Here is a 143,127-nt window from a genome sequence, read left to right on the forward strand (position 1 = left end):
TCCTGGATGGAGATTGACAAAACACACTTGGATGCTTACATGGGGTTGTTGCTTCTTGCTGGGGTGTACATATCCTGGAATGAGGCTACAGCTTATGGGATGCTGAGTCAGCATTTCATGCTAACATGTCACTTCAGAACTTTATGCGTTACCCTTTGTTTCAAGAGTTACCTGCTTTCACAATCGGGAGACAAGAATTACTGGCCGTGTGAATGACAGCTTTCTCCCATTAGGGATGTTTGGGACAAATGGGGGGAACGCTTGCCATACATGTAGCCTTATTCCAGGATCTGTCCACGAAGCAACAGCCCCATGTAAGCATCCAGGTGTGTTTTGATGATCTCCATCTAGCAAACACCTCCCCTGCCATGTTTGTCATCTCGAGCAGGATCTTCTCAACAGACCACGGTATGAACAGCTCAAATGCTGTCTTGATGTTTTTGACATGTGACACAGCATATCTAGTAGGCCCTAGGGTCATTCGGATTATGGTCTCAGTTGGTGCTCTGCCTTGGGTGTTATAAAGGGTCGATAACCATGAAATTTCACCTTTTGTGATTGGTAAATCGTTGATGCCACGCCCTTAGAGATGATACTTACTTATGAGAAAAAAGTGGTTTACTTTTTTGTAGAAGTTACTAAAATTGTGACATCTTTTGTTGTGTTGGAATAGCTGTTTCTGAGGATATCATGAAGCCTTGTTCAAATCAAAAACGGTACTTTTTACATGTCTGATCTTGAGTCATATTGGACCCTTACACAATATAAGTGTTCATTAATGGTATGAGGAATTCTGATGGTTAAATCACACCTGGCCGTGGTCACACTTACTCTAATTACAATAAAAACTTTATTTGTATAACACGATCATTTGTTTTCATGGTCATTACGAAACACCTGACAGAACATTTCCACCAAACTGCTGTCTGTACACACAGTGACTTCCAGTCAGCAGTACACTTCATTTGAATAAGCACCTGTATAAGTTAGCAGGTTATTTGAATCCTGTCAAACACGATGGACTCAAAGTTAATGATGGGAAATATCTTAACACCACGAGTGATTCAAATGCTTATGTTTGGATCTAAACATTGCATTCTGAAAGATTTTAGCACAACAAACACAAATCTAACAAATTATTCCAGTTCAAACTTTTTGTTCCTGAAATATCCTCACTGTGTAAGAATAGTGTGAAAAGAAAATTTGCCTGCCACGATTAAGAGTATGAAGTGACACGGAATCCATCATTTGTTTGACAACATGCAAACACAACCTGTCCTGGGGGCCATTACTTCACTCAGACACAGAAGCATTAATATATCTGTGGATCAGAACAAGTGAATAGCAGTCGGTGACTTTGGATGCGCAGGAGAAAGATCAAAAACAAGCACTGCTGAGAAGGTGGGTGTCTTTAATTAAGTAAGAGTTTTCAGTTAATATTATTTAATTGATTTACCATGAATATCAATCAACACTTTGTCAATGTTTATGAACATTATCATTGACTCAAGTTATGGAAAAACAAGAGACCAGTTCATTAAATTCATGTCCATTTTTTGTTTTAACTTCACTCATATACTGTATCTTTTAGGGTAACCATACAAAAAACACACAATTCTGTTTGTTAGTATCAGACATTTTTAATTGTTAAAAATACATTTTAAAGGACATTTTTATGAACTTAATTCTTGTAAAGGGAATTTGTTTAATAAGATATTTTTATTTAAAGTGTTTTGTAATTGTTTTTCCGTAACGTGATGAACATCATGTACTAAGAATTTCTCATGGGGCTGACAGAAAGTACGCACTATAGCTTTAAAGTCAAATTGTTCCTCAAAACAGTGACATTTTGAGTTTAGGATCTAATTCACTATTATTAACTGTTGTTATTTCTATTTTTGTCATAGTATTTCTACTTTTATTTATTTAGCATTAACTTCCCTAAGTTTCTTGCATTAAACTTTTAGTAATTATTTCACATTATTAAAAGTTGTTTTTCATGTTAATACACAGTTTTTTGGAGAGACTTGGTGACATCAATACACTTACACAGAAAAGTCTCAAGATGAATTCCAATGGGCACATTTAGGCAGGATATTTGTTGGACTGCTGTGGTCAGGTTAGCAGACTCTGCTGTCATATAGTCACACATGCCTATAAAATCTGCATACAATAAATAATCTGCAATGTTATAGCAAATATATCTGCGGTTACTATGGACAAAATGTGCAATGGCTACAAAACAATGTGTTGTAGTTTTAAATACTTTAATGATCTTTGAAATGATCTCAGTTATTTTATTTCTGTACCTCTTGTCTCCCTTTTCTTCATAAAAGGCAATACCACACAAACCAATATGTCAGTCAACTCCTCTTCCTTTTCCCCTTACTACTGCACGGACTCCAAAACTGGATTTCTCCTCTCCATAGCCTTCAACTTCACTAAGACCTTCTTCCTCCTCCCTCTCTCCACCCTCGTCCTCTACCTGGGTCACCAACGATGGCGGCGGCAGCGCTCTTTTACAACAACGAGCCACTCTGACATCTTCTCCTACAACATGGCTGCTCTTGAGCTGATCTGTGCATTTGGGGGCACAGCCACCGTTTGTGGTGTATTCACTAATCTCTCAGAGTTGGTCAATGTGGGGCTATATGTATATTCAATGGTTTTCCCTGGAGAGATTTGTTTTCACATCCTGACCTGTGTGGAGCGCTACCTGGCTGTTGTTCACCCCGTCACCTACATGGGGCTGAGACAGTCGGGTGGAGTCAAGATACGAAATATCAGCATTGTATGTGTTTGGTTGCTGTGCTTTGGATGGTGTGGTGTAGGAGTTGGCAATTATCTAAATGTCCCAATTTTCTGTGCAGTGGTCTTCGCTTCAGTTGGCGTATCTTTCTGTAGCCTTACGGTTCTCCGTGTTCTGATTCGTCCAGGGCCGGGGGAAGCGGGCGGGGACAGGGAGCGAGTTGATCAAACAAAGCAGAGGGCTTTCCACACCATCACTGCTATAATGGGAGTGTTGTGGTTGTGGTTTACAGGATTCCTTGTTGGTTTTGCTCTGGATATCTCAAATCTGCTAAACTACGATGACGGGTGTGTGGCACTGTTTTCTGGAATCTGGTTTAATCTGCCCAGCAGTTTGGTTTTACCTCTGCTCTTCCTACACAAAGCAGGAAAATTGCCCCGGTGCCATTAAAGCAATGTCAGTGACACTATAATTTCACTTCAGACAATAAGTAAGATTTTTTTTAGGAAGTTGTAGCACAGAAAGTAAATAGAACAAGAGTTTTCCTGTTATGATTGTGGAGCAGATTTACCCCTGATTTTCCACCAGGTACGTCTGTGCTGCGTCTGTGCGGTTTTCTTCCGTTCTCCGCCAAGTGCCATACCACACCGGGAGCGTCTCAGAAGCAGAGAGTCTTCTTGCTGCCCAACTCGCAGATTTGTTTGTCTCTTCAAGTACTTTACAAAACAATCACCTTTTTATTAAAATCGTATTTAACTTCCACTCCAAGCGCTTCTGCAATTAAACTCCATGCTCACTATCTTTTCTAGCGTTGTCCTTAATAAAAACAAGATGTCTATTATGTTTTTCCACCTCCAAGATGAATCTCTCGTCGACCGTTGTGTTGTAGACGGAACGTATACTTTATTGGTGGGTGACCTTTGGAAAATTGACTGGATGCTCCCGCTGTTTCACTTCCTGCCTGGCTGTCAAAATGCTCCGCGGCTTGCGTGAAAATAGACTTGGCGCGTATGTTTAGCGGAGTGGAGAGCCGCTTCATGCATGCTTCTGGGACGCGCCGTGGTGGGGGGTGGAATATCAAGCATTGACTTAAAAAGTTGCGATTGCTCGTGCGGGGTTCGTGGCGCCTCCGGACCAAAGTGCAGACGCGCATGGTGGAAAATAGGGGTTACAGGGTTTGCAACTGATTTCTCTTCTCGCAGCAGCTGCGATTTAAAGGGTTAACATTTGATTTTCACAGAGCACACAAATTTGTTTTCTTAATTTACCAACTTGTGCACACAAATTATTATTTTTTTCTCTTGAATCATTAATACATTTATATTGTATCAACTATTGTGTTTAACTAATCACATTCACAAATTACACATTTTTTTAACATTTTAATTATTAAAATTAAAGGTGCAATATGTAATACTGACAGCTAGTGTTTAAAATAGTTACTGCAGTACAAATTCAAAATACTGGAGAATTGTCACCCCGGCCCCCTCCTCCCCAGACTCGAAGTTCACGTAGGTTGCCAGGCTGAGACCGCAGTATCCATAGTATCGCTTAGCCAGACCCTCCTTCAAAGCGCGCTGAAGGAGCATCCGCAACAATGTTGCTGGACGCTTGTCTCACATAGCCAGACATTACTTCAAAGCTCAGCGGAGTAGCAATGTTAGATTCTGACAGACACACTTTTTTTGGCATAGAATTACGGAACCGTTAAAAATACAAAAACCTTGCTGTCCTCTCCACCCGACGGAAATACACACTTCCTAGGCTTAGAATTACTGGTAGCAACTGTTAAAAATAACATTACCTTGCCATCCTGTCCACCCAACTGAACACACTTTATTGGCTTAGAATTACGGCAACAATCGCTAAACACACTGCAAACTCACGGTCCTCTCTTCCCGATTTACAGCCTCCCTCTCTTGGCTTAGAATAATCCACCGTTGTCGGCTATGGCCTCTGAACAGGCTACATGTTGTAAACAGCCGTGGCCCATTTGCCTGGTCCTCCGGTAACATTAGCAGGGTTAGCATGGCAGCGTTAGCCAGGACCAGTCGGGATCACTTTACTGGCTGTCTCAATTCGTTTTTGCGAGTAACCAACTCGGGTACTTTAGCTATATAATTCAATGTGTTGAAATGATAGAAAATGCCCGTCCCTTGTAGCCGTGATAAATTAGCCTGAAGCTAATGCTTAACTACCTGTTCAGGAGGAAATTAGCCATCTCTGCGTCCTTTTGTGCTCTAAGCTGTCTCCATCTTTCAAATACATCTCCAATATTTGCCCAGGGTTTGTTACGTCTCTGGTCACGTAGGTCGGGTAGAGTCTATCTCCATTAATCCTGTTTGTATGTTTTCTGCTTTCATGGCTGTACTAACATTACAGCTGTAGCACGCTGGGTTTACGTTTTTTTCAGATATATCTGGCAACCCGGCTGTCGAACTGGGCAGTTGATAACAACACACAGGCCAAAACACAAACAGAAATTCCATCACGGAACGGAAATTTCAAAAGGAGAAAATTTGGATTTATTACAGTAAATATAATTACAAATTTGTATGAACACATTTAACAGTTTGATCCACGTAACACGTGATGAGCTTATTAATAATTTTTTTAAATCATATAAGTTTCCTATGAAGTGTCAACTGTTTCTTCTCTCTGTATTTACCATTCGGCAATGCTGTTCATTGTCGTGGACTATTGCTATATACAATCACCAAAATAAAGTATTTCTAAATGTGAGCCATTTGTTGTGGGTGTTTTTGTTAAACATTATCTGTGATTCCAATGTTTGTATCTTGACTTTATGCCTTCTGAAAATGTTAAAGATCCTGACATAAGCGGCACATGAAGTTATGTTAATTGTGTAAAAACTAAGGATGCTAATGATTAACTGTTTAACCCTTAACCAACAATAACAATTTTGACTGATTCATATTATCAGTTAAAGCCACTATATGTAACCTTTTCTGAAACTGTAATTTTTCATCTGATGATCATAAATTACCTTTAACAGCAAACAAGACAAACAGTAAAAAGAACGCTATTTTTACATAGTTTTTATTAATGCCTTTGCCCGGGTTTTTTTTTTTTCCTGCAAAGTCACAAAATGATTCACGGTAGGCAGACCGGCTCTACAGAGCACACATTCTGATGGGTCACCGATTTCTCACCGGAAAAGCATTGTCAGCTAGGTAAAATGTAGCACTTTTTTTTATTTTTTTATAATAGGCCTTGCAATAGACATTGCAACCACTGATCACACTACAAAAAAGAGCTATAAGAACAATTCATAAAGCAGGATATTATGATCATACCAACTTACTGTTTTTACATTCCAGAGCTTTAAAGTTCATTGATCTAGTTGAATTTCAAGTTGCACAAATGATGTATAAAGCTAAAATGAGACTATTAACAGGTAATATTCAGAAGTTCTTTTCTGATAGAGAGGGGGGTTATAATGTAAGGGATAAGTTTAAATTAAAGGTCCGAGCTGTTCGCACCACTATAAAAAAACAGTGCATTACAATAGTGTGAAATTGTGGAATGGTCTATGCATAGAACTAAAGCAATGTCCAAACATAATCCAGTTCAATAAAAGGTACAAAGCAATGATTTTCAAAGATTATATGAAAGGAGGGAATTAACAGCTGCAATATACAGTATATGTTCGTTGACGTGTGTGTGTGTGTGTGTGTGTGTGTGTGTGTGTGTGTGTGTGTGTGTGTGTGTGTGTGTGTGTGTGTGTGTGTGTGTGTGTAAGCTGGTGTGTGTAGGTATATTTGTATGTATTTATGTGTGTTTATATGTATAGTAGATATATAGGTTATGTATAATAAGATAATTGTGAATATGACGTAAATATGTGTTAAATAAAAGAACAATTACAATAATTTATTGAGTTATGGAAAAGGGGTAGGATTACATAAGTTTATACTTCCTCCTACTCCTTTTCAGACATGTCTATTTTGGTTTTTATTTTTGTGTAATTTTTGTTTGGATTATTTTGATGTCTGAAATAAATTTCTTCATTCATTCAAATTTCTTCATTCATTATCTGTTGTAGTTACGACCGATACTGGGGCAGGGGCATGCCAGAAAAAAAGGAAATTAAACAAAGAACAACCAAATGCTAAAGGGTAAATTGACGGACGACGGGCAAAAACCCTGAGTCGATTGGTCTGGCTTTTCAACAGATGGAGACAGGGGTTGTAAATGATTCGAAACCGACCCTGAATTGGCCCTCATGTATGTGATTTGTCTAGTCTTTCATAACATAACTTACAATGTGCAATGTGATTGTACAGCAGTAGCCTACATTAAATTATGCCCCCCTTCCATTTAGCGCCCAGTTTATTTATTTTCAGTCCGTGTCTGTGTTGGCCTTTTTTCTTTTCCCTTGTCCTCCTTTACTTGTGTAAAGCGTCCTTTGGTTTCATGAAATGCGCTATATTAATCTAAGTTATTATTATTATGTTGGTTGCTACAACAAACTCTTAATACTCTTGCTCTTGACACAGGGACAGGGATATTGTTTAGCTACAATACATCAGGGCTGAGTTAAAGTATGCAACACTTGAAATGCAACGATGCATCTGTTACTTATTCTCTTATTGTAAATGGATGATTTTCGGAACTATATGATGTCCCGGTTGTACCGGTCGCATGGACGTTCCAAGAAAGTGGTAGCATAGTCTGTGGTCCACGAAAATGCACGGAACATGGCTGCATGACCAGTTCAAGTCTACAGCTGTCTGCAGACAGTGAGTGTGGAAAGTATGTCCGAACGCCCTGGACGAGAGAACTGGGAATCTGTTGCCTGCTTGTCATTAAACAGTTAAATAATTCTAAATTAGCATACCTAGTAAAAACTTCTGGTCAGGTTTGAAATTAACAAAGCTTTATTCAATCACACAGACAGAAATTACCACAACATAGACATCAAGGTTTAAGAAACATTAGTGGTGCATATACTTTTGATAATCAAGGCAGTTATGGCAAATGGTAAATATCTGATAATACTTTTGCCTAGAAACATCAATGTATCACCCATCAAAAGTGCTACACTTTTGTTTGATTTTATCTCTATACATCCTGGACTACACTAACATTTGACACAGACATTTCATTACTACAATATTACTGATTGCCCAAGAAAGTAGACATCATGCTATTGAGTTGTAGCTGACTCTTTGTTAATGTTGGTAGCAGCCCTGATCGCAGATTTCATAGATGTCTCGATCCAAGCGTGAGGGACGGCTGTGTGTTCACCAGCAAAGTGCACCCTGCCTTCACTTCTGAAGAGCTCTTTAGAGTGCTCTAAATGTTGGTATGGTGTGAAGAGAGCAAAGGCACCCAAGCTGTGAGGATCCGCGCTCCACCTCTTCACCAGCACCCCTGTGCAGAGAGACTTGACGTACTCGCCATGGATCTTTGCCAAATCTCTCAGAGCCAGCTCTTTCAGGTCTTCATCGCTCGCACCTAAGAAGAGGAGGGAATCGTCAGACCAGGTGTAGGAGGCCAGGAGGACGCCAATGGTCTCATTGGTTGGGAAACTGTGGCTGGGGTAGTAGATGAAACGAGATGGCCCGTCGGTGATGCTCTTTCCTCCTCGGATGCCGTCCTTCTCCCAGAACCTTTTGCTGAAGGTGAGGAGGATTTTAGTGGAGCTGTCATAGTGGACTCCCCTCAGTGCCTCCATCTTTTTGATGGAGAGAGGTGGATCAAAGTCCATGAAAAGGGCTGCTTTGGCTGTGGTTGTTACCAGGACAACATCAGCGGGAAGGTTAATAACACGAGACTGTTGGCCTGGCTGGTACTTTACTATTACACCTTTATCTTTATCTGATCTGATGCGTTTGACCTTGGAGTTGAGGAGAATAGGGCCCTCGAGGACATTAAGAAAAGCTTTGATGAGAAGGTCCGACCCACCAGTCACTTCTGTGTAACTTCAAAACAAAAAGACAAATAAATTCCGTTGAATACATTATTGTAGAGACAGATGCAAATTTGCAATGTATTCATGTGCTGTGGTTGCATACAACATTTATAGTTAAATATTTAAATGATTATGAACTATTTTCTGAACTAGTCATTCATGTCTATTGGGATTAAGTTCAGGCTGCTAGCATCAGAGTCAAGGTTGGGTTTTAACTGGATAGCCAACGTTTATGATACCACAAATCAAAGACAATCTAAAGTTATTTCCATCAACCAAAGTGTGTTTTGATAAATCCTCTGTACAGTATACCTGCCCAGGTTTAACAAAGGTAGGGAGTTACTGGTAAGTCATCAAAAGAGCTTGCTATTTCCCCTCAGCCAATTTTGTACATACACCTTGGTGTAGTCATAAACATTAAGACAAAGTCAGACTACTATGACTTTAAGAATATATCAAGAATAAAAGGATTTGTATCTCAGCATGATTTGGAAAAACATGTCCATGCATTCATTTTGAGCTAGTCTTAAAAAAGCCAGAAATATCTTGTGCTGTGCCAGCAGTGGAGAAAACGTTTGTCTAAACCCATAATAATTACACCCTAAAAGAAAAGAAAACACTCTGGGTTGTTTGTATTTCTTTAAACAAATCACAATCATTTTGGACAGCAGTGAGCCTAGGATGCAATGATGGTGCTTTTGCAAAATAGTATTTTATTTTGGTGGAAGTGGCAGTTTTGATATCAAAATACTACTGTTGGTTTATAAAGCACTGAATGGTTCAGGGCCAAAATACATTTTGGAAAAAAGCTATTCCCATTGTGAGTAGTTGACAGTGTGGGTCTTACTTAGTGTTGTCATTGACGTTACTCTGGTCATAGACCATCTCAGTCAGCGCTGTGTACATTAGGCTCCGTTGGTTAAGAAGGTCTCCAATCATCCTTAGCGCTTCTGAACTCAGATTTCCTTCTTCTTCTAGATAGTCCTATTAAAAATACAAAAGTTTTCCATTAGTCAAGTTTTTAAACATCAAGAATTATAAATGTACAAACACTGGTGAATGTGGTGGGAAATTTCATCTACCACTTGTTAACCATTGTAAATGGCACACCCAATTTATGCCAAATGTAATGCACTAAAATATCAGCAGTGATTCCAAATTTACTCAACACAGTTTTCTCGTTTTACAACATTTCATGACATCACGTTGTGTTTTACCTTCACAGAATAACGATCATATTTTTTCAGCGCAGACAAGCAGCCATTAGCATTCACTTCATCTTTCACCTAAGAAAAAGAAAAGGAAGAAGCCTCTTGCATTGAAGAAGTCAATTGAATCATCTATTGAGCTAATGGTGTTACCACCATTGTGTTAACAGACAAGATTTGATATGTGACATGGGTATTCCAACCATGAAAGTGTAATTTAACGTAAAATGCAATGTAAAAAGGTGGCACCTGACACCTAAAGCAAACTACTGGAAGCTCTTGGAGGTTGGGACCCACACAGAGCCGTCCCTGACCAGTTTGGTGCCCTAGGCAAGATTTAGCCGTTGCCCCTTGCATACGTGGTTTTCACAGGACAGTGGCACTAAAAACCTATGATGATCACTTCCACTGCTAATCAATAATGAAACTATTAATTACAAAAGGAGCTGGGTCTGGGGCCACAAACAAAACAATTGAGTCACATAAAGCCAACAAATAGTAATGCCAATCTTTTAAATCTTCTTTTGAGATTAATGTAGCACTACATAGAAATGGAGAGGGATGATGCATTAATGGCCCATCAGCGAAAACAAACAACAAACGGATAGTGACGCTCTTGGGTATCGGACTTGGCAGTTATGCCTAAATTGCACGTGTTTAGCAATAAGATTTGAGGCATCAGCAGAAAAAATTTGAAAACTATGGGATCCTGACTCTCAGTTATGCATTTACGCAGTTATGCAGCAAGCATTTTGCTAATTTGGCCAAACAAACTGTAGAGGTTGAAGCTAACTGAGCTATGTTATCCATGGGTTTGATCTTTATAAGGTTACCTGTTAATATGATCAAATAGTTGTAAATATCAACGTATTTCACTTGTGACCAGATAAGCAAGGTAAGGAGAAGAGACACTAATATAGACTGACAGTATTCATTTTGCCAATATAACTTTTCCTCTCTGATAGACATAGGGTGGTAAAATAATCTTTTGAGCTAGCTACAGGCATTTTAACGTTCAGCCTTGATGGCATTTAATTGCATTGATTAGTACAATCAATTACAAACCAATGGTGTCAGTAATGACTTTGAAAGAACTGAGTCCTGGAAGGTCCAACATGAAGGAAGCGATACTATGAGCTATGTTGCACCATGTTTTATATAACTATTCTATGTCAATGATAAACTACTCTGCAAAATATACAAATGCATTTGCTTGAATCAATGTTATTTTATTGTCTAGTTAAGCCTGGTTCACACAGGACGATTTTAAAATTGTCGGCCGACTTTCCAATCCTAGAGACCCCACATACGGCGATAAAAAATCACGGGTCTAACAGTTTTGGTCGTACAGCGTGTGGTGTGCAGCACACGGCAAAATCAACACATCACACACAAACCGATTTGACTCCCGAGCATTCCCAGGTCAGACGGGAAATCTCGCAAAATCCCTCGAGATCAAACGTGACTTCAGAGTAAACAATCATGGCGGACGAAGAGGATGCAGTGGCAATAGTTTGTAGTTTGTTTTTAACCGAAAAAAAACAAGTAGAGACAACGCGAGCATGGACTATACTTGCTATACTTATCTCCAACGTCCACCGGACTTTCTGGTGCGCAATGCCGCCAGCTGTTTTGATTTTGTTTCCCGGTGCTTTCCTCGCCGCCTCGTCACCTCGCTTTCTGATTGGCTACACGCCACAGTCCACAGGCTGCGTGCTCGTTTGTCCCCGGGGGACACCACACACAAGGCTAAATAAATCCAACATGTTGGATATCCCCGATTTGACATCGGAGCGGTCCCAACGTCCTTCCGAGCAGACGAGAGCAGTCTTAACACACCACCCACGGCAGGAATATCTGATCAGATTATTTTACGATAATTGGAGCATCCTTAAGATTGTCAGAAGGGGTGAATCAGGGCTAAAATCAGCCTAATTATCCTGCCATGTGAACCAGGCTTTAGCAGGCATGGATTGGCCATCGGGAGTTCCGGGAGATTTCCCGGTGGGATGGTCTATTTGCGTGGGCTAAATGGGCTACACTCCGGTCGAAAACTTTTTTTTATTTTTTGATTGGCGCATACAGAGAAGAGAGGTCACATGATTGGCCCACTTGTGTGTCTTTCATGTGAACACTGGCCATTCACATCCTTGGTCTTTGACTGACCAGCCCACAGAAAGCAGAGAGATCACATGAACGGCCCACTGGTTTTTCTATCTGAACGGCAATCACATCCAACCATAGAGAGAGCACATTTAGGTCCTTTGGTCATTTAGGTCGCCCACATCAGCGGCGAAAATAACTCCTTGTTAAAATGTTACTTTTATTTTGGCTGGTGACTCAAGCAAATCTACCAGCCACTTACATATTTTACCAGCATTTGGCTAGTAGATGGTGCTAATTTTGAACCCTGCTGGTATGCACATGTGTTGAAGGGGACGGCAAGGATGGTTGGTGTCCGTCCGATTGTGGTGGGCTGGTGTAGGTCTCAAAAGTCCAGGGCTGATTTTTTTACCCCAGTCCAGCCCTGCTGTTTATTGACGCAAGCAACTTCACAAGGATGTGTGAATTTGTGCAAATTTCTTTTAATCTCTCCTTTCTGTCTTCTGGTAACGTACCTTCTGCAAAGCTTTTTCTAGCAGCTCATCGGCTGACATCCCTTTCTCACTTTGCCACACGTCGTACTTCAGAACATCAGGGTTATTTTGCACTGTGCTTGTCTTCTTCAACAACCCATTAACCAAGTAAAAGGTGTTGGGGTCATCCATTGTGAATTTATTCAATGTGACGTTCAGTGTTTTAACAAACCAGTGGACGATTCTGTTGAAAGAGAAGTTGATAGTGGCAGTTAACTTTCCCATGTAAGCCAAGTAAGATCATTTTTTGTTTAAGACAGTAAACAAAGAATGATCCCTCTGACATTCAAGACAAGTAAGACATTTACTGGTGGCACAATTTTTTTAAATTTTATTTAAGAAATAAATAAGACAGTCACACAATGGCAACCTTCACTGGCCTGAAAATTAAATGTATCTGCAGTCAAGTCATATTTTGAGGCAAATCTGCTATATTATTTTATGGCACAAAAATGTTTTATTTTATTCTACAGATAATAGACAACTTTAAGTCAATTCCGCTGTACAAGTTGTAACATATTTGCCTTTACAATAGCTTAAAGTTTTTATGCGCAATTATTTTATATTAATGAACGTTCATTATATTTAAGCCATCGCCAAATGAGTTGATACAAAGCTCAATAAGACTATCAGTTCCTCACAACTCTCTCTGTATTCCTCAATATGCCTATGTTTACAAAATGGTGTAGTCTGGCGATATTCGTGCACAGCAGCTCGAGTGATGCGTTTTACGTCCCCGCTGAAAAAGAAAACGGCAGCGTTTGCTTCGGAGAAAAAGAGGACGGCTGAAACAGGTGAAGGCGTGGCTGATAACTCAAAGCCCACGAAATGTTCCATTCTGTGATTGTACTGCTAAGAAAAGACCTACACGTTTAGCAAGCACTAAAATCCACAAAAGAAAGTGGCCAACGGCGAAGACTAACGCTGATAACCATTGGTTTGGCTTTTCCTAGTTGGATAGCACGTAAAAAGCTGGTAGCTTCAAAAGCACCCCTTTTACACAAGCATGGTAATCTGAGAGGGGAAATGGCTGCATGCACATTTATATGTAAATTTCCTAACTAAAGAAATTAAAGACTTAAACTTACTGGTGATCACTTGGGATCCTCATGGCTCCCAGTTCAGCATACCAGCCCTCTTCTTCATTCCTGTAGGTCTCCACTCGTCCTCCAACACGACCACTAGACTCTAATATGGTTACCTTGTCAGAACAGAGAGATACGAGTAAGGCCAGTAATGTAAGGTTGTAAAGGTTGTATTACTACAACTGCAAATGCTACTACATCCAAGATTGTATACCTATCAATGCTGCTGATTCTGCTTCTATGTAAAACTGTGACTACAGCTTTTATTATGACAAATACTACTACATATGCTGCTACTTAGGGCTGGGATAAAATAGTCAATTCTTCAATTAAAATTGATATTTGGTTAGAGCGATCTGATATTGATTAATACAATTCAGAAATCAATCTTTTAATATATGCCTTTTTAACCATGGATTTATAACCCCCACAAACCTTTTTGGGGTCAATTATTTAGATTTTTTTGGGGGGGCATTTTCGGCCTTCACTTTAACAGAACAGCTGAAGACATGAAAGGGGAGAGAGAGGGGGGAACAACATGCATCAAAGAGTCAAACCCGGGCCCACTGCGTCGAGGAGTAAACCTCTCTATATGGGTGCCCGCTCTACCAACTGAGCCCCTTGGGATCAATCATTAATGTAAACATTAACCTGATGTATAATAAAAAATATTTGAGGGTTGCTTCTTGCTTGAACAATTACTAGGGCTCCCTAGCAGGTCAATCGGCTTACCCTAGTTCCAAAGACTCTAAGAGACTACAGAAGATTTTCTTTGTTGTACCTTGGTTTTTATAATAACATTAAAGCATATAAGCCTGTTGCATGTACCTTGTGTCCTGCGTCTTGCAGTAACTTGGCAGCCGTCAGTCCAGCAATGCCGGCTCCGACAATAACAACACGATGGGTTGTATTTATTTTTGGAAGACCAGTTTTAATAGTCTGCAGCAGCTTGTTATAGTCGTTGTCCTGCAGACATTCAGCCAGATTGTCCCTCAGGCTGGGATACAGTTTTACATCTTCTGGAAAAATACCAAGAGAGGGAAACACACCACTTACTCCAACAGGAGTTTCAGGTTGACTAAATAATACTACTGTTTTGATAGTTTGCTTGCTCTTTTGCTAGATTTATATTTTAAATTGTTTGTATTCTGATATTGTTTTGTTGCCTACAAAGACAAAGAAATAAGTTTTATATTTTTGCCCATTTTGAGTTACAGTGCCCTTTAGGAGCGTGTGCTGATTGCTTGGTTCCCATTGTTGTTCCCATATTGTTTGCACAACCACTCTTCCAATAACTTTTTTCACTAGAAATCAGTACTGAAACTACTAAATAAAAAGAGAAGCATTTATCTCTAAAGCGTATAATCCACATTACATCCATTACTTTCCCATTTGGAGCAACCTTGTTATGCATTATCACTACAACACCTTACAATGTGAGTAGAATTAATTATTGTTGATTTATTTGCTGTATTCAACTTTCCAAATAATATAAAATAAAAACAATTCTATTACAAGCTCAATAATTGTGTAGCTTTGAAAATGTCTTTTTAAATATTGTTGTATTTCAATGTCTGCTTTGTGATAACATTGAGCAACCGGGAGAAAACTATGGTAACACTGGTAAGATAAACAGGTCAATAACATTTACACAAAGTGCTGACAAAAGTCAACTCAAATACACATTGCAACACTGTTTGAAGTAGAATGTTTCCTTACAGATCAATAGTATAAAGGTCTGAAAGGTCTTTATTTTTTGACTGAAATATTTACTTGCAGCTTACGTGTGACCTTACAACTTTAGGTCTTCATGTTCTTATTTGTTTATGCCTTGTTTTTCCTCTTCATACTGCTCTGCCCGGTGCATCCCATACATATGCTAAAGGGTGCCTTGTGCATCGGTATCTGACACTAAGGGCCACTGACCAATGATTAGTATTTGATGAGTTGGTAGTGAGAATGGGATAAGGAAGTACCTGGGACCTTGGAGATGGTTGCTGGGGATGAGCTGGAGCCTTCCTTCACTGGGCTCAACTGGACTGTCTGTGCCTGAGAGAGAAAAATAATTACTTAAACTTGAGTGTGCATGGTAGACAGTGTAATGTGTGTTTTTGTGTGAATTATGGCAACAACAAAAAAGTGATGATATCTACATTATTCCTAGCCCAAGGATACCTTGTGTGAATTATGTGGTGGACTGATGGGCAAGATTGCTGCAGGTGGAAGTGAAACAAGCTGCAATGTAACGTTAATGGACAACAGCGCACCTTCAATGTCTGTCCACCAGAAGTGCTGTTTTAGCCACTGAAATGCTCAGATTATTATGTTGTGTGTCTGACAACATTGTGGAAATTATCCCTATAGAGATGGACCTTTTTGTTAAAGAGTAAAATCATTTTTGTTTAACCAGAAACAGCCACAACACCACTATCGCCAAACCCAGCGGACTCCATGTAAATAATCAGTAATTTTATAATAAAACACACAACTTCATTCAAAGTCAACAGAAACAAAATTATCAAAAGCCGTCTTGGGTCTTCTTTCCACTGTTCCAACAATCACCACCCTGGTTTTGTTGAAATAGACTCCCTTAATTCCCCAATTTACATGTGAAAATATGCTGGCTCTATACACCTAAAAGTTCTGTTTATTTAAATGGAGTCTGGTGGGTTTGGCAATGGTGATTTCGGAACTGTTTCTGGTAAACAAAAAGGATCTTACTCTATAACGAAAAGGTCTATCTCTGTAGGGATCCTTTCCATAATGTTGTCAGACACAGCCTGTCAGTGGCAAAAACAGAACTTTTAGTGAACTGAATCTGATGGTGAACATTTGTCCTATAGGTTCACGCTCAATTCTGGACCAATTAGCCTTTAAGCTGAGATGAGTGGACGACCTGAGGCCTTTAGTTAGCCTGGGTAAACCCTGACGGACTTCCGGCAAATTTGAGATTTGCTCTGCAAGTCAGTCTGGCGAAGAGCCCATTCAAACCCATTTCCAATGTCCCCAAAATCGAGGCACCAATCACAACCGTTGAGGCAGGCTTCACACCAATCACAACCGTTGAGGCAGGCTTTACACGCCGACGGTAGCGCAGCGACGGCGAGCAGCTTTTTGTTTACATTCAACATGACGGAAACCGAAGAGAAGCGTCACCCGGATCGTTGGTCTGATTGGTTGGACTATCCAATGTGCCCAGAGGCATTTGAGCGGCGTCCGTTGGTGACTTTTGGAAATGAACTGTCAATGAACCTTTCCCAGACCCACTCTCAGTTACAACTGAGAAGGGTCTGGTGTCAACCAGGCTAGCCTTTAGTACAAAGCAAGGTCAAAATATGCAGGATATCTTTTTGATGTCTGGCTTCATTAACCCTAACATTGGCCGTTTGGATAACCTATATCACGAAGCTGATCATCAACTAGCTCAGTCAACTCTGGGTTTTCCTTTCCAGCCACGACCATTCATGTAAAATAGGCAGGGTTGTTAATTAGGAGCGACATCATCAGAACCATGAATAAACTACGTCATATGATATAAAATACAAATAATTGTATGCCATTAAATCAATGTGATGATTTGAAGGCACAACAACTTCATTTGCTATGCATATTCAAGTGTTGGCATATTAGGTTTGAAAACACATTTGCAGATTATATCCACTATAGCATATATACAGTTGTGTTCAAAATAATAGCAGTGTGATTTAAAAAAGTGAATAATGCTCAAAATCCTTAGAATAGCTTTTAATTCCATAATATCAATGCATTTGGGAACACTGCACATTCAATTCCAAATCAAAACATGACCAAAATTGATCAAGTTTGTGTTATACCTTTACAGAAAGTGAAGAAAAAGGAATATTAGGCTGTTTAAAAAATAGCAGTATTTGCATTTTTCTTTACAAACTCAAACATTTACTGTATGAACTGAAAAATGTCTCACGGGTTTGCTTTACTTTGAATCACTGCACTAATATTTAGTTGCATAACCATTATTTCTGAGAACTACTTCACATCCATGGAGTCGACCAACTTCTGTCTAGTTGAAAGACCCATTTCAAAGGCATTTCCTCTTCAGCATAAGGCAACATGACCTCTTCAAGTATTTTGATGTATTGAAACTGATCCATGATCCCTGGTATGCGATAAATAGGCCCAACACCACAGTATGAGAAACATCCCCATAACATGATTTTTGCACCACCATGCTTTACTGTCTTCAGTGTACTGTGGCTTGAATTCAGTGCATGGGGGTCGTTGGACAAACTGTCTGCGGCTCCTAGACCCAAAAAGAACAATTTTGCTCTCATCAGTCCACAGAATGTTGCCCCATTTCTCCTTTGGCCAGTCAATGTGTCCTTTGTCAAATTTCAACCTATTCAGTACATGTCTTTTTTTTTCAGCAATGGGACTTTGCTGGGGCTTCTAGCTGATAGCTTTGCTTCACATAGCCTTCTTCTGATCGTAACAGTACTCACACGTAACTTTAAGTCTTCTTTTATTTTCCTGGAGCTGATCATTGGTTGAGCCTTTGCCATTTTGGCTATTCTTCGATCCATTCAAATGGTAGCTGACCGTTTTTTCCCACGTCGTTCAGGCTTTAGATGCCGTTTCAAGGCATTTGAAATCATTTTGGCTGAGCAGCCTATAATTTTCTGCACTTCTTTATATGTTTTCCCCTCTCCAATCAACTTTTTAATCAAAGTCCGCTGTTCTTCAGAGCAATGTCTGGAACAACCCATTTTGCTGAGTATTTCAGTGTGAAATGCACTATAACCAGCATGCACAACATTTGCTGCCTTCCTTCCTTAAATATGGGCCATAACTGACACCTGTTTCTTCACAGAATCAATCACCTCACTAATTGAACACAACACTGCTATTATCTTGAATATGCCCCTTTCAATTACACAGAATGAGCAGCATGCATGTCATGACTGTTGGGTCTGTTGGTTTTCTATGACTCTACAACACTTACTAGTCAATTATTTTCCATGTAGAAATATCACTTCTACCAAAAAATTTGATTTATGAGGTTAGTGATGTCTGTATATATATATATATAAATAAATAAATTTCCTCCAATTTCCCTTAGGATAAATACAGTTTTATCTTATTGACAAATACAGACATTTAAAACCGCAGTTTTGTGTCAGTGTTTTAGTTTGTAAAATGTTTTACTGTATTACAAATATCATTGTGGCTCGATGTGAGGCTCACCAGAGTTGAAGCCACACAAATCAAACCCAGACAGACGAGTGCGCCGAGTCGCTTCATCTTTGTTTCTGTTGTCCTCGCTCTCTGTGAAGACTCGCCTAATGCTTCTCTAACAACTCCTTCAGCTCATTTAAAGCTGGAACCTGACTCATCAGGAAACATCTGATAGGTCAGATCAGAGTTTAGTAACTTCTGCTGTCAACACAGATGGATGTGGAGGCTGTTTGTTGTCCTGTGATCGGCCCACTCAGCTCAGTACCTAACAGGTCTTACTGACATTTTACCGAGCTCAGTTCCTAACAGGTCTTACTGACATTTTACCGAGCTCAGTTCCTAACAGGTCTTACTGACATTTTAGCCAGAATGTTTCCTCAAAGCAAACAGTGACACACAGCAGCGACAGTAACAGTTATAGCCAGTAATGAATCAATAAGGGAGACATGTAAAAATACACAGAAGAGAAAAACAGAAATATCATAAAATATGTATCATTAATATACAGTATATTAGGTTTCTGAAGTTAAGGCACCTACACACCATACTATAAAGTTTATTTTTTTTCAGCAGTGAGCCACAGTTATATCAAAAATATAAAAAGGGGACATTTAAAGACAACCTGCCTAGTTTTCTACACTATTACCAAGCAGACATATCAGTTATCTTCTATTCTACAGACATACTTTAACTCCACCCGTCTTATTTCTTACATTATGACATTAATTTAACATGAACTCATAGTTCAATTTTCTTTATTGGTCATGTGCACAACCATAACAGAAGTAGTCACTGGCAATGAAAATCTTCATTTCATATGATCATTTTAAATAACTAAACAAAACAAAAACAGAGGTAAAAGCAAAATATGAATCAAAGACAAAAGAAAACATAGTGCAAGCTGAGATAAAGGGCTATAATATAAATAAACACAATTTCAACACAAGATCCAAGTCATCTTTTTTTCCTGTGAAAAAAATCTGTGCAAGTCAGAACATAATACCGACCTCATGACAATTTTCATGTGAATAAAAACAAAAACAAAAATCCACAAGCTTTTTCAATTTTTGTTTTCAAATCGGCATCGGTTAAACCAAAACAAGAAAAAAACTTTTATATTATTTGCCCTTACTGCATCTAAACAAAAACATTATTATATATATATATATATATATATATATAGTTATTGGCTATGCTTGCAATGGATGGATGGATGGATGAATGGATGGATTAAGCTTGAAAAAACATTAGTGGTGCACAGACTGTTATCATAGACAGTCATCGCTCAAAACAGTGCGTAAATAAATGACATGATACGATACAATCACACCTTTATCTGATTGGCTGATACGTTTGACTTTAGAGTTGAGGTGGATGGGGACATCAAGGACAGTAAGAAAAGCTTTGGTTAGGAGATCTGACCCACCAGTCACTTCATCGTACCTTGAAAACAAAAGGACACATTTTTTGTCTCATTGAATTGGGCACAAATGTGACAAAATGTTTGGGTATAATATGTGATGTGTATGTCAACATTGTTTAATAATCAGTCAGCAGATCTGATCTATAGACATTCATATGCCAGGTGAAACTGTCTCAAAGATCACCACTGAAACAATTAAATGCATTTTGAGTCTCTCACAGTTAGACCTGTGTGAAATATTTTGTTTCAGTACACTCTGGCTCTAAACTAAAACATATAATCTTTTAGGACAAATGTAAATGCACAAATGTGTTAAATCAACCAATCGTACGAGGTGCTGTCGCTGACATCACTCTGGATATAGATCATCTCAGTCAGCGCCAGGTGCATGAGGCTCTGTTCATTGAGTAAGTCTCCGATCATCATCACTGCTTCTGGACTCAGTTTGCCTTCTTCTTTCAGATACTCCTGTGAAACAACAAAGAATGTTTTAAACGTTTGGTTTCAATCCATCAAATTTATGTTAATCTTAAATTCCTGGTGGTGTGCCTTCTGAAAAGCCAATCTGCTGAACATTTGTTCTATTGTCCCATACCCTTGTTCAGTTTGCATTGGAAGAACATAACACAGTGTTGTGTTTCAGACTCAGTGCTCATTTTGTGGAATTTCTTGAAATCACGTTGTGATTTACCTTCACAGAATAGTGGTCGTACTTCTGTAGTGCAGCTCTGCAGCCATGGGCCTTCACTTTGTCTTTCACCTATAGAAAAAAAAAAATATTTATACATATAATATATATATATATATATATATATATATATATATATATATATATATATATATATATATATATATAATGTATATATGCACTAAAGTCTAGGTTACATAATTCAATGATAAAATTTCAGTGTGTATGTTTAGAAATGTTTTAAATGTCATTACAATAAATGTTCTGACTGTATGTACAGTAACCAAGACATCTTAACCCTCCTGTTGTCCTCGGGGTCAAATTTGACCCATTTTCAAAAAGTTTCTACATCACGTATTTGGGATTCTTTCAACCAAATAGTCAAAGAGAATAACATGGATGGTTCCATACAACGCTCTTCACAAGTAAAATAACTGATCTGATCTGATGAACTGACTGTTTTATCTAATTTTATAGCATTTGAAGAAAAAAAAAATTGATTAAAGAACACTGAAAAAAGAAATGACAGAAATGTAGCGGCGGGGGGGGGGAACTAAAACTCGACAAAGACATTGGAAAAAGTGACAAAGAAAAGGGAAAAAGTGAGAAAACGTCAAAAAGTGACAAAAAAATGTCGGAGAAAGCTTAAAAAACTTGGTCAAAACAACAACAAAAATGTCCAAAAATAAATCGACAAAGAACTTCGGGAAAAGTGAGAAAAGTGTCTGGAGGTTTTAACTTTACATTTTGACCCAGAAAAACTAAAAGCTGCTACGGTCTACGTGAGGACAACACAAGGGTTAAAAATGTTCACTATTTGGCCAAATGTTTCAGTTTTAACCTAGACAACTAGACATCTTTTGATGTCCATATAATCGAGTCAATGCTTACTGGAACTATATTTTTACGCTTTATTTTGATATAATTTAAGCAGTTATGACGGGGTCCAAGCCTCCCCAGCGCGAGTCCATTCTGAAGCGACTCACCTCCGACGGCCCGCAGAGCCCAAAAAAGTGCAGCATGAGAAAGTGGAACCCAAAGTGCGACGGCACAGAGGCAAATGTCAGGAAACATTGCAACATGCGAGATACCAGCTCTGTAGTAAATTGCAATAGCAAATCTCCCATGTACTTTCATTGAGTAATAGGTCAAAACATATTTACCTTAATTATTGCGCCCGCCTGACTGCCGATCTTCACCAAATTTGATACAGAGCCTCAGACTGGCATGTCAAACAATAATCTGAAGTTATGTGTTGATAGCATTTACTGCGGCAGAGATATTTTTTTATTGTAGCTTTATTTATTCAACGAAGGTTCACTGAGAGGAAGCCTCTCTTTTGCAGGAACGCCCTGATCACATTCACACAGTTCCACATTCATACCTGGAAGCTGCCCAGTACAACCACAGCCTGATCTGCTGGCCACTGAGCAGCTCCACTAGAGTGATTGGGGTTAAGGGCCTTGCTCAAGGGCACCTCAGTGGTGGTTTTGTAATTTTCCCATTTAAATGCATTGAGTTATTTGCCAAAATGCGTCTACCGCGATTATAGCGCCTCCTAATGTCCGATCCTTACCAATTTTTTTTTACAGAGCATCGGAGTGGCATGGCAAACAGGAATACAAAGTTTTGTGTATATATAATTTGATTTGGCTGAGATATGCTAAAGTTTGTGTTGGACGCTAGCTACAAAAATGTGTTTGTAATTTACGCAATATATAACTGAGCAAGATTCTTTTGATAACTTTTTGTCAGGGCTTTCTGACGATGCTATGCGCCAAGCAGTGGTGGAATATAACGAAGTACAAATACTCGTTACTGTACTCAAGTACATTTTTCACGTATCTGTACTGCATACCTTTGACTTTTACTTCGTTACAGTTTTGCAGCAATTATCTATACTTTCTACTCCACTATATTTCTACAACGTTCCGTTACATTTTCGTTACATTTTCTGATCAGTTTTTCCCCCTGTCAAATTGTCTTCCTGACCGTCACATGTTTGTCTCACCAGTGAAGTTTGGTTGCCATAGATATATATGGGGCACCACCGATCCTTCATCGGCTTCCAAGCCGGCTCCGGTGCTCCAGAGCCCAGACAAGGTAAAAGTGAAAATGAAAATGTTTGTTTTTATTATTCCCGTTTTTAAATCATAATTATAATAATCTATTTCTCTCCACAGCGTCGTTTACTTCTCCGCCAGGCTGCGTAAGACGCGTTCATATCTTTTTTATTTGGCTGGACCTCTTCACATCCGCCTCCCCATTTCCGCTGCTTCACACACTTTATTTACTTACATGGTTAAAGGAAATAAAACCGTCAAGCCTCAAGAGTGGCCCTAGATGTTACCCTCCAAAATTCTTAATTGGATTCAAGGAATTCATGGGTAAGTTTTCAGTTTTGTTTTCAGTATATAAGTATATAGCGCTACCTAGTGGCTGAAATGTGTCAATTATTGTGTCCGAGGTCCCTGCAGGGTTGTGGACCAGTCCTGAAAATGGCACCCACCTCAACATGCATGGTTTATGCTGTAGCGTCACTTTTATTTACGTAAAAATAAGAAAAATAGTAAGAAGAATCTTTGCGATTACAATAGGTTTCCCAGCTCCGCTGGATCTGTGTGTGGTTCCCAGCCCCCTCGGGCTTGGACACCTAATAATTTATCAAAGTACATCAACACAAAATTGCCTTTATACCCTGAAATTCTAGAAGAAACTAAACGTTGCAGAAATGTGAACAGACAAACATCTAATATAGCTGACATTCAAGGGGATATTAATTCAGTCAAAATGACACGTTAATAGACATCTGTTTTGAACGTTATCAACTCATACTGGTATCAGATACTCCTACAATAGATAATGTTCTGTGTCACTCATGCCTTAAAGTACCTTCTGCAGAGCTTGCTGTAACAGTTGGTTGGCTGACTTCCCCCTCTCACTTTTCGGCAGTTTATACTTTAGGATGTCAGGATTTGCTTTGACTGCGTACGTCCTTTTCCGCAACCCATGGATCAGGTAAAATGTGTTGTCATCAGTCATGGAAAATGGATTCAGCTTGACCCCCAGTTCATCAGCGAACCAACGGACGATGCTGTTAACAGATGAGACACCTGATGTTGGCATTGCAGTATTTCCATATAAGTTTTGACATTTTTGTAAAGGCAAATTAGACATTTGCCTGGAGATTGGAAAACTGTTTGTACTAGGCCTATCCACACTACACACATCACTTATTATTTTTTAATAGCCATTGCAAACATCAATGTCAACAAGTGTTGGTTTTTCTGTTGCTGATGCTCAAGTTTCTTTTAGTAGTTAGGTATTGCTGCTCATGCTAACCAATAACAAACGTGTGAGGTTCAAACACGGTTGTACTGCAAATTAAAAACAATTGTTTTTTTACTCACTTGTGAGTACTTGGGATCCTCATGGCTCCCAGTTCAGCATACCAGCCCTCTTCTTCATTCCTGTAGGTCTCCACCCGTCCTCCAACACGACCACTCGACTCCAATATGGTTACCTTGTCCAAACAGATAAAGTGCTTAGACATTGGTGTCTGATTCCTGATTTGAAGAAAAGTTTTGATTTGTGATAATATATTATCTGATATACATGGATTGTCTCATGTCATGGGGGGAAACTTTGAACCTAGAAATAGAGCTTGTGCAAGCCTAAAGATTATATTTAGTAGAGAAGTAATTATCATACAATGTATTATTTTATTCAAGCTAAGCGGCAACTGAAAAGTGAAGCCAACCTTATTTCTCACTTTCATTTTGTAAAGTATGGTCCCATTTATTTTGAAATAGACAGGGGCTCTTCAGGGCGTGGCTACAGGGTAAGCAATGTTAACCATGGCACTGTGTACATTAAAATAGTTGTGAACTTGTTTTTGAGTGTTGTCTGTATTTTCATATTACATTTTGGAACATTTTGGTTGCCTACACTGTCTTGTTTCACTGTCCGGGTGTTCCCCTTACCAACCAAAGCTAGCAAAACCTAGCTGGTACATAATGGAAACTGCCGTACATCCAGATTAACGACACTAGTATCTGGAGGTCTGAGTTTACCCGCTCGCAAAACTCCCCTAGTTGACAAGGGTCAGAAGGGTTGAAAATCTAAGACTTTCTCACTTTAGTGTTTTAAATAATTTCCCCCTGGGATTATTAAAGTATTTCTGATTCTGATTTTGATAGCTTAGCGCAGCACCATTGAAACCATACAGACACTGGCTTAGCTACATCATCCTTGTAAGCTCAGCCCATTTGTCCAAATATGGTCACATCTGGCTCCAAAATACCAAGATAGCGACGGCCAACATGCTCGAGGCTTCAAAACGACATTCCACAAACCAACGGGTGATATCACTGATGCTACATCCATTATTTTAACAGTCTATGATAGAAGCAACAACTATGTATTCTATCCTAAATACATTTCTTTGTTATCGAAACAATTCCACATTACACGTGCATTTCATTACTCTCTGTGTATATTTAGTGCATCTTAAGATTGCTGTGCTTATAGGGCGACCCCTAGCTCACCCAGTAAGAGCGTGCGCCCCATGTAGGCTGAGGCCTTTGCAGCAGCCCGGGTTCGAATCCGACCTGCGGCCCTTTGCTGCGTGTCATCCCCCATCTCTCTCCCACCTTTCCTGTCTATCCACTATCACTCTGAAACAAAGGGAAAAAAGCCCCCAAAATCTCCAGAACATTTACATACATGTGCTGGTGATCCTGTAATTTGTGGTGGCTGCACATCTGTCAACTTCTAACAATGTTGTCCTTGCTTCTGGTGGCCAACATAACAATTAGTAGCTTTAAATTATCAGCCTGTTGCATGTACCTTGTGTCCTGCGTCTTGCAGTAGCTTGGCAGCGGTCAGTCCAGCCACGCCAGCTCCCACAATAACAACATGATGAGATGTATTTATGTGCAGGAGGCCATACTTCACAGTCTGCAGCAGTTCATTGTAGTCTTTGTCCTCCAGACAATCAGCCAGGTGTTCCTTCATGCTGACAGCAGCAGTGGTGCTGTGGTACAATGTGAGCAGCAGCACACTGGCAGCAACTGGAAACCCACACACACCGAGATGAAAACACTCCATTTTACTCAAAAAGAGAGCTCATGTCACTTTCCATCTTCCATGATGTTGGAATATTCAATTCAACAAGTGGAGAAGATTAAAGCTAAAGTTGGGTTGAGTTAATTTAATTAAAGGTAAGACACTGAAAAAAAGAACTGAGCCTTTACTTACCTTTAAAAGATAAAAAAGTCATAACATCATGTCCGGGTTAGCTTCTCTAACTCAATGTACTCTTTCATTTAACATTATTTTTTTTTCTTTCTGAAAAAGTGAAATGTGTTCCTGAGGTCCACTTAAGCGCCTGCTGAGTAGTAACTTAAACCTCACAAAGTAATTGTTGCTTAACTTTGTAACTGTAGTTTAAACTACAACAACAGCAGGCACTTGTGCCATCGTAACTTGGTTTCATCCACATCTGTAATATTCACCAACGCTTTCTTCAAAGTCATTTTTCTTCATAGTCACTCTTTAGCTGTGATTTCTGTTGTCTAAAAACTTCTACGGTATTTAGTTCTCTCTTTTCGGCTGTTACAGACATGTCTAAACTAACTGTGACCCCCTCAACTCGCATGAGAACCCGCCTCTTTTGTCGAGCCGTGTCGTTTAACTCAGTGTTCTTGGGCTCTGGGAAGTCAGCTAAAAAACTGGAATAACTATTGAATAAACAGTTTATGATTGCTACTGTTTTTATCTAAACATGTACTTTTTAGTAAAGCTGTGTTCACAGGCTGAATATGTATTTATTTATGTCAATGGGATTTTGAATAAGTTTTTTCTCACTTCTAAGAAAGAAACCCAAAGTTCTGGTTTCACTTTCGCTCTCCACAAAACTATAACTTGTATTTTAGGGCTGCATGATTATGCCCAAGTTGTATTGCCATGTTTTGCATTGCCAAAATTTGGGTTATTTATTACAATTAATATAGAAAATATAGATTTAGTTGGTAATGTTTTTGTTTTTCTGTTATGTCACTTTCCAATTATTTCCTTGGAAGTTTCATAAAAAAGAATTTGGTACGAATTGTACGTGAAATATGATTTTTTCTTGAAATAAAAGCTCCATTGAAACCCAAGTAACTGTATTCTCCATATATCTTAATCTGTATGCTTGCCTGTAAATCAATTTCAAGTTTTTGCTTTAAAGGTTAGGCTAGGAATCAATTTGAAAGAATGAAATGAAAGTGTACTACTTAAACACTATCTCTATTGTTGTTAATGAGTACCAGATTACTTTTTTCACTACAGAAAATATTAGTATATTTACATTGTAAAAAAGTCTGGATATTACAGACCCATGAAGTAAAGTGTTACCTTTTATTTCTCTCAACAAAAAATCTTGTTCACCTGCACTTTATACAGATCTAAATCTATACTGTATATCAAATGCACAGCAAATTAATCTTTCAACAAAAAGTCACTTTCTTCACAAGAAAATAGTACTAAGGTACTAAAACACAACTACTAACTAAAATAAACAAATATCTTGGACTTGATTTAGCATTCATAATAACCTAAAGAGACAACTGTTTAATCAGACATCTACAACTCTGACCAGATACACTATGACATGATTAAATATGAAACAACAGCATGAATTATTTCAAAAAGGAAGTAGAGAAACTGAATAATTACACACAATGAAAAGAGAGCTGCAGCGTATGTCACATACAGTATGTATATAATGTTTAATATATATTTTCAAATGTGGACCCCAGGAAGAGTAGCTGTGCTTAAAGGCACAGCTAATGGGAATCCTATAATAAAGTAAACAGTATATGCCAGTAAAGACTGGTCTCTCATTTCATCATGCAGCACTGAAAATAAAACTTTGCGCTTAAAAGCAGAACTACTGTGTAGCGGTTTTCAGTGGATCAAAACCGCAGACAAGGAAACAGATCAAGGAACTGACCACAGCAAAATCTGCACGTACACCACATATTTGAAAGCACCGGATAACTGCAAAAGAATTTAAACCAACCACCTTTAAGTCTCCACCAGTCTGTAAAATGTAATACCAACATAGCAGAGGGGCAGATTTTTATCAGTTAAGTTTCCAAGTTTCTTTATATTTCTTTATATTAAAAAAAATGCTGTCTCCAATGCTTTTGTCTACATAAAACATAACATAAAAACACAATACTGCTGCAAAATACTCACATAATTTCCACTTCACCCAATGTGGATCCATCTCAGTCTTCTTTCTGTCTTTGGTGACACGAGGACGAGAAACAAAGTTTAAACGTTAAATCCTGACAAACAAAAGTTGCATGTCAGATCCAACCCAGTCTCACGCCAGTTTGTGAACTAGTCATGTTAATTTTAAATACATTAAATTAAAATTCGTAATCACCACACGAAGAAAACGACATAATCGTGTCCTGTTCACGAATCAATAGATTCAATAACGTAACCATTTCAGGAACTGCCATGAGACTGGGCTGTCATATCATGAAAGTATGTACTAAAGTATATTTAATTTGTGTGCATTTATCTCATGATCTCATTTGAAGCCGTAAACATCAATGACAACTGCATTTTGCAACAGTTATGCAATTATGTCCTAGTATGATTAACAAGGTCTCGCTGTAGAATTTTACAATGCCTACACTTTCTGTACAACTGAATACCTAGTAACAACATTCATAATAAAAAATGATGATGCACATTCTACACATTACTGTAAGTATTTAGTTTAATTTTCTGTCTGTGTTTTTTTCATATTTCTTCTATTGCAAATAGTTTGTATTATTTTATTATATATGATATAGTTGTATATAGATATGTTTTACTCACATATATTTCAATTGGCAGCGTTTTATGTTTTGATATTGCTTGAATCTTTAGTTTTCTTTCTATTCTATTCATCCAGTCTTGTATAGGCTAAGAAAGGTTTTGAAAATTAAACTGAGATGAACCTCATTTAGGAAGTAAAAGGAAAATCCAACAGATGCTTTCTTATGCTGATATAATAATGAAATTTCAGTTAATAAATGTTAGATGTTATCTAAAGTTATAAATGTTATGAAACATTTCCTACCTTTTGAGGGGCTTAAACAACAAATCCGTTGATGTTAGCTGATGTTAAAGTGACTAGATGTGAAATGTTAGCCTCTTATATACTGTACTGCCTCAATGCTGGAATTTTTCTCTCAGCTGACCAGACTGACCTCAAACGGCATGACTGTGTTGTTTTTTTTTTATTATCATAGTTTGGGTTTCAGTTTTATCAGCTCTTACAATCAGGCAATCTAACTGGCAGGTCTTACGATGAAAAAGGAGGCTGTGTGTCATCTTATGGGAACATTTCTAACAATGCAACCACAATGAGGAAATGCAACATTCATCTTACATTTCATTTGCTTACCCCATTTCTCATTCCCAGTCAAAGGTTTCTAGCGTGCGCTACATGGACCCAAATGCAGAGCAGCAGGCAGACAGGAACAGTTAAGTGATTTAATGGTAAATTGATGATACATAAGCTCACAGTTGAAGGTAGCATGTCCAGACAGAAGCAGATGAGATTCCACTGGTTAGAGGGATGGTGCGGAAACACCATTGACAGTCTGGCCAAGGAGAAGTGTAGATGGGCTGGTATAGATACTGTGGTGAAGGAAATGAGGAACAGGGGGTAAAGTCTGAGGCGTCTGTAGAGTTCCTAGGAGATGCATGGTGGGCAACGGAAGTAGCCGCCGTGATACAAACTTGACCAAAGCGATCTTAAAATGTTCAATTATCGTGACATATTACTGTAACAATAGCCAATTTTTGTATTGTCCACTTGAAAATCAGTTCAAATATACCCATTTGGAATATAATGGGTGCTTTTATCATTAGAAATGATGTAACCCTTAAACGTATATAAAATACTGCAGGTACCATTGGACGGTCTCTTGCTTATAACAACTGAACTCACCAAAATAAAGCATTGATTCTTAAATGGCAGCCATTTGTTGTGGTTGTAGTTTTTGTAATTTCTGTGAGTCAAAGGTTACAAGCACAACATTCTGAGAGATGTGACATCACCTGTTTCTCTGATTACTGGATGTACAATTCAAAAATGTTGGGCTACAAATATAATCAAGAAGAATCAGACCCTAGAGCTCATCTTGCGCTGGATATATTGCTGAGTTGAATTCAAAGCAAGTATAGGGTGGGTCTGCTCTTCATCTGACAAACCTGCTGTGACAAAATGGCGGGGAGGGAGTGCATCACAGAGTGTGCTGTCAATGCAGAACCAGGGCGGGGCAATGTGTAAAACTACATTGCTACAACTGCTACTACTATAGCTATCACTCTTACAAGTATTATGACAACTACTAACTACTACTACTGCTGCTGCTAATACTACTGTCAATATTACTGCTAATATCACCGTGCAGTGGTTTTTATAACATCAGCCTGTTGCATGTACCTTGTGTCCTGCGTCTTGCAGTAACTTGGCAGCCATCAGTCCAGCCATGCCAGCTCCCACAATAACAACATGATGAGATGTATTTATGTGTGGGAGGCCGGTTTTCAGAGATTGCAGTAGTTGATCATAGTCTTTGTTCTTCAGACAATCAGCCAGATGTCCCTTCATGCTCACAGCAGCAGCAGGGCTGTAGTCGAGGACTGCCCTCAGGGCCTCCATCTTTCTGATGGAGAGAGGTGGATCAAAGTCAATGAAGAGGGCTGCTTTGGTTGTGGTTGTTACCAGGACAACGTCAGCAGGAAGGTCTGTCAAAGAGGACTGTTGGCCTGTCTCATACGATACAATAACACCTTTATCTGACTGGCCGATGCATTTGACCTTGGAGATCAGCCTCTTCATCATTTACATCCTCCCCCTCAGCCATGTCATTAGCGGCTATGGAGTTTCATTTCACTGCTATGCTGATGACACACAACTGTACATGAAATCGGAAAAACACACCTCTGCAGCTCCACCACACTCACCTTAGCAGATGCTGAAAAACTGGTCCATGCATTTGCCTCCACCAGACTGGATTACTTTAACACACTTCTCATTGGGATCCCTAACAAAAGCCTGCAGAGACTGCAATATGTTCAGAATAGTGCTGCAAGGATCCTGATGAGAGTGCGAAAATACGACCACATCACACCCATTCTCCATTCACTTCACTGGCTTCCTGTTTCCGCTAGGATTGAATACAAGGTCTCCCTCCTTACCCACCAGTGCATCTATGGAAATGCCCCCCCCCCTACCTGAAAGAACTACTCACCCCTCTAACTACAACTCGATCCCTCCGTTCAACAAACTCAAAACGCCTCCTTCTCCCCAGGACTAATCTCAGCATAATGGGTGATCGACTTTCTGTTCTTCCACTCCTCAGATCTGGAATACACTCCCCGATCATCTGAGGGCACCTCAAACTATTGAGACTTTTAAAAAAGGACTAAAAACATTTATTTTTAGCAGAACTTATGAGTTTTAACTATCCCTGCAAGTCGTTGCAGTATTTGTATTTTATATCGATGTTCTTACCATGCTTTTATGATCTTACCTGTAGCACTTTGAGATTTGCTTCAAATGTAAAGTGCATTACAATTAAAATCTATTATTATTATTATTATTATTATTATTATTATTATTATTATAATAAGGAGAATGGGGTCATGGAGGATGTTAAGAAAACCTTTGGGAAAAAGGTCCCACCCACAAGTCACTTCATCATACCTTAAAAAGAAAAAGACAAAAAACGATACTCTTATTGAATGCAGTCTTGCAGAGAGAGGTCCAAATTTCTGTGGTATGCTAGACCGTTAGCACAACAAACCGTGGCCATGTATAGCAGACCATTGCCATGGAAGCAGTTGTGTTAACTCTGGAGGAAAGCCATCAATCTACAGAAATAAGCCCTGTTAATTTATCAGCTGTGGCAAAAAGTGTGGAAAAGTGGAGCAACTCCTGTCCTCCAATCCAGGTAACGGCAGCAGATCTGGTGAGCGCCTATCGCTACATCTTTATCTACAGTCTATGATAGCTGCCCAGTAACTTCAGCCGTAGGGACAATAGTTACATTGCATTTTTATTACACAACATCCAACTTCATCCGTCATTTCAAGCAACACAAACAAAGGTACGTAATTGTGTCTTTTAGCTAACGTTAACAGTAATAAACCAGCTGGTAAAACTTCAGCTAGTTTAGTTTTAACTTAACCTTAACGATACTTCAGATTTGGTTTCGAATCTATTGCTTAGACATGCAGTATATGTGAAAGTTAATCGGCGACTGATTCAGGGCCATTACGATTAAATCAATGTATGCGTAGTTAACGTAACAGGTTTTGTATGACTTGACTTGTGACTTGCTTGACTTACAGCAGGGACTCGTCTTGACTTGCTTGATTCTCACCATAGTGACTTGTCAGTCCGGTCATAGATCATCTCACTCAGTGCTGTGTACATAAGGCTCTGGTTGTTAAGCAGGTCTTTCAATCGATCGTTTGTGGTGAGAACATGATCCGACCTCAAACTGCACCAACTATACATACTCCGCAAGTCTGAGCTAATGTCTCCTGTAGTCAGGGGTGTTTAGCAATCTTCGATGCAGCAGAGCAGCAAACTGTAGCAGCCTGCAGTGTTTCTATCACAGAAATAGACTGCGGTCAAGCTTGCCGTCCGTCACTCGCATCTCCGTGGTCAAACCAGCTGCCGCTAAAATTGGAGACAGACGCTGGCAGAGTAGAGCGAAGTCTTGGTGACCAGAGCAGACGTAGTAACATCTCTCGCGAAACAATGTCTGATCATTTTAATGAAATGAGCTGGTTTGACCATGGAGATGCAAGAAATATGCACTAGTCCAGAACACAGGACCTTCTTCCTGTATTTACTTTCTTGCTCCCGCCCCCCAGACACATCTGACCAATACGTTCCTGCGTGATTTGTAATGGCGCATTTTGGTATGCTTGGATTTTTCCAGGTGTGAAACCAAACCAAGCCAAACCGAGGGCAAATCGCTCCAAGTTTACAAACTCACCAGCTGATTCGGACCAAAGCAAACAAACTACAGGTGTGAAAACGCCCTTATATAAGGCACATATTTTTATCTGCTATTCATACAGACACCTAACTCTGCACCTGGCCCGTGCAGCACTTTGGGAATCAATGCCTTGTGCCATTAAGCAACTACAAATTATCAAAAAATAAAGAGATTAAATAATAATTTTGCCTCACACAGACCCATTTGTTATTAATCGCGTCTTCTTCCCTTCTTTGGTGACATGAAGAGAACGATATCTTTCTTTCTTTCAAAAAATTAACTCATTCATAAAGTTAACGAAAATACTATGTTTATAGTGAAGTTGCAATGATAGTTTGAGACAAAACATCAAATAAAATTACAGATTCTTACCATTTAAAGAGCTTCAATGTCAACATCTTCTGTTCGAGTAACTTGAAATGAAAGGGAAAACCTCTTAAATAGACACATTTAGGGCTGGAATTTTTTTCTCGTCTAACTGGCTTAACTGGAAAATGGTAAGACTTCCTGTTTATCTTTTATTTTAAATCAGGGTTTTGGTCCTCATTATTTAGTCTCTTTCTCTCTCTCTCCCCCCCAGCTAGTTGAGGCAGATGGCCGCTCAATAGATTAGATAAATTGGGGGGGAATTGTTGGGTCTTTATATATATATATATACTTATATATACTCTGTAAAAGTGCCCTGAGATAACTTCTGCTATAATTTGACACTATAAGTACATTTGAATTAAATTTTGATTCACTGACACATCAGAATCTGATGATCTAGAATTACTGGTCATGTCTCATCAGAATCAGATCAGAAATACTTTAATAATCCCAGGGGGAAATTATTTTTTGTTACCACTCAGGTATACAACAACATATACAACAGCTGGAGCAGGAACAGGCAGCATGCAGCTTTCGCGCATGCACACTTAAAACTCTCTCTTAACTCTCGCAGGGACAGATACAGCATGACATGAAGGAGAGGAGAGGGAAAAAAAGCAACTCTCAGACTATCTTCATAAAGATAAGAACAGTGTGGGAACAGGAAAAAACACCTCAGCACGTAAGCACACAAACAGTACATTTGCACTGCAGCACAACATAACATAAAGTAACATAAATGTACAGTTGCACATTTAGCGGCGAAGGCGTGGGACTGGGGGTATAGGGTAGGGTGGTCGTAGGGTAGGTCATGATCAATAAAACCTTGAACACAACATCATCATCAACGTGTGTGTGTGTGTGTGTAATCTTATTTATTGGGAACCCTGCCCAAAATATGAACTGAAAGGAGGAAATCAACAAACCATTATTTTAATTATTTAATTCTTCTTGAATTGCCATTGTTAACCGCATACTTCTCATTCACACAGTGTCATATATATCCAGTATGTAGATGAAGCCGTGACACCTCCAATGCTTCTGCTTTTCAGACAGAGAAACACTTTCACTTTGTTGTATTTAACATGCAATGACAATAAAAGATGTATCTAGCTATCTTAAACCACTGTGTATGTTCGGTATGTGGGAGGTCTAGTCAGGCCCGTATTAAGACAATGTGGTACCCCCGGGCACTATACCTCAAATGTCTCAATTCAAAATGTCTATCAATTCAAAAAGCCAAAATCAATACTATATATTGCAGCATTGTGGGTCGGTCAAATATGTATTTTTCCGACTTTATTTCATGGGCCCTGAAAGCAACTCGGCTGATTGGTCAAAAACTTTCAAAAGCATCATGGGAAAGCTAAAACTGCTTTAGCATCACAGCTAACGACAATAAAAGGACCGAAAATGAATAAGATATGGACAAAAGACTATCAACATTAGATCTAAGAATATGGATTTATTGCACAAAGTCCTCTGAAAGAAATACGAGTTCTAGGAAAAGAAGCACAGACTGTAGACCGGTCTTTTACACTTCTCTGCATACTGAATAAAACTGTGTGCTTGAAAAACACGGTGAAGGGTTGGGCACAACAAACCTCTCAACCAGAGGTGGGGGGGTTTGTGTGAAAAATGTTTTTCTTTGCTTGCCAATTACATTGAATCAAGAAAGCCAACCACTTATTATTTTTTATAATAGTTCATATTTTACATTCATCATCCATCCATCCATCTTCGTCCGCTTATCTGGTGTCAGGTCGCGGGGGGAGCAGCTCCAGCAGGGGACCCCAAACTTCCCTTTCCCGAGCCACATTAACCAGCTCCGACTGGGGGATCCCGAGGCGTTCCCAGGCCAGGTTGGAGATATAATCCCTCCACCTAGTCCTGGGTCTTCCCCGAGGCCTCCTCCCAGCTGGACGTGCCTGGAACACCTCCCTAGGGAGGCGCCCAGGGGGCATCCTTACCAGATGCCCGAACCACCTCACATTCATCATTATGATAAAAATGTGGGGGGTTAAACTGGCCACTTTTGATTATTGTTATCATTATTTGCGCATACTTGTGGACCAACTCAACTCTGACAGATTGGGGAGGGGAGTGATAGTGGTCATGTAATATTGATTTATTTATAATTTATTATTATTATTATTATTTTTATTATTATTGTGAAATTAGTGTTCATTAACAAGTAATGTATGGTCTTTCAACAATTTCAAGTGAATAATATAACAATTTACGGAAAATATTGTTCAAAGCTTGTGTCATGTGGTGCCCCCCCCACTGGTTGTGAATGGTTGGTGCCCCTGGGCACTGGCCCAAGTGCCCGTATAGATAATCCGGGCATGGGTCTAGTCTTTAGAATAAGAGCTGCTTTTTTAACTTAAGGAGAATTGGTTGACATTAAAATAAGAAATAAACAAAATGAATCAATTTTAATATCAAACAACAGTGTTTATAGTGGCAGCATGTTCATGATAAAACAATATTGTTTAACATAAACATCCTCAGTATATTTACAACATGTATCTATAATGTAATGAAATCATATTTAACCTATGTGGCACATTAAGATCATTTGCCCCTCACCTGGAAACTTAAAATGTATGTTTGCACACAACTAATAAAGATGGCCAGAATTGCTAAACATGCACAAAAAAAGAGTATTGAAAGGACAAGGATGAAGTAATGGACAAACAACTATTAATTTGAGCATTTAATTCAATAATTTGAGAGCACCAATGAACCTAGATTAAAAGTAGCAAATTTGTATGAAAACATTTTACAGTTTGTTTCTTTGTAATGAGCTGTTTTTGTTATGTTTAAATCAGATCAGCTGTCAATTGCCTGCTCTTTCATTCTCTGTATGTAATGCCCCCAGGAAGTGTGCCAGGCTTTGACATTGCAGCCAAACAATGGAATTGAAATGAACACAACAAACAGTAACTGCCAAACAACCACCAGTTTGATGCAGATTAGAACTGCATGGTGTAAGGACAATCACAATGAGCATTACTCCAAAGGAAGGAATGCAATCACCAAGCATAAGATACAATTTGACACAGACATTTCATTACTATGATAGTACTGATTGACCTAGAAAGTAGACCCTAGAGCTCGTCATGGTGTTGAGTTCTAGCTGACCCTTTGTTAATTATGGAAGCAGCCCTGATCGCAGATTTCATAGATGTCTCGATCCAAGCGTGAGGAAAGGCTGTGTGTTCACCTGCAAAGTGCACCCTGCCTTCACCACTGAAGAGTTCTTTAGAGTACTCTAAATGTTGGTAGGGTGTGAAGAGAGCGAAGGCACCCAAGCTGTGAGGATCCGCACTCCACCTCTTCACCACCACCCCTGTGCAGAGAGACTTGACCCTCTCACCGTGGATCTTCGCCAAATCTCTCAGAGCCAGCTCTTTCAGGTCTTCATCGCTCGCACCTAAGAAGAGGAGGGATTCGTCAGACCAGGTGTAGGAGGCCAGGAGGACGCCAATCTTCTCATTGGTTGGGAAACTGTGGCTGGGGTAGTAGATGAAACGGGATGGCCCGTCGGTGATGCTCTTTCCACCTCGGATGCCATCCTTCTCCCAGAACTTCTCGCTGAAGGTGAGGATGATTTTAGTGGAGCTGTCATAGTGGACTGCCCTCAGTGCCTCCATCTTTTTGATGGAGAGAGGTGGATCAAAGTCAATGAAGAGGGCTGCTTTGGCTGTGGTTGTTACCAGGACAACGTCAGCGAAAAGATCTGTCAAAGAGGACTGTTGTCCTGTCTGGTACGATACTACTACACCTTTATTTGACTGGCTGATGTTTTTGACCTTGGAGTTGAGGAGAATAGGAACATCCAGGACATTAAGAAAAGCTTTCGGGAGAAGGTCTGATCCACCAGTCACTTCATAATACCTTAAAAACAAATACTTGTTTGAGTGCAATGTTGTAGAGAGGTGCACATTTCCAATATGTCAATATGTTATGTTTATGTACAGTTATATTCATAGGTTATGATTTAAACTGGGAGAGCAACATTCAGGCATACGTGTCAAAGGAGTTTTGATGCCGGTTGATAAAAACAACTTTCAATTTCAGGTTTAGGTCAAAAATTTACTTTACATAGGGCTACATGTAAAGCCACTGAATTACTGTCTTTCAGATGAAAATATAAAATGTACTGGTTTTCTCTTGAAGCCAGTACACTTTAGTTTTCCAGACCTTTCATGACCACCTCACATTTTCTGGCCAGGGGTTTTATAATTTTTAACTCTACTGCAAAAAAATATATTCCAATCTTGAATAGTTGACAGTGTGGGATGTAGGGCCTTACGTAGTGTTGTCGTTGATGTCAGTCTGGTCATAGATCATCTCAGTCAGCGCTGTGTACATGAGGCTCTCTTCATTAAGAAGGTCTCCAATCATCCTTATTGCTTCTGAACTCAGATCTCCTTCTTCTTTCAGATACTCCTATTAAACAAAGTTCCATGTAATGCTGTCAGGGTGGCTCAGAAAGAAAGCTTAACAAGTGTTAAAACAAAATCTTTGGATTACGTTTTCCACTAGTCAGGTTTTAAAATTTAAATCAAGAATTATGAATGTACAGACATTTGTGGATGTGGTGGGGAGTTTCAGTAACAACTTGTTTGTTTTCAAATGCAAAACCATGCGAAAATAATGCTATTGATAATGCACTAAAATATCAGTTGTAATTCGCAATTTACCCCACACATTGTTCTCATTTTACAACATTTAATGACATCGTTGTGTTTTACCTTCACAGAGTAGTGGTCATATTTTTTCAGCGCAGCCTCGCAGTCATTAGTCTGCACGTAATCTTTTACCTACAAAAAACAGGAACAATTCACTCATTTATCTATTGAGCTGATGGTGTCACCATGAGTCAAACTGAACTTTGATTTGCCTATAATGAACCATAAAGGTGTAACTCGACTGTATGGTCTAGCCTGACACAAAAAGGCACCAAGTGGAGGTTAGAGGTTGGGCCCAATGAACAGCAATGCCTGTAGTTCAATGTTTGTCTAATTTTCCTATAGCTCAGACTTTAAACATGTCCTCTTTTAATCTTACTGGCCGGAACAGCTTAAAGGACAATTCCGGCGCAAAACGAACTTAGGGGTTATTAACAGATGTGTACCCACTCTGTCGCTCTATGGGACATGTTTTCATGCTAATCGAATGTGTTTGTAGCTTGAAAGACGCTAGCGCGGACTGCTGATTAGCTTACAACTCTAGTATTTGGGGCACAGGGAAAGTAAAAAGAAATCGCTATTTATACCACTAAAAAGGCTCAAAATATCACCACACTTCAACGGTAGCATAATGAGGGTCCCTAAATGTTAACTGAAGCATTGAGAACTTTGTAAGTGTACAGTTTATTAAAAAGATAGTTTAGAAAGACACTCGTGTTCATGTTTACATGCCGCCGCCGTCTTGAAAACCAGTCATGACTTAAAGCTGGCGATGCATACTAAAATCAAAAGCAATTTGCTCAATATATCTGAAATAATCGCACTCTGCATAACTTGTCTAGTGTACTTACTCAGTGGATAACTGTCCATCTGGTCCCTCCGGTCTGGGTCGTCGTCTCCAATTTATTTGCGATGCAACAGGTCCCACTCCGTGCAACACAGACAGTCCCGTTCAGTGGCCATAGCTTCACAATGTCCGCAGGTACACCACCAGTTTCCCGAAGTATGAGGCTGTGTTGCGGCATTGACTACCGGTAGCACTCTCTCTCTCGTAGCCCTTTCACAGAGCTCCCGCAGCTCTTCGTTCAATAAACTGTCTGTACACTTACAATGTTCTCAATGCTTTGGTTAATATTTAGGGACCCTCATTATGCTACAGTTGAAGTTTGGTGATATTTTGAGCCTTTTTAGTGGTATAAATGTGTTGTTTTTACTTTCCCTGTGCCCCGAATACTAGCGTTGTAAGCTAATCAGCGGTCCGCGCTAGCGTCTTTCAAGCTACAAACACATTCGATTAGCATGAAAACATGTCACAGAGAGCAACAGAGTGGGAACACATCTGTTAATAACCCATAGGTTTGTTTTGTGCCGGAATTGTCCTTTAACAATTAACTCTGACTTCTGCAATTAGTGAATTTCCTGGACCAGGAAAGTCCAATATTGAGGAAGCTATACCATTAGTTATGTTGCACCATTATTTATATAACCCTTCTATGTCGGTGAGAAACTACTCTACAAAAGAGAAAAATACATTTGCTTTCCAAGGATGTGTGAATTTGTGTAACTTTCTTTCCATCCCTCCTTCCTTTCTTCTGTCTTACGTACCTTCTGCAACGCTTGTTGTAGCAGTTCGTCGGCTGACTTCCCTTTCTCACTTGGCGTCACGTTGTACTTCAGAATGTCAGGGTCACATTGTACTGTGTACGTCTTCTTCAACAACCCATTAACCAAGTAAAAGGTGTTGGGGTCATACATGATGAAGTTATTCAGCTTGACCTTTAGCTCGTCCGCAAACCCACGAACGATTCTGGTGACAAAGGGGATGGTGGTTAGGTTATCAGGCCGGTTACACACTGGAAGCGTCTCGCGAGCGTGTCAGCCGCGTGGCGTGTCCGTTTATATTTCGGCTCCCATGTTAACAGTTTAGAGCTTACACACTGCCTGCGTGAGACGCGTGCCTGCTAGAAATAGAACCGACGCCTATTTTTCACGCGAGACGCGAGCGTGTTGAAAGCATTTCCAGGCAAAATAGAATAGGAAAATATGTCATTTAGACACAAATGCATATATATAAATGACATCTTGATGTTTGAAAGTCTCTAGGTTTTGACATCAATGTAGAAATGTAATAAAAAATGAGAGAGAAAAGATTTTCAAATATTTCACCTGTCATACAGAACGAAATATTCTGTAACATATTTTGCAGTCAATACTGCCGACGTTGTCTTGCTTCAATCAAATCAGTAGGCTATATATTTATGTTTAACAACTCTCTCCCCTCTGGCGAATTCTTAACAGAAGAAGGACTGCAATGGCTTTTCTTCTGTCAACAACTCAAACTGAAAAAGAACAAATAGCGTTTTAATTTTCCATAGTAACATATGTATGTAGCCTATATATAAAGGGTAGGTAGGATAGGCTACAATAACAACGTAGTGTGTGTTCTGAGTGACGGTCTAACATCAGATAGGCTATATAGGCTCTTTACAGCTACACAAAGTTGTCATAAACAGACAGCCCGCTTACCCATTTTTCAGAGTTTGAATCTGTAGGTGCTATGTCCCGAGATCAGCCCTCCATGTACCTAGCAGCAGGAGCAGCGCCACGTCACACACGCTTCTGGTGTGTAGGAGACAGAAAAATCCGAGCAGCCGCCATGCTTCTGAGACGCAACAGAAACGCCACGCTTCCAGTGTGTAACTGGCCTTACTGTAATGTATCTTTACCGTGTGAGACAGACAGTAAACAATGACATTCACTAACTACTCTTGATGTGTAGGCAAGACATTTAATGGTGGCACATGTAACATCCCTACATCATTTGAGTTTTAAGTTAACAAGACAGCGACAACAGTGGCAGCCTCCAAGGGCCTCAACAACAAAATTTACCTTCTACTATTTTTAAGTAACTCGCCATGTTATTTTTATGTAAATAAACAGGAATGTTTAGCTCTATAGATAACATAACTGAGTCAATTCCACTGTAGCGATAGTAAAACCTTTACAGTAGCTTAACTATTAATTTCTTTTTGATTCTATCCACGTTTCATTTTTATCTCATCTTTAGTGTTCTAAATAATTGTAATAACAATGCTGGTGGATGGTTTCCTTGCAAATCAACCCCATTAAAAGCTGGTAGTTTCATCAGCATCATTTTTACACAATCATGTTGTCTGAAACAGGGAAGGGTTGCATGCCATGTTTATATGTAAATGCCCAACTGAATATTTTTAAAACTTAAACTCACTGGTGAGTACTTGGGATCCTCATGGCTCCCAGTTCAGCATACCAGCCCTCTTCTTCATTCCTGTAGGTCTCCACCCGTCCTCCAACACGACCACTAGACTCTATTATGGTTACCTTGTCAGAACAGAAAAATACAAACAGATAAATACACAATAAGGCCATTATGTAATGTCTCAAAGGTAGTAGGTTTGGTATTGCTACAACTGGACAGTCTAAAGCCCTCTTTGGTGGAAGTTACAGCTTACTCACTCTGTGTCTCCATAGATGATGGGAGACGTAACAGCAGAATAAGACAGTGCTGCCTCAAACACTCCCATCCTGCCAAGGTCATGGAGGAAGTAAACACATAGCACATTCTGTCTGTGCTGAGGTATTTGGGTTAAGCATCTGTGCGGCACCCGCAATATCTCCGTTGACATTGAAGGTTCAGCTAAACTTAATAGCATCAAGCATTAGTTTAAATATGCCTTCAGGTAGACAGGAACTTAAGAGAGTTGGGACGGCACGACATGACATCCTGGTTAACCTGTACGGCCTGCCTAATTTTCTCCTCAACAGAGATTCCATTAAATGCTTCTGTGTAAGTTATTAAAGTCTATCGAACCTTCTTCATGTGTGTGAATATCAATTGTGCTTCTCTTGTGTTAATGTTTAATATGTTTGTTTGTTACGTATGTACTTATCACCAAGGCACATTCGGCCACTACTGTGGCAATTAACTCCTTTCTGATTCTGAGTTTTTCCTTAACACCCTGCTCAAGGCCGGCAGAAGCTAGGGGCAGGGGCCCAAACGTGGGTCTTTCTCACACAATCAAAAGTTAAGAAAATGTGTTCAGCCAATGGAATAAGTAGCAAAGAAAATACCTTTTCTAACTTCTGATTTAGTGGGCAGCCTAGAGCCGGCCTTTATAGCAGTTTTGTGGAAGTTACACCTGCAAAATAATGATAGTGTTCTTGGCAGGACTTTGAGGAAAAAGTTTTGATCCAAAATGAAATACATGCACACGCACACACACACACACACACACACACACACACACACACACACACGTGTTCCCATGAAGTTTTTTGATCAGTTCTGTGGAAGTCGGACCTTCAAAAGAATGTGTTCTTGGTAGAACTAGGAGTAAGAAGATTAGATTCAGAGAAAAAAAGGGCTGAAGACACACCCACACACTTATAGCACATATCAAATTTTGCTGTACAATTAATGTCTTAGAAATAATTGCTTTTAACAATATATTTGTCTCTTTTCGTCAAATTTAAAAGTATTCATTTATTTATTACTTTTTCAACCAAATTAAAGTTTTGAATGAATCCCAGGATACATCTTTTGTTATATATCACTGTTGTTTGACCCAGATACGCAAGTACAGAGCCTATGAAGTGAACCACACCTCTTTATTATCATAATTCAATGTATTTTTGCTTGAATTAACATAAAATTGACGAAAGAATATGAATCCCAGTCAATTAAAAACAAAGCATTAATCACTAACAAAACACAGTGTGTGTTCAATTTCATTGGTTTGAGACACAGCTACAGAACCTTTACTAATTTAACAAAGCACAACAGTGCTTAAACACAACAGACAGACTAACTACATAATTAAAACACGTATAAAGGTGCTTCGGTGGATTGTTATCATTCAAAAGCTGACTTGACTTGCAACTGCGGGTGGTGCGTTCTCTGGTAGGAGTCCATAGGATCATATGATAGCTACTGTTAGGAGACGCTACGTGGGTATTAGAAACGTGTTTGATGGATGCAAACAATTTTTAAATAATTGTTACAGGCCTACGCCCAAGTTGCCAACAATAGTTTCTACGAGCCCACCCTCATATAGCAAGTAAAAACCAGCCCTACCATGTAGTGGTCTTTATACCAATATCAGCTTGTTGCATGTACCTTGTGTCCTGCGTCTTGCAGTAGCTTGGCAGCGGTCAGTCCAGCCACGCCAGCTCCCACAATAACAACATGATGAGATGTATTCATGCGCGGGAGGCCGTTCTTCACAGTCTGCAGCAGTTCATCATAGTCTTTGTCCTCCAGACAATCAGCCAGATTATCCTTCAAGCTGACAGCAGCAGTGGTGCTGTGGTACAATGTGAGCAGCAGCACACTGGCAGCAACTGGAAACCCACACACACCGAGATGAAAACACTCCATTTTACTCAAAAAGAGAGCTCATGTCACTTTCCATCTTCCATGATGTTGGGACATTCAATTCAACAAGTGGAGAAGATTAAAGCTAAAGATGGGTTGAGTTAATTTAATTTAAGGTAAGACACAAAAAACTGAGCCTTTACTTACCTTTAAAAAATAAAAAAGTCATAACGTCCGGGCTAGCTTCACTAACTCAATTTACTCTTTCATTTACCATTATTTTTCTAGGTCTTTCTGAAAAAGTGAAATGTGTTCCTGAGGTCCACTTAAGCGCCTGCTGAGTAGTAACTTAAACCTCACAAAGTAATTGTTGTTTAACTTTGTAACTGTAGTTTAAACTACAACAACGGCAGGCACTTGTGCCATCGTAACTTGGTTTCATCCACATCTGTAATATTCACCAACGCTTTCTTCAAAGTCATTTTTCTTCATAGTCACTCTTTAGCTGTAATTTCTGTTGTCTAAAAACTACTACAGTGTTTAGTCCTCTCTTTTCGGCTATTACAGACATGTCTAAACTAACTGTGACCCCCTCAACTCGCATGAGAACCCGCCTCTTTTGTCGAGCCGTGTCGTTTAACTCAGTGTTCTTGAGCTCTGGGAAGTCAGCTAAAAAACTGGAATAAATATTGAATAAACTATTTATGATTGTTACTGTTTTTATCTAAACATGTACTTTTTAGTAAAGCTATGTTCACAGGCTGAATATTTTGTTATTTTTGTCAGAGGGATTTTAAATTAGTTTTTTCTTTATTGTAGGAAAGAAACCCAAAGTTCTGGTTTCACTTTCGCTCTCCACGAAACGTGTATTTTAGGGCTGCATGATTATGCCCAAGTTGTATTGCCAAGTTTTGCATTGGCAAAATACTGGTCATTTATTACAATTAATATCAACCCAGTCTCACGGCAGTTCGTGAAATGGTCATTGGTCATTTAATCTATTGAGTCGCGTACATGGACACATTTATCTTGTTTATTTCATGGTGGTTAGCACGTATTTTAAACGTATTTTAATGTATTTCAATGGGAAGCATCTTTCGTGATCACATCTCGACTACGGTAGCGAGTAGTATTAAATACTGAAAATCCACATAGGGAGGTTGGTTGGGGTGGTGGATGGGTCAAACAACACAAGACTTTCACCTCAGAGACCGGGGATTGTGTCCCGCGTGTGACGTTAACTTTTCCTGTTGTTCTTTTCCTAAACTCAACCGTCATGTTGTTGTCCCGCGTCCCCCAGATCCCGCGGATCTTGTCCGTCGTGTTACGTTATCTTTCCTCGTTGTTCTTTTCCTAAACCCAACCTCCATATAGATGCTTCCCATTACGTTCTGACCACCACAAAATAAACGACATAATCATGTCCATGTACACAAATCAATAGATTAAAAATAACGTGACCATTTCACGAACTGCCGTGAGACCGTGTTGTTAATATAGATATTTAGATTTATTTGGTAATGTTTTGTTTTTCTGTTATGTCACTTTCCAATTATTTCCTTGGAAGTTTCATGAAAAGAATTTCGTACGAATTGTATGTGAAATATGATTTTTTCTTGAAATAAAAGCTCCATTGAAACCCAAGTAACTGTATTCTCCATATATCTTAATCTGTATGCTTGCCTGTAAATCAATTTCAAGTTTTTGCTTTAAAGGTTAGGCTAGGAATCAATTTGAAAGAATGAAATGAAAGTGTACTAAATGAACACTATCTCTACTGTTGTTGATTAGTACCGGATTACTTTTTCACTACAGAAAATATTAGTATATTTAAATTGTAAAAAAGTTTGGATATTACAGACCCATAAAGTAAAGTATTACCTTTTGTTTCTCTCAACAAAAAATCTTGTTCACCTGCACTTTATACAGATCTAAATCTATACTGTATATCAAATGCACAGCAAATTAATCTTTCAACAAAAAGTCACTTTCTTCACAAGAAAATAGTACTAAGGTACTAAAACACAACTACTAACTAAAATAAACAAATATCTTGGATTTGATCTAGCATTCATAATAACCTTACGAGACAACTTTTTCATCAAAAATCTACAACTCTGACCAGATACACTATGACATGATTAAATATGAAACAACAGTGTGAATTATTTCAAAAAGGAAGTAGAGAAACTGAAGAATTACACACAATGAAAAGAGAGCTGCAGTGTATGTCACATACAGTATGTATATAATGTTTAATATATATTTTCAAATGTGGACCCCAGGAAGAGTAGCTGTGCTTAAATGCACATGGGGATCCTATAATAAAGTAAACAGTATATGCCAGTAAAGACTGGTCTCTCATTTCATCATGCAGCGCTGAAAATAAAACTTTGCGCTTAAAAGCAGAACTACTGTGTAGCGGTTTTCAGTGGATCAAAACCGCAGACAAGGAAACAGATCAAGGAACTGACCACAGCAAAATCTGCACGTACGCCACATATTTGAAAGCACAGGATTTCCAATTTCCAACCACCTTTAAGTCGCCACCAGTCTGTAAAATTGAATACCAACATGGCAGAGGGACAGTCTGATGGCAGTCTTTTATCAGTTAAGTTTCTAAGTTTCTTTATATTTCTTCTTTGTCTAAATAAAATAAAACACAATACTGCTGCAAAATACTCACTTAATTTCCACTTCACCCAATGTGGATCCATCTCAGTCTTCTTTCTGTGTTTGGTGACACGAGGACGAGAAACAAAGTTTAAACGTTAAATCCTGACAAACAAAAGTTGCATGTCAGATCATGAAAGTATGTACTAAAGTATATTTAGTTTGTGTGCATCTATCTCATGATCTCATTTGAAGCGGTAAAGGTCAATGACAACTGCAATTTGCAACAGTTATTAAGAAACACACCAAAAAAGATGATTCTGTCCTAGTATGATTAACAAGGTCTCTCTGTAGAATTTTACAATGCCTACACTTTCTGTACAACTGAATACCTAGTAACAACATTCATAATAAAAAAATGATGATGCACATTCTACACATTAAGTATTTAGTTTAAATTTCCGTCTGTTTTTTTAAATATTTCTTCTATTGCAAATAGTTCGTATTTTTTTTAATATATTATACAGTTTTATATAGATATTTTTTTACTGACATATTTCAATTGGCAGCGTTTTATGTTTTAATATTGCTTGAATCTTTAGTTTTCTTTCTATTCTATTCATCCAGTCTTGTATAGGCTAAGAAAGGCTTTGAAAATTAAACTGAGATGAACCTCATTTAGGAAGTAAAAGGAAAATCCAACAGATGCTTTCTTATGCCGATGAACAATGAAATTTAAGTTAATAAATGTTAGATGTTATCTAAAGTTATAAATGTTATGAAACATTTCCTACCTTTTGAGGGGCTTAAACAACAAATCCGTTGATGTTAGCTGATGTTAAAGTGACTAGATGTGAAATGTTAGCCTCTTATATACTGTACTGCCTCAATGCTGGAATTTTTCTCTCAGCTGACCAGACTGACCTCAAACGGCATGACTTTGTTGGGGTTTTTTTATTATCATAGTTTGGGTTTCAGTTTTATCACCTCTTACAATCAGGCAATCTAACTGGCAGGTCTTACGATGAAAAAGGAGGCGGTGTGTCATCTTATGGGAACATTTCTAACAATGCAACCACAATGAGGAAATGCAACATTCATCTTACATTTCATTTGCTTACCCCATTTGTCATTCCCAGCTAAAAGTTTCTAGTGTGCGCTACATGGTGGTATGGCATCTTTAACTGGGTTCGTTTTTAAGGAACTAAGAAAAGTACATTAAATATCAGCTTCACCACAATGCATTTTTGCATGGTCATACAAAAACCGGTGGTGTATGAGGAAAGGACCCAAATGCAGAGCAGCAGGCAGACAGGAACAGTTAAGTGATTTAATGGTAAATTGATGATACATAAGCTCACAGTTGAAGGTAGCATGTCCAGACAGAAGCAGATGAGATTCCACAGGTTAACAGAGATGGAGCGGAAACACCATTGACAGTCTGGCCAGGGAGAAGTGTAGATGGGCTGGTATAGATACTGCGGTGGAGGAATTGGGAAATGAGGAACAGGGGTAAAGTCTGAGGGCATCTGGTGGATGGATGGAGAATGGCAAGTCTGTATCATACCATCCCAGATTAAAAATAAAAATAAAAATAAAAAAAAGTAAACAATATGGCTAAACAAGGAATTCAAAAGAAACATGCCGCCGCTCACACCGCAGGCCTGCCAAAGAGGGAGTGAAATGCTGACAGCAGGAGCCAGAAATTGCACCCTGACCCAGGTAGAGTTCATCAATGGAAATCAGCACCTGTAAAGGTCCTGACACACCAAGCCGACGGCTGTTTTGAAAGCTCTTATGTGTATTGGATTGATCAGATGAGATGAAAAATGAAAGGAGCCTTGTGTGTGCCTCTCTCACAGTCGTTTGTTTGTTTTCCTCACTTTCTTTGTCAAGCTAAACAGCCAATCATATGAATTGGCTGTTTGGCTGATGGCCGACGACCGCTTAACACAACACACAAGAGACCCCAGCAAACGGAAAACAGGGACACCTAGAGGCTGGGGTCATAATACCAAAAACAAGTGACACCAACCACGCAACCCAGTCTCACGGCAGATCGTGTAAATGTCACGTTATTTTTAATCTATTGATACGTGTTCACGGGGACGTTTTTCTCGTTTTTTACGTGGTGGCCAGCTTAAAGGCCAATTTAAAAAGTCTTTTGAAAATGGTTACATTAAAAGAATGTTCTGAGACTCCTCCTGCTTGGCATTTAAAGGCAGGGTTGGTAACTATTTCCAATGTACACATATTTTATATATAGTTTGAAAGGGCTTTACACCCTGACAGCAATAAATAACGTATGTGTTCTGAAAAAGGAGTGAAAAAGATCTGTCATCTGTAGCTGCTGTAACCTTGTAAACACGCTTAAAATGGCTTTTTTTGGTGGGGGGAGAGTTGTTTTAGGAAATGTCTTATGCATATCTGTTTGTGGGGGATCCCTGAGGGCAGAGGGAGGGGTTAAGACAGAGCTCTGAGGGGATACTCTAAAATCTTGCTTACTTTTTAACATAACCAACCCTGCCTTTAAGCGTTTTGGAAGGTATTGACATCTGTCATTTGTCACAAACTGATTTAAAAGCGCCTGGAGCTCTGAGATAAGAGGCCATCATGAAAAGGAAAGCTGAGAGGAATCTGCTCAGTAGAATCAAGGTTTTACTCAAATCGAACCATGTCACTAATCTTTCTGACTTTATGGCTTCACATCTACAGTAGAGTTCGAATAATTCACTCTTAACTAATATATAACAGACAATTAGTTTGTCTTCACAGCTTCATTTCCCATCAGGGAGATGGGAAACACCCAAACTCTGATTCTCGCATTTGATCAGTTTGTTAGTGTTTCTCTTTTACCTTTGTCAGCTGTAGCTGCAGCTTTGTCTTCAATCAAATTACATATTGATGCTTTTAGTAATGATTTATTAGGAATATGTGATGGAAGCATCAACAGTGAAATGACCAGGAAATCCATAAGCTCTTAATCGTGGCAGACACTTCTTAAACCCTTAATTTATTCACGCAAGAACAGACTCTGTTAAAGCAAGATCTATCAGCCTGGTGGTCAAAATGACAAGGACCCTGAGAAAATGTGTTTTGTATCAGAGAACAAACACAAGTTGACATGTAGAGCATGACCTCTCTACACTGTGATAGTAGTTATTTATTCCACATCTTCTCAACACATCTTTACACGTTCATGAGACACGTACTATTTCCACAGCATTGTGATTATGATAAAGTGTTAACCACAAACTCAGTGTGTCTGCTTTAGATGGCTTCAGATAAACAAGACGCGACACCATTAAGTTAGCAGTTGACCACAGAGAGTGTATTTAAAAACTGCAGCAGTTCCTGTAATCAGACTTCTCACATGTGTGCAAAAACACAGATGGAACAAGTTGGTTTAGCTGTTGGACCATAGTTAACTGATACTTTCTATTAATAGACAGGTTCTTTATTTCGTCAGATGAAGGCTGCATGCAACATTTTTTTTAAATGCTTTGAACTTCACTGAACTTACAACCATGTCAGGCCAGCTCAAAAAGATATGAATACATTAAATATGATCACTGATCTCATACATGTAGCCAATTGTACTATCTAACGGAATATACACAAGCTGCACCATTAGGTCTATTGTGTGGAAATGCTTTATGATGAATAATGCACAGGATGAAAAAAACTAATGGGATAACATTTCTATGGAATTGTACCTCATACAATTTCATCTGACAAAGAAAATTGATTGAAATTGTTGTCTTTTAAAGCTCCTCCTTCACTTAGCAACCTGCAAGACACATAAGATGAACAGAACAAATGTCAATAATATAAAATAAGGGGGAAGTATGTCAATATCAAGCTTGTGAAAAATATAGAATGCAGTGCAGAACTGTTTAGTTTTAAACCGCCTTAACAATATCATAAAACAAATGTGGAACAAAAAAATTAAAATAATCTTTCGGAGTTAAGTAACTGAGGAAATTGATTATCTAGAAATACTAAAATTATGAGACACTTCCCACATTGGTGGGAAACATTTTCATATTAAATACTAGTCTTCTTTTGATGCATGAAGCATGAGAATCAAAGTAAAAGAAGAAATGCTGTTGGAAGTGGTGTGCCAGTGGATCAAACATGATATGGTTTGATGATAACAGTATATGAGTTTCTGACTTAAATAGCGTTCACATCGACATTTGAGTCATAAATACGTCTCAGAAACTCTGGAAGCTTCCATTGATCCTACTTGATGCTTATATTTAAACTGAAGTGGCTATTGTCATTATTATTATTTATTATAATTAAACTCAAATTTATATGAAGTTTTATATAGTCTGTTATGACATTTCACAATTTTAAAACCCTCATACAACCAACTGTTCATATAACCGTCTTATGTTATGACTCAAGTTGTAAATATAGAACACTTTCCAATCTCTACCATCCATTCCATATGACGTGAATGTGGCATAAAAGCCAGTATTACCCTCAGTCTTACCTACTAGATTGAAGAGTATAAGGCATTCTCTGTATATGATGGGTTGATAACTGCTGCATGCTCTGCTTTGAAAATAGATGAAATTATGTCAGTGTGTATAAATAGATTCACCAAAACACTAATTTCACTTACGTTATTGCCAAATTGGTGGTGTCTCTGATGTTGGTTAATCCCAACATCACTTACCATTCAAATTGCTTTTTAATAACAATGAGTCTCACCCAGGTGTTCAGTGTCACCCAGGCCCAAGGTGTAGTAAATAGGTCTAGACGCAAATTCATCCTCATCTGACGGAAAGAGACAGGGGTAGTCAGCTGATAGGTAGATATATCAATATTAATGATGGTGTTTAAGGTTGAGTTGAAATTACAGTTTGTTCACTAGAATACTTTTCATTGTATTTATCGGGGGAAGTTTGACATTTTTGGGAATCTTTCTTGCCAAGAGACTCTTACATAGGTCTGTGAAGTAAGGACCATGAGCCAGAAGGTGGTTAGTTTAGCATAAGGTCTGCAATCAGGTGGAAAAGCTAGCCAAGCCTCTAAAGTTCAAAATACCCCTACCAAAACCTTTAAAGCTCACTAAGGTTTTTGTTTTGCATAAACACAGGGGTTAAATTGGGCCAGAACTTTACTGTATGCTTCCGCTCTCCTATCTCAGATTGAAAATGCAGGTTTATTCTGCTGGACATATGCTGGTTACACTCTGAATTATTATTTATTTCTCATCAGTAAGCTCCCATCCATTGAGTGGCACCAATCTGATCTTAATAAAGGAATGTTCTGACTTTGTTATTTGTGTTTGTGATATTACACACTTATGGTTGCACAATGGCTTTGATTGGTGGGCTTATGAAATATAATGACAACATCATCAAACCTTGAACATCCCCAAGTTTAAGGAAAAAAAGTGAGATTGGTGTGCAAGGAAAATTAGTATTTCTCTTAAAGCTCAATATTAAAGGTGGAATCAATCAGAAACTTTAACTTCAAATTGAATGCATCTCTCAAGTTATTAGGTTATTAGGTATGTAGGTAGCTAACCCTTTTGTTTAGTATAAAGCAAACCCATAACCTTTATACTACATACACTGAGGGGCCTTTCAACCTTGTTTTCTCTGTGGGTTTCTTCTGTGGTTTGAGTCTAGGAAGCTCAAATTATCACCAGCACCTACACTACACGCAGTAATGTGCATGGCTGTAAATTTCTAAACCAAATGATACATTCTAAAGTTTGAGTTGTTTTACCCAATTAAATACACAATTTAGATGATGTGTTAATAACATGATTGCTGTGGTCTGTGTTGACATGAGGTTATAAATGTAAAGTAAAATTTTGACAAAAATAACAATGTCAAGTGAAGTACTGTACCTTTCTTCCTCCTGTTTTTTGTTACGACAGCATACGCCACTTTTGCATCAGCTGCACTGGTTTCTACAGAGACTAAAAAAACAACAATATAAATAGGAAACTAATGTTGCCTTTTAGATCATTTGTTTTTGTATACCATAAATTATTCAACAATTACCAACAGGGATTACGCCAGACCAGGATATTTGACTTTAGGCTTTTTTCAAACTCATATTGTAGTTTAAAGCCCAGTACGGCTACCAAAGATTCATGATGAGATGAAACTGTTTTAGAATGTTGCTGAGAAAAGTTGCAGCGTTCTTAACCGGCCTGTCTCAGCTCAACTCAAACCAGACGATGGTGTGGCTGCGACTCGGCTGGTTGAGTCTCCAGAGGCTGGTTTTAGAACGTAAGTAATCTCGCTTTGGGCAATAGCACTCCGGGATGAGAGAAGAATGTGCTCCGGTTCATTGGCATTTCTTTAAACCAATCACAATCGTCTTGGGCGGCACTAAGCTCCGCACAGAGCCGCTGCAAAATAACAGCGGTAAGGAACTTGTTTTGGTGGAACGTGTACGTTCAAAAGTTGTTTTAGTTGTGTGAGAGAAAACTCAGATTGGACAGATAGTCTAGCTAGCTGTCTGGATTTACCCTGCAGAGATCTGAGGAGCAGTTAAACATAGTCCTCAGAAATCCACCGGAGTTTAAAATTCCAACAATCCCGGAATTGGAACGTCAAGGATATAGATTAGAATGTAAGGGACGCCACCTGTTTCAACAGCCAATAGTGAAGTCATCTTGTCAAGTCAGCTACAATAAAATGATCCATAATCCATTTTATTTCTGTTACAAACTGTTTAAAGAGGCTCAATGTGCGCCCGCAAGCACGTACGGTGGAGCGAGCTTGAGAGTGACTGAAGAGAGGGAGATCCTAGGACAAAGCCGTGAATGAGCCGTTGATTCATCACTAGAAATGTAACTGTAGCAAACATCTCACTATGACTAACGTTATGCACATTCATATTTAGACGCAACAAATTATATATTTAGCTACAAAAAGCCTACATAACGTACAGAGTTGTTGCTATGGAGATGGTACACCATCTCGTCTCGCCGCAGTGGTGTGAACTGGCAGGTTACAGAATGCTGCAGACCGACACGTTGCAAGTACTTGCAAGTTTCAACTCGTATCGAATCTTTGGTCTGAACTCGGCATAAGAGGTCATCGACATGATGACTTTATACTTGATATTTTTAGATAATTTCAATTGTTGCCTTGTGTAAAGCACTTTGTAGTTCTGTTTTTTTTAATTGCTCTATATTTAAAGATCCTAATTAATAAATATAATATCAAACTTATAATATATATAATATCTTTTACATGCCTAGGTAGAATGCTATAAATATACCAGTATACTGATAGATGGTTTGTGTTCTCACCTGTTTGGTCCTCAGGTAAGCCTGATCCAGGTGTCAGTGTGGACAGGTAGAGCAATACTGTAGTACAAGAAAGAAAAATAACAGCTTCAATAGAAAAGCAGGAACTAAAAATAACAGTGTTTTAGACAATATGAAAAAATGTCCCAGTGTAAAGAGTTAGCATCTGTCCTGTTTCTGTGCTTTATTTTGTGACTACAAATATGACATTGAATGAATCCATTTATAAAGGAGTTAAAATAGCCTTCTGTTCACAAAATTCGAACAAATATTAGAAACCCATTTTCAAGTTTTCAAGTTCCCTGTGAAGTCTTTGACCTATAGTGGTGCTATGGAGCAGTTTTTCTAGTTTGTACGCCTCAGTTACCAGCAACAATCCTCATACTGCACATCTCTCTCTCCCTTCTGTGCCAAACTGTTAACAAAAATGCCAAATAGTTGCAAGTCACTAAATACCTCACTTGCTCATTATAAGAAACAGAAACAATTTGGGGACGCCCTGGTAGCTCACTTGTTGAGGCTGCGCCCCATATACTAAGACTCAGTTAACTGCAGTGGCCCCGGTTCCAGTCTGACCCACTACTCTTTGTTGCATGTAGCCTCCCCTCTCTGTCTCCCCTTTTTCTGTCTCCAAGCTGTCCTATCAATTAAAGACCATAAAAGCCCCAAAAATAATCTTAAAAAATAAAAAAAAAATGCTGGTTGAGATATACATTGCAGAGATACCATGAAAGGAACTTCTGTTTCATAGAATGTGATCTGTTGCAGAAGCAGAACTGAGTTTGTCCAAAGGAGTAATTACATTAGCATATAAAAGAGAGCAATCTACAGACACTTAAATGGCACCAACACAATATCAAAGGTTAAACACATCAAAGTTCCACCTACAGTTTGACTGACAGGTGACCTCTTGGAGTGCAGGGCAGCAATAGCTATGAATGTTTCTAGCAGCAAAACTGTTTGAAATGTATCCGTACCTGTGTGCAAATAACCTTTTCCAAGGTGAAGTCCCACTGCCAATAGCAGAAGCATCAATAGAACAGTAACAACGATCCATGGGGTAGAATCAGAGGAGTTGGGATTGGAAGAGGTGGGATTGGAGGAGGTGGGAGTAGTCTCTTCAGTGAAAAAATGGCAGAGAATGATTAAACCTAACTTTAAATCTGCATGCCTACAGCAGTCATTTGTTTCACATGTATGTATAAATGTTATTTTTGAAACATTGCTGTATCTTACCTCTGACAGACAGCCAGGTCTCTGGTGATTCTCCAACTCCAGTGATGCTGCACTTGTAGAGTCCTTCATCAGACTTGGAAACACTGTGGAGGGTCATCTCTCCTGTTGAGCTGCTACTGATGTGGCAGCCATTTCTATAGAAATCAGTTTGGAGGTTGAAAGAAGCTGTCTTGTTTCTACAGCTCAGATTCACAGCTTCTCCCTCCATCACAGGAAGAGCAGGACTCTCCAGGATCACTGAATGCTCTGATCACAAGGTGTGTAATATTTATATCATGTTAAAGTCAAGATGAATTTGACAAAATCTTGTTGTCTTAAATCAAACATACCAGTGACAGTGATGTTGACGCTGTTGCTTCTCTCCCCCCCTTCAGCCTCACACCAGTACTCTCCACTGTCTTCTAGAAAAATATTTTTAATGTTACAGGACAGCTGTTTGGATGCCAGACTACTAGTAGTTCTACAAGAGTGTACTGCCCCTTTGACCCCCTCACAATGGAAAGTTACAGGCTCATATTCAAAGAACTGCAGCCTGTTTGGGTCGACTCGAAGAAACACTGAATCTGACACAAAGGAAAAAAGGGTCAGTTCACCAAAATCACAAGAGAACATGTGTTCCTACTTCCTTCATAATAATAAGCAACCAACTGGTACTTACAGGCTTTCTGATTAAGTGCACACAGCAGGAACAACACACTGATCACTGGAGAGATAAAGAAAAAGAGCCAAATATCACAGAGACATGTTTATAGCATCGATACGTTCATCGATTCCTACAGCTACTGCAGCTGTTCTTAAAGCTCAGTGTTTTGTCTGTTAAATCTCATGAATGGAACAGAAAGGCCAAAGTCAAAAATAAACATTTTGCAGCAGCAGTCCACAGAATTTGTTTAACAGCCTTATTAACTTAAACCTGCTTCATTATAATTTTTGTTTTACTAAAAGGAAGACATAGTCAGTACTCACACAGTCTGATGCGGAGAGCTGTGACCTCCATGTTGTCTCACTGCAAGTATTGAAAGCAGGTGAGAAGTGGCACTTCCTTTGTGGCTTATTTTATACTGTTGATGCAACACTAATTCTGTGCATTAGGTTAAAAACCTTGTCTCAGAGACAGAGCTGCTGCTGTGGTAGAAAAAACCTCAGTGGGTGGAGCCAAAGAACAAAAAAAATCATTCAGAGGCTCAGGAACTATATTTCATGATGGTTATAACAAAACTTGTCATATAATTATGCTATTAATGTGGTATTTTAGATTTTACAAATGACAAAATTTGTTGGCAAGTGGCCATTTTGTTGGCATGTGGCCATATTATACTGTAAATGGGATAAGTTTGTACGTTCTGTGGTGGTAATGGTTCCCAAAGAGGCAAATTGCTACTGTCACGCAATCATGGAACGTACTTGTCAGATATTGTCTCTCAAAGGAAATACATGGGTAAGCATTGTCTTGTGAAAAAGAAAAACCTGTGCTTCTCTTGGCTCTGTGAACTCTTTGTTTAATTTTTCATTTTGAAGTTTAGTGAGGCAGATACATGAACATCTGTCTATAACGGAAGTTGTGTAACTGCTACTTGTTATATTTTTTATTAATGGCTGATTTCAAGATTGTGGCGCTTATCACAAAGGTGTTTCCTTAAATACATGTAGATATACTGGAAAAACATATCAGTAGCACGATTTCCTCTATTCTTTTTTTCAATGTTTCACTTCCACAAACACACGCCTGCACACACACACACACACACACACACACACACACACACACACACACACACACGCACACACACACACACACACACACACACACACACACACACACACATGATTCACAGGTCCTACTCTCCCCCCTGCAGTACATCATTCAAAGTATTAAAAAACATTGTGGACAGACAGACATTTCATTGCATATCCTTTATTAAAAAAGCAGTATATTTACATACAGTTAGACATACATGTAGCTGATAGCTACTGGCCTTTTACTGTCATTAAAATGCTCTTTTACAACTTCCCGTGTCTATCCAAATATTACATCACAATATGGTGTTGATGCAAATAAAACATTTTTCATGTTTTTTAAAGAATTTTTTTCCGTTTTTTTAGATTGTATAAAATACAAACAGAAAGTGAGACTCCCACTCCCCCACAGGGTGTGTTGATTGAGGTGCAGAGATGATGTGGTCAGTCTGCACAGGGTTTGTCAGAGTTATGGTCACAGTGGATTATTAAATGTAGACACGGCTCAAAATAAAACTGTCGTTTGCAGAGCGTCTTCATTTGACTTCTGAGAATCCTCACGTCTCGATTCAGTCACAGCACATCTGCTTCTAGACCCTTAAAAACATAAATTCATAAATCAATCAATGAAAAACAAATCTTAAAGCAGCAGATGCAAGTACCATCATTCTATTAAACATTTTGTAATTAAAAATGTATTTTCCTCTCCTAAATTGTGTTGTTGATGATGCATAATGCATTGAAAGGAGTATGATGTGGGAATGACTGAGCCCCTGACAATGTTATTGCTGCAACTTTGTTGATATTTGTGAATTATCGTGATTAGATGGTGTGGGAAATGTGAACAGTATTGTTTGTTAAATTGTATAACCTGGTGTTTTGTATTCCATTTGCATTGCATTCTGTTATTCGTTTAGTTTTCTATCTACCTGCCCAGGGACTTTGGGTGGAAAATAGCAATTGTGCTAAAACCTGGTACAATGCATCTCCTCATTTTTATACAAGGTTAATGTTCAATTGTGCACTGTCCCTGTCTAAATTTCTGAGATGTGAACTACTTAAAGGACAGCACTTCCCATCCCTTTACTTTCTTCCTTTTTCAGTTTTGCAAGTGAGAATTTCAGGGGTGGTACTGTATAGACTCCTAAGACACAAAAAGTACACACATCCACCAGCAGGTGGTGCACTGGGCCCCTGGGCATAGACATATATCAATCAATCAATCAAATTTATTTATGAAGCACTTTAAAAAGTAACCAACGTTGCACAAGGTGCTGTGCAGGACAAATTAGAAATCATTTAAAACATTTACAACATCTAACATTTAAAACATGAAATAGTATCATAGTAAAAATGTTTGCACAAAAATATCAGCCTCAGCTGGGAAATGCTAAGGAGAAAAGATGGGTTTTAAGAAGAGATTTAAAATTAGACAGTGAAGAAGCCTGTCTAATAGGCGGAGGTAGGTCATTCCATATTTTTGGAGCTGCCACAGCAAAGGCTATATAAGAGACCCCAACCCCGTCTTCATAGGAACAAGACACCCAAACTCAAAGAGTTTGAATGAGTCTACTTTTTGTCAATTTGGGTCCTTTTGTGGTTGATTTGCATCTATTTTGCACCTCTTTTTTTGTCATTTTCTGGCTGTTTTGAAACTCTTTATAGTCGTTTTTGGGCTGTTTGTAGTCGGCGTGTTTGTATTTTTGGTCGTTTTTGTGTCTCTTTTCAGGCATTTGGCGTTTGTAGTTGTTTTTGTGTATGTTTTTAGTCATTTAGCATCTCTGTGTGATCGGTTTGTGTTTTTTAGCAACATTTTGTGAGTCAGGACCCCTGACCCCTTGGGCCTGTGCCCCAACTTTCTTCTATCCTCATTCATAGCAATAGTATACTCTAAAAACTACAACAGTATTATATTCACACCTGAGTGGACATGACTTATTGTTATTTACCTCAGAGTCTCCCACAGTGCAGTAGTCCCAGCAGCAGCAGCAGAGGAGCCATCATCACCAGGGGGAGAACGGTTCTTAAGATGAGGAACGCATCATCAGAGGACGGACAAGTCTCTGGAGGAACTGCTGAAAAGACAACAGAAAGTATCTACTGTGATGTCATGACACACAGCGGTGACTCAGTGTGTCTTTTATTTTAAGATGAGAATGAAATACATTGTTTTACTGCAGATTGGCTTCATGCACTTTATGCTGCTTCTGTGTCTATATCAGCTATAATTCTGTATTCCAGTTGGAAAGTTTGGCCAACACATTTTGCAGAAGACATGGTTGTTTTAGACGTTGTTTCCATCAATCTGCTGATCATCAAACAATTAGGATAAAAACTAACCCTTTAGTGTCTCTCTGACGGTCAGCCAACTCTCTGGTGATTCTCCAACTCCAGATATGCTGCACTTGTAGAGTCCTTCATCAGACTTGGAAACACTGTGGAGGGTCATCTCTCCTGTTGAGCTGCTACTGATGAGGTGGCCATTTTTATAGAAATCAGTTTGGAGAATGAAAGAAGCTGTCTTGTTTCCACAGCTCAGAGTCACAGCTTCTCCCTCCATCACAGGAAGAGCAGGACTCTCCAGGATCACTGAATGGTCTGATCACAAGGTGTTAGATACTTATATCATGTTAAAGTCAAGATGAATTTGACAAAATCTTGTTGTCTTAAATCAAACATACCAGTGACAGTGATGTTGACGCTGTTGCTTCTCTCCCCCCCTTCAGCCTCACACCAGTACTCTCCACTGTCTTCTAGAAAAATATTTTAATGTAACAGGAAACATGTTTGGATGCCTGCCTACTAGTAGTTCTACATGAGAGTACTTGCCCTTTGACCCCCTCACAATGGAACGTTACAGGCTCATATTCAAAGAACTGCAGCCTGTTTGGGTCGACTCGAAGAAACACTGAATCTGACACAAAGGAAAAAAGGGTCAATTCACCAAAATCACAAGAGAACATGTGTTCCTACTTCCTTCATACTAATAAGCAACCAACTGGTACTTACAGGCTTTCTGATTAAATGCACACAGCAGGAACAACACACTGATCACTGGAGAGATAAAGAAAAAAAGAGCCAAACATCACAGAGATATGTTTATAGCTATGTTGCAGCCTTATAGCATCTATACGTTCATTGATTCCTACAGCTACTGCAGCTGTTCTTAAAGCTCAGCGTTTTGTCTGTTAAATCTCATGAATGAAACAGATAAGTCAAAGTCAAAAATAAACATTTTGCACCAGCAGTCCACAGAATTTTGTAAGAGCCTTATTAACTTCAACCTGCTTCTTTATAATTTTTGTTTTACTAAAAGGAAGACATAGTCAGTACTCACACAGTCTGATGCGGAGAGCTGTGACCTCCATGTATCTCACTGCAAGTATTGAAAGCAGGTGAGAAGTGGCACTTCCTTTGTGGCTTATTTTATGCTGTTGACGCAACACTAATTCTGTGCATTAGGTCAAAAACCTTGTCTCAGAGACAGAGCTGCTGTTGTGGTAGAAAAAACCTCAGTGGGTGGAGCCAAAGAACAAAAAACGTCATTCAGAGGCTCAGGAACTATATTTCATTATGGTTAAAACAGAGAAGTCACAACAAAACTGGGTATTTTAGATTTTACAAATGACAATTTGTTGGCAAATGGCCATTTTGTTGGCATGTGGCCATATTATACTGTAAATGGGATAAGTTTGCACGTTCTGTGGTGGTAATGGTTCCCAAAGAGGCAAATTGCTACTGTCACACAATCATGGAACATACTTGTCAGATATCGTCTCTCAAAGGAAATACATGGGTAAGCATTGTCTTGTGAAAAAGAAAAACCTGTGCTTCTCTTGGCTCCGTGAACTCTTTCTGTTTAATTTTGAAGTTTAGTGAGGCAGATACATGAACATCTGTCTATAACAGAAATTGTGTAACTGCTACTTGTTATATTTTTTTATTAATGGCTGATTTCAAGATTGTGGCGCTTATCACAAATCTGTTTCCTTAAATACATGTAGATATACTGGAAAAACATATCAGTAGCACGATTTCCTCTATTCTTTTTTTCAATGTTTCACTTCCACAAACACACGCCTGCACACACACACACACACACACACACACACACACACACACACACGATTCACAGGTCCTACTCTCCCCCCTGCAGTACATCATTCAAAGTATTAAAAAACATTTTGGACAGACAGACAGTTTATTGCGTATCCTTTATTAAAAAAGTAGTACATTTACATACAGTTAGACATACATGTAGCTGATAGCTACTGGCCTTTTACTGTCATTAAAATGCTCTTTTACAACTTTCCGTTTCTATTCAAACATTACATCACAATATGGTGATGATGCAAATAAAACACTTTTCTGCTCTTCAAAAAAACCTTTTTTCCGTTTTTTTAGATTGTATAAAATACAAACAGAAAGTGAGACTCCCACTCCCCCACAGGGTGTGTTGATTGAGGTGCAGAGATGATGTGGTCAGTCTGCACAGGGTTTGTCAGAGTTATGGTCACAGTGGATTATTAAATGTAGACACGGCTCAAAATAAAACTGTCGTTTGCAGAGCGTCTTCATTTGACTTCTGAGAATCCTCACGTCTCGATTCAGTCACAGCACATCTGCTTCTAGACCCTTAAAAACATAAATTCATAAATCAATCAATGAAAAACAAATCTTAAAGCAGCAGATGCAAGTACCATCATTCTATTAAACATTTTGTAATTAAAAATGTATTTTCCTCTCCTAAATTGTGTTGTTGATGATGCATAATGCATTGAAAGGAGTATGATGTGGGAATGACTGAGCCCCTGACAATGTTATTGCTGCAACTTTGTTGATATTTGTGAATTATCGTGATTAGATGGTATGGGAAATGTGAACAGTATTGTTTGTTAAATTGTATAACCTGGTGTTTTGTATTCCATTTGCATTGCATTCTGTTATTCGTTTAGTTTTCTATCTACCTGCCCAGGGACTTTGGGTGGAAAATAGCAATTGTGCTAAAACCTGGTACAATGCATCTCCTCATTTTTATACAAGGTTAATGTTCAATTGTGCACTGTCCCTGTCTAAATTTCTGAGATGTGAACTACTTAAAGGACAGCACTTCCCATCCCTTTACTTTCTTCCTTTTTCAGTTTTGCAAGTGAGAATTTCAGGGGTGGTACTGTATAGACTCCTAAGACACAAAAAGTACACACATCCACCAGCAGGTGGTGCACTGGGCCCCTGGGCATAGACATATATCAATCAATCAATCAAATTTATTTATGAAGCACTTTAAAAAGTAACCAACGTTGCACAAGGTGCTGTGCAGGACAAATTAGAAATCATTTAAAACATTTACAACATCTAACATTTAAAACATGAAATAGTATCATAGTAAAAATGTTTGCACAAAAATATCAGCCTCAGCTGGGAAATGCTAAGGAGAAAAGATGGGTTTTAAGAAGAGATTTAAAATTAGACAGTGAAGAAGCCTGTCTAATAGGCGGAGGTAGGTCATTCCATATTTTTGGAGCTGCCACAGCAAAGGCTATATAAGAGACCCCAACCCCGTCTTCATAGGAACAAGACACCCAAACTCAAAGAGTTTGAATGAGTCTACTTTTTGTCAATTTGGGTCCTTTTGTGGTTGATTTGCATCTATTTTGCACCTCTTTTTTTGTCATTTTCTGGCTGTTTTGAAACTCTTTATAGTCGTTTTTGGGCTGTTTGTAGTCGGCGTGTTTGTATTTTTGGTCGTTTTTGTGGCTCTTTTCAGGCATTTGGCGTTTGTAGTTGTTTTTGTGTATGTTTTTAGTCATTTAGCATCTCTGTGTGATCGGTTTGTGTTTTTTAGCAACATTTTGTGAGTCAGGACCCCTGACCCCTTGGGCCTGTGCCCCAACTTTCTTCTATCCTCATTCATAGCAATAGTATACTCTAAAAACTACAACAGTATTATATTCACACCTGAGTGGACATGACTTATTGTTATTTACCTCAGAGTCTCCCACAGTGCAGTAGTCCCAGCAGCAGCAGCAGAGGAGCCATCATCACCAGGGGGAGAACGGTTCTTAAGATGAGGAACGCATCATCAGAGGACGGACAAGTCTCTGGAGGAACTGCTGAAAAGACAACAGAAAGTATCTACTGTGATGTCATGACACACAGCGGTGACTCAGTGTGTCTTTTATTTTAAGATGAGAATGAAATACATTGTTTTACTGCAGATTGGCTTCATGCACTTTATGCTGCTTCTGTGTCTATATCAGCTATAATTCTGTATTCCAGTTGGAAAGTTTGGCCAACACATTTTGCAGAAGACATGGTTGTTTTAGACGTTGTTTCCATCAATCTGCTGATCATCAAACAATTAGGATAAAAACTAACCCTTTAGTGTCTCTCTGACGGTCAGCCAACTCTCTGGTGATTCTCCAACTCCAGATATGCTGCACTTGTAGAGTCCTTCATCAGACTTGGAAACACTGTGGAGGGTCATCTCTCCTGTTGAGCTGCTACTGATGAGGTGGCCATTTTTATAGAAATCAGTTTGGAGAATGAAAGAAGCTGTCTTGTTTCCACAGCTCAGAGTCACAGCTTCTCCCTCCATCACAGGAAGAGCAGGACTCTCCAGGATCACTGAATGGTCTGATCACAAGGTGTTAGATACTTATATCATGTTAAAGTCAAGATGAATTTGACAAAATCTTGTTGTCTTAAATCAAACATACCAGTGACAGTGATGTTGACGCTGTTGCTTCTCTCCCCCCCTTCAGCCTCACACCAGTACTCTCCACTGTCTTCTAGAAAAATATTTTTAATGTAACAGGAAACATGTTTGGATGCCTGCCTACTAGTAGTTCTACATGAGAGTACTTGCCCTTTGACCCCCTCACAATGGAACGTTACAGGCTCATATTCAAAGAACTGCAGCCTGTTTGGGTCGACTCGAAGAAACACTGAATCTGACACAAAGGAAAAAAGGGTCAATTCACCAAAATCACAAGAGAACATGTGTTCCTACTTCCTTCATACTAATAAGCAACCAACTGGTACTTACAGGCTTTCTGATTAAATGCACACAGCAGGAACAACACACTGATCACTGGAGAGATAAAGAAAAAAAGAGCCAAACATCACAGAGATATGTTTATAGCTATGTTGCAGCCTTATAGCATCTATACGTTCATTGATTCCTACAGCTACTGCAGCTGTTCTTAAAGCTCAGCGTTTTGTCTGTTAAATCTCATGAATGAAACAGATAAGTCAAAGTCAAAATAAACATTTTGCACCAGCAGTCCACAGAATTTTGTAAGAGCCTTATTAACTTCAACCTGCTTCTTTATAATTTTTGTTTTACTAAAAGGAAGACATAGTCAGTACTCACACAGTCTGATGCGGAGAGCTGTGACCTCCATGTATCTCACTGCAAGTATTGAAAGCAGGTGAGAAGTGGCACTTCCTTTGTGGCTTATTTTATGCTGTTGACGCAACACTAATTCTGTGCATTAGGTCAAAAACCTTGTCTCAGAGACAGAGCTGCTGTTGTGGTAGAAAAAACCTCAGTGGGTGGAGCCAAAGAACAAAAAACGTCATTCAGAGGCTCAGGAACTATATTTCATTATGGTTAAAACAGAGAAGTCACAACAAAACTGGGTATTTTAGATTTTACAAATGACAATTTGTTGGCAAATGGCCATTTTGTTGGCATGTGGCCATATTATACTGTAAATGGGATAAGTTTGCACGTTCTGTGGTGGTAATGGTTCCCAAAGAGGCAAATTGCTACTGTCACACAATCATGGAACATACTTGTCAGATATCGTCTCTCAAAGGAAATACATGGGTAAGCATTGTCTTGTGAAAAAGAAAAACCTGTGCTTCTCTTGGCTCCGTGAACTCTTTCTGTTTAATTTTGAAGTTTAGTGAGGCAGATACATGAACATCTGTCTATAACAGAAATTGTGTAACTGCTACTTGTTATATTTTTTATTAATGGCTGATTTCAAGATTGTGGCGCTTATCACAAATCTGTTTCCTTAAATACATGTAGATATACTGGAAAAACATATCAGTAGCACGATTTCCTCTATTCTTTTTTTCAATGTTTCACTTCCACAAACACACGCCTGCACACACACACACACACACACACACACACACACACACACACACACGATTCACAGGTCCTACTCTCCCCCCTGCAGTACATCATTCAAAGTATTAAAAAACATTTTGGACAGACAGACAGTTTATTGCGTATCCTTTATTAAAAAAGTAGTACATTTACATACAGTTAGACATACATGTAGCTGATAGCTACTGGCCTTTTACTGTCATTAAAATGCTCTTTTACAACTTTCCGTTTCTATTCAAACATTACATCACAATATGGTGATGATGCAAATAAAACACTTTTCTGCTCTTCAAAAAAACCTTTTTTCCGTTTTTTTAGATTGTATAAAATACAAACAGAAAGTGAGACTCCCACTCCCCCACAGGGTGTGTTGATTGAGGTGCAGAGATGATGTGGTCAGTCTGCACAGGGTTTGTCAGAGTTATGGTCACAGTGGATTATTAAATGTAGACACGGCTCAAAATAAAACTGTCGTTTGCAGAGCGTCTTCATTTGACTTCTGAGAATCCTCACGTCTCGATTCAGTCACAGCACATCTGCTTCTAGACCCTTAAAAACATAAATTCATAAATCAATCAATGAAAAACAAATCTTAAAGCAGCAGATGCAAGTACCATCATTCTATTAAACATTTTGTAATTAAAAATGTATTTTCCTCTCCTAAATTGTGTTGTTGATGATGCATAATGCATTGAAAGGAGTATGATGTGGGAATGACTGAGCCCCTGACAATGTTATTGCTGCAACTTTGTTGATATTTGTGAATTATCGTGATTAGATGGTATGGGAAATGTGAACAGTATTGTTTGTTAAATTGTATAACCTGGTGTTTTGTATTCCATTTGCATTGCATTCTGTTATTCGTTTAGTTTTCTATCTACCTGCCCAGGGACTTTGGGTGGAAAATAGCAATTGTGCTAAAACCTGGTACAATGCATCTCCTCATTTTTATACAAGGTTAATGTTCAATTGTGCACTGTCCCTGTCTAAATTTCTGAGATGTGAACTACTTAAAGGACAGCACTTCCCATCCCTTTACTTTCTTCCTTTTTCAGTTTTGCAAGTGAGAATTTCAGGGGTGGTACTGTATAGACTCCTAAGACACAAAAAGTACACACATCCACCAGCAGGTGGTGCACTGGGCCCCTGGGCATAGACATATATCAATCAATCAATCAAATTTATTTATGAAGCACTTTAAAAAGTAACCAACGTTGCACAAGGTGCTGTGCAGGACAAATTAGAAATCATTTAAAACATTTACAACATCTAACATTTAAAACATGAAATAGTATCATAGTAAAAATGTTTGCACAAAAATATCAGCCTCAGCTGGGAAATGCTAAGGAGAAAAGATGGGTTTTAAGAAGAGATTTAAAATTAGACAGTGAAGAAGCCTGTCTAATAGGCGGAGGTAGGTCATTCCATATTTTTGGAGCTGCCACAGCAAAGGCTATATAAGAGACCCCAACCCCGTCTTCATAGGAACAAGACACCCAAACTCAAAGAGTTTGAATGAGTCTACTTTTTGTCAATTTGGGTCCTTTTGTGGTTGATTTGCATCTATTTTGCACCTCTTTTTTTGTCATTTTCTGGCTGTTTTGAAACTCTTTATAGTCGTTTTTGGGCTGTTTGTAGTCGGCGTGTTTGTATTTTTGGTCGTTTTTGTGGCTCTTTTCAGGCATTTGGCGTTTGTAGTTGTTTTTGTGTATGTTTTTAGTCATTTAGCATCTCTGTGTGATCGGTTTTTTAGCAACATTTTGTGAGTCAGGACCCCTGACCCCTTGGGCCTGTGCCCCAACTTTCTTCTATCCTCATTCATAGCAATAGTATACTCTAAAAACTACAACAGTATTATATTCACACCTGAGTGGACATGACTTATTGTTATTTACCTCAGAGTCTCCCACAGTGCAGTAGTCCCAGCAGCAGCAGCAGAGGAGCCATCATCACCAGGGGGAGAACGGTTCTTAAGATGAGGAACGCATCATCAGAGGACGGACAAGTCTCTGGAGGAACTGCTGAAAAGACAACAGAAAGTATCTACTGTGATGTCATGACACACAGCGGTGACTCAGTGTGTCTTTTATTTTAAGATGAGAATGAAATACATTGTTTTACTGCAGATTGGCTTCATGCACTTTATGCTGCTTCTGTGTCTATATCAGCTATAATTCTGTATTCCAGTTGGAAAGTTTGGCCAACACATTTTGCAGAAGACATGGTTGTTTTAGACGTTGTTTCCATCAATCTGCTGATCATCAAACAATTAGGATAAAAACTAACCCTTTAGTGTCTCTCTGACGGTCAGCCAACTCTCTGGTGATTCTCCAACTCCAGATATGCTGCACTTGTAGAGTCCTTCATCAGACTTGGAAACACTGTGGAGGGTCATCTCTCCTGTTGAGCTGCTACTGATGAGGTGGCCATTTTTATAGAAATCAGTTTGGAGAATGAAAGAAGCTGTCTTGTTTCCACAGCTCAGAGTCACAGCTTCTCCCTCCATCACAGGAAGAGCAGGACTCTCCAGGATCACTGAATGGTCTGATCACAAGGTGTTAGATACTTATATCATGTTAAAGTCAAGATGAATTTGACAAAATCTTGTTGTCTTAAATCAAACATACCAGTGACAGTGATGTTGACGCTGTTGCTTCTCTCCCCCCCTTCAGCCTCACACCAGTACTCTCCACTGTCTTCTAGAAAAATATTTTTAATGTAACAGGAAACATGTTTGGATGCCTGCCTACTAGTAGTTCTACATGAGAGTACTTGCCCTTTGACCCCCTCACAATGGAACGTTACAGGCTCATATTCAAAGAACTGCAGCCTGTTTGGGTCGACTCGAAGAAACACTGAATCTGACACAAAGGAAAAAAGGGTCAATTCACCAAAATCACAAGAGAACATGTGTTCCTACTTCCTTCATACTAATAAGCAACCAACTGGTACTTACAGGCTTTCTGATTAAATGCACACAGCAGGAACAACACACTGATCACTGGAGAGATAAAGAAAAAAAGAGCCAAACATCACAGAGATATGTTTATAGCTATGTTGCAGCCTTATAGCATCTATACGTTCATTGATTCCTACAGCTACTGCAGCTGTTCTTAAAGCTCAGCGTTTTGTCTGTTAAATCTCATGAATGAAACAGATAAGTCAAAGTCAAAAATAAACATTTTGCACCGGCAGTCCACAGAATTTTGTAAGAGCCTTATTAACTTCAACCTGCTTCTTTATAATTTTTGTTTTACTAAAAGGAAGACATAGTCAGTACTCACACAGTCTGATGCGGAGAGCTGTGACCTCCATGTATCTCACTGCAAGTATTGAAAGCAGGTGAGAAGTGGCACTTCCTTTGTGGCTTATTTTATGCTGTTGACGCAACACTAATTCTGTGCATTAGGTCAAAAACCTTGTCTCAGAGACAGAGCTGCTGTTGTGGTAGAAAAAACCTCAGTGGGTGGAGCCAAAGAACAAAAAACGTCATTCAGAGGCTCAGGAACTATATTTCATTATGGTTAAAACAGAGAAGTCACAACAAAACTGGGTATTTTAGATTTTACAAATGACAATTTGTTGGCAAATGGCCATTTTGTTGGCATGTGGCCATATTATACTGTAAATGGGGTAAGTTTGCACGTTCTGTGGTGGTAATGGTTCCCAAAGAGGCAAATTGCTACTGTCACACAATCATGGAACATACTTGTCAGATATCGTCTCTCAAAGGAAATACATGGGTAAGCATTGTCTTGTGAAAAAGAAAAACCTGTGCTTCTCTTGGCTCCGTGAACTCTTTCTGTTTAATTTTGAAGTTTAGTGAGGCAGATACATGAACATCTGTCTATAACAGAAATTGTGTAACTGCTACTTGTTATATTTTTTTATTAATGGCTGATTTCAAGATTGTGGCGCTTATCACAAATCTGTTTCCTTAAATACATGTAGATATACTGGAAAAACATATCAGTAGCACGATTTCCTCTATTCTTTTTTTCAATGTTTCACTTCCACAAACACACGCCTGCACACACACACACACACACACACACACACACACACACACACAGACACACACACACGATTCACAGGTCCTACTCTCCCCCCTGCAGTACATCATTCAAAGTATTAAAAAACATTTTGGACAGACAGACAGTTTATTGCGTATCCTTTATTAAAAAAGTAGTACATTTACATACAGTTAGACATACATGTAGCTGATAGCTACTGGCCTTTTACTGTCATTAAAATGCTCTTTTACAACTTTCCGTTTCTATTCAAACATTACATCACAATATGGTGATGATGCAAATAAAACACTTTTCTGCTCTTCAAAAAAACCTTTTTTCCTTTTTTTAGATTGTATAAAATACAAACAGAAAGTGAGACTCCCACTCCCCCACAGGGTGTGTTGATTGAGGTGCAGAGATGATGTGGTCAGTCTGCACAGGGTTTGTCAGAGTTATGGTCACAGTGGATTATTAAATGTAGACACGGCTCAAAATAAAACTGTCGTTTGCAGAGCGTCTTCATTTGACTTCTGAGAATCCTCACGTCTCGATTCAGTCACAGCACATCTGCTTCTAGACCCTTAAAAACATAAATTCATGAATCAATCAATGAAAAACAAGTCTTAAAGCAGCAGATGCAAGTACCATCATTCTATTAAACATTTCGTAATTAAAAATGTATTTTCATCTCCTAAATTGTATTGTTGATGATGTGGGAATGACTGAGCCCCTGACAATGTTATTGCTGCAACTTTGTTGATATTTGTGAATTATCGTGATTAGGTGGTGTGGGAAATGTGAACAGTATTGTTTGTTAAATTGTATAACCTGGTGTTTTGTATTCCATTTGCATTCTGTTATTCATTTAGTGTTCTATCTACCTGCCCAATCTCCTCATTTTTATACAAGGTTAATGTTCAATTGTGCACTGTCCCTGTCTAAATTTCTGAGATGTGAACTACTTAAAGGACAACATTTCCAATCCCTTCACTTTCTTCCTTTTTCAGTTTTGCAAGTGAGAATTTCAGGGGTGGTACTGTATAGACTCCTAAGACACAAAAAGTACACACATCCACCAGCAGGTGGTGCACTGGGCCCCTGGGCATAGACATATATCTATCAATCAATCAAATTTATTTATGAAGCACTTTAAAAAGTAACCAACGTTGCACAAGGTGCTGTGCAGGACAAATTAGAAATCATTTAAAACATTTACAACATCTAACATTTAAAACATGAAATAGTATCACAGTAAAAATGTTTGCACAAAAATATCAGCCTCAGCTGGGAAATGCCAAGGAGAAAAGATGGGTTTTAAGAAGAGATTTAAAATTAGACAGTGAAGAAGCCTGTCTAATAGGCAGAGGTAGGTCATTCCATATTTTTGGAGCTGCCACAGCAAAGGCTATATAAGAGACCCCAACCCCGTCTTCATAGGAACAAGACACCCAAACTCAAAGAGTTTGAATGAGTCTACTTTTTGTCAATTTTGGTCCTTTTGTGGTTGATTTGCATCTATTTTGCACCTCTTTTTTTGTCATTTTCTGGCTGTTTTGCATCTCTCTATAGTCGATTTTGGGCTGTTTGTAGTCGGCGTGTTTGTGTTCTTGGTCGTTTTTGTGTCTCTTTTCAGGCATTTGGCATTTGTAGTTGTTTTTGTGTATGTTTTTAGTCATTAAGCATCTCTGTGTGTTCGGTTTGTGTTTTTTAGCAACATTTTGTGAGTCAGGACCCCTGACCCCCTTGGGCCCTTGGGCCTGTGCCCCAACTTTCTTCTATCCTCATTCTTACCAATAGTATACTCTAAAAACTACAACAGTATTATATTCACACCTGAGTGGACATGACTTATTGTTATTTACCTCAGAGTCTCCCACAGTGCAGTAGTCCCAGCAGCAGCAGCAGAGGAGCCATCATCACCAGGGGGAGAACGGTTCTTAAGATGAGGAACGCATCATCAGAGGACGGACAAGTCTCTGGAGGAACTGCTGAAAAGACAACAGAAAGTATCTACTGTGATGTCATGACACACAGCGGTGACTCAGTGTGTCTTTTATTTTAAGATAAGAATGAAATACATCGTTTTACTGCAGATTGCCTTCATGCACTTTATGCTGCTTTTGTGTCTATAGCAGCTATAATTCTGTATTCCAGTTGGAAAGTTTGGCCAACACATTTTGCAGAAGACATGGTTGTTTTAGACATAGTGAACATAAAATAAGCTATTTGCAGCTAATATTAGCTAGAGAGTTAGATATCTGCTACAAAAGTATGTACAACTAACTAAATTATACCTGACACCACACTTCATCAATCTACTGATCATCAAACAATTAGGATAAAAACTAAATTGTTTTATAACCCTTTAGTGTCTCACCTCTGATAGTCAGCCAGCTCTGTGGTGATTCTCCAACTCCAGAGATGCTGCACATGTAGAGTCCATCATCAGACTTGGAAACACTGTGGAGGGTCATCTCTCCTGTTGAGCTGCTACTGATGAGGTGGCCATCTTTATAGAAATCAGCTCGGAGGTTTGAGGAAGTCATCTTGGTTCTACAGCTCAGAGTCAGAGCGTCTCCGTCCATAACAGGGAGGACTGGACTCTCCAGGATCACTGAACCAGCTGAGGAATATGTGTTTGATATTTAATATTAAACACAAGTTTGAACAAATACTGCTGTTTCAACGTAAACATACCAGTGACAGTGATGTGCACAGATATGCTTCTCTTCCCCCTTCCAGACTCACACCAGTACTCCCCGCTGTCGTCTGGAAAAGCACCTTTAATGGTGCACTACGACTCGTTCGACACCCCCCACTTCGAGAAACCACAAGTCGAACTTTCTGTTTTGATCTTCTTCAAAATGTTCCATCCAGTCAAGCCATCAAAGCCCACACATTTAAAAGAGACAGACTCATATTCAAAGAGTTGCAATCTGGTTGGAATGATCCAAAAAGCTCCATCTGACACAGAAAAAGAGATGACGTTGAGACAAAGCTACTTACCAACTTTCTGAGCGTGTGCACCCAGCTGCAGAAACACCGTCATCACTGGAGAGATCAAGTCAATCAATAATTATGCTCTATTAATTTTTGTCTCTTCTTGATTATAGATGATTATTGCCGGGAGACTGAGAAATAAAAGATGCAGCCACTGTCAGATGTAGTCAAGTCCAAACCACAAATCTATGATTTGAGACATCACAAATAAGTTACCTTCTTATTATTGCCGCAGGAATTTAAAGTATCTTAATTTTAATCAATCACATTTGATTACTTTTTATTTAGAATGATCTCTTCATCAAATGGACTTTGTAGATATCAGAAAATGGAAACAGTCAGTACAATTGTTGGGTTTCTATAAATTATAGTGTGGTCTAGACCTACTCTATCTGTAACGTGTCCTGAGATTACCTCTGTTTGATTTGACACTATAAATCAATTAAATAGAATTTTAATAAAATGTAGACAGTCAGTACTCACGCAGTCTGATGCAGAGAGCTGTGTCCTCCATGTTGTCTCACTGTTGACTGTCTAAACATCACACTGAATTGTAAAAAGCAGGTGAGAACTGGTCTTTTCCTGTGTGGCTTATTTCTGCTGTTGACGCAACTATAATTCTGTGTTTTAGATTGAAAACCTCGTCTCAGAGACAGAGCTGCTGTCGTGGTAGAAATAACCTCAGTGGTTGAGTTAAATAGCAGTGGGAGGAGCCAAAGAACAAAGACTTGCAAATGAGAAGGTCCTTTATTCTCAGACCCATAAACTATATTTCATGATGGTTGAAACAGAGAAATAAGATCACAATTGGTTATGTAAATAAATTAAGTAATGGTATTCTAAATTACACGACATTTTGTTGGCCAATTTATTGGCAAGTGGAAATATTAAACATGGGATAATACTCCCTACGTTTGTGTGTTCCATGGTGGTAATGGTTCCCAAAGAAGCAAAGAACTACTGTCACCCAATCATGAAACATACTTGCCAGGTCTCGTCTCTTAAAGGTTATAATTTCTGCTGTTGATGCCACACTTATTACGTGCTTGAGATTGAAAACCTCGTTCTTGACACAGAGCTGCTGTCGTGGTAGAAATAACCTCAGAGGTTGAGTTAAATATCAGTGCCAACGACAAAAGACTTACATATGATAACACAGATTATAAAACATTGACAGTACATGATAGACACAAGACTGATTATTCAACAGAAGAGAGGCTGTCGTCGTCAGAAGGAGGACAGCATTGGTTGACTATTGACTGTCAGGACTAATGGGAAAATAGTGTGATGTTATTGTAGAGCCACAAAGCTTCACAGACATAGGAGGCCACTGTTACGAGGCCACTGTTTGTTTCACATCTTCTATCAGCAGTCAATGCTGGTTTTCTTTTAACCGTGACCACAATCTTACCCTTATCCTTACCCTTACCCTAACCTAACATCGTTGGGCTGGTTAGTCCACTGCTTTGGTGCAGACTGAAATATCGTAACAGGTATTGGATGGACTGACCTTACATCATGTACTAACATTCATGGTTACCAGATAACAAATTCTAGACTTTTGTGATCCCCTGACTTTTCATCTAGCGCCACCATGAGTTTTATATATATGGTTATTAATGAAACGTCTTCACAACTATTAGGTGGATTGCCATTACATTTTGTATTTTGTACGGTTCTATTCAGAACCTTATTGTTAAGCTAATTTAATAGTCTGTAAATACTTTATTTTTTACATTATATAGGTGTTTACTAGAGCAAAAATGAAAAAGCTACAGTTGGCATTTAATGATCCATCCATCCATCCATCTTCTTCCGCTTATCCGGTAACGGGTCGCGGGGGTAGCAGCTCCAGCAGGGGACCCCAAACTTCCCTTTCCCGAGCCACATTAACCAGCTCCGACTGGGGGATCCCGAGGCGTTCCCAGGCCAGGTTGGAGATATAATCCCTCCACCTAGTCCTGGGTCTTCCCCGAGGCCTCCTCCCAGCTGGACGTGCCTGGAAAACCTCCATCATTTAATGATGCATTCAGAATTTTGCTCAACCTCCCAAGATGGACAAGTCATATGTTAGTGACAAATAATGTTTCTACCTGTCATACTATGTTGAGGGTTTCTATGTATGTGTATGTTGATTAATTAATTCAAAACGTAAATGCAATCATAATGGCCTTAACTTGGGTGACACAAGGTATTCCTTTTGTTTTTGGAAACATTGGAACAAATGTCTGTGTTTAAATATCTGTGGTTTTGTGAACTGCCATGATTGTCTCTGTACTGTTTTCCTCTATTGCATATATTTTATTTTATTATTTTTTATACTGATATGGACATTCAATTGACTCCTAACCCACCATTTTCTAAGGATTGTTTGGATTTGATTAGATTTTTTACAAATGGTCATGAGACTGTATTGAATCCATGTTATGAAAGAATATTTGATGAGGGCTGTCTATACATTGCCACTAGCAAAAGTGATCCATTTGGGGGCAGCATAGAGCTATGAACAGTCAGTTTGATTTCATGGATTTGAATGTTTAGGTATTTGAAAGGTACAAATGTGATCTGTGAGGTAATATCTAAAGAACAAAAAAAAAAAATGCAACATTTGTTGTTTTTTGACATAGTTCATATATTATTAATTTTGAATCAATACAATGTTTACTGTCTTTATAAATATACCATACTGTCTTTACCCATGTTTGCCATAGTTGTCCTACAAGCTCTTTTTTTAGCTTTATTTAATACAGACCTACTATCAGCTACTTACTAAAGCCCCCTGAGGTGATGTGTGATTTGTGATATTGGGCTATATAAATAAACCCAAATTGACTATCAGGACATTATATTCAACATTTGATTTGAGAAAACTATGCCCAGCATCAGCCAAATCAGGGACACACAATTAAGGTCAAAATAATTTATAAATATATTCTAATATTTATGGTTTTCATTTTAACAGAACACATCTGGTGGCTATTAGAATGCATGCTTATTCTTGTTTTCCTTTTGTACAATTGGACACCTTTAATTGATTTATGATCAAATTGTCTAATTTAACTGTATTTATTCCTAAAGGTAATGTCCTGATGTCTAAAACTGCCAATAACAATTTAGATCATGCATTGAAAGTAATTGTATCACTTCTCAGTGTGAATGTCAATATACCTTTCTGGTCAAATATATTTATTTGCATTTTAGGCCTTTATTTGTGACAGGACATCTTAGACATGAAAAGGGAGGGAGAGGGGGAATGACATGCAGCAAAGGGCCGCAGGTCGGAATCGAACCCATGGCCGCTGTGTCGAGGACTGAGCCTCTGTACATGAGCGCACGCTCTAACAGGTGAGCTACCCAGGCACCCCAAACAGATATTATTATGTTAGCAGCTGACCACAGTATATTACAATCTGCAGCTGCTCTGTTCTTGTGAGTTTTACATGAACAAACAAACAGAACAGGTAGAACAATGTGGTTTAACTGTTGCACACTGATGCCTTTAAAGAATCAGAAAAATTAAAATAGACAATTAAATAGACACTGATGCTGTGAGTTAGCTAAAGCTCTCCGATGATGTTGAAAAAGGTCTTTGTAAGTCATTTCTACTTTATAACAAGCCACACATGGTCATTTAATAAGAATCAACCGATTTACTCTCTTTACAAATATATATAACCTGCAACATATTTAATTGTTTCTCTATGTATTTCTTTTAAGAATAAAAATATGTTATTATCTTTTGTCATGGACATACATAACTTCTAAAAGTATGTTCTTGAATGTATTCGAAATTAAAACAGAGGTGATTAAAAATGTAACATATTCTGTTTGTAATATTACAAAAACATCTGTACTCATTAAAGACTCCTGCATTAATGTAACAGTTCTGTGTGGTTGTATGACCTGCACACACACAGAGCTTTGAAAAGCCTCGCCTTCATTCTTCAGTCTCTGCTCTCAGTATCCTGCAAGACACACAAGAGACAGAGAATATAGCTATCAGGATGTTTAGCCTCCTAATCTCCAATAAAAACACATTTTAGTCAAATGTTTCCAGCAAAGCAAGAGTCAAAACACAAATCACATTCCAGTTCAGTTGTATTACCTTTTCATGGTGGCCTGGTTGTCAAGCTGTCTTCACCTTATGGTATAGTAAAGAGGGGTAAAGTCATCATCTGACAGAGAGAAAATTTCAGACATCCTGAGATACGTAAGTGCACGATTGAACAATGTTTTTTATTAATACACACATCCATAGGCCGGAAGAACCATCCGTTATCATGGCTAGGCCTGCTTCCTAAATGTGTAGTACGACAAGGCTTACTTATTGGCCCATTGCATTTTCTATAAACTACTTTGACAAAACATACATGGCTTTGCTTGTGTTTTAAAATCATTATTATGCAGATGATACCCAACCAGTGGTGGAAGAAGTATCCAGATCCTTTACTTAAGTACAATTACTAATACCACACTGTAAAAATACTCTGTTAAAAGTAAAAATCCTGCATTGAAAATGTTACTTAAAGGTGCAATATGTAATACTGACAGCTAGTGTTTAAAATAGTTACTGCAGTACAAATTCAAAATACTGGAGAGAGTTGTCTTCCCCGGCCCCTCCTCCCCAGACTCGAAGTTCACATTGGTTGCCAGGATGAGACCGCAGATTTCACAACAATGTTGCTAGACTTACTTGTCTCACATAGCCAGACATTACTTAACAGCACATTGGAGTAGCTAACGTTAACGTGGCTATATTGACAGTCATAAAAGCCGGTGCTCACTCTGAGCTCTGTACCCAACTGACAGACACACTTCCTCCGCTTAGATTTACTGTGGGAACCGCTAAAAGTAACACTAACGTTAGCTACCTTGCCATCCTCGCCACCCGACTGAACACACTTTATTGGCTTAGAATTACGGCAACAATCGCTATACACCCTGCAAACTCCGGGTCCTCTCTTCCCGGTCTTCTCTTCCTAATTTACAGCCCCCCTTTCTTGGCTTAAAATAACTCACCGTTGTCGGCTATGGCAGCTGAACAGGCTACACCTTGTGATCAGCCGTGGCCCGCTTGCCTGGTCCTTCGGTAACGTTAGCAGTTAGGCGGTGTTAGCCAGGACCAGTCGGGATCACTTTAATGGCTGTGTCATGTGAGAAACATGCCGGATTTTTTTAGGTTGGTACTCCATCTCCCCGTTTGTTTGTTTGCTGCTTCCATGGCTATACTAACGTTACAGCTGTAGCACGCTGGGTTTACGTTTTCACAGGTATATCTGGCAACCCGGACTGGCTGTCAAACTGGGCAATTGATACCAACACACAGGCCAAAACACATTCCATCACGGAACGGAAATCTCAAAATGAGAAAATACTAGCAATAGCATTGTTGTCAGAAAATATAATATTTCACCTTAGCATGTTTCTTTAATATCTGATGATGCATTGAGGTCATTTTTGGATTTATTACAGTAAATATATTACATATTGGACCTTTAAGTAAAAGTATGTCAGTATCATCAGGAAATGTACTTAAAGTATTACAAGTAAAAGTATTCAATGCAGAAAAATCCCCCCATTTTAGAAACTGGAAAGGATCCAAACAGTTGTGTTTAATGGTCTAATCAATTAAGCTGTACTTGTAGGCTAGTTTCATTTTAGTATAAAACATCAGATTTTATAAACTACATGTGTTTTGTGAACAAAAATCTTAATCTGTCAGGTAACTAGTAACTAAAACTGTCAGATTAATGTAGTGGAGTAAAAAGTACAATATATTTCTCTCTGAAATGTAGCGGAGTAGAAGTAGAAAGAAAAGACTCAAGTAAAGTACAAGTACCTCAAATTTGTACCTCAAAGTAATGTCTTGAGTAAATGTACTTAGTAACATTCCACCACTGTACCCAACTTAATATCTGTGTTGAACAAGCACAAAATCCACTCCATGACTGCCTTGGTACAGCTAAAGAAGATAATAAAACTGATACTGTTTGACCCTTTACTTAACATTATTGGAATGAAATACTTCTTTGGTCATTTGATCTTGACAAAACAAGTCAACATCTGCAATATCTTGTCATTAGACGTGCATATTTGAGTGACATCTTAGTTTAAAAAAAAAAAACATGTATCAGGGAGAAATAAATGTGTCCACATTTACACATGTACATGCGTCATATCATTACTGGCCCCATTGTGTATTTATATATACTGGCCCCCTTCACTTCACTACCCACACAACTCATGGGGCTGCGAGGTGGCTTTAAGTACCTGGCGTCCTGATAAAAATAAATCTAACACCTGCATTGTCGTCTAGTGTTTTCATAGTGGTTTCTTGACTCGCGACCATATATACATATGACTGTACAGCCATCACCAGAGCTGCTACACAGTGAGCTGAGGGGCCAATCTACCTGTTTCTGGCTGTGGGTTTCTCGTGTAGTTATAGTCTGAGATGCTAAAATAAGAACCTCTCACCATCACTAGGGCCGAAAGCTCCAGAAACAGACACTGTCTTAGACAGTTTAAACACAAATACACTTTAAAAATATACTATAAATGACAGATTAGTAATGCATTGGTTCTCAAGATTTCTAGTTGTGACACAAAAGTAATGTCTGTTCACAAGCACTGAAGCAAACTTTAGTCTAAAGGAAGGTTAACTTTAATACTAATATAATATAATAATTTAATTGTCTAAGCTTTCTTTTAAAGGGTTAACATGTTGCATTCTGTGTTTCTCAGTGTCAAGTTAATTACCTCTCTCCCTTCTGGGTTTTGTGACGACACCATATGTTGCCTGGGACGGGACAGCTACATTGGCCTCTTCAGGCACTGAAACATAATAACGTAGCAGGTAGGTATATAGGCAGATAATTATTACATATTACATTTGACTGAAAACTCGTACACAGATAGCTTATCTACATATCATTATATAAGTATATCCCTTTAAATATTATTAGTAGTTGGAACAAAAAAAGATTCGAAAGTAGAAAAATGTGTTGCATACTCTGGCTACGTATGCATTTCCCTTTTATTCAGGTGATGTTTCCGCCTTCATGCCTTCTTCAAAATGGACAATCAAGATGACTACAACTTGTGATGTGCATTACATTTCTTTTCATTTTAAATAATTAATAGATAATAAGATATATAAAGGTAGGGTTAATATCTCAGCCCACCTTCATTCCTGGGATAATTTCCATAATGACAAAATACACATTTATATAGTTATGTTAAAAGGAGGTTGGTTCCTCACCTGTTCGTAGCGATGGTAAAGGCTGGAAGGACGAAGGAGACATTAGGGTATCTGTTTGAATGGAAAAAAGCACTTTTTAGCACACTTTGCATTATCTTTATTTCAACCCTGTCTCTCAAAAAAATGTGTTCCCATACAACTAAACTTTGTACCAGTGACAGGCGCACGTTCTGAAACGGTTTCAGTTTCAAACGTGGTTATCGCTGTGAATTAAAACAATGTACTTGGTTAGGTATAGGGAACAAAATCATGGGTTGGCTTTTGGGTTTACACGTGACCCAACCAGCTCTATCTTAGGTACAAGTCCTGTGTTTATGTGACCAATCCATGACCCTGGCGTCTACGGAAACTTTGAAAACGTTTAAGTGAATAGGAACGTAATTTTAGGAGAGAAGGCAGCCTGATTTTTATTCTCCGTACCTCTGTTGATTGTTTGATGTTTCCTATATTGCAGTAATCCCACCAACAGCAGCAAAGCCACCAAGAAAACAGCGACACCGACGCAGAGCAGCAGCAAGAGCTGAGGGCCATGATGAGGGGGAGGTTCAGAGGTAGAATCAGGCTCTTCATCAGCTGCTGGAGAGACAATACAATGTGCTGCATAAGAGACATGATCCTAATGCTGTGTACTTAAAAATATTCTATACAATGTCTATGTCCATTCCTTAATTAACGTTCAACAGTTGTCAAAGAGCAGGTTGAAATCAGTAACACGTTGTCATTTGTAATACTTCAATCAAGTTTTAAAACATGAAACTTGACACGAGGTACACATAATCTTTTGATTTATTTTGAAACTGTGTTATGTCATACCTCTGACAGCCAGCCAGCTCTCTGGTGAGTCTCCAACTCCAGAGATTCTGCACTTGTAGAGTCCTTTGAAAGACTTGGAAACATTATGGATGGTCATGATTCCTGTAGAACTCTTCTCCATGAAGTGACCATCTTTAAAGAATTGAGTGGTGAGATTGGTGGATGTCTGCTTCTGTCTGCAGCTCAGAGTCACAGCTTCCCCCTCCATCACAGTAAGGACAGGACTATCCAGGATCACAGAGCCAGCTAAACAACATATGTTTGAAGAAATATGCTAATTACACAGTTTGAAAGCCTATGCATGGAACAAAGCTGGCCAGTATGGTGGAAGTTTCCTAGTTATTACTACTTTAAAAATATATTGACCAGAGAACTGAGATGTGCACGGACTAAAATGTGAAGACCTTGCGTACTTAGTATTTACTATTGCTTAGTATTTGCATACCATTGACTGTGATGTTGACAGTGTTGCTTTTCTTTACTCCCATTTCACACCAGTATTCTCCACTGTCAGACGCTGGAAAGGCATTATTAATTTTGCAGGGTTCTGTCGATGTCGACCAGGTAGAAGAACATATTTTAATAACTCCTTGAATCTTCCTCATCACTCTCCATCCAGTCAGTCCCTCCAGTCCCTCACAGCTGACAACTATGGACTCATATTCAAAGTGCTGCTGTCTGTTTGGAACAACCTGAGGAAAATATGCATCTAAGACAGAGACACAAAGAATGAGATTATTAAAGCAAACATGTTTCAATGAAATGTGTCCTCTTTCAACTTAATAATTTGAAATTCAAGTCAACAGCGTTAACATTGTCACAAAGAGCCCTATGACTCTTCAAATGTTTTGGAAGTCATCCTCAAATGCAAATCTTGGCTCATGAAGTACAACATGACAGAATAAATCTATGTTTGTACTAGTTTATTACGGTATGTTATTTGAATGCATAATAGTTTTAAGGTATTACCACTTAGGATACAGAATATGAGATATTTAAAGCCTATTTGGGATGTTGTTAAAACTACAGCAAATACACATATTAAAGTTTGATTGATAAACTGCTACTTACCAGCTTTTTGAGAATAATTGTAGTCAACTTGTGCGACCAGCAGCAACAACATAGTCATCACTGCAGAGACCAGAGAGCCGTTAATGTATTAGTTTAACATATATAACACAAGGATTACATGTAAATGTAATATTTTCTCAATTATCAGTGAGCTGATTACAAATCTCTGAATTACCTGTGCTTAAATCTGCCAACTTAAATTCAAAATATATCACTGTATTTTGGATCATTCACATACATTTTCCCCTAAAGAAACTATTCATCTGAACATGTTATTTGACAATGATTGTCTCAATATCTTTCTGTGGACATTAAACAGTCTCAGTACTCACACAGTCTGATGCAGAGAGATGTAACCTCCATGTTGTCTTGCTGTTGCAGTCTGATGTTCAGTCAGTCACACTGAATTATAAATATCATGCAAGTCAGACCCTCCTCTTCCTGCCTGTTTCTCTTCTGGTGAGGAAACAGCAGGCTTGAGGTTTCTGACAGACAGAGCTGCTCTCAGTTTAAAATAAGAAGAACCTGATTTTAGAGCTTATAATTGGTGAACAGAAAAATATTCATTATAAATGTCTTTTGTGACGAGCTGACTTTTTTTAAGCGTCACCACGTACAAACACTATCAGGACATTTTATTGGACATCTTGTTATTTTTAGGCCTGTAGTCAAAAAAAATCATACTAATAGATACTACCAATAAGCCATAATAATAATTACCATCATTATTAGATATTCTCCTTTGAATTGGTTTGGTCTATTCGGACAGGTTCATGTTTGAGGGTACTTTAAATTAAAAAAGAAAAACAAAACATATTGTATGAAGCTAAAATATTTTCTCTCCTCTCATTTACTTTTCCCCCCAGCACCTTTACTCTCTGTACCCGCTTTTACACTCTTTTTGTCTCTCTCTCTCTCTTTCTCTCTCACACACACATTGATCATGATCTAGTCAACTTTTTGACTTAAGGGCGATAGGCTCTACATCCTGAGATTGTTTTATTTTCTCACATTCACACTTATTATTTAGATGGAGATTTAAAAAACGCTCTCTTGGAGCATAAAGTTTAATGAGGACGTATTGTCCTGAATGGTATCTCTGTATTATACTGTAGATATAGTATGTATGCCTCAGCTTAGACTGCAGCCAAGACCTCCATCTAGTGGAAGGTTTTGTCAACTGCATGATTTGCAGTAGACCTGAGAAATACATTTGACTTCATTGATTGATATGTGGTCAGCTCATGGAAATCCATTTTATTTCTATAGGTCAGCTACTGTAAAGACAAACATAATAGATAATATTTCCATATATTTTATTTTTCAACCAATTTTTTAATCAAGAATTTGACTCTCTAGCAACTACTGTTGGTTTACTGTGGTTAAACGTTCACCTCTTCTCATCAAATATTTTTACACATTTAGACTTTAGAAAGTGACAACTCTCTCAGGTAGGCGGCTATTCTTTCTAATGTTAATACAGTAGTGTTAATCAAGTCTCACTCTGCCCTTTGCAGCAAATCAGCACCAAATACATGTTTATGCCGCTTTGACAAAGACATCTGTTGTTAACAATTTCTACTGACACAACTTCCTTGTTCCACCCACTGGATGACTTGTTACTGTAGTATTTTATACAACTACCAACTACAGCAGATAGCAGGTTCAAAGTTCAGTTTGAACTGTAAAAGCAGGTCATGCAGAAACAGGCTGTAAGAAAACAAAAGTATAACACATGGACACACACACACACACACACACACACACACGTTATCAATATATTAGACCAATCCTGACATTTCATATCAGTTAGTATCTCTTATTTGATGCGAAGAATGGCTATGATTTTAATACTTAGTTGACAGTATGCAAACACTAACATTAAATGTGACTGGTAAAGTAAGCTTTGTTTTCTTTCTCCCTTTTTTCTAGAAATGTGATCTTGTATTCATTTGTAACATTCTGTTTATCATTTACAGTTTGTATCAATACAAGATCTCAATAATTTTATTGAACAGTGTTTTAGGCTTAAAGCAAATAGACATGCAGATGTAAACATTGTGCATGCAGTCTAAACCTCTAAAAGCCACACATTCATTTGAGTTTATTGGAAAGGAACTATAAAGCTATAACACATGTTATCTCTTTACAGACGGGGTGGGGTGAAAGTACACATGGTTTTTTTCATGCTATTTTATTCCAGACTTTGACCGTGCAGCTACTCTGACATACTTGACAAAGGTAGGACATTTTAGATGAAAGACTTATTCTTGGCTTAATTTTTCATCATGCCATTAATGTAATTAAAGTATTGCCAGTTTCTGGATTGAAAGTCAAATTGCTATCTTCTCCTGCAATCTTTTTCATATATCTCCGTGGGTTTTGTAGCACTGATTAGTTGCTTATAACACAAGAAATGAGGTGGACGTCTGTTGTTGTGAACATTATGAACCCGCATATGGAACAGCAAATGTAATTTATGAAAAGACAAAACATGACTGTATAATGAATACATTGAGCCGATGACAATAAAATAAAATGTATCAAGAATCCAATCATAGCAATGTACCTTGTGTTTCTACATAGTTAACCTCCTGAAAATCCATTCGGTCTAACTTTCCTCTTTTATTAACTACAATGATTAACTTTGTTTTATTTGAGTTAATGATAACATGTTTAATCACAATCTTCAGTTTAAAAACCACCATTGTGTTGACTTAAAGTCTGAACCATTTGTACGATTACACTGCCCACAGTTATATCAGACTTCTCAGAGTGATACAGAGTGTTTTGAGAGATATTTTAGATTTAATTGGTCTGACATACTTTACTGTTGACTTATTTTAATTTTCAGAACTGCAGGATGATTCACATGAAGGACAGACTCCTCTTGGAACCTCAGCTCAGTGTCTTCAGTGCATTGGTCTTGCATCACACTGTGGTCCTCCTCCTCCTAATACACTCTGGTGGAGGTAAATTAAACACAAACATATGGTAAATCATGATTAGACTTCAGATATATCAAAAAACATACCGTAACATAATGGTCATTAAAGGCTAGACAACTACAAAAAACACCCAATACAATACATTTTACAACCCAATAAAACACAAATGCACTTAGTGGTTTTACTGCCATAGCCTTACTTGGTTTGAAATGACCAGAAACTAATGGTCGTGATACCTACAGGAAATAGCCATAGGATGGCTGGGTCATAAAACACAGGGCTTTCAACCTGGGGAGCGAAGTTCATGTCCTGGGGAAAGTATAAGATTTTAACCTAGGAAAGTGTTTTAATCCAAACCACCATCTTTTTTCTCTTCTTATTTCTTAAATAGTCGTTTTGGAGCCTAAAATTAACTCTCTGCTGCAAGATGCTCACTTTTTGTCAGCTTAACTTAACTGTAATGTCCACTGAAACAACTAGCAGCTCACAGTGCCCTGTACCCGGCTCACAGTCACATTTTGTCGGCTAAATTTAACTGTAGAGACAGCTAAGCTCAACTGTCATTTTGACCCATCGTCACGTGACCAGCTGGCGGTCTACTAATTTCGTAGGATATCTTACGAATGGGTGTCCATAAGTTTTGTACAATATCATACAAACCTGTCATGGGTATGCATTGAATGATATGTAGGAGTTGGATAATAAACATATGCTTTTTTTTCCTTAGGTCAGTCTCAGGTGATTGGTACATCTCAGCCAATAGTGGCAAAGGTTGGTGATGACATAACTTTGCCATGCCACCTGGAAACTGTTGGGGATGCTACTGACCTGACTGTGGAGTGGGCGAGACCTGACCTAGAGCCCAGATTTGTCTATTTGAGACGAGACGGCGTGGAGCTTCAGCTTGAGGAGCATCCATTGTACATGGGGAGAACATCACTGTCCACCAAGAAACTTACATGTGGAGATATTTCTCTTAAACTCTCCAAAGTAAAACTCTCTGATGCAGGAACCTACAAATGCCTTGTTCCAAAATCTGGTACAGAATCTGTTGTCGAGCTTACTGTAGGTAAGTTGGCATGAATCCATTGTGCACTTAAAGTGGCTATATCTAACTTTCAGTTTGTGTTGATTCTAGCGGTCACTTTGCACAAAAGCTGTAGTGTTTTTAGCACACCGGCTGTCGTAAAGGTCTTTTCTTCACGGAGCTTCATTGCCAACTGTATTCCTGATTCACAGTTACCAGGGGGTTATGGAGTCGCGATGAATATTTCGCTCAGACAGAAAATCATTAATTTACAATAACAGAATACGTTACACATGCACCGTCGCATTTCAAGTGTTGCATACGGTAACTTAGCCTGGATGCATCCTTGGCTAAACTGGGTATCACTGTCAATGTGTTACGAGCCAAAGCATTAAGAGTTTGTTGTAGCAACCAATGTATATAATAACTTAGATTAATAAAGCGCATTTCATGAAAACCACGGACGCTAGAGGCTGCTAGCGTACAACCACATTGATGGCATATGTACACGGGTACGTGTAAACAAACACTTTTCTGAAAACTGACAGCTGTGCACAATGTTAGTTTTGAAAACGTAGAGGTTGAAATGTCCGTTTATGAAAATAGCCGGCCACATGTAAACGTAGCGTAAATCTGATGCTGGCAGATATTTTGGTACTGTTCATGGGCTGACCAGAAGGGCACCCACAGGGACATTTGGGTTGAACAAAAAAGCATTTGGGCTAGTCAAAATGGATAATTGGATGGACTAAAACAGAGGTACTTGGGACAAACACATGGGCACTTGGAATGACCATGGGAGGGCATTTAGGCCAACCAGGGGACATTTGAGCTGAGCAGAATGGCATTTAGGCTGACCAAAGGCACACAAAGACAAACAGAGGGGACCAGAAGTACATTTGGATTCACAGTACTGGCAGTACTTGGGCTGTTACATTAGGGAAACATTAGGCATTATTAATCAGCTGTGACAACTTTATATTCAAACTATTTCTACTTTTTTAGGTTCTGTCTCCTCACCTGACATAAAGATATCCAAAGTCAGCAATGGTGTGGTTCTACAGTGTGAGTCTAAAGGCTGGTATCCAGAGCCTGAGGTGTTGTGGCTGGACGGTGAGGGAAACCTCCTCTCTGCTGGACCTACAGAGACAGTCAGAGGTCCTGATGATCTCTATACTGTCAGCAGCAGAGTGACTGTGGAGAAGAGACACAGCAACAGCTTCAGCTGTAGAGTCCAGCAGAAGAACATCAACCAGACCAGAGAGACAACTATCCATCTTCCAGGTAGAAAAACACATTGATGCTATTACTTTGTCAGAGACAGTATTGTTGTATTTACACATCTATTGTGTTCATTTTAGATGATTTCTTCATGGAGCAGTCTAATTCTGCTGTTCGCATCACCATCTGCTTGGCTGTCTGCTTCATGTCTGTCATGGCAGTCTTTGTTTTGTGGAAATGTGGACCACACCAAATCAGTAAGTTAAAACTTCACTTTTCTTCTTTACAAATCTGAAGTTACTCTCACATTTATTTGATGGCTATTTTGACATTGACAGTGAACGGCTAAGAAGGGCTGAGAACCACCCGACGGGATCTTAGCCATAGCGTCATCCATTGCAATCATGGAACATCCAACTTGTTGGCTGTTATCCCACTCATACCTTACTCATTTGAATTTAATAATTTCACTCTACAGTTTTTCCACAATTTTTCACCAATCAGAGTATAGAAATATAACTGGCCACTGTATGATGATCAATAGAAAATATATATTAATTAAGTAATATAAAAACATGTAATTTGACTAGATTTTCCACCAAATGTTGTGTCACATTTGGGAATTAAATGCTAGATAATTCTGCAAGAGAGGTTTGAACGTCAAACTAAACACCCATCTCTTCTGTTCACATAGAAACCACAAACGGCAGCACAGAACTTCAGCATCTGGTGGAGGGAGATAAAAGGACTCAGTTGGACATGAAAGAGGAAAAACTTGATGAGGACTTACAGAAGAATGAGGGAGATTTGAAACATGTACAACAGGTGATTCAAATATTGATGAACCAGAGAGACAAACTGAACTCACTACTGGATGAGGACAGGACACAGAGAGAGAAGAACAACGAGAAGCTGAAGAACCTCCCCAAAACAGACACAGGTAAAAAAATGGAAAAGCGTGTAAAGACCAGAGAGGATCTGGACAGGAGAGAGAAAGAACATGATGAACTGTTATGGAACACAGGGGAGTTACAGAAGACAGCAGAGCAGATTATTACTATAATGACAGAAAGGAAAGAGAAACTAGAGAGAGATAAGGAGAAAATAAATGAACACCTGAAAGAGACAGAGAGACAGAGAGAAGAGACTCAGAAGAAACTTCAGTTAGAGCAGCAAGTGAGAGAAGAGGAAAAAAATAATCCATCCTCCAATGATGATAAATGAAGAATTACGTATTCATATTAGATCCACAGTGTTGTCAATCTACCTGATCATTCCAAACCAGCTGTGACCACAGTGAAGTTTGTCAGTCTATTCTTTGCTCACTTCCTCCAGGTCAAGTCACTAAAGAACCATTCACATTTGACATCATTAAAATGAACGAAGCAGGGTGCTGCATTAACTTGAATTTCAGAAATCATTTTTTTCTCATCATTGTCTTGCATAATGTTGCATTCTTTTTAAAAGATTGTACTATATTATTCTTTTGCTGTATTTGCTGTAAAATTCATGTTAGGCTGTACTTCACTGACATAAATAATACTCACTGACATAAATAATACTGTGATTAAATAATCCTGAAAATGTATGATAGATATCAGCATCACCAATTATTTTATTAATGGTTAAAGTTTAAATACAAATTTATAGTAGGCATATTTTTATTTAATTTTACCCAGATTTGATCTTTTGTCCCAATTTACTGATTGTGCTGTTGTGTTTACTTCAGGTTAGACAGTAACAGTCATCCCACAATCAGTTTCTCCTAACACTCCTAAAACCAGAACGTTGTTTTTCTTGCAGTCATTGATGTTTTATAGCTGAGAAATACAGATGTGTTTTTGATAACAACTGTACATGACAAATAAATGAACATTTTCTAGTCCATCTAATGAAGGCTGTCACATTTGTTTGTGTTGCTCAAAGCTGTACTGGAATGTTATTGCAGGTAAAACTCTGCAACAACCAGAAGACACGTTGACAGAGATTTGGTCTTTTATCTGAAGTAATACACAGTTAAAAAACATAAAAATTTGATGGATAAGATTGCAGGAGGTGATTAAAATGATACCGCAGCAAAGACTGTTTCTTAATTGTAATTAATGTACTCAGACAAGAAGGATACAAGTATAATGTTTACAATTGCTTATGCTCCTTGTTAAAGTACCTTATTGGAGGGATGCCAAACACTGCAAGGCATTATCATTTATTTACTACTTTACAGGTATCCAAGCTTTCATACAGTTACTATTTTAATTAAAGTTATCAAAACTAAAATAAAATAAATGAATGATTGCCTCTTGAATGTAAAAAAGGCATAAAAGATCTGAGGTTGCACTGCTTTCTTAAGTTTGATTTAAGCTGTTGAACAAACTGATGCTGTGTTTTTGTAGAGAGAATGGACTAAAATATGTGAGTGAAAAGAAGCTGAAATATTTCACTCACTGGTGTAAAAGTGCAACATTTGCCAAAAAGCCATGTTTCAAATTGTAAGCAAAATCAAATGTACCAATTTGTCACTCTGCATGAGTATAAAATGATGACCAGCAGGAGGGTAAAAACAACAAACCTGCTTTGAAACAATTATTCTTAGATAAAAACCTTTAAGAGTACCGTGTTCAGCATTCATTCTGTTTAAATTAGTGAAGTATTACAGGCTTGCTGTTGCAAAAGGCTTTCAACTGGGAAGTAAATTTGACTCGTCGACAACTGGTATCAGAACTCAAGGATGTTTCACCTGACGGATGAAAAATGGCCAAAACTGTGACTCTGTACTAGAGGATGGATACCAAACCCGAGCCCATCGGGAGCCGACAGTACCCAATGGGCCGGGCCAGGTTCGGACAGATATTTAGAAATGATGTTCGTGTTCGGGTCGGGCTCGGTCACATCAGCACGATAAAGCATTTGTTGTAAAATGGTGCTGCGGCTCCTTTAAGAGAGCGCAGTGTGTGTGTGTGTGTGTGTGTGGAAAGTGGGCAGAAGAGAGATAGAGAAAGAGGAAGCAGACGTGTTGTAGATGTGACCGGAGCAGAGTTGGTGGAATAAGTTAACGTTTTGTACACAGTGTGTGCGGTGTCCGAGATAAACCCCAGACTGAAAGCCAAGTTCATTCATTTGCTCACCAGAACCCCCCCGTTATTCATTTTATAACGTCGTCCCTGGAGGTAACGAGTCTCCCCTGGTTTTCTGACCGCGGTCGGAAACGAAGCAATCAGGAAATATTAACACATTATATAAACATTTTAAATTAAACAGATCATTAACGTGCGTTAGTTTCTCCGTGTGCGCTGATGCACTCATCTGTTGACATTTCCGAATGCCTTCCTACAGTTCCTTAATAAAAGCAGGCTTTCCACACAAACAAACGTACATGTGTCATTAGTGTGAGAAAAAAATGAGATTTTAACTGTGTCGGGCTCGGGTTGGGTTAGGTTACTGCTCTGTCGGATGCGGGCCGGGCTCGGACAAAAAATGCGGCCCGATCTGCACTCTACTCTGTACCTACAATGTTTTGGTTTCCCATCCCACTCTTGTCCTGCTGTCATTAACACACTGCTGTACAAGTAACTTCACCCAGGAGACCGGGGTTTCATCTTTCAAACACACCCACAATATTTTCCTAACCCTAAGTGGTTTTACCCTGCATGTTCCTAAATGACAACAAGGGGTTCTGGAACCAGAGTGTTAAAATGTGATGCCAAGGGTCCTGACCAAGCGAGTATTTGACGATTTTATTTCATGTGAGGCTGTCTTTAACTGACTAAGTGCAGTATGTGTGAATAAATAATCATGCACAATGTATGATATATTCTATCAGTATTTACTGAGTTGTTCTGTTTCCTTCAGATTAGAGTAAATAACACATTTTGGTGGTAAAATCAGCTCAAAGATGAAATAGGGAGAAAAGTCTGCTGATCTGCCACATAATCACTCGATCAGAATCAGAATAAGAAAAGAAAGTAACACAAGGAATTTGCCTTGGTGGTTGGTGCTTAATAAACAAACATATTGGACATTAATTTGAAATAAACAATAAATGCAGAAACAAATACATACAAAATAGCTGTTTAGAAAAAAAAAAGAAAATAGAGGCTGAATGGATTGAGTGCATACTGTGCAAAAAAGATATATAGTATGTGCAATGGGCAGGTGTATAGTCCAGGATGTAGGTTAATGCAAAGTGTAGTGACTAGGGGTCAGCAGAGTTTCCTCCCAACACCTCCAAGTCAACGGAAAATAAAAACATTACAGTTTCAGTTGCTGATGTTTTTAGTTGAAAAAATGCCATTGAGATATGTTGTTGATATGCAGATTGGGTTTGTCTTTTTTTATAATAGCTCATTTTTATGTTTTGTGATGTTTTGATAATAACTATTTAAAAAATGTAAATTTAAATTTAGTATTTTTAATCTTTTTATTAATCAATGTCATGTTTTTACTGAGACACTGACTGAATATGTTGTATGTGTGTGCAGCAATAAACCATATTTTGTAAAGAAATGAATGAATAAACCTTTATTGTGAATACTGTGCAGAACATAAACCTTTCTTCGAGGCATCATAGCTACCAATGTCGTTTCTTGATTAAAAAAAACCCAGTAAAATACAGTAAACTGCAGACCCTGAAAAATTTTGCAAAATGAATCAATTCATCCTGGAGGATGATGGTGTTTGCTGGACTCTGCTGAGCTGTGATGAAAATGTTACCAGAGGAAAAAGGCATCCCAGCTAAATGCCCACAATTCATACAATTTGATAGATTGGCAGGAATACAAACACAGCAAACTGAAAATTAAAGACAGGCAGAAATGTATACACAAGTCTTACTCTTATTTATTGACTTTTACCTTCCATAGACACAGCTAGGACAAATACTGTATGTCTGTGATACACAAAGAGGCAAATAGAGAAAGCTAATGTATTGAAAGAAACTTTAATATTTATAGTTGAACCAGCCACCATAGACCAAAGGACCAGTGAGGGTCATGTATGAGTGGGAGACGTCTTGAAAAACAAAACTGAACCCTAACTCATGATATTGTACGAAAACTTTTGCACAACAATTTGTATGATATTATATGAAATTAAAGTGACTGGTCACATGACAGTTTAGTTTAGCTTAGTCTTTAGAATTAAATTTAGCCGAGAAAAGAACGATTTTAAACCTGGTACGGAGCAACGTGAACTGTTGCAGTTAAGTTTAGTCGATAAAAGGTGACTGTCATGTAGCAAAAACAGTTATGTTTAGGCACCAAAACGACTAGTTAAGATTAGAAAAAAGATTGTGCTTTGGTTTAAAAAACGGAACAGGAACACTCGTTTCCTGGGTGAACGTTTTGTGTTTTCCCCTTAATGTCTTCCGGGATATAAACACCACTTCCCCGCCTTAAAGCCCTGTTTTTTATTACCCAAACATCCACCCGACCTTCCCCCTATGTGGAGCTAAGATTAGAAAAAAGATTGTGCTTTGGTTTAAAAAACAGTCCTCTTAAGTAGTACTCCCGACACAGGAACACTTGTTTCCTGGGTGAACTTTTTTATTTGTTTTACCATTAACGTCTTCCGGGACATGAACGCCATTTCCATGCCTTAAAGCCCTGTGTTTTATTACTTGTACTGTACTTTATTGTCACATACACATACATGTAGCAAAATTCATTTCTCTGCATTTAACCCATCCCTCAAGGGAGCAGTGGGCAGCCATTTACAGTGCCCGGGGACCAACTCCAGATCTGTGCCAGTGCCTTTATCAAGGGCACTGACTGGAGAACCTAGTACATGTTTTTTGATGGTGGGGGAAACCGGAGCACCCAGAGGAAACCCACCCAAACATGGGGAGAACATACAAAATCCACACAGAAAGGGTCGGAACGACCAGGATTTGAACCCAGAACCTTCTTGCTGTGAGGCCACAATGCTAACCATTGGGCCCAACGTCCACCCGACCAAACATCCACCCGACCTTCCCCCTATGCGGAGCTTACATTTTGTAGCTATATGTATAAATGGTTCATGAGAACAGCTTTCTACAAGCTTTCTTTCTTTTGTGTGGTTTGTGTCTAAGAAGCTTAAATTATCACCAGCATCAGTAATGTCTAAAATTAAACATAAAATAAGATATAAAGCAGGCCTTTTGAAAATAGTCAAGCGTTTATCTGTGGTTACTGAACGTTTTCTGGTTTGGACAGTCTGATAATAACCACACCAAGTGGTAACAGAACTGTGAAACCTTTTCTAGTCCATCTAATGAAGGCTGCTACATTTGTTTGTGTTTCTCAAAGCTGTACTAAAATGTTTGCAGCTAAACTGTGCAACAACAAACCGCATAAAAAGCACATAAGATGACTTGTTTCTTAATTGTACTCTTCTAATCTCCCCACATAGGATGGAGAGATTGAAGTATGATGGTACATGAAATACTTTATCTTATTGACCAAAGTCATTCATTAAACTCTTTACACAGTATTCTCTGTCATTTACTCTTCGTTTGTTCCGTCTGGCAGTTACCTTCACATTTACAGTTAGAGGGAATCAGTTGGTTTTGTGTGACTCTGAGTTTCCCAGAGTGCAGCAGTCCTACCAGCAGCAGCAGCAGAGCCACCATTAAAATGGTGAAAACTGTCCTTAAGATGAGGTAAATATGACAGGAGCAGTCTAAGGGGGGATGAGTCTCTCTGTGAAGTGCTGCAAAGACAGAAAACAGGTGTTTCAATGCATTATGTGCTTGATAGGGTACATAAGGTGATGCAAATTCATTTATATAGCACCGTATAGAGATGCTTGTTGAATCAGTGACTTCTTTTAAATCACTTCTTAAAACACACTTTTATAGACTTGCTTTTATGTGATGTCATGTTTTTATCGTCATTGTCTTTTTTCCGTATCACCTGTTAATGTCATTTTGTTAATTTTATCGTTTTTTTCTGTCCTTTAAAGCTGCCCCATCTTTCCTTTTTCACTATTAAAATGATGTGTACATATGGGTATGTGATTTTGTTTTCTGTGTAAAAGCACTTTGTGATCTATTGTTTTTAAAGGTGCTATACAAATTAATGTATTATTATTAATACTATCATCATACACAGAGACCATTTAAAGTGTTTCACATGCAAAACAGCAACACAGAAGGATGCAATGACATCAATACAAGTATGCCATTTTATAATGGTGCAGAGAATTTTAAGACCAAACACATAAAATACCCATAAACTACACAATGACGCTAACTTAGTTTTTAAAACGGCTACAGTTGTGTCATGTCTTAGTTCCAAGGGGAGCAGATCCCATTAGTGGGCAGCATAATGGCTAAAACCCATTTCAGCACACTTGGATTTAACTCTGGGCACAACTAACTGATGAGTTTTGAAACCCTGTTATTTCTCACCTCTGACAGCCAGCCAGCTCTGCGGTGACTCTCCAAACTCAGAGATGCTGCACCTGTAAAGTCCTTCATTAGATTTAGAAACAGCACAGATGGTCATCTCTCCTGTGGAGCTGGTGCCGATGGGGAGGTCATCTTTATAGAACTCCGCTATGAGGGCTGAGGAGGACATGTGGCTTCTACAGCGAAGAGTCACAGCGTCTCCCTCCATCACAGGGAGAGCAGGACTTTCCAGGATCACACCCTCAGCTAAAAAAACAGGATTAAATAACTAAATAAATGTATCAGTTTTAATAGAACTGGTCTATCCACAAACTGACAATTAGTCATTAAACAGCAACAAAGTTAAGGTGCAGTGTGGATGTATAAGCACAGGAATACACTGTGTAAAAAGTTTTAATAAAGTATTTCAAACACACTATTAGAAGTTGCTTTACAGTAACAAAAGAGCTACAGTAAGTAAAGAAACAAACCTGGATTTAGCCAAGAATAAGTCATGTCATTTACGTACACAAATCATAGGTTTATGTTAAATTTCTACTGCATGTTTTATTATTTTAATTTCAATGTTTGTTTGTTTGGAGGTTTAAAGGACAATAGTAACGTGTTTTGGTTGTTTAGGCCCCTTTACTTTTAGTAAATACAATACAATATAATACAATACAGCTATTGTTATTTACTACAAACTATGTACTCATAAGTTATTGCTGATAATCTTCCGCAACATAAAATGGCAATGGAATTTATTTTCACAAACGTTTAGTTCAGCTTTTCTGCATCTTTTATTTTACAAAATTAAATATACGTATTTTGGGGATAATGGGTTATCAATAAATACTTTTTGTGAATAAATATGTCCATTACCGGTGATAGTGATGTTGACAGTGTTGCTTCTCTCTTCTCCAGTCTCACACCAGTACTCCCCACTGTCTGTTGAATAAACGGGTTTGATGGCGCAGACGGATGCTGGTATTGTCACCCAGGTACTGACACACTCGCTGACCTTTCCCGTTTCCTTGATCATTCTCATGACAGTCCACCCAGTCGTGGTGTTAAAACCCTCACAGTTAATAGAGATGGAGCTGTATTCAAAGAGCTGCAGTTTGGTTGGAACAATCACAGCTTCTAAGACGGAGATACAGAGAATGGATTATATTAACTCGAAATACTCTGATGATATGATATTTGCCAGATATTCTCACCCTTCGCATAAAAAAATGAGTTACAATAATACAGTTGAATTAATAAACTTTTGCTTGGAAATTAAGAGGGCCATGTTATAATACATTAAAACGCACATATTTTTGTGTCAGTATAAATTGACTGACTGGTACTTACCACTTTCCTGAGAATAATTAAGGTTAACTTGTGCAATCAGCAGCATCAACACATTCATCACTGTAGGGATGAAAAAGAGTATCAGATAGAGATGTTTATATTTGGGATTTCAATGTCTGTATGTATGTATAACAATTATTCATTATATCAATGTAATATGAACTCTTTAAGTAATAAATAAATAACTTTTTACAGCCTTTAAACTTTTTTCGTCGCCAAGTGTCACATGAAGGTGGACTCAGTACTCACACAGTCTGATGCAGAGAGCTGTGACCTCCATGTTGTCTTCCTGCTGACTGTCTGAACATCAGACTGAAAACAGCTGACAAGTAATGTAGGTGAGAACCTCCCCTTCCTGTGTGGCCAATGGATGCAGCTGACACAAAAGTAAGCTACTGCTGAACCTAGAGTGGCCATGTTTTAATATCTGCTCTTAAATCCCTGTTATCAAAAACCCTCTTCCGGCCATAACACATGGTGGAAGCGGAGTATTGCTGTAAAGTGTTTTTACATTTTCCTTCTGTACATATTACAATGTGTGGAATCTGGCTGCAGGGATTTTCTCTCATTTGGCCACAAGAGCTTTAGTGAGGTCAAACCATAGACTGTAAAAATCGAATACAATATTATAATTTAATACTTTCACCCAGGAAATGCGTGTTTGTTTGTTCCTCGGGAGTGTTTTAATCCAAACCACAATCTTTTTCCTAATCTTAACTAGTCGGTTTGGCGCTGTTGTTGTTTTTCATGGCTAAATGCCAGAGCTGTATCTCTTCTAGCCACAACCCTCTGTACCCCCTGGACAGTGGTTCAGAGTCTGACCAAGAGACTTAAACCACCACATTTTATACAGTTGGCTTCACCTTTTAACCCTGACAAGTTAAAGCTATTCTCAGATATGGCATTTGAGATGTCTAACAACACCTAGTGTGCGGTCTCAAAGAAATGTGGACCGCTGCTGCTTATTAATCTTTCGGCCTAAAGTCAGCGCAGTACGTTCAAACCACAACTTCTGGTTTCGTAAGATAAGTGCGCATCTGGAGATGTACTAAGCCACAGGGTTCAGTCTGGGGACAAGGTATTGCAAAATTAGCATAATAAGAAAAGAAATAAAATACACAGTGGAGCATACTAAACTAAAGACAAAACAATAACAACTGTAGGCTGCAACATTTTTGAAGCAGGACACATGCTTGGGATTAAAAATCAGGATATCTTGGCCTCTATTGTACTGACTTGGACCATCTGTCTCTTTAAGGACGATCAATACTAAATCGCTGGAGTACCCCATTAACAGTTACAGTACTGTGATTGTAGGATGTTAAGCGGTTTAAATTATATATTGTAATTGTTTCAGACCAAACTAAATCTTTGGGGCTTCATTTTATTTTTATCAGATAGTGCAGAATGCAGATAGACAGGAAAGGGGGAGCGAGAAGAGGTGACACGCAGCAAAGGTTTTTTACGTGCCATAATACAAGTCAGTAGCTTGTGTATTCTAATTATATTAATGATTTAATACGTATATGTGACATTTTTACAAGCTGCTTCAGTACTTGACCACAGCAGTTCTGTTCTTATAAACAACCACTTCAGATGTGAGGGACAGAAAGGGAAGCTAGAAAGATGTGGTTTAACTGTCAGGCTCATAAAAATAGACGCTGATGCTGCGAGAGAGCTTAGAACCACATCTGTCCATTTTTTTGAAATACTTTGAACAATCATACAGCTGCACTTATTTCAAAATCAATCATTTTATAAACAGTTATGGATATTTTATACTTTATTATGAGAATACACAACACTCCACACTAATGTCATCAAAATTATAACATTTAAAATAAAGTCCACACACTATACATCCATATAACATTTAAGTCAAAATATTACGGACTTAAAGCAGAGTAACTGTAACTGTGTCCCAGTCAGACATCTCTGCTCTCAGTGACCTGGGGGATACATACATAAACATAATAAAGATTGCACAATGGAATATACTACACTCACTGAAAATCTTTTTGGGTTCATACAAAATAATTATTGTGGGTTTACTGTAGACTTCTCTACTTCTTTCAATATTACTGATTCTTACCTGATCAATCGTATAAATATAAGGCATATGTATCTGTTGTACCTGTTGCGGGAGTGTCGATGACTGGTGTCACTGAAAAGTTATTTTATATATTCTTTCATCTAATTTTAAAACTCAGTGGTTGCTACATTAGTTTAACCATGGAGGAGATGAGTTGGAGTACAGTACTGTGCACTGAGGGGGGAAATGTTGAGCCATAAAACTTGACGCAAACACAAAGTAGAGGTAACGCAAACCTCTTACTGTTCCGTTTGAGAATAGCAAGATATTAAGAATAGATGAAATGTGGTAAACAATAATTATCTTTGTCTTTTGCTAAAACAACTTCTATAATGAAGATACTGTAATCTACAAATACATACATGGTTTGTGTTCTTCACCTGTTTCGGTTTTAGGCCGGTTACACACTGGAAGCGTCTCGCGAGCGTTTCAGCCACGTGGTGTGTCCGTTTATATTTCAGCTTCCATGTTAACAGGTTAGAGCTTACACACTGCCTGCGTGAGACGCGCGTCTCGAGCCGCGCCTGAGACGCGTGCCTGCTAGAAATAGAACCGACGCCTATTTTCACGCGAGACGCGAGCGTGTTGGAAGCGTTTCCATGCAAAATAGAATAGGAAAATATGTTTAGCCTATATGTCATTTAGACACGAAAGCATATTAATAAATGACATCTTGATGTTTGAAAGTCTCGAGGTTTTGACATCAATGTAGAAAATTTCAGAGAAAAGATTTTCAAATATAGCACCTGTCATACAGAACGAAATATTCTGTAACATATTTTGCAGTCAATACTGCCGACGTTGTCTTACTTTAATCAAATCAGTAGGCTATATATTTATTTTAAGTTTAACAACTCTCTCCCCATACGTGGAACACGCCTATAAAGGGTAGAATAGGCTACAATAAGTGTGTGTTCTGAGTGACGGTCCAGCTACACAAAGTTGTTATAAACAGACAGCCCACTTACCCATTTTTCAGACTTTGAATGTGTCGGCGCTATGTCCCGAGATCAGCCCTCCCTGTACCTAGCAGCAGGAGCAGCGCCACGTCACACACGCTTCTGGTGTGTAGGACACAGAAAAATCCACGCAGCGGCCACGCTTCTGAGACGCAACAGAAACGCCACGCTCGCGCGGCGCATCCAGTGTGTAACCGGCCTTACCTGAGTGACATCTTGGCATTGACTTCTTTGACAAAAAGCAGACTAACACTCTAGTACAGAAAAGAAAACAGTCAGAGGATGCATTCATGGCCCGTCTTGTTTTGCTGTTGGTATCATCGTGGTCTTGTCTGTTTGCTCCCTGCCATCCTGTATTTCTGCAGTTTTCTTTCTTCTTTGGAAACAAATACATATAGGCTGTACGTTGGAAATTGGATTTACTTAATTCTAAGTAAGTAGTCAGTAACTAACATTTGAATAAAATAATGAATGAGTAGGTTCTATAAAAAAAGGACATGGCCTTTGCTTGTACTGTGTCTTTTTAAAGTCACTTTCCTGTATAAAAGGCAATGCTGCATACATACAGTAAACTTTCAATTCAACAGTTTCCCTCCCGTTTGTACACAGATAACATGCACCATGATTATGAAACTCAACTTGGAACTGGAGAAATGGATGAGCTTGTAGCAGTCAGTCCAAAAATGAGGAAGAACAGGAAGATGTGATTTATTTAGTTGTATTTATTTATTATACAACTACATTTAGTATTGATGCAACAGAAGAAAGGACTCTCCAGGGACACACAGATATCACAGCTGGAGAAGTTGCAGGGAGAGCGGTGGGAGAATGAGAAGGAACTTAAATAGTAAATACAGATAGGATAAACATGATAAATGAAAAAAATATTAGCGGTAAAAAGGAACTGGACCACAAAAAGACTAATGGCATTGAATTTAAATTATTTTAGATTTATATTGCTATTAATTTGAGAACCACCGACACAATCTAAAAACCCAAATCCAGCACAAGCAGAGTGATAGTATAAAACATATATATTTTTCAGATTTTTGCTTAACATCGTTCTCTATTATGATCAAGTCTTTCCTTCATTGAACATAATTTATGTGACACGTAGCGACTGAATTTGGGAATTTGTAAGTAAAAATGTTGTAAGGTTGTCTTACACTCATTTCTTTTTTTTAACCAATGTTACAAAATCGCTCCATTTAAGTCAAGCTTTAAGGTTTACTGTTTATTGGTTCAGTGGATTGAATGCATAATGATCTCTTACTCAGTGACCAGGGCAAACTCATTTACTTTTACACACTAAAAATACACTAAATAAAGAGAAATAGATTTGAATTCTCACAATGGAGAACCAAAAATGTTTTCTAATCATTTAACAATATTTTAAGCAATTTTCAGTTGCATTAAACATTTTACATACATTTGTAGATCCTGAAATAAGATAATTAACTTCAAAGCATTCAAGGTAGGGTTGTTCATATTGTTTCGTCCGCCTTTATATTAAAAAAGGACTTCCTTTATATGTTACTAACAATGTTTGGCCTTTGGAGGACATCATTGAGCTACACATGTTCTCTTAACACAGCAGGTCTATCATTGTATCTGTGTTGGCATGCTTTTTTTGTGTTTTAAAGATAATTTTTCATCATATCGATGTGTGACCCTTTAACTGCACGGATTACCTTTTTTAATGTATATGAATTTATATAGGATATACAAACTCCACCCTGTAATAATATTACATGGTCTAGATTTGACCATCTCATTACTGTTAGTGTGTCTGCCTCAGGTCAAACTGTTTAAATCATAGTTGGCAGTTGACCACAAAAGGTTTAGAGGCTGCAGCAGCAGCGTCTGAACAGGCAGAGCAGATAGAACAAGGTGGTTTAACTGTGAAACTATAAGAAACAGCTACCTTTTAAAAATAGACTGATTTGAGTCAGTATAAGCTCTTAGATAGAGGCTAATCTCAGAGACTAAGAATCATGTCAGTCTATGTTATTCAAAAAGATACCACTCATTTAGGGACTGATACCAAAAGCTGACATTAACTGCTGATTTGTTTTTTATCTATTGGTTTTACAGACTATAAAGAGCTTAAAATAATGAAAAAGTACTTTTACTAAAGCCATTGGCAAGGTTCAGGTTGGCTCAGTTGCACTCTGGAATGGTTGTAATTTAAAATATACAGAAAATATTTCAAAAACTTTTGAATGTACATCAAAAAATATAAAAACATTTTCATAGTTTGAAAAGTTACAAATTACTGTAGAGCACAAATTAAAGGTTGCAATTTTTCATCTTGCACACAGTATGTAACTGAGCTTTAACAGTTTCCCTCCATCCTTCAGTCAGTATTCAGTGTTTTGGCTGTCAGTGACCTAGAAGAGACAGGTCATACAAAGACAACAGCTGTCAATATAGCAAAAAACGAAATAAAATTATGATATGATACATTTAGCTCCTTTGTAACCTTATTTTTGTCATGGCTAGTATTGTGTGTATCTGTGTGAATTTGCTATACTTTTGTATAATTTATGATGCAGATTACAGCAAGTATGCATTTGCTATACTCTGTATAATTTTTATGCAGATGATACCAGGTTTTATATAACCTACTAATTGACTCATCAAAAGTATTGCCTTGTATAAGTAACTGGCTTTAATTGACAATTCATTAATCAAATTTAATTAACCTTATATAACTATGATCAAATGTATTTCATCATAGCTTCTGAATTTAGATTAGATTCAATTGTATTGTCATTGTGCAGAGTACAAGTACAAAGACAACGAAATGCAGTTTGCGTCCAACCAGAAGTGCAAAAAAAGCAGAAAAGTGCAATGTGATATACAAAGTATAGACAGGTGGTGCATAGGCAGGACAAGAAATATTTTGCAGCGTTATGAGAGCAGAATGAATATGGCTATGTAGGTTAATTGTCACCGGGATGCAGAACAATAGTTCAGTAGGGTGATAGCCGCTGGAATGAAGCTTCCTCTGAACCTGCTGGTACGGGTGCGGAGAGACCTGAAACGCCTCCCGGAGGGGAGTGGGATAAAAAGGCTGTGGTTGGGGTGAGAACAGTCTTGATGATGCTGCGCAGGCATCGCTTGCCCCAAATTTATGATTATCATGATCAAAGAAGGACCAGATTTGCTCAACTGGACTCAAAGTTAACCTTCACTTTTGTGATAGGTTTAATGTAATATTTTAATATAATTATATAAAGATAATCCAATTAACTTGTTTTGCTTCATGAGATGGCTGGAATTAAGGGTTTGATAAATCTTAAACACTGTTCGACTTAACTACATAACTTTCTTATCATAGATCCTGATATATTCATTGGCCATTCTTTTAATGTCCCACTGTCAAGATCTAGCACTCAATGTGTCTTCTTGAAGTCAAACTAATCTGTACTAAAATAACAGTGTAAGCAGTTGACCACAGTTATGCTATTTAAAAGCTGCAACACCTCCATTCTTGTAAACAGCATCTTCAATTGTGTGAAAAGAGAGTAGCTAGAACAAGGTGGTTTCACTGTTCCACTCATAAACCGCTCCCTCTTAATAATAGTCACTGATGCTCTCAGTAAAATGAAGCTCTCTGAAGACTAATGTTGATAATTATTACTGAGAACCACATTATACTGGCTGGAATTGAATCTTGAATATACCAAGTTTGTTCAATTTAGATGGATAAATTGCATTGTGTGAATGCAGTTATCCCTTTTTCCAACAACTAAGACATAACCTGTTGCATCTGATGAGGTTTGTGCTCCACTTTCAGTCCACTGTTATGTAATTCCTTTTAATTAAATATGAGATAGTACCAAGTAAAGTATCTCTTACCATTCTCTTTGTTTTGACAACAGCATACACAGGTGCCGTTTGATCAGCTAAATTTGCCTCATGATAACCTGTAATATTAAAAAAATATGTCAACAAAACTATGAACTAGAAATTATTAAGTAGGTATGTAGATAATTTCTTGTTACCAGTTGAGACAGGTGACAATTTAGTTGTTTATACAATCCTAAGAACCTGTCCCCGGTCATGATTAGTGTAATGTTCTCAGTTTAATCATGTGAGAAGTGATATCTCTGAAAAGCTTTCGGAAAAGCTTCACAGTTATAAACACTTTCAAGACATACTATTCTAATAAAAGACCTATGTGAACACATTTCACATGTGACATGTGTGCTTTATTTGGTCGTTGCAACAACAAAGCAAATTATGTCACAACCACAGCAGCAGACATAACTGTGCAACTTCGAAGCTAAGAAAGACCTATGCTCAACATTAAACACAAATCAAGTATAATGAAAATAGAATAAGATTAATTTAAAGAAGTACCCATTTTTGTCTTGTGCTCTGTCATATTAACGTATATATCCATGTGTTGTGCTACATTGGCATGTTCACAGACTGCAACAAATAATGATACATTTATATTTCAACAGAAGCCATATGCAGTAATGGTAAGACAAATTATGGATACATTTAAATTTATAAAAAATAATCTTTACATATTTAGCCATGTACCATTTCCTCTTGATTGACAGCCACAGTTGGAGATACTACAAAACTTACATTGAGGTTGAATAATATAGGAAGGATGAAGTCAGGATCAAAGGCTAACTTACTAATATTACCTAAATTAATTCTCTTTTAATAATAATGTACTATATGCTTCATGTTCCTCTCATATGTGATAGTTACCTGGGTCTGATCCTGTTGTTGGCATCTTGGATGATAAGCACACAACTATACGGGGAAAAAAATGGAAAAAGAGGCAGAATTTGAAAAATAATATTAAAGTTGTATATCTGGCAGAGGTTTCATCATAAAAAGTCCAATCAATTCCAGGAAAAGGATGCTTCTGACACTAAACAAATCATCCAATGTGAACTTAATTTCTAAATTTGTGATACAGATTAGAAAAAGTGCAATGTGTTTCTGCTTTTTTCTGTACCTCTATGTTTCCAACAGCAAAGTAGTCCCACCATTAACAGCAACACTGCTACACACAAAATAGTGAAGACAACCGGTAACAGGATAGAGAGCTTAATGGTGCCAGGGTAGGGAGGAGGTGGAAAGTCATGAACATGATGTGGAGAAGACGCTTGAGCATCTTGAGGTGTTGTGTCTTCAGGTGCAGGAGTTATATATGCTGTTATTACCATGAGAAAAGGTGGTTTGACAGTTTGTGAGGTCATGCATAATGGTCTCAGTTTGTCTAAAATATATCTTCAAAGTCAAAATATGTTAAGATATGTTGATGAAAGTAATGAAATGTAATGAAAGTAGTGTGTTTATGTTAGTGCATGTGAAAACAAATGGTTCAAGGCAGCTCCTGGTAATTACAACCAACCATAGTAATCCCTAGAGCCATGCAAGTGGCATGGCTCTAGGGATGACTATGCTATCAGATGGATTGCCATAAAATTTGGTTTGTATTCTACCGACTTTAGTGATTCTCTGACTGGTCTCCCAGTGATCTTTCCTCTAACACCATCAGCAAAAAATCTTTCCTTTTCATGCATGAAATTGTATAATCTCACAAGCAGACTGTGATGAGATAAACATGATCCCCAGAGGATGATAGTGAATCCTTTGTTTTTTGTTCTAGTATGACCCTCAAGACATTTTATTTCACTTTTTGCCCCAATAATGGTAAAGCTGTGAGAATAGAAACATTTGTGGCACCAACTGGTTTGTAATATGGGATGTAATAAACATTGCAACCTTAAAGGATCCACTGAAAACTTTTTCTTATTTAGCTACACATATATAGCAAGAATATTTAATTAAGTACAGCAAGTTAAATGTTTCTTCTCTGATCATGGACTTGATAATTTAATAAGCAAATCATATATTTACTATTTTATAACACTGTATAGTCTCACCTCTGACAGCCAGCCAGCTCTCTGGTGATTCTTCTCGAGATCCAGACATCTTGCACTTGTAAAGTCCTTCATTGGACTTGGAAACATTGCAAATGGTCATCTGGCCTGTATATCCAGTCTCACTGAAGTGGCCATCTTTGTAGAAATCAGATGCAAGGGGGGGGGATCTCATCTTTTTTCTACAGTGCAGAGTGACAGTCTGTTGTTCCATCACAGGGACAGCAGGACTCCCCAGGATCACATCACCAGCTGAACAACAAGAAATTACTGTTATCAATCATGTAGTAAGTCCAGTAAGTTAAGTGTACACTGAACCATTAGGGGCCACTTAATGAGACAATTCTGCCTGGCTGCTAGGTGACCCCTGTATCTTTCTGACTTTAATATAGAATCACAAATTATGCATTAATTTCCCATTTACAGTGGGATAGAAAGTCCATCAACTTATCTAAAATGAAGTTTGACAATTACATTCTTAACTCAAGCTTCACTTTTTAGATTTTTCTAGTGCTTTCAGCCACATTTTGCCATTTTTTAATAGAAATATTGCTTGAGTTATGTAAATAAACACCATCGTGTTACTAAACATACCAGTAATGGTGATGTTAACAGCGTTGCTTCTCTCTCCCTCTCCATTTTCACACCAGTATTCTCCACTATGTGATTCAAAGGTTGGTTTAATGTTCAAGGACCCTTTCGATGTCTCCCAACGAGTAGTATTCGCGGGACTGTTTTTCATCACTCTCCATTCTGATAGTCCGCGAAACCCCTCACAATTAAATGAGATTGATTCATATTCAAAGAACTGCAGCCTGTTTGGATCAATATCAGGAAAAGCTGCATCTGTGACAGAAAGGAAATAAGTAAGATATCTTCCCAAATTTAATATCCACTTGTTCAAAACGTGTCGCCCGTCCGTAACTCTGGTATTCCGTCGTCACTCCCAGTGCAGTAAAGTGAAGCTGTGAAATCTCACATTTTATTTGATTTATTGATTTGCACACAGTCATACAAAATAATATACCATAAACCACACAGAAAGAAAAGGAATGTGTCCTGGAGAGGACAGAAACCCGTGGGGGGCTTACAGTGAAATTTCACTAGGTCACTGTTTCTTTGAAGTGCATGTAAAATTACTACTATGCAAACAACAACCTAAGTATATTTATGTTCAATGTTTGAAGATTATACAAATGTAGGTTTATCTTTATACAATTGACTACCAAACCTTTACTCACCAGCTTTCTGAACATAGTAACTGCTCTGAGCTTGAGCAGTGAGCAGCAACAGTACATTTACCACTGTTCAGACAAAGGAAGAGAGCAGTGTATCAGACATACATGTCTAAATATGTGCAGTCACTATGCTACTGAAAACCACACATACAGGCACTGTAGCAAACAATGCACACCGCCACAAGTGTGTCTACATGTTTTTTTAGCGTGGGCCTTTTTTTTATTTATTTATGATATTTGAAAAAAAGACCACAGTTAAACTAACTCTTAAAAAACTGAGCATGGACTTAAACATAGATTAACAAACCTGACTGTAATATGTAATAATGTCATACATTACACAATGATAATGATCAGTAATATACTGTACATTACTTTGAATTGGAAAACACATAGAATGCTGTGGCTACTGTGCTCCCAAAGATGCACAATGTATGCTAGAGGTCAACACAAGAAGGCTAGCAACATCAAAAAGAACCCAACACCCTCCAGGTTCCACCCATGTTACCATACACCCCCCAGCTACTCCTAATGCACTCCAAAACTCCATTATACACATCTAATTTATTGTGCATTACATGCTATTATGTTATCTTGGTTTGTATTTTGTTTGTACCTCATTGTTTTCTATATTGCTGCTGAATTGCACTGAAAGTTATCAAACGTAATTTCGTTGGATTGCTACAATGACAATAAAGTGTCTTATGTCTGATGTAAAATTGAGTAAAAGTGGAGCCTCAGTACTCACGCAGTGTGACGCAGAGTGCTGTGACCTCCATGTTCCCTCGCTGCTGACTGTCTGAGCATCAGACTGAAAACTAGCTACATATGATAAATAGGTGAAGGTTTAGTACTTCCTTTTCCTGTGCAGCGCAGAGGCCACAGCAGTTTATAGCATTATAAGAGTCTCTCAGCAGTTGCTCTGGTCAGCTCTCAGAGGCATTGGGTTTCTGAGTGCAAAATAGCAAAGCTGATTGACAGAGGAGGAAATCTAGTAAAGACGATACATTCATTATTTTTATTTAATATATTTTAATATATTTCCAAGGACCACACCAATTTTTACTTATTAGTCCTATCAGCTTGTGAAAATAGCTGTATAATATCTTATGTGGCTCTGGAGGAGCTTTGTATACAATTTTGAAAAATGGCAATGTGTGTGCTAGATGTGTGTGCCCTAATTTCTGGTGACATCACAGTTTGGATTTTTATTTAAGGTGTGTTTTTTTCACCTTTTTTAAAACCGAAGAACGAGATCTCAGTTATCTGTGGGTGAGCTTCCTTTGCTAAAACAAACCTACAGCCTATTTTCACTCAATTACATTTTTTTTTAAAAAGATTTAAAAAAGAAAGTATTATAGAGGGATGGTGTTTCAAAAAACTATAAATATTTTGACCTGCATTTCTGTTAGACTTAATGTCATGATTTTTAGTGGTCACAACACATGACAAATGTACTTATAAGCCTGATATAAATATTATAAACAAGTTGAAGTAGTTCATTTAGACAAATATTCAACTTTTCATAGACCTAAACCAAGACAAAATAGCCCAATAAGTAATTTGTTGTACAGAACAGTTATGCAATCCTTGCATAACTGTCCTCCAAACATACAAATATGTCACAAACAAGAAGAGAGCATGGTTAAAATGGAGCAGTTGAACATGACTGTAAAAGTTACAAGTGACATCGTTTACTCATTATTTGCTTTATGAAGGTGTTATCACAGCTCCTCTTTTGTCCAGAGTTATCACCTGCAAAAATGTAAAACAAAACTGTTTCAAACATTGTTTTTTTTTTACACTTTTGTCACGAAGATGATAAACATATCAATACTATTCAAAATGCTTGAGAATAAATGCATACTGCAACTCTAACTTAATTATTTACAATATAATCGTAATTACAAACATGGCAAAACCATACAGAAATGTATTTCTTGCAATTAGCTGACAATTTTAGCTATTGTTGAGTTGAAGAATAGAGGTCATTGGAAAATAAGTTAAATAGCTTTTCATCACCCGGATAATTAGACATAGTAGAGAGAATGACGAGTTGTTTAGTGTGTAATGATGGCAAGACAGACTTTTTCTGCATTACATAGGCATATATAAACTAGCGGAGTCCCCCCAGGGCTCAATAACTAACTAGCCTCTGAAAAGTTCCCATTACAGTACAACAATTATGCAAAAACAACAGAATCATCCATCAGGTTATACAGATGACAACTTTATTTACCCAGCTCTGTCGCTAAACTAGTTTAGTCTCAAAGAGTTTCATTGTATTAAACAAATTAGTGAATGGATAATTTACCTGTGTGAGTTTTCTCAACATCAACAACAGCAGACCCACCCATATTATGGTGGCAACTGTCCTTATGAGGATGTACAGTAGAAAAGAAAGTTGATTGGAATGGAGAGTCTCTTTGTGAATCTCTGGAATGACATTGCCAGTTTTTAAATACTGAATGAAACCTTCACCAAATAAAAACAAATGTTATACATTCTCATATTTTACATTTACTTTGTTTATAGCATACCTTTTATTTGGGATTGTGTTTGAATCTGTTTAAAATGTATTTGAAACTTTCCCAGTCCCATGTGCGTACCATCGTGATTATCTTGCTGCTTATTTGTAAGTTGTCATGAACTTTATATTAAGCCCAGTTCAGAATAAAGATTCCCAACGAGACAAAACTGTTTTAGAATGTTGCAGGGAAAGGTTGCAGTGGTCTAAATCGGCCCATCTCAGCTCGACTTAAGGGTAACTACCGTTTTTTTTTTTTTTTTTTTTTTTTTTAACCTTCCCCATGCATTTGTGTCTAATAGACTTATGTGACTAAAAATCTTTGAATTTGGTCCAGTATTATGCAAGATCGCAGTGAAGAGCGGCGCGAACCGAGCTGCAATGTAACCTAATGGGGCAATTGCAGAGCCTTGCTTTTTTGTCCAATAAAAGTGACTTTTTTTGGTACTGACAGGCTCAGATTGTTACTAAAAATATCTGACAACATTGTAGCTGCACGCAGTGTTTCATGCGGTCAATCGGCTATAATGCATCCATGGTTTTGTGCTATCTAAAAGATTTTCAATGAAAACAATGGTTCGTATTTGCTCATGACATGCTATGAGACATAGCCCTGTTGATTAGAGGGGGAAATCATGACGTGGTAACACAGCGTTGTGTCCAAGGTATATCACTGGACACATCCAGACCACAGATATCTGGCAGCAACAGGTTCCACTCCTGACAATGTATTCTTAGCATATAGAGGCACAGCCCCCACGGGAGCACTAGCCTATATCCCGAGCCTCACAGCCCTCCAACCGCTGCTTCACCCTCCTCCTCCCGCTGCCTCTCGCTCTCTTGCTCTCTCTCTTCATCCGTAACGTTGTACTCTGGCTCAAATGAATAGCCTACATGACATGTAGTCATCGAACTATAACGACCTCATCAACATTGTCGAAATCATTTAAATATTGAGCCATTACGGGGTGGCCTCTAGCTCACCCAGTAAGAGTGTTGGCCCCATGTAGGCTGAGTCCTGCAGCGGCGTGGGTTCGAATCTGACCTGCTGCCCTTTGCTGTGTGTCATCCCTCATCTCTCTCCCCCTTTCCTGTCTATCCACTGTCACTATAATAAAGGGAAAAGCCCCCAAAAAAATAATCTAAAAAAAAATAAAAATATATTGAGCCATTACACTGAAAATCTTTTAGATAACAAGAGCCTATAATTTCTGTGGCCTACTCCGTAACAACAGACTACTACTACGTCTCGTGTTTCACTCTCCACACTGCTGTCTTCAGACAAAAAGTCAAGTCCTCAGATCGATAATGTTGTCAGACACTTTTAGTAACAACCTCAGCCTGTCAGTACCAAAAGCAAGTCACTTTTATTGGACAAAAAGCAAGGCTCCACAATTGCCCCATTAGGTTACATTGTAGCTTGGGTCGCGCCAGCTCGTCATTGCGATCTCGCTCAATACTGGACCAAATTCAAAAAATGTTGTTCACATCAGTCTATTAGAAACACATGGGGAAATGGGGCCCAGGTTGAAAAAAACTAGTTATCCTGTAAGCCGGCTAATGCTGTCACCACGACTCAGCTGGTCATGTCACCAGAGGCTGGGTTTAGAAGGTAAGGGACGTCACCCATTTCAACAGCCAATAGCAAAGTCAGCTGGTCATTTAAGCTACAAACTAGAAATAAAATGATCCATAATCCATTTTATTTCTGTTGCACACTGTAGGCTGGTAGAAATGGCAGTTTTAGACAGAGGCTTAATGAGCACCCGCGGGCACAGTAATGTGGTCGAGTGAGCGGCTATAGAACAAAGCAGTGAATCACATAAATAAAACGTTTTCACCGATTCAGCACTAGAAATGCAACTGTAACAAGCGTCTTGGTATCACTAAGGTTAGCCACATTCATATTTAGATGCTACAAAAAGCAGCAAAAAGCCTGAAAGTCGAAAGTTAGAACGGAAGTAGAAAGAGTCGTTAGTATAAAGATGACATACCGTCTTATCTCATTGCATTAGTATGATCTGGCAAGTTTTAGAATGCTGCAGACCGGTGCGTTGTAAGTAGTTGCAGGTTTCAACTTGTCTCGTCGTGAATCTTTGGAACGACCTTTGGCTTGCTTTACAGTAGGTTGCAGAAAGCAGGCATTTGGAATATTTCTGACGACTGATATTCATTTGATGGTGTAATGATTCAGTCTAATCACTTTGAACTGTTTTATATCTTATTTGGGTTTTAAAGAGCCCCTATTATACTTATTTTTAGCATCACATTTGTCTACTAGAATTGGTTTACATGCTTTGATATTACAAAAACATACTGTGTTTCTCATTCTGCCCATTGATGCAATGCCCGCACCTAAAAGCGCTCTAAGCTCTTGGCTCGCCTACCTGAAAAGCCCAGGCTGCTCTGATTGGTCAGCTGGCCCACTCTGTTATTTAATTTAAACAAGCCACTGGGCGGGCTGTGTTTGCTCAGACAGCACCTATGGGCAGCACATGTAAAAAGACTGGGCTGGCTTTCTCAATCAATGGCATCACAAATTGAGGAGTTTCTAACAGGAATGTGGGCAAGGTGTTTTTTGGCAGTTGAGACAAAAGTGCCGTCTATGGAAGAGAAAGCTCCATTTGGAGTGAAATGTGTTTTGTTATACTTTATACATCTTTAACATACACAAAAAACTATAACACTAAAAGACAGGGAAAAAAAAGCATAATAAGGGGTCTTTAATTTGAACACCATTATTCTACCATTATAGCACTTTGAAGCTACCATGTATAAACCTTCAAAGTTCAATTTCTAATTAGATACAAAGTATGTCTCACCATTGACAATCAGCCAGCTCTCTGGTGATTCTCCAGCTCTAGAGGTGTTACACTTGTAAAGTCCCTCATCAGACCCGGATGCACAATGGATGGTAAAGTTTCCTGTAGAGATGTTCTTTATGAGGAAGCCATCTTTATAGAAGGACGCTAAGATGTTGGAAGAAGCTGTGCTAGTTTTGCAGTGGAAAGTCACAGCATCTCCCTCCATCGCAGGAAGGACAGGAGTCTCCAACATCACAGAACCACCTAAACATTTAGTATTATAAATATTTTGAATGACATGGTTATTAAAGATAAACAGCCACGAACAACAAAAAAATGAGTATTAACCAATGGCAGAAAGGAATCAACTGTTGTCATATTCACATATTTAATTTCATTTTCAGGTCTTGGCGACATACAGTATACCATGCTGATGGTCAATATATCCATATATCATCGTTTTATCTTTGACACCATCATGCAGGAGCTTTTTTATTGGTCCATGTCATGTGATATACTGATGAGTTATGACAATTTGAATGAAAGTAGGCCTACTATGCCATTGATATGATTTTTCCAGACTTCACAAACTGACAAGAATTGTCTAATACAAAGTTCATATCGTTGGATAGACGTCTCAGATATAAAATATTGCTGTCTGTGACTGGTTTACATTTAATTTGGCTGACTTGAGGGGTCCATGAGTTGCCTAGTCTATTAGTTGGTAGTTAATCTTGACTTTGACGTTGACATGAACGCCATTTAAAAGTCAAACTGATATTTAATGCAACTTTGATATGACAAATGTGGCATTTGTACATTTACAGATCTGTCACACAGTGTTGGTAGTTGACTACAGTGCGTGTATTTGAATGCTGCAGCAGCTCTGTTTTTAAAAACAGCATCTTCAGATGTGTGAAAATATGTATGGAGCAATGAGGTTAAACTGTCACACTCTAATAAATTACTCACTCTTTAAAAAAAAGATCCTGATACTGCACATGCATCCAGCATGATAAAAATTATATCCAGTTGCAAAAACAAATATAAATTTTTCAGGCTGACATTTGTATCTTCTGAAGACAAGCTTGATCTTTCAACAAATGGATACATTTTTGAAAACTGGTTCTCACCTCTGACAGCCAGCCAGCTCTCTGGTGATTCTCCAAGTCCAGAGATGCTGCACTTGTAGAGTCCTTGATGAGATTTAGAAACATTGTTGATGATGAAGTTTCCTTTATATCCAGTGCCACTGAGGAGGCCATCTTTATAGAAATCAGCTGGGAGGTTGGAGGCAGCCATCTTGTTTCTGCAGGACAGACTCACACTTTCTCCCTCAATCACAGGAACCGTAGGACTCTCCAGGATCACTTCACTAGCTTAATATAAAGAAACATTCATAGAATTTTTCTTAAAAATGTTCTCGGGGGATTAGGGTTTGCCTCAAAGTGACTGTGTTGCAGAAAAAGTGTTGTTTGTACGTGTTCAACACCAAATTCGTATTACATTATTAGTATAGAGTTTTTGGCCCACATTGAGAAAGCAAATAGAATTCTGTAGAAAGTTACTGCCAATTTTCACAGATCAGAAGACACATTCAAATGCCAATAGTTCAAGGCTTATGCATTTGGCATGATATATTAGTATTTATTGTATTGTTAAAGGACAATTCCAGCGCAAAACGAACCTAGGGGTTAATAACATGTGCACCCACGGGGACATGTTTTCATGCTAATCGAATGTGTTTGTAGCTTGAAAGAAGCTAGCACGGACCACTGATTAGCTTACAACGCTAGTATTTGGTTGTGTTGCGGCATTGACTACCGGTAGCTCTCTCTCGTAGCCCTTTCACGGAGCTCCCGCAGCTCTTTGTTCAATAAACTGTCTGTACACTTACAAAGTTCTCAATGCTTTGGTTAACATTAGGGACCCTCGTTATGCTACTGTTGAAGTTTGGTGATATTTTGAGCGATTTATTTTTACTTTCCCTGTGCCCCGAATACTAGCGTTGTAAGCTAATCAGCGGTCCACGCTAGCTTCTTTCAAGCTACAAACACATTTGATTAGCATGAAAATGTCCCAGAGAACGACAGAGTGGGTACACATCTGTTATTAACCCCTAGGTTAGTTTTGCGCCGGAATTGTCCTTTACGATACAGACCAGTTCCATACAGAAGAGTTGTGTTCTAGCATTTGAAAACTAAAATCTACATCTAAAATCAATTTCTTTAGTTAGTAGTGGATAAATACCAGTGATGGTAATGTTGACGCTGTTGCTTCTTTCTCCCTCTTTATTTTCACACCAGTATACTCCACTGTCTGATGTAAAGGCAGGTTTAATGGTAATGGTTCCTGCTGAGGTTTCCCACTGGGTAGTATTTGTTGGAACTTCTTTCAGCTTCCTCATCACTCTCCATTCAGATGAGTAATCCAACTCCCCACAATCTACAGAGATGGATTCATATTCAAAGAACTGCAGTTTGTTGGGAGCAATATGAGGAAAAACTGCATCTGTGACAGAGAGAAAGGGAGATACAGACCAGGTATTTTACCAAACCTGTTACTTAAAAAAATGATAAACATTAATTATAAACAAAATTATTAATACTGTACTTTATAATTAAAATTAGTTGATACACTTATGCATTCTGACAGCAGGCGACAAAGGTATTATTTAATCAAATTACTGCTTAAAAAAAAGAATGAAGCAATCCTGTTATGCAATTTACAGGCACATAAGTTGGCAATTCATTATTAAAATTAAACAATTGTAAAAATAATTTATTTATACATGCTAACTGCTACTTACCAGCTTTCTTAGCATAGCAGTTCTGAACTTGTACAGCAAGTAGCAGCAACACATCCATCACTAGAAATACAAATATTAGAGCTTAATACCAGATACAGATTGTATGTTTCTTAAAAAGCTAAATACACATGATAATTCAGCCCGGTCTCACAGCATTTCGTGTAAATGTCACGTTATTTTTAATCTATTGATATGTGTTCACGGGGACGTTTTTGTCGTTCTTTTACGTGGTGGCCAGCACGAAAATGTAAAAGTAATGTATTTCAATGGGAAGCATATTTCGTGGTCATAGCAAGAAAATGGTAGGGAGTAGTATAAAGAGGCAAAAATCCGTGTAGGGAGGCTGGTCAGGGTGGTGGATGGGTCAGACAACACAGGACTTTCACCCGGGCGAGCGGGGATCGTGTCCTGCGTGTGGCGTTTTGACCGTCCCATTATTGTTGCGCGTCCTTTTCGGCCGTCTCCCGGCGTGTGAGGCGTCCTTTCCCCGTAGGGTAAGAAAAAACGAGAAAAACGTCCCCGTGAACACGTATCGATAGATTAAAAATAACGTGACATTTACACTAACTGCCGTGAGACTGGGTTGGATAATTGGAGGAACACTTGTATTACATTCTTCAATTAAGTGCTGTGATGCCTAACATATGTACTCTTGTGATTTCTTTACTCATGAAAATAAATGTAATTTTCAGCTATTCTTTAAGGTAGTTTTAAAACAACAGACCAGGTTGTTAAAGTATTTACTTAATAGTATGTTTATTGATTGATTGAATTGACTATTACTCACACAGTCTGAAGTAGAGAGCTGTAACCTCCATGATGTCTTGCTGCTGTCTGAGTATCTGGACAAAATACAACTAAAGTATGTAGCTAAGACCCTCCCCTTCCTGTTGAGTTTCTAGAAAATTTTCCACAGCACACAAAATATCTTTCAGAGAGTTCTCTAATTGATCTAAAAGACAACTAAGGATTTTAGAGTAATTACTCAATACTGTTTTGTAGCTTTTATAAACTAACAAACAAAGCTACTTACCAACTTTCTGAGCTTGTGTAGCCAGCTGCAGAAACACCGTCATCACTGGAGAGATCAAGGAAAAGAGCTTCGACGTCACTCAAATAATTATGCTCTATTCATTTCTGTCTCTTCTTGATTATACATGATTATTGCCGGGACACTGACAAATAAAAGATGCAGCCACTGTCAGATGCAGTCAAGTCAAAAACACAAATTTATGATTTGAGACATCACTAAGAAGTTACCTTCATTTTAATCAATCACATTTGATTATTTTTTATTTAGAATGATCTCTTCATCAAATGGACTTTGTAAATATCAGGAATTGGAAACAGTCAGTACACTATAAATCAATTAAATTGGATTTTAATCAAATGTAGACAGTCAGTACTCACACAGTGTGATGCAGAGTGTCCTCCATGTTGTCTCACTGCTGACTGTCTAAACATCACACTGAATTATAAAAAGCAGGTGAGAACTGTTCTTTTCCTGTGTGGCTTATTTCTGCTGTTGACACAACTATAATTCTGTGTTTTAGATTGAAAACCTCGTCTCAGAGACAGAGCTGCTGTCGTGGTAGAAATAACCTCAGTGGTTGAGTTAAATAGCAGTGGGAGGAGCCAAGACTTGCAAATGAGGACCTATATTCTCAGGCCCATAAACTATGTCATGATGGTTGAAAGAGAAATAAGACCAAAATTGGTTTTGTAATTAAATTAAGTAATCATATTCTAAATTACACTAAATAGAGGCTGAATGGATTGAGTGCATACTGTGCAAAAAATATATATGTGCAATGGGCAGGTGTATAGTCCAGGACATAGGTAAATGCAAAGTGTAGTGACTAGGGGTCAGCAGAGTTTCCTCCCAACACTTCCAAGTCAACGGAAAATAAAATCATTACAGTTTCAGTTACTGATGTTTCTTAGTTGAAAAATGCAATTGTTGATATACAGATTGGTTTTGTCTTTTTTCTAATAGCTCAATATGTGGCCTTTTTATATATTGTGATGATTTGAAAAATGACTTTTGCCTCTTGGGTTAAATTTTGTATATTGTGATTTTAATCTTTTTATTTCAATTCAATTTTATTTATAGTATCAAATCATAACGAGAGTTATCTCAGGACACTTTACAGATAGAGTAGGTCTAGACCACACTCTATAATTTACAAAGACCCAACAATTCCAGTATCTACCCCAAGAGCAAGCATTTAGTGCGACAGTGGCGAGGAAAACTCGCCACTGACTGAATATGTTGTATGTGTGTGCAGCAATAAATAAACCATATTTTGTAAAGAAATGAATGAATAAACCTTTATTGTGAATGCTGGACAGAACATAAACCTTTCTTCGAGGCATCATAGCTACCAATGTCGTTGATTAAAAACCCCCAGTCAAAAACAGTAAACTGCAGACCCTGAAACATGTTGCAGGATGAATCAATTCATCCTGGAGGATGATGGACTCTGCTGAGCTGTGATGAAAATGTTACCAGAGGAAAAAGGCATCCCAGCTAAATGCCCACAATTCATACAATTTGATAGATTGGCAGGAATACAAACACAGCAAATAGAAAATTAAAGACAGGCAGAAATGTATACACAAGTCTTACTCTTATTTATTGACTTTTACCTTCCATAGACACAGCTAGGACAAATACTGTATGTCTGTGATACACAAAGAGGCAAATAGAGAAAGCTATTGTATTGAAAGAAACTTTAATATTTCAGAATTAAAGCAAGATTTAAAGCAACTGGTCACATGACAGTTAAGTTTAGCGGTCTTTACAATTAAATTTAGCCGAGAAAAGAATGATTTTAAACATGGTACGGAGCAGTGTGAACCGTTGCAGTTAAGTTTAGTCGAAAAAAGGTGACTGTCATGCAGTAAAAACAGTTATGTTTAGGCACCAAAACGACTAGTTAAGATTAGAAAAAAGATTGTGCTTTGGTTTAAAAAACGGAACAGGAACACTTGTTTCCTGGGTGAACGTTTTGTGTTTTCCCCTTAATGTCTTCCAGGATATAAACACCACTTCCCCGCCTTAAAGCCCTGTTTTTTATTACCCAAACATCCACCCGACCTTCCCCCTGGAGCTTACATTTTGATGTGTATAAATGGTTCATGAGAACAGCTTTCTACAAGCTTTCTTTCTTTTGTGTGGTTTGTGTCTAAGAAGCTTAAATTATCACCAGCATCAGTAGTATCTCAAATTAAACGTAGAAGATATAAAGCAGGCCTTTTGAAAATAGTCAAGCGTTCATCTGTGGTTACTGTAACTAACGTTTTCTGCTTTTGACAGTCTGATAATAACCACACAAAGTGGTAACAGAACTGTGAAACCTTTTCTAGTCCATCTAATGAAGGCTGCTACATTTGTTTGTGTTTCTCAAAGCTGTACTAAAATGTTTGCAGCTAAACTGTGCAACAACAAACAGCATATAAAGGACATAAGATGACTTGTTTCTTAATTGTACTTTCCTAATCTCCTCATATAGGATGGAGAGATTGAAGTATGATGGCACATGAAATACTTTATCTTATTGACCAAAGTCATTCATTAAACTCTTTACACGGTATTCTCTGTCGTTTACTCTTCGTTTGTTCCGTCTGGCAGTTACCTTCACATTTACAGTTAGAGGGAATCAGTTGGTTTTGTGTGACTCTGAGTTTCCCAGTGTGCAGCAGTCCCACCAGCAGCAGCAGCAGAGCCACCATTAAAATGGTGAAAACAGTCCTTAAGATGAGGTAAATATGACAGGAGCAGTCTAAGAGGGGATGAGTCTCTCTGTGAAGTGCTGCAAAGACAGAAAACAGGTGTTTCAATGCATTATGTGCTTGATAGGGTACATAAGGTGATGCAAATTCATTTATATAGCACCGTATAGAGATGCTTGTTGAATCACTGACTTCTTTTAAATCACTTCTTAAAACACACTTTTATAGACTTGTTTTTATGTGATGTTTACAGGAGCTGCACTGCCTCCAACTGTAAGACCCTGCAGCACATAGTGAAGGCTGCTGGGCGGATCATTAGTGTTCCACTCTCCTCACTCCTGGACATTTACCCAACCCGCCTCACCCCCAAAGCAGCCAGCATTGTGGGTGACTACAGCCTCTTGCTATCTGGGAGACGGTACCGGAGCATCCAAGCCTGTTCCACCAGACTAGCAAACAGCTTTATTCCCCATGCTGTCACAAAGCGCAACAACGTAACGTAAAAATTGCCCAGAGTTCTCCTTTAAGCTACCATGTATAAAACTTCAGTTCAATTTCAATTTCTAATTAGATACAAAGTATGTCTCACCATTGACAATCAGCCAGCTCTCTGGTGATTCTCCAGCTCTAGAGGTGTTACACTTGTAAAGTCCCTCATCAGATCCGGATGCACAATGGATGGTCATGTTTCCTGTCGAGATGTTCTTTATGAGGAAGCCATCTTTATAGAAGGACGCTAAGATGTTGGAAGAAGCTATGCTAGTTTTGTAGTGGAAAGTCACAGCATCTCCCTCCATCACAGGAAGGACAGGAGTCTCCAACATCACAGAACCACCTAAACAGTTAGTATTATAAATATTTTGAATGACATGGTTATTAAAGATAAACAGCCACGAACAACTAAAAATGAGTATTAACCAATGGCAGAAAGGAATCAACTGTTGTCATATTCACATACAGTATATCATTTCATTTTGAGGTCTTGGCAACATATATCATCGTTTTATCTGTGACACCATCATACTTTCATACAGGAGCTTTTTCATTGGTCCATGTCATGTGATATAGTTATGACAATTTGAATGAAAGTAGGCCTACTATGCCATTGCTATGTGATATTTCCAGACTTCACAAACTGACAAGAATTGTCTAATACAAAGTTCATATCGTTGGATAGACGTCTCAGATATAAAATATTGCTGTGTCTGTGACTTGTTTACATTTAATTTGGCTGACTTGAGGGGTCCATGAGTTGCCTAGTCTATTAGTTGGTAGTTAATCTTGACTTTGACGTTGACATGAACGCCATTTAAAAGTCAAACTGATATTTAATGCAACTTTGATATGACAAATGTGGCATTTGTACATTTATAGATCTGTCACACAGTGTTGGTAGTTGACTACAGTGAGGTTATTTGAATGCTGCAGCAGCTCTGTTTTTAAAAACAGCATCTTCAGATGTGTGAAAATACATATGGAACAATGTGGTTAAACGGTCACCCTCTAATAAACTACTCACTCTTTAAAAAAAGATCCTGATTCTGCACCTGCATCCAGCATGATAAAAATGATATCCAGTTGCAACAACAAATATTAAATTTACAAAAGGCTGACATTTGTAACTCCTGAAGACAAGCTTGATCTTTCAACAAATGGATACATTTTTGAAAACTGGTTCTCACCTCTGACAGTCAGCCAGCTCTCTGGTGATTCTCCAACTCCAGAGATGCTGCACTTGTAGAGTCCTTCATCAGACTTGGAAACATGGTTGATATTGAAGTCTCCTTCATATCCAGTTGAACTGAGGAGGCCATCTTTATAGAAATCAGCTGGAAGGTGGGAGACAGCCATCTTGTTTCTGCAGGACAGACTCACACTTTCTCCCTTAATCATAGGAACTGTAGGACTCTGCAGGATCACATCACCAGCTAAACAAAAGAAACATAATTACAATTTTCCTCATTGGATTACAAGGGTTTCTGGGTTTCTTGAGGATGTTCTTGCCAATTTTCACAGGTCATATGTGGAAAACATATTCAGAAGCCAATATTTCAAGGTGTAGGGGAGAGCGGGGTGAGTTGTCACATGGGTAAGTTGTCACACTGCTCATAACTCCATCACTAGAAGCTCTATCTCAAAAATCAAAATCTGGACCTACGAAGAATAAAGCAGCTAGAGTTTAGATTCTCGGCCCGAGCCCAACCGGACCTCGGGTCGGGCTCGGGCCGTTATTTTCCGCCACTATCCTCAGGCTGGGCCGGGCCTGGGCCGGACCCTTGATCAAGCAATTTTTATTTTTATCCATTACCTTATTATCCTAATTGGGTGGGGAGAAAGCTATGTCATAATCAGAAATATTATAATTATATATAGGCTATATAAAAGTAACAAATGTGTACAAAAGTTATGCTGCAGTTACAAAATGCAGCATGCGTCATGCGCGGAGTCTCCTCCTCTCGCACGCATCGCACCAGGAGCTTGAAGATGTAAAGAAAAAAAGAAAAACAGGAGAATTAATTTTGAGCAAGTGTGGAGGAAAGTGGGCTCGGGTAGGTTCGGGCTTGATTTTTTGGGCCGATCTAAGCTCTAAAAGCAGCTAAAAGAAGAAAAATTATCAGATGATGAAGAATGCTTCTGCCTCGTCTGTGTGGAGCCATTTTCAAACAGTCGTCCAAAAGAGACCTGGGTAAAATGTGTAAAATGCAACAAATGGGCCCATGCACCTTAGGCCAGGCAATTTATGTTTGCCAGAATTGTGACTCTGAAGATGAGTCTGATTAGTCAAATACAGGGCATCTGTTTAGTTCAGGTTAAACACGTTAAGTTAAGCAAGTTATCTGCAGCATTCCATGCAGTTATCATGAATCTATGTGCCAGCCAGAGAACGTTAGAATTTAAAGTTCAAAGTAAAGTGATCTTGCCATTTAATGTGTTTTGATTGAAATGTGTATTGTTGTTCCAGATTCTCTAGGCATGATTGTTTATATTTCCAGTTCTGGAAATCAATATTCACAAATTAGGTGTGTTTTTATTTTTAGATAATCTAGTGTGACAACATACCCACGATGGGGCAAATTGTCACAAGTGCACATTCTTTATACAACAGGCTACAACTCCGTGATGAGATAAGATATGAAAATGTTATGAATACAACATATGTTCCCAAGACTTCCTTCTTTCATTTGGTATGACATTTATACCATTGTGATGTATGGTGCTCAGTAAATGTTAGACTGTGTGAAAAGTGTGACAACATACCCCGCTCTCCCCTATACATTAGACATTATCACTTAGCTTTTTTTTTTTAAAACCGCAGCTGTTATGTCAGACAGAATTTACTTGCATTTGCCCAAAATATCCCCTAAATTTTGTATTGTTGAGATGCCAACCTTTCTGAAAATAAAGAGGCGTGTTTTGGCATCTAAAATCTCTCTTTAGTAGTGGATAAATTACCAGTGATGGTAATGTTGACGCTGTTGCTTCTTTCTCCCTCTTTGTTTTCACACCAGTATTCTCCACTGTCTGATGTAAAGGCAATTTCAATGGAAATGGTTCCTGTTGAGGTTTCCCATTGGGTAGTATTTGTTGGAACTTCTTTCAGCTTCCTCATCACTCTCCATTCAGATGAGTAATCCAACTCCCCACAATCTACAGAGATTGACTCATATTCAAAGAACTGCAGTTTGTTGGGAGCAATATGAGGAAAAACTGCATCTGTGACAGAGAGAAAGGGAGATACACAGATAGTTGATACACAAAGGTATTTTTTAATCAAATGTTTCTGCTTAAAAAAAGAATGAAGCAATTATTATGAAATTTACAGGCAAAGAAGTTGGCAATTCATTTTTAAAATTAAACAATTGTAAAACTGAGTTTGTTTATACATGCTAACTGCTACTTACCAGATTTCTTAGCATAGCAGTTCTGAACAGCAAGTAGCAGCAACACATCCATCACTAGAAATACAAATATTAGAGCTTAATACCAGATAGAGATTGTATGTTTCTTAAAAAGCTAAATACACATAATTGGAAAAACACGGTTGTATTACATCCTTCATTTAAGTGCTGTGATGCCTAACATCTGTACTCTTGTGATTTGTTTACTCATGAAAATAAATGTCATATTCAGCTATACTTTAAGGTTGTTTTCAAACATCACACCACGTTGTTAAAGTATTGACTTATTAGTATTTTTATTGATTTAACTAGTATTTATAGCTATATATTAAGTTATGATATAACTAAAAATCAAACCTCTCTAATATCAAGCTATTTTTTTTGTTCAATAATAAACATGTATCTGCTTATTTGTCCATGTCTTTACATGACTAGTCTTCACTTGAAGTTAATATTTTTACGTAGGACTCTGGACGATTCCAAATTTCTTAATTTTCTTCTTTACGTAGGACATTGAATTTCATTAATAAAATAGGCCTGTAATACTTTATGGAATATGATTTTTACTCGCCAAGAAAGAAAATTAATTGCTTCACAGCTTTTATATCTAGTAATGTTTTAATGATAAATAAAATGCCGTTATAATAATGTAATAATAATACATCTTATTTGGAGGTACCTTTCAAAACACCCAAGGTCACATTACATTAGATAAATACATAATAAAACAACAAGACAGGCAATGACAGAGACAAGACATGACGGAACATGAGAAAAATGTGACACAAGTTAAAGAATGTGGTTGTGGAAAGGGAATCAGTGCATTACATAAATTATAAGTTATAGTTAGTAAGCCAGTTTAAAAAACTGATTATACTTATATCAGAACACCTGAAAAACATCTTTTAGATTTTAAATGCATCTATTTGTCTTACTTGTATTTGATTTTATGTTATTTTACATGTTAGGCTACTTAACATGAATATGAAAAATATATATGATAAAAGATGACATAGCAATTAACTATTATATTACTCACACAGTCTGAAGCAGAGAGCTGTAACCTCCATGATGTCTTGCTGCTGACTGTCTAAGTATCTTAACAAATTACAACTGAAGTATGAAGCTAAGACCCTCCCCTTCCTGTTGAGTTTCTAGAAAAGTTGCCACAGCACATACAATATCTTTCAGAGAGTTTTCTAATCCATCTAAAATACAACAAAGGACTTTACCGACTATGCTGCTGTATGGGCAGAGAAGGACCTCTAAAAATAAAGTTAATTAACTCAGACTCAATCGATCAGACTATACTTTTTATACTATAAACTTTTCTCACACACACACACACACACACACACACACAATCTCTCCCCCCTGGCCCCATTCACCCACCCCTAAATAGACAAAAATGAATTCATTAAAAACAGGAACTGAGTTGAACCGACTAACACCATCAAAAGTGAGGAAACACCAGAGGCAAGAAACTTAAAAGCAAAACATTAAATATATTAATACTGTAGAGTGTTAAAAACAATTCATAAAATACTGATAAATTAATAAAGCAGAAAAAAAACAACTAATTAAATAAATTATAAAACCAACTAAAACAGACTGCCAATCTGATAAATAACTAGGGCTAAAACTATTAAGAGTTAAATTAAACCAATAAAAGGACCTTAAAATCTAACACAGACTAATATCCTGAAAAGTTAACCATGTCAGAATATCACATCTATACACTTGCAGAGATAGTGTACTTTAAGATAATGATCCCTGAAGGTCTGCTCTAATGAAGATGTAACACCACTCGGTAACACTGAATGACTGTGAATGTTTATGAAATGATGTGTCGACCTACAAGGCAACATTGCTTTCACAAGCAGCATATATTTGCTGCAGTGTTATGGTATGTACTTGCAATCAATCATTGAAATACACACACACACATTCAGTTGCTCAAGAGCATGATGAATTAGTCCGACACTGCCCTCTGCAGTAAATCAGCTGCCTGTCACACATGTGAAACAGTTCCTTCCTCTCAATTTCCCCAAGATGAAGAAAAATGTTTCTCAACCTATTATATCTCGGTGCAGTGAATTCAGTTGCTTAACATTTCCTATACTAAATTCACTTCTTAAAAACTGTTTGCACAGTTTTTATCAAAATTAACAACCATTATTCTATCTATTGATGAATCAATCCTAAATACACTAGTGCAACCAAAACACTTGATATAAACACACATCGCAGGCTCAACTCTTTTACCACAGCACTGATCATATTTGTCTCCTAACAGTAACAATTTGTCATGCAACACACAAACACACAAAAACCTTAATTACCAGTAGCATTACAATATCACTTTTGTCTTTGAGGCACTTATTGCATGGATTGTGCTACCTTACAGTATGTCACAGAAAGGAATCCGAAATGCTGCAATATGCTTCAAAAAGCTTAACAGTTTGTCATTTCTTTTTTTTACTATTGGTAAATCACATTTCTCAATACCAAGTGTCATGGATGGGGGCCAGAACTCAGGCGCAGACTGGAGTAGTTGGTAAAGAATCTTATTTTATTGATACTGTGAGTGTGGGCTGGCAGTGGGGGTGCTGGGTATTATGACTATTATTGCCACCATTCACCACTCCCCCAACTGGTGCCGTCAGACACCGCCTACCAAGAGTCTGGGTCTGTCCGAGGTTTCTTCCTAACAAAAAAGGGAGTTTTTCCTTGCCACTGTCGCAATAGCTACCGCTAATGCTTGCTCTTGAGGCAACCACTGTAATAGTTGGGGCTTCGTAAAGTACAGAGTTTGGTCTAGACCTACTCTATCTGTGAAGTGTCTCGAGATAACCCTTGTTATGATTTGATACTATAAATAAATAAATTGAATTAAATTGAATTGAATTGGGTCCGAAGATGGCTGGACTGGCAGAAGGGGTACTGGGTCCGAATGTGGATGGGCTGCCAGAAGGGGTGCTGGGTCCGAAGGCTGGGCTGGCAGAGGTGGATTCTGAAGGTGGGTAATTCTAGGACAGAAATCTTCCAGTTAGTAACGAAGCAGACAGGTAAGTACAAAAAACAAAAACTAGACTGGATACAATTATCAAAAGCTGGTTAATACGCATACTCTGTGGTAAGCAACAATCCGGCAGGGAGAGGAAAGTCAGGCCAGTATATGAAGGAAGTTGATGGAGCATGATGAGTAGCAGGTGCGCTGATTAGGATTAGTGCCAGGTGTGAGGAGAGTCAGCAGGTGCGAGGGGCGTGTCCACACTCTGTGGAACATGAGGTGGAAACAGACACCAAACACACGACAGGTAACACAAAATGAAGAAATAAAACAACACACACACACACACCAGACTGTCACCGTGCGGAAGTCCTGGCAGGCGGAGGCGTGACAGTACCCCCCCTCCGACGAGCGCCTCCTGGCGCTCCACCAGGCTTCTCCGGATGGGAGCAATGTAAATTCCTCACCAGAGCAGGTATCAAGTATCTGTCGCCTGGGTATCCAGCTCCTCTTCTCAGGACCGTAACCCTCCCAGTCAATGAGATACTGAACACCTCTAGCCCTGCGGCGGGAGTCGAGTATCCGACGAACCGTGTAAGCAGGATGGTCATCAATCATCCGAGGGAGAGGAGGTGCAGGAGGGGGAGGCAGTAGTGGGCTGATCTTGACAGGTTTGATCCGGGAAACATGAAAAGTAGTGTGGGGCAGCTTGAGGCGGACAACAACAGGGTTAAATAACATACAACAGCGTGCCACGTGTAGTCTGGATCGGCGACAGTTCATTTCCAGGATGTGTGGCAATGTGTGTTCCCGTTGTTTAACTATTGTCTTCAGGAAACAACAACTTTTGAGCTAGCAAGGTTAATGCTGATAATGGGAAATTTTAAAGAAAATTTGGGTCGTGCAACAAGGCAGGCTTGCTTGGTTCTTGGCATTTACTGTAACAGGGATGTTTTTGAACGGATAAGCGGGAATTTGCTATGGACAAAATAGCCGGTAAGGGACATACAGGACATACTGCTCCACCTTTCGCATTTTCGCTGTCACATGATAAACTCACAGGTGATGCTAATGCTGCTAATGGGGATCGTCACTTCCCGGCCCTGGCAAGTTTGAAGAAGGAAACATGGAGGACCACACGTATTCAAAATCCCAATTTCAGGAACAGGAGTCTTCTTCTTCTTCGCCGTGAATAAGAAAAAGGATATTGAGAAGAGCAAGAGACCGGCTTTTTGAAGCATGAAGGCTACCGTAGCTGTAATACATACTTTGAACTGCGAGGTGCGAGAGAGTTGATGGTAATATATGATCTCAACACATTGGACCTTTAATATATGTTGTGTGCAAATCTTCCACCAAAACAAGTATCTTTCCCAACACTATTTCGCAGCGTCACCGTCGCTGTATCCGGAGCTTAGCGCTGCCCAAGACAATTGCAATTCTTTAAACCAATCACAAACCCAGCATACACGCCTACTTTAACATTTTCTTTAAATATTGTTCATGCAGTCTAACAGCTGGGATGCAACACATATAAAGGGTAAAACCTGTTTTATTATCATTGGGATCAAAGTACACATGATTTTATTAGAGGACTTTGGCCGTACTGTTCCATTTATCAGAAGTAAACTGACACGGAGACTGTAACAGGTATGTGCACTTACATTAACTTTTCATTGTAAGAAATTCATCATTGCCTGTTTTAGAGGAAAGCAATTTGTATTTTACACAGTTGATAAATGATGGTTCTGCATTATAAACATTATTTCACAATACTCTCTTGCCTTTATGACTGGCTGTTTGTCTTGAAATTCGCTGGCTTTTATGTTCATGTAGTTTGCATTTATTCATGGATTACAGTATGTTTGTTTCTCATAACATTTTGCTAACTGCAACATGAAGAAAGATTGCCTAGGGGCAATATTGTGTTTGCTTTTAAAAGTGTACATCAAATGTAACAATAATGTATACTGTAAGCACCAAGCAAAAGGTTGAAATTAGAATGTTAGTATAAATTCAATTAAACTCCTTCATGCCCTGTTATTACGAAGAGTACTCAAAGTACCTACAGGGAGATTTTGTTTTTAAACTGTAATCTTTAAAGTCTAATCCAGCCATTTTGGATTCATAAAGATGGAAATAAAATGTAAGCAAATGATGCAAATGGCCAATAAGTAGGTCTCCTGTTACATATTTATGTTGATTACAAATGGTGTTCATTATTAAATACATCTGAGACACTGGAAAGGACAAAAATGCTCTGGTAATCTTCCTTCTTTGTGGTTTATAAAGTTTGATTTATATGAATGAATACACCTTTCTCCTCTGTCTTTTTAAATTCTCTTTTTTTTATAGTAAAAAAGGCTGCCTTAATGCATGGGCTTAACAGGGCTTAAGCCTATGAAGACGAGGGGTCTAACATGAGCCAGTAAAAAAAAAAATATATCACATTGATTTATCATTTGTCAAATTTTCTGTCCATCACTTAAGGCCAGTGATAGCAAGGGCAAGAATGGGCTCAGCCCACCCAATCAAAAGTTAAGAAAATGTGTTTAGCCAACCATTTCTGGGTAGGCAGCCTAAAGCCCGCCTCCAAAGTTGCATGCTGCCCACTTGGTTGTGAAATTTGCATTGATTGGTTCATTATGATAGTTTTGATCATGTAAACACCACCTCTGTTTTTTCTCTTGCATTTTCAGAACTCCAGGATGATTAACCCGTTTCATAAAGCTTTGGCTTTCCAGCACATTGTTGTCATCCTCCTAACACCCTCCTGTGGAGGTAACATAAATACTAACATAAATGAAAGTCATGCATGTCTGAATTATCACTAACATGCAGCATTACACTGGATGTAAATAAACTAGACTAAATATATGTTGTTGTATTTATGAATGTATATATTTATAGAATACATTCTAAGATATCTTTCTTATTAAATTAGGTTAATTGATTTTTCAATATATGATTGTACATAATAACCAGAGTTTTGCTCCAAGAAAGGATGAAATCTGGATTTAAAAATGTACCCATTTCCTTTCAGATCAGTCTCAGGTTGGTGGTCCACCTTCCCTAATAGTGGCATTAGTTGGTGATGACATCATCTTGCCATGTCACCTGGAACTGGCAGCAGATGCTGTTTCAATGATCCTGGAGTGGGGGAGACCTGACCTGAAACCCAGATTTGTGCACGTGTGGAATCAAGGTCAAAACCTTCTTGATAACCAAAACCCATCCTATAAAGGAAGAACATCGCTGTCCACTGACAAACTGAAGCACGGAGACCTTTCACTAAAATTGTCCAAAGTAAGACTCTCCGATAGTGGAACATACAGATGCTTCATTCCAAGACAGAGCAAAGAATACACTGTGCGACTTATTGTTGGTAAGTATGCATTCCAGTTATCTGATTTATTTTAAAAACTCAAATGGCAATTGTGTTCACTGGTAAATTAACAATGTGACAGCATGCGTTGGTGAGTAATGCAATCAGAGCTGCTTTGAGTTTTTTTTTTTTTTTTTTTTTTACTTTATCTTGTCAACTGATTTTTGCAGTGGAATTAAACCTCTAAAGTGCCACTGTTGGTTGAAATGTCATCATTGGTGTTAGTGATGTTGAAGTCAGACTCTTTATAACGTGTTTATTTTGTCACCAGGTTCTGTCTCCTCACCCGTCATAGCAGGGATTAACATAAGCAGCACTGCAGTGGTTCTACAGTGTGAGTCTGAAGGCTGGTATCCAGAACCTGAGGTGTCGTGGCTGGACGGTGAGGGAAACCTCCTCTCTGCTGGACCTCCAGAGACAGTCAGAGGTCCTGATGATCTCTATACTGTCAGCAGCAGAATGACTGTGGAGAAGAGACCCAGCAACAGCTTCACCTGTAGAGTCCAGCAGAAGAACACCAACCAGACCAGAGAGACAGAAATTGGTATGATTTTCTTCTTTTATTTCAATTAGTATTTTTTCTTTTTTTTTTTTTTTTACTTTTAGAGGTTTTAAATATTCGCCATTGTGTTCTAGGATTTATCATCTCAGATGAATGCTCCGAGGTTTCATCAAGTTCTGCGATTCGTATCAGCATTACCTTGGCTGCTGTCTTCATATGTACTCTGGCAGTTGTTTTAATTGTATGGAAATGGCAACAAAACAAAACCAGTAAGTCAGAAATGTATTCTAAAATGTAAAGATACTGCAGGCTACAGATTTGCCTCTGTATCTGTTCAGTTTGACATGTTTTCCCTAAATAACATAACTGAGTGTGAGTTTAATATACTTTTTTTGCCTCTATATTTACACAGAGATCAATAGGTACCCAGTGGATGAAACCGAAGCAACCGGACATAGAGAGCAGCTTATGACAAAAGAGAAAATGGCAACACCTGATGAACAGCTACAGAAGAAAGAAGTGGAAGTTAATGCGTTAAAGAAACAGATTAAGGAACAGGATGAACTGGTATTTCAAGCGTTACAGGAACTGAGAGATAAACTTCATCATCAAAAGCTTGACGTGGATAAAGACATAGACGAAACTGATACAAAGGTTAAGGAACTGGATAAAGCACCAAAACAGGACAAAGCACAGGCATATTTTCAACTGAAAGAAACATTTTTAGGGTTCAAATCTAAAGTGCGCCTGAGGAATGAAGAACATGAACAACTTTTACTGGACACCGATAAACTGCTGCGGAAAATAAGGGAAAAAATGGAGAACCACAAGGAACAAATAAGTGTGTAAGTGGAGGAGATGAAGAAACTAAGTTGAGGTTTGAAAGGAAACTCCAACTTCAATTAGAAAGAGACAACTATCATTTAATTCAGTCAGTAGTATAATTAAATAATTCAAACAAAAGGATATGAATCTGCTATCACATAGATCATTTCAAACACTCAATAGTATTCTAAGTCATTAACATTTGATGTTAATGTCAATGATTTAGAATGTTTTAGATGAAAGCGATGGATTACAATCCTTATCTTTAAATTTTTTTAATTTAAGATTAATGATTTAATTAAATGATCGTTGTCTCTATAAGATATCAAGCATCCAGTATGTCAGGTTTTGTTATGATTATAAGCAAGTAAAGCAACAAGAGAAGTTACTTATTGATGATTTCAACTTTATAATTTGTCTCTTTACTATAACTGTGTGAATAAATGAGAATTTCTGATGTAAATTGTAACATTATTTCTTATCCTGAAATAAATTGGAGCAGTGTTTAAAAATTGAGAACATGAGAAACAAACATCCAACTAGATAAGTGCGCAACTCCACAATATCAATTACAAAGGTTTTAAATTCATTAAAATAAATAAATAAAATGGATTTAAATAAATATGAGCTACTGTAGATGTAACTATTTAACAGTACATCAAGTCGATCTTTTAAACTGAAATGCAAATTAACATACAGCACTATTTATCTGAAATACATTAGTAATTAACAACCCACAGACTTGTTCGATCAGTGTATTTAACACAACTAAGTATGCTTCCATATGCACTACTTTAAACTCTGAAACATTATGATCAACAGACTTCACTATCTGGTTGGAATGTCTGGATCAGTTTTAAAATGGTTTACTTCTTACCTTTGTGGCAGAAGTTTTTGGAAACCATCATGTCAGACACTACAGGGTTGTCATGTACAGCGTCACACATCTTCCTGGAGTCTGAGGTTATCAGGTCAGATGTTGTTAGTGGTCCACCGCACTCATTTTAAAACCAGGTAGTGGCAACCAGGCTGTGGAATGCACTGCTGCTCTCTTTACGTTGTTCAAACTTTGTTGATTCTTTTAAAAGCAGTTGAAGACTTAGCTATGCAAAGGCTTTTAGTTAGACAAGGGCTTTTATGGCTGTCTGATTTTATGTACCTACAGTATGCTTTCCTTGTATTCTTATTTTTATACTTTATTTTTACATTTTCACAGTCACAACCAACCAGACAAAACAGCAACCAAAGAAACAGACAGGCAGAGAGAAAACAAAAACAGAACAAAAACAATACAACAGAACAAAAACACAGGTGGAGAGCTGCCAGGACAACAGAGTACAAGTTCAAAACCTGCTCAGACCAAGGGTTTAGTACAGCAGCAAACACCAATCAGCCATCTAGGTCTCATCAAGCAAATCCAAAAATGGGTGACCCTGTGAATTCCCCTGCTAAAACAAATCTGTTCCATCCTAGCCATCTTCTAAAATATGGGGACAGTGGAGACTTCCAATTAAGTCATTAGCATAAGCATGCCTGCTCTAATAATTTGCTTTTGATGGTGAGGAAGGGCCTCCGTACTGTCAGAGCAACCAAAAATAGCCAGATTGTTTGGAAAGACAGTTAAATATTTCACTCCAGAAGTTACTTAAGACAGTGCCAGAATAGGTATAGGAATAAGTGATCCCTCTGAGATACCACTTCTGTCACACAGGAGGGAAACTCATTCAAAAATCTTTTTACGTTTGTTTTTGGTGTAATGTAGTCTGTGTATGACTTTACTGGGATACACTCCCGTACAAAATGCCTGACCTGAAGGTAAAAGTGTTGTTGGGGAAGGTGATGCTTAGTTTGGAGCTGGAGAAATGAGGCAAATCTATTATCTACATAAAGATCACCAATACAACGCAGCCCTCCTTCCCTCCAGTCGAGAAACACTCAATCCATCAGTGCTGGCTTGAACAAGTGATTGTATGTTATAGGGCTTCATTTCTGGACATAGCACCCGAAATGGTCCCTTCTTTGACAGTGGACGAGAGGAAAGCACTACAGCTGGCAGCGGGTGTCACCTTGGTCATCGGGGTGAAAAAACTGGCAATGCGGTGAGTGGATTCGCTCTCAGCAGCAGCAGCCTGGTGCCGTGTCTTGTATTCGTCTAAGTGAAGTAACGTGACCGCCTGAACATTAAAATATTGTTGAACCAATATAGATTGTTATCAGTTGATCTTAACTGAACCACACTATTATGCAGGAATTTGTCAAGAAAAATCCCATGCCTTTTCCAAAAAATTCTGTATTTATTTTTCCAAAACTTCTCCAGGCCTGGAAATTGCTATTTTCAAATTCCATGACTTTTCCAGGTTTTTCATGACCGTATGAACCCTGCTCATGATATGCTTATACATGAAGGCTTTAATATATTTTACAATTTTAAGTAATTAGATCAGTTAACAGTGTAGTAATCTATTGTCAGAAATATTTGCAGGAAGCTATTCTACTTAATGAGAAGAAACCTCTACATGCTGCCTCTCATTCATTGACATATTATTCAAAAGTATAGAAAGATAAAATTTGATTATTTTCTTTTTTTTTATTTAATTACAAACAATAGATTCCCTTTACGTCCTGATGACACTGAAGCCAAGACATATATGTAAGAACCCATTTGTTTTAAGAAAAGAAAAAAAAGTCATTATTGAAAATAAAATCATTATTGATTGTAAATTATATCAAACAAATTCTGGATTAGTTGGACGAATTGTACCTGACTGTAAAAGGAATCACCAGGTTTTTAATGTTGTCTCAGTTTCTCTTTCTTTCTCAACTTCAGTGTATCTTAAATATATTTTAATTATTAGGGGTGTGACGAGGCACGAGATTAGGTTCACGAGAACCAGACAAGATTTAAACACTTTTAAAGAAAACTTACATGATGAAATATGACTAGAAAAAAAGTCTTGTATTCAATCAAAGTCACAAAATGAAAAATGAGCACTGTGAAAGGTTTTGCCACAAACTGAAATTGCTTCTCTCCTGTATAACTAACCTCTTCAGACCTAATATTAACTATTGCGCCCCTCTCTCCTCCCAAACCCGTCTCTACAACCTATTAAATCAAATAATTATTAATTTCTTACACTGCACTATAACTTGTATTCTTGTATTTGTACCTTATTCTTTGTTTAGCCTGTTTTATTTTCAGTGCCGTTTTTAATTGATCTTTAATGTTTTGTGTAAATCACTTTAAAATGTCTTTGTTTCTCGGGGGTGGCAATAGCTCAGTCAGTAGGGAGTTGTCCCCGGGGCACATGAATGCTTCTGTCTTGTTGGTCAGTCAGTCCCCAGGTCAACGTCTCAGAAGTGAAACATTAACTGTATGGCGATCTCGCTATTATATTATTTGCAGCAAATGGTGTCTATGTGAAGTTTTAAAAAGTGTAACCACCAGAGGTGGGACAAAGTCATTGTTATGCAAGTCACAAGTAAGTCTCAAGTCTTTGCCCTCGAGTCCCGAGTCAAGTCGAGTCAAAGATGAGGCAAGTCCCGAGTCGAGTCACAAGTCAAAGCCAACAAGTCTCAAGTCGAGTCCAAAGTCCTACCATTTTAGTTTCGAGTCTTTTCAAGTCATTTCAGTTTCAGTGTATGCAATATTAAGAATATTTTCACTGCTTCAAAAGTCATAAGAAAGCCCTTTCTCTCAAGAAACTGAAGTCATATGCTTTATAGCAGTGGTTTTCAAAGTGGGGACGGGGACCCCTGGGTACTGCGAGGGAGTGCTAGGGGGGCCATGGCAAGTTGGCATGAAAAGTATAGCAAAACAAAATAATTGAATAAATTAAATAATTAAAGTAAACCAAATTAAACCAAAAATAAGCTAAACAATATTCCCATTAGTTAAGAACTGCACTATAATAATCTATTGCATCTCTGAACATTACTACTATAATCGTTATTATTTTATTTTATTACATGGCTTGGTTGAATTCCAATGTAGAATGCGGCCTGTTATTTCTTGATAACAGACCGCTGCGAAGTATAACAGACCGTTGCCATGAAAAACAGAGTGTTGCTATGGACGCAGTTCGGTTTAGCGGAAGCAATACACTCCTTTTTAAATCAATATTTTGTGTCAAAGTAATGATTTATTTGGTAGGTAGCCATGTAATAAGCAGGATAATGTATAGCGAGCGGTAGTTATAGCGAATACAACCCCTGATATGAAAAGGGAAGGCTAATGGTGGATCTACTGTGACTGTGTTATGGTAACGTTACTTTAAAACGGACGTTGACATGATGTTGGCGAGGTTTTCCATCTGAGTGTGCTACACTCACCTCATATAATCAGGGTTCAAAAATCCCTATTTTTGTAAGCATGAACCAGCAAGGGAGACGTGCGTTTACTGTCTCGTTGAGACAGTAAATATGCAGCTAGTATGTTATGGTACATACATCCGATAAGGTGCTTAGCATTCGTTCAAAACTTACCTTTCTTTGTGCAACTTCAGGTGTCGAAAAAAGTTGGACGTTGTGGCAGCTCCGTCTGTAATCTTCGACCCGCATGTTTTGCAAATTGCAACTCTTTTTTTGTCGACTACCTCGTAATTGTTATAGCCAAACGAAACTATCTTCGGTATCATTTTGCCAACTGGCTCGTTGTTGCTCGTGCTTCATTGGTTGTCTTGCAATGTGCCTGCTTAGATGCTGTCGAATCAAAACAACGTGGGACTACAGTGATTGGATGTCGTGCAGGCAGCACGCGTGCTCTCTGCATGCATACAGGTGGTGCACATTTTTTTCACAGATGCAGATAAACTGAGAGCGGCGCGGCCGTGTGAACATTTTCTTCCCCAGTTTTCATGGGAAGTAGCAAGTCTTCTCGAGTCAAAAGGCGCAAGTCCAAGTGAAGTCACGAGTCATTGATGTTAAAGTCCAAGTCGAGTTGCAAGTCTTTGTACATTTTGTCGAGTCTGAAGTCATCAAATTCATGACTCGAGTCTGACTCGAGTCCAAGTCACATGACTCGAGTCCACACCTCTGGTAACCACACTTGTGACCGCTTTACCACACTGCCGTGTCTCACTGTGACTTAAACTGCAGAGGCAATGAAACGTTTGCTTCATCTGCACCGCACCTCTGCGTGTGTGTCGGAGCTGAGTCTCTGTAAAAGATGCAGAGAGGACAGAGAAGCTCACGCTTACCTGCTCTAAGGTACCGAAATTTGGCATGGATTGATTTATGATTTGGTCCTCTGTAGTGCTGACGTAATTCTGCACTTGCATACTGATATCACAAGATAACTTTTAATCTTGTGGGACGAGATCTCATCACACCTTTACTAATTATTTAATAACTCTACAAATGTGAAATTATTTATTGATACAATACAAAACTGTAAAGTACAGTAAATGTATTTAATGAAAACCAATTACTGCATCCATAAGACATTACAGAAGGTCTTGAAAACTGCTAAGTGCATACAAGGAGGATCTATACATCCAGTGGTGTAGAAAAAAACCCAAAAGGATTATCGGCAGACGGTAGCGTAGCATCCGGTTCTTTTGCTAAGTCATCCTCCCTATGTTCCAAACATTCCCAGTAAGGCAATACTGTAAAAACATATATGTTTAAAGGTGCTCTAAGCAATGTCATGCGTTTTTTTAGGCCACAACATTTTTTGTCACATACAGCAAACATCTCCTCACTATCTGCGAGCTGCCTGCCCCCTGAACACACTGTAAAAAACGCAGGTAAATGCGCGGAAGCACGAAAGGGTGGCTGTGTCTATGGAAGGTAAAAGTCAATAAATAAGAGCCACTATACTAGCCAATAACCAGCCACCACCTAGCCAATAACTAGCCAATATACTAGACAATAACCAGCCACCAACGTCACGTTTTGAGTGGATGGCGAGACGCCGAAATGGATGCCAATAAGATTCTGAATGGAAAGTTTACTTTTAAAAAGTTGCCAAATGGTTCCATTGACAAGACCAAAGTGATCTGTTTGTTTTGTCGTTGTGAACTGAGCTCTCATCGCAGCACTTCGTCTGAAATACCACTTGATGGCCAAGCACACAGCTGATGCGAATTCTCCGCTCCCTCGTCAAAGCCAGGCGACAATGGATGACTTCAGACCATAGACTGTATATTAATATTGACAGTCTATGCTTCAGACAGAGGCACATGGATACCACAAGAACAAACTCAAAAATACATTTGCACAAAGCCAGGCCGATCCACTTTTTCATGTTGATCAGAGCATTAAAATGAGGAAAAATAATAGGCCAAAAAAGAAATCAAGGATTTAGAATAGATAAAAATGTGCGATTAATTGTGATGAATTGCGAGTAAACTATGAAGTTAATGCGATTAATCGCGGTTAAATATTTTAATCGTTTGACAGCACTAATTTTGGCATATTACTGTAAGCCCCACAGCAAGTTAGTGTTTGTGCAGTGCAATGAGTATAGTCAATTATAATTCTGTTAAGGTCAGTCATACTTTGATCAAGAAGCAGATACAAGGCAGTTGTTAGGAATTAGCACTAGAGGTTTATTTATCAATTAAGAAAGCATGTGCAAGGATTGGTCCTGTAGAAGCGGGTGGACAGGTTGAGGGAGCTGGGCAAATACTGCAATAACACTGGACAAAGCAAGTGAGCTGAGTCTCCTCTCATCAGAGTGGCAACCTAAGGCCCAAGCAAAAAGATATCAGTAAGTTAATTTGACAGCAATTAAAGACAAAAAATAGATACCAAACTGGGTTGGCTGTAGCATGTGTACGACATAGGTGAACGGACAATCTGGCGCAAACTGAGTGAAGAGCCGGGGTTTATAACTGTAGGGATTGACTTGTGGAATCCACTTCAGATGCCATGCCCAGAAACAAACACACACAAACACACACACACACAGATAATTTTTAATGAAATATTTTGTGATAATATACAATTTCAGTTTTTTTTCGATCATTGTTTTACAATGTGTTGTATAATTGTGATAATGTTTTTCAGTCTTTGGTGAGAATTTCTTCACTGAACACCATGTGTCATCATGTGTGAATGAGTAATAATGTTGTACTCCTGTTATATACTTTTAAACTTATTTCTATTTTTAGCAGTGTTACAAAACCTCCCCAAGTAAATGCTCTGGAGTTACTGATTTTATTTTAGCATCTTCATATTTCTGTCCGAGTGTTATTGCAACTCAAAATGTCTTAAAATATAGTCGTAGTAGTGGACATGCATGTTGGGTTTTCCATTGTGCGAATTTAAATAAAGCATTTATTTTGATTGCATGTATTTTTTGTGTATCAAAGCAAAATAGATTGGTCCATGCTGCATTCATCCACTGATTGATGAAGAATAACTCAACAATATTGAGCTATTAGCTGAAAGCTTTTGGATTGGGTGTTGCACTAGACGGCACGTGTTGTTAGTACTGTTTCCACAGCCTGTAAATAACTGAGGATTTTTTCTTACAATGTTAGGCCATCCTGCACACACTATGTAACCGAGCTTTAACAGAGTCTCTCCTTCATCCTTCAGTCAGTGTTCAGTGTTCTGGGCAACCTGGAAGAGACCCAAAATATACAAAGACAACAAGATAAAATGTTGCTATGATACACACATTATCCTAACTTCTGTGTAACGCTATTTTTTGTCATGGCTAGTATTGTGTTTATGTATGAATGTACTTTGTATCATTGTACGAAGCATGTTTGCTTTATGTGATGGCTGGAATTAAGGGAGTGATAAATCTTAAATGGCTCAAATGTGCCTCTCAACAACATAATTAAATATTAATATTTAAAAAACTTTGAACTAGAAATGATTAAGTAGGTAGGTAGATAATGTTTACCGGTTGAGACAGGTGACACAAATCTATGGATTTATTTTTTTTATTTTTAAAGTAGTTTTGCTGATGATAGTCATTTTTATATTTCTGTTAGTCCCAATTTTATATACAATCTTGTTTATGAAAGAACTTCAGTCCCCAGTCATAATAAGGGTAATCTTTTCTTTTCCCCAGTAAGGAAGTGAGTTTTCTCTGAATAGCCCAAACAACACGTTCTAAGAAATCATACTATTCTAATAAAAGACGCATGTGATATCTTTACTTTATTTGGTCTTTGTAACAACAAAGCCAATCGTGTCACAACCCTAACCACAGCTGTGGTTAACTTGAAGCTAAGAATGACTTAAGCCGCCCAAACACGATCAGCCGTAAAACTGCTCTGTGCTGGCTGTGCCATGGGGACAACTTGGAGGAAGCGCTACCCTTGGCATGGATGAAGTCTCTGCGATATGCACTGGGACCTACGTCGTGGTTTAACCGCTGATCTGTAAGCAGCTTTATGCTCAACATGAATGAACAAATCACACAAATCAAGTATTATGAAATCAAAATCAGATTAAGTCAAAGAAGTACCTCTTTTCATCCTGTGTTGTGGGATATTAACATATATTTGCCAGTGTGGTTCAGCTACATTGGCATGTTCACAAACTGGAACAAATAAAAATTACAATTATAAATTTATATTTTAACATAAGTAGTTCTAGTAGCGGTAATACATATGTATACATTTAAAATTAAAAATAACATTCTTTACAGATTAAGTGATTTAATTAACCCATTTGTCTCGAGTAATAGCCTCAGTTGGAGATACTACAATACTGACTGACAGATTAAATTAGAATAGGAAGAAAGGTAGTCAGGATAATAGGCTTATTACTATACTAACTTACTATTACTTATTGCCTAAATGTATTTCTATGACAGTAATATACTATATAAATGCTTTGTGTTCCTCTGATGTTTGATACTTACCTGGGTCTGATCCTGTTGTTGGCATCTCAGAGGAAAAGCACGCAACTACATGGAAAAGGAAAATGGAGAAATAGACAAAATCTGAGAACTAATAGTAAAGTTGTACATCTGCTTTTTCATCATTACACGTTCAATGACCTCCAAGGAAGCTTTGTAGATAAAAAAAAATGTTTGTGCATCGTCATTATTGGAAATTGTAAAGCTCAGCTGACTGGTGATTTTTCCTAATTCATTGTAAACCTGCAGGGATACTGCATTTGTCACCTACACATACCGTTTTACCGTTACAGCTGTAGCTTTGTGTAACATTTAACCAAGCCTATTGCGACTCTCTAATGTGAATATTGGACAATTCTTGATAATGTGCAGTTACAACACTTTTTTAAATGATCAGTATCTGCACTAATGAAAGACTGGTTATGGCAAGTAAAATATAGTGGCACAGAACTAAAACCTTTGGGTAAGGTAGGGTATTGGTTACAGTTAGGCCACTAGTACACTATACATTTTCTGTACTTTTATGCTGTCTTCTGTTTTCTTCTTTAGTAAGCCATTCTATATGACAGAAAGAATACTTTCTATTTTGTTCCACACAAATATTTTTTTCTGTACCTCTATGTTTCCGACAGCAAAGTAGCCCCACCACCAACAGCAACACTGCCACACACAAAAAAGAGGAGATAACCGGTAAAAGGATAGAGTGCTGAATGGAGCCAGGGTATAGAGGATGTGGAGAAGAATCTTGTCCACCTTGAGGTGTTGTCGCTACAGGTGTGGGATATGCTGTAACACCATGACAAAAGATAGCAATCTGAGTGCATGCATAATGTTTCAGTTCATCTAGAATTGTTCCTACAAAGACAAACACACTACTATGTCAAAATATGTCAAGATATGAAAGAAGTAGTAGTACTGCTTTTTTGTGTGTCTAAAACATTTTTTCTCCCTAAGCGATAGGTACTGGTGACTGCAATCTAACCTTGGGATGACAATGTTAGTCTTTGGTCCAGACTGAAATAAATCGACAACTATCAGAGGATTACTACGATACCTGCGTTTTGTATTATAGGCTGTAATGGGAATTGCAACCTCAAGAATCAACTTGCAACTTTTAAGCTCTGCAATTCTTATTTCTTATCATACATATAGCAAGAATATTAAAATTAATTTAGTATAAGTTGGATATTTTTTCTTACTGATGATATTTAGAGTTTATATTAATATTATATTTACTGTTATGTCTCACCTGTGACAGCCAGCCAACTCTCTGGTGATGCTCTTCGAAATCCACTGATTTTGCACTTGTAACGTCCTTCATTGGACTTGGAAACATTGTGAATGGTTATCTGGCTTGTGTATCCAGTCTCAGTGAAGTGGCCATCTTTGTAGAAATCAGCTGCGAGGTTGTCAGATGTCACCTTTTTTCTACAGCGTAGAGTGACAGTCTGTTGTTCCATCACAGGGGCAGCAGGACTCTCCAGGATCACATCACCAGCTGAACAACAAGAAATTACTGTTATCAATCATGCAGTAAGGCCAGTAAGTTAAGTGTACACTTAACCATGAGGGTCCACTTAATGAGACATTTCTGCTTGGCAGCCAGGTGACCCCTGTATATTTCCGACCTTAATATGGATACACAAATTACGCTTAAAGTTCCCATTTGCACTGGGCTACAAAGTGCATCAACTTATCTAAAATGAAGTTTGAGAAATACATTCTTAACTCATGCTCCACTTTCTATATTTGTTGGAGCTTTTAGCCACATTTTGCCATTTTTGAACAATAGAAATATTGCTTGAGATAGTGTCCGCTAAACATACCAGTAACAGTGATGTTAACGCTGTTGCTTCTCTCTCCCTCTCCATTTTCACACCAGTATTCTCCACTGTGTGATTCAAAGGCTACTTTAATGTGCAAGAAGCCTTTTGATGTATCCCATCGAGTAGCATTTGAGGGAATCTTTTTCATCACTCTCCAGTCTGTTCGGCCGTGAAACCCCTCGCAATAAAATGAGATGGATTCATATTCAAAGAACTGCAGCCTGTATGGATCAATACGAGGAAAATCTGCATGTTTGACAGAGGAAAAAAAATGAATAAAATAAAGTAAGAGATATCTTCCCAAATATAATACACACTCTCAGTGCAGTAATGTAAAGCTGTAAAATACAATATATCTCACATTTGAAGTGCCAGAAAGACAAAAATTATGCAAATAACATGTTCAAAGATTATACAAATGTATGTTTATTTTTATTCCAAACCTCAACTTACCAGCTTTCTGAATATGGTAACTGCTCTGAGCTTGAGCAGTGAGCAGCAACAGCCCATTCAGCACTGTTTAGACAAAAGAAGAGAGCAGTGTTTCAGAAATACATGTCTTAAGGTACAATAACTCTGAGCAACTGTCAACACATGACAGAAACATGAGACGTAAAAAACCTAAAATATAATCAGGCAATGCAGCAACACCACATACCGCTATTAGGCACTGTCAGCTGCTCTGATTACGCATTGTTAGTTGGAATGGTAAATAGTAGTTATTTGTCTGAATATTGACCTTAAGACAAGTGTGTCTACATGTTTTTCCCAGTATGGCATTTATATGGTAACAGAAAGACAAAATAGAACTAAAATAGTAAAAAACAGAGATAAGACTTAGAAATAGGACAATAACCCTGTAATATTATTCAGATAGACTACACAATAATAGAAATACTTAGATTAAATTAAATAGATTAGTTAGTTTGAATTGATTTGAGAGTAAAACTGGAGACAGTCTCAGTACTCACGCAGTCTGATGCAGAGTGCTGTGACCGCCATGTTCCTTCGCTGCTGACTGTCAGAGCATCAGACTGAAAAACAGCTAAATATGATCTAAGGTGAAGTTGTAGTACTTCCTTTTCCTGTGCAGAGTAGAGGCCACAACAGTTTATAGCATTATAACCATATTTAAGGTCTCAGTCACTCTGGCGGTTAAACATATTTTTAATTCAGGTGGTCAACTGTCAAAGCTAATGTTTCAAAGTGTAAACCACCAAATATGGTAAATACATGGAAGTGATGTATTGGTATGGAGTATAACAAATAATTTTAAAGGGGCACACCAGTTTACAGTAACTTAAAGTGCTCATATTATGCTCATTTTCAGGTATGTATACACAATTGTATTTAGAGGTTATATCAGAATAGGTTTACATGGTTTAATTTTCAAAAAACAACATATTATTGTTGTACCACACATTTCTGTAGCTCCTCTTTTCACCCTGTGTGTTGAGCACTCCGTTTTAGCTACAGAGTGAGGCATCTCACTCTTGTTGGGAGTCGCACATACGCAGTACCTAGGTAAGGACTACTAGCCAGTCAGAAGCAGAGTAAGAGGGCATGCCCTGACAGTACCTAGGTAAGGACTACTAGCCAGTCAGAAGCAGAGTATGAGGGCGTGTCCTGACAGTACCTAGGTAAGGACTACTAGCCAGTCAGAAGCAGAGTATGAGGGCGTGCCATGCTAGCAGCTAGGCGAGCATTATAACGTGTGTTCCAAAGTGACCACGTTTGTCTCTGAAGTAAAGGCTGGACTACAATAGAGCTGTTTGGAGCAATTTGTGAACAGTGTTTTCTGTTGGAGATGGTAAGTCCCTTTGGGGTGGACTTTGGGCTTTTCACTTTGTTAACCTATTACATGCACAAAAAAAGATATATAACACGGTAAAGGAAAGGGAAAATGCCAAAAAGCATAATATGAGCAATTTAAGATCAGTTTACTCATGCTTAGACCAACTCCACATGTGAAAACACACATTTAATGTCTCCTCTGGATCTGGAGGAGCACTGTCAAGTCTGAGAAGATAACCCTGATGAGGTCATAGTGATGTCATCAGGAATAAAGGATAAAGTGTGTGACCATTTTGGGATAAGGTTGAAAAACCTTTAAGTATCTATTTTCACTTAAAATAACCGCCAAGAATAGAAAATATTGTGGGTATTAATTTACTAATTTAGTGAAGATAAAATCGGCTGATATGATTTTCTTTATTGCTTGTGACGGCCATGAAGCAGCTGACAGGGACATGGAAACAGCCAAATCCAACAAAAACTAAATTCATGGCGATGAAAAATAGAATACATTTTGTATGAAAAAAAATAACCTTTACAATCAGAGATCATTAAAAAAGAATGGAATGATTTACCCAACACCAATCCACCCTCTCATACCTACCTCTTTTATTGTTTTGTGTTTTTGATCAAGTTGAGTTTGGTGTTTTAGTTATTTTCTGTAATTTATTAATTTAACATGTATAAAAAGCATGGACAACTAAAAAATTCTCTGGCAAATGATGAATAAAACATTGAAATAAAGTAGGGGGAAAAACCGTACTGTCAGCTTTGCAACAGCAGGTTCCTTTTTTAACCAGGAGAGGGCATCTAACACCACCAAATATCCACCAAATATCCACCAAAATGGCATTTACAGTCTTGTTCTGCATTGCTGATAATGTTTACTCGTAGAATTTTCCCTATGCAGTGCACACTATATAAACCGTTTAACATTTTCAATCCTGTTTGTGTTAAATTTTACACTTTCTTTACATCATGCAACACTGCATACCTGCAAACTAAATTCAACAACATTTTTATACTTTTATACTTTTACTTTTTTTATACACAAAGATGTAACATGAGGCTGGTTAAAACAGTGACTGGAACAAAGAGAGGAACTGCAAAACCAAAGCGATCAACTTTACCATCAAAAGGAGGATTAAGAAAAACATTAAAGATATTGAGAACAAGCTGCAGTCAGTGGAGAAGATGGCAGAAAGTGGCCGGTACTACAACATAATAGAAAACGAGATCTAAAACTTCATGACAAGTGACAACGCAGTCTATTGAATGAAATAGTTTGTTAAATGGAATGACTGAAAGGAAGAAGGCAGTCAAGAACCACAAGGACGAAATCAAAACTGTTTGCCTGCTTTTAATGTGTTAAATATATCGTATGTATTAACATTGTCTTATTTCTGGTGTGAATATTTTGAGTGTGACAGATGAAAAAATGAACTATTTCTCCAGAAACAGAATAAACTTGAAACTCTTTCACTCCGGAGCTCTTTCTTTATTTTACATGAGTGGAAATAACATCACACATAGCAGGTTATTAATCTCATTAATACATGATCAAAGTTACCATTTACAGTTTAATTGTCTGTCTTTTCTGCAAGAAGTTTAGTGGGTCTGTACAGCTTAGCTATATTTAAGAGATCAAAGATTCAACAGTTGTTAGCATCAAAACCAAGTTACGTGACCTAGTTTCTCTGAATGAACTGCTATTGCTAAAACAAACCCACAGCCTTTTTTCACTGAGCTGTAGAGACGTTGTGGTTATTCTGCACCGGGTTTGTCAGGGTTCAACACTCAGATAAATAGATAGAATGAAATGGTGTGGTTTAGAAACCCTAAAAATATCAACCTGCATTCACCCCTGAGAAACTTCATCTCATGATATGCAGTGGTCACAGCAAATGACATATCTATTGATACTAATATTTCCAGACTTTCCAAACTGAAGAGGATTGCCTAACACCACATTCACATCATGTGAGAGGGATGGTAAGGGTTGTTAGCAATCACCTAATTGTGCAACTCATTAAATTTCAGTTTAGTGGCCTGAGACAAAGGACTTTAGCTAATTTTAATAAATTTCTATTTGTATATGACTTTGATGTTGACGTGACCACTATTTAAAAGTCAGAAAAGGGCGATTGACGCACTTTTGATATGATATGAATGTGGCATGTACACATTAATAGATCTGTCACGCAATGTGTCTGCTTCAGGTCAAACTAATATAACAGCATCATGTTGATAGTTGACCACAGTAGCTCTGTTCTGAAAAACAGCGTCTTCAGACGTGTGAACAGACATATGAAACAATGTGGTTTAACTGTCACACACACTAGTAAACCCCTCACTCTAAAAATAGACCCTGATGCTGCACATTAGCAGAAGCCCTTAAATGAATGTTGATACTAATTCAAATGCCAGTCCAGATACTTTAAACTGCCGATAGCCAGACATATAAATAATGAATT

The 143,127-nt window shown here is 38.2% G+C and overlaps 10 protein-coding genes, 1 long non-coding RNA gene and 1 pseudogene across 19 annotated transcripts; 2 read left to right on the forward strand and 10 right to left on the reverse strand.

Annotated features, from left to right (window-relative positions):
* Window positions 1-7,632: 7,632 nt before the first annotated feature.
* On the reverse strand, window positions 7,633-46,171 carry LOC116052106 (L-amino-acid oxidase-like). Its single transcript, XM_035994281.1, has 8 exons — window positions 46,118-46,171; window positions 43,234-43,457; window positions 41,326-41,438; window positions 39,684-39,885; window positions 38,142-38,210; window positions 37,700-37,836; window positions 36,491-37,281; window positions 7,633-7,913 (listed from the first exon to the last, which is right to left on the reverse strand). Exons 1-7 carry the CDS (start codon window positions 46,146-46,148, stop codon window positions 36,492-36,494), a joined length of 1,566 nt encoding a protein of 521 aa, XP_035850174.1. The 5' UTR covers window positions 46,149-46,171; the 3' UTR covers window positions 7,633-7,913; window position 36,491.
* LOC116052108 (L-amino-acid oxidase-like) lies at window positions 7,822-29,263 on the reverse strand. 2 transcript variants are annotated; one of them, XM_035994279.1, is made up of 8 exons: window positions 29,064-29,263; window positions 28,184-28,231; window positions 25,787-26,010; window positions 24,349-24,461; window positions 23,831-24,032; window positions 9,905-9,973; window positions 9,535-9,671; window positions 7,822-8,697 (listed from the first exon to the last, which is right to left on the reverse strand). In XM_035994279.1, the coding sequence occupies exons 2-8, from the start codon at window positions 28,212-28,214 to the stop codon at window positions 7,920-7,922; spliced, it is 1,554 nt and encodes a 517-aa protein (XP_035850172.1). In that variant the 5' UTR covers window positions 28,215-28,231; window positions 29,064-29,263; the 3' UTR covers window positions 7,822-7,919. The 2 variants fall into 2 exon arrangements, with proteins under 2 accessions (XP_035850172.1, XP_035850171.1); XM_035994278.1 differs by lacking the exons at window positions 23,831-24,032; window positions 24,349-24,461; window positions 25,787-26,010; window positions 28,184-28,231; window positions 29,064-29,263 and adding exons at window positions 12,514-12,715; window positions 13,620-13,732; window positions 14,445-14,635; window positions 15,593-15,662; window positions 18,834-19,014.
* Window positions 46,172-49,353: 3,182 nt separating the features above from the next.
* Window positions 49,354-55,690, reverse strand: LOC116052121 (high affinity immunoglobulin gamma Fc receptor I-like). 4 transcript variants are annotated; one of them, XM_031302651.2, is made up of 10 exons: window positions 55,535-55,690; window positions 55,227-55,271; window positions 54,898-55,131; window positions 54,569-54,814; window positions 54,325-54,450; window positions 53,336-53,392; window positions 51,917-51,988; window positions 50,767-50,832; window positions 50,546-50,610; window positions 49,354-49,834 (listed from the first exon to the last, which is right to left on the reverse strand). In XM_031302651.2, exons 1-9 carry the CDS (start codon window positions 55,563-55,565, stop codon window positions 50,549-50,551), a joined length of 939 nt encoding a protein of 312 aa, XP_031158511.1. In that variant the 5' UTR covers window positions 55,566-55,690; the 3' UTR covers window positions 49,354-49,834; window positions 50,546-50,548. The 4 variants fall into 4 exon arrangements, with proteins under 4 accessions (XP_031158511.1, XP_031158510.1, XP_031158509.1 ...); XM_031302650.2 differs by having other exon boundaries at window positions 50,546-50,607; window positions 54,310-54,450; XM_031302649.2 differs by having other exon boundaries at window positions 54,310-54,450.
* A 796-nt stretch (window positions 55,691-56,486) lies between these two features.
* On the reverse strand, window positions 56,487-59,756 carry LOC116052126 (annotated as a pseudogene).
* Window positions 59,757-60,707: 951 nt separating this feature from the next.
* On the reverse strand, window positions 60,708-63,794 carry LOC116052125 (Fc receptor-like protein 4). 2 transcript variants are annotated; one of them, XM_031302658.2, is made up of 6 exons: window positions 63,681-63,794; window positions 63,354-63,398; window positions 63,025-63,258; window positions 62,684-62,941; window positions 62,293-62,418; window positions 60,708-60,940 (listed from the first exon to the last, which is right to left on the reverse strand). In XM_031302658.2, the coding sequence occupies exons 1-5, from the start codon at window positions 63,709-63,711 to the stop codon at window positions 62,294-62,296; spliced, it is 693 nt and encodes a 230-aa protein (XP_031158518.1). In that variant the 5' UTR covers window positions 63,712-63,794; the 3' UTR covers window positions 60,708-60,940; window position 62,293. The 2 variants fall into 2 exon arrangements, with proteins under 2 accessions (XP_031158518.1, XP_031158519.1); XM_031302659.2 differs by having other exon boundaries at window positions 62,264-62,418.
* A 952-nt stretch (window positions 63,795-64,746) lies between these two features.
* LOC116052124 (Fc receptor-like protein 4) lies at window positions 64,747-67,828 on the reverse strand. 2 transcript variants are annotated; one of them, XM_031302655.2, is made up of 6 exons: window positions 67,715-67,828; window positions 67,387-67,431; window positions 67,058-67,291; window positions 66,717-66,974; window positions 66,326-66,451; window positions 64,747-64,979 (listed from the first exon to the last, which is right to left on the reverse strand). In XM_031302655.2, exons 1-5 carry the CDS (start codon window positions 67,743-67,745, stop codon window positions 66,327-66,329), a joined length of 693 nt encoding a protein of 230 aa, XP_031158515.1. In that variant the 5' UTR covers window positions 67,746-67,828; the 3' UTR covers window positions 64,747-64,979; window position 66,326. The 2 variants fall into 2 exon arrangements, with proteins under 2 accessions (XP_031158515.1, XP_031158516.1); XM_031302656.2 differs by having other exon boundaries at window positions 66,297-66,451.
* A 767-nt stretch (window positions 67,829-68,595) lies between these two features.
* LOC116052120 lies at window positions 68,596-81,067 on the reverse strand. 2 transcript variants are annotated; one of them, XM_031302646.1, is made up of 7 exons: window positions 80,921-81,067; window positions 80,589-80,648; window positions 79,963-80,226; window positions 79,518-79,763; window positions 70,821-71,066; window positions 70,306-70,431; window positions 68,596-69,023 (listed from the first exon to the last, which is right to left on the reverse strand). In XM_031302646.1, exons 1-6 carry the CDS (start codon window positions 80,949-80,951, stop codon window positions 70,307-70,309), a joined length of 972 nt encoding a protein of 323 aa, XP_031158506.1. In that variant the 5' UTR covers window positions 80,952-81,067; the 3' UTR covers window positions 68,596-69,023; window position 70,306. The 2 variants fall into 2 exon arrangements, with proteins under 2 accessions (XP_031158506.1, XP_031158507.1); XM_031302647.1 differs by having other exon boundaries at window positions 70,277-70,431.
* A 1,658-nt stretch (window positions 81,068-82,725) lies between these two features.
* On the forward strand, window positions 82,726-87,697 carry LOC116052119 (butyrophilin subfamily 2 member A2-like). 2 transcript variants are annotated; one of them, XM_031302644.2, is made up of 6 exons: window positions 82,726-82,829; window positions 83,443-83,560; window positions 84,264-84,605; window positions 85,569-85,847; window positions 85,925-86,041; window positions 86,479-87,693. In XM_031302644.2, exons 2-6 carry the CDS (start codon window positions 83,452-83,454, stop codon window positions 87,006-87,008), a joined length of 1,377 nt encoding a protein of 458 aa, XP_031158504.1. In that variant the 5' UTR covers window positions 82,726-82,829; window positions 83,443-83,451; the 3' UTR covers window positions 87,009-87,693. The 2 variants fall into 2 exon arrangements, with proteins under 2 accessions (XP_031158504.1, XP_031158505.1); XM_031302645.2 differs by having other exon boundaries at window positions 82,758-82,829; window positions 86,470-87,697.
* A 4,044-nt stretch (window positions 87,698-91,741) lies between these two features.
* On the reverse strand, window positions 91,742-94,786 carry LOC116052139 (low affinity immunoglobulin gamma Fc region receptor II-a-like). Its single transcript, XM_031302668.1, has 5 exons — window positions 94,756-94,786; window positions 94,507-94,566; window positions 94,033-94,293; window positions 93,172-93,417; window positions 91,742-92,471 (listed from the first exon to the last, which is right to left on the reverse strand). The coding sequence occupies exons 1-5, from the start codon at window positions 94,784-94,786 to the stop codon at window positions 92,260-92,262; spliced, it is 810 nt and encodes a 269-aa protein (XP_031158528.1). The 3' UTR covers window positions 91,742-92,259.
* A 5,104-nt stretch (window positions 94,787-99,890) lies between these two features.
* On the reverse strand, window positions 99,891-139,861 carry LOC116052137 (low affinity immunoglobulin gamma Fc region receptor II-c-like). The gene is made up of 7 exons (XM_031302667.1): window positions 139,831-139,861; window positions 139,313-139,375; window positions 138,860-139,105; window positions 138,283-138,531; window positions 137,649-137,819; window positions 137,037-137,081; window positions 99,891-99,947 (listed from the first exon to the last, which is right to left on the reverse strand). Exons 1-7 carry the CDS (start codon window positions 139,859-139,861, stop codon window positions 99,940-99,942), a joined length of 813 nt encoding a protein of 270 aa, XP_031158527.1. The 3' UTR covers window positions 99,891-99,939.
* Window positions 108,269-116,341, reverse strand: LOC116052123. Its single transcript, XR_004895590.1, has 4 exons — window positions 115,832-116,341; window positions 113,731-113,736; window positions 112,246-112,251; window positions 108,269-108,280 (listed from the first exon to the last, which is right to left on the reverse strand). It is a non-coding gene; the product is annotated as an uncharacterized LOC116052123 (long non-coding RNA).
* Window positions 127,055-128,524, forward strand: LOC118493636. Its single transcript, XM_035994146.1, has 3 exons — window positions 127,055-127,429; window positions 127,522-127,656; window positions 127,800-128,524. Exons 1-3 carry the CDS (start codon window positions 127,345-127,347, stop codon window positions 128,234-128,236), a joined length of 657 nt encoding a protein of 218 aa, XP_035850039.1. The 5' UTR covers window positions 127,055-127,344; the 3' UTR covers window positions 128,237-128,524.
* Window positions 139,862-143,127: the final 3,266 nt, after the last annotated feature.

Source organism: Sander lucioperca, chromosome 17 (genome assembly GCF_008315115.2).
Source record: "Sander lucioperca isolate FBNREF2018 chromosome 17, SLUC_FBN_1.2, whole genome shotgun sequence".
Lineage (NCBI taxonomy): Eukaryota > Metazoa > Chordata > Actinopteri > Perciformes > Percidae > Sander > Sander lucioperca.

Coding starts and splice junctions, on each gene's coding strand:
- LOC116052124 (XM_031302655.2), bottom strand. CDS start 67,745: ATGGAGGTCACAGCTCTCCGCATCAGACTGT. Junction 67,292..67,386: donor TGCATTTAATCAGAAAGCCT/GTAAGTACCAGT, acceptor CCTTTGTGTCAG/ATTCAGTGTTTCTTCGAGTC. Junction 66,452..66,716: donor CGTCAGAGAGACACTAAAGG/GTTAGTTTTTAT, acceptor TTGTCTTTTCAG/CAGTTCCTCCAGAGACTTGT.
- LOC116052139 (XM_031302668.1), bottom strand. CDS start 94,786: ATGGAGGTCACAGCTCTCTGCATCAGACTGT. Junction 93,418..94,032: donor TGTCAACATCACTATCACCG/GTAATGGACATA, acceptor CTGTTTTTTTAG/CTGAGGGTGTGATCCTGGAA. Junction 92,472..93,171: donor GAGCTGGCTGGCTGTCAGAG/GTGAGAAATAAC, acceptor CTGTCTTTGCAG/CACTTCACAGAGAGACTCAT.
- LOC116052108 (XM_035994278.1), bottom strand. CDS start 18,893: ATGAAGCGACTCGGCGCACTCGTCTGTCTGGGTTTGATTTGTGTGGCT. Junction 13,733..14,444: donor TGCAAGACGCAGGACACAAG/GTACATGCAACA, acceptor TGTTCTGACAAG/GTAACCATATTAGAGTCTAG. Junction 12,716..13,619: donor AGGATCCCAAGTGATCACCA/GTAAGTTTAAGT, acceptor CTCTTTCAACAG/AATCGTCCACTGGTTTGTTA.
- LOC116052121 (XM_031302649.2), bottom strand. CDS start 55,565: ATGGAGGTCACAGCTCTCCGCATCAGACTGT. Junction 54,815..54,897: donor CGTCAACATCACTGTCACTG/GTATGTTTGATT, acceptor CCTTGTGATCAG/AGCATTCAGTGATCCTGGAG. Junction 50,833..51,916: donor AAAAAACAGGAGGAAGAAAG/GTACAGTACTTC, acceptor TCTTTCCGTCAG/ATGAGGATGAATTTGCGTCT.
- LOC118493636 (XM_035994146.1), top strand. CDS start 127,345: ATGACTGTGGAGAAGAGACCCAGCAACAGCTTCACCTGTAGAGTCCAG. Junction 127,430..127,521: donor GACCAGAGAGACAGAAATTG/GTATGATTTTCT, acceptor ATTGTGTTCTAG/GATTTATCATCTCAGATGAA. Junction 127,657..127,799: donor ATGGCAACAAAACAAAACCA/GTAAGTCAGAAA, acceptor ATATTTACACAG/AGATCAATAGGTACCCAGTG.
- LOC116052119 (XM_031302645.2), top strand. CDS start 83,452: ATGATTCACATGAAGGACAGACTCCTCTTGGAACCTCAGCTCAGTGTC. Junction 85,848..85,924: donor GACAACTATCCATCTTCCAG/GTAGAAAAACAC, acceptor TGTTCATTTTAG/ATGATTTCTTCATGGAGCAG. Junction 86,042..86,469: donor ATGTGGACCACACCAAATCA/GTAAGTTAAAAC, acceptor CCATCTCTTCTG/TTCACATAGAAACCACAAAC.
- LOC116052120 (XM_031302646.1), bottom strand. CDS start 80,951: ATGGAGGTTACATCTCTCTGCATCAGACTGT. Junction 80,227..80,588: donor CAATTATTCTCAAAAAGCTG/GTAAGTAGCAGT, acceptor TCTCTGTCTTAG/ATGCATATTTTCCTCAGGTT. Junction 79,764..79,962: donor TGTCAACATCACAGTCAATG/GTATGCAAATAC, acceptor TATGTTGTTTAG/CTGGCTCTGTGATCCTGGAT.
- LOC116052125 (XM_031302658.2), bottom strand. CDS start 63,711: ATGGAGGTCACAGCTCTCCGCATCAGACTGT. Junction 63,259..63,353: donor TGCATTTAATCAGAAAGCCT/GTAAGTACCAGT, acceptor CCTTTGTGTCAG/ATTCAGTGTTTCTTCGAGTC. Junction 62,419..62,683: donor CGTCAGAGAGACACTAAAGG/GTTAGTTTTTAT, acceptor TTGTCTTTTCAG/CAGTTCCTCCAGAGACTTGT.
- LOC116052106 (XM_035994281.1), bottom strand. CDS start 46,148: ATGGATCCACATTGGGTGAAGTGGAAATTAA. Junction 41,439..43,233: donor TGCAAGACGCAGGACACAAG/GTACATGCAACA, acceptor TGTTCTGACAAG/GTAACCATAATAGAGTCTAG. Junction 38,211..39,683: donor TACAACAAGCGTTGCAGAAG/GTACGTAAGACA, acceptor TGTTTTTTGTAG/GTAAAAGATTACGTGCAGAC.
- LOC116052137 (XM_031302667.1), bottom strand. CDS start 139,861: ATGGCGGTCACAGCACTCTGCATCAGACTGC. Junction 139,106..139,312: donor TTACCATATTCAGAAAGCTG/GTAAGTTGAGGT, acceptor TCAAACATGCAG/ATTTTCCTCGTATTGATCCA. Junction 137,082..137,648: donor TTGCTGTCGGAAACATAGAG/GTACAGAAAAAA, acceptor TTTTCCATGTAG/TTGCGTGCTTTTCCTCTGAG.